The 144179-nt window shown below is 37.3% G+C and overlaps 1 protein-coding gene and 3 pseudogenes across 1 annotated transcript; all 4 read right to left on the reverse strand.

Annotated features, from left to right (window-relative positions):
- Positions 1-586, reverse strand: part of LOC119533206 — a 1047-nt pseudogene extending 461 nt beyond the window's left edge.
- Positions 587-8552: 7966 nt separating this feature from the next.
- On the reverse strand, positions 8553-9053 carry LOC119533303 (annotated as a pseudogene).
- A 27576-nt stretch (positions 9054-36629) lies between these two features.
- Positions 36630-86854, reverse strand: PPM1A (protein phosphatase, Mg2+/Mn2+ dependent 1A). The gene is made up of 6 exons (XM_037832595.1): positions 86549-86854; positions 46718-47571; positions 44272-44389; positions 39981-40089; positions 38581-38638; positions 36630-37547 (listed from the first exon to the last, which is right to left on the reverse strand). The coding sequence occupies exons 2-6, from the start codon at positions 47549-47551 to the stop codon at positions 37518-37520; spliced, it is 1149 nt and encodes a 382-aa protein (XP_037688523.1). The 5' UTR covers positions 47552-47571; positions 86549-86854; the 3' UTR covers positions 36630-37517.
- LOC119531391 lies at positions 54424-56530 on the reverse strand (annotated as a pseudogene).
- Positions 86855-144179: the final 57325 nt, after the last annotated feature.

Here is a 144179-nt window from a genome sequence, read left to right on the forward strand (position 1 = left end):
ACCCCACTCCAGTCTTCTTTCGGGTGGTACACACAGAGCCTGGCCCAATTCCCACTTTGATGATGTCAGCCCCTGAGAGGATCAGTTCTTCCACCATCTCTTCTGTTACCACATTCCCTGCCATGATGGTGTGTTGGGGGAAATGCTTCTGCACATCCTTTGCACATTTAACAAAGTGTTCAGAGTAGCCATTTGCCACATCCAGGCATACATATTTCACCTGAGGAATAGCTTCCAGGATTTGTTCCAGCTGCTCAAAGTCAGAACTCGTGCCTGAGCTGGCTGCCAGATGGTCAAGACAGTCAGAATTCTGAACAGCAGACTCTTTCCACTGCTTGAGGCTGTAGTGCTTATGGATGGCAGTGAAGAGGGAGAAATTACAGAGAATGTTGGCCATTTCAAAGGTGCCCACAGTACCCATATTGGCAACAATGATGGGGATCCCTGTGTACTCTTGGTTTGAGTTCCGAAATGAAAAGGATCTTGTGAGATCCACTTCACTTCAAGACTTAAGGGTGCTATGTTTGGGTCTCAGCAAGACATCCTTGAAGTCCAGTTTCACGTCATTGTCAATGTGAGGCATGGCAGAAACCTCTGGGTAGTAACGAATCTGTAGGTTCCTGTTGCAGTGGCCTGGGTGGCAGTTGACCAGGGCTCCTCTTGCCTCGCAGTGGGCTCATGGGCCATGCTGTCAGGTTCCTCTAGCTGCCCAGTTCCACAATTTTTTAAAACAATTTTTATTCTATTACCATATATACAACCTAGTGTTTCCCTGTTAACCACATTCAGATACATATATCAGTGCTGTTAATTACATTCACAATGTTGCACTACCATCACCACCATCCATTATCAAAATATTTCCACCCTTCCAAATAGGAACTCGGTACACTTTAAGCCTTAACTTCCCATTCGCTACCCCACCTCATCCCCTGGTAACATTTATTCTGTATTCTGACTCTATGAATTTGCTTATTCTAATTATTTCATATCACTGAGATCATACACTATTTGCCCTTTTGTGTCTGGCTTATCTTGCTCAACATCTCTTCAAGGTGCATCCATGTTGTTGCATGTATTAGAACTTCATTCAGTTTTACAGCAGAATAATATTCCGTTGTTTGTATATACCACATTTTGTTTAGCCATTCATCAGCTGATGGATATATGGATTTCTTCCATCTTTTTGCAATTGTGAATAATGAAACTATGAACTTCAGTGTGCAACTATCTGTTTGAGTCCTGTCTTTGAATTCTTTTGGGTGCATACCTGGAAGTGATTGCTGGGTCATATGGTAATTGTATACTTTCTGAGGAACTGCTATGTATTCCACAGAGACTGTACCATTTTACATTGCCACCAGCAATGAATGAGTGTTTCTACTTCTCTGTATCCACTCCAACATTTGAATTTTTCATTTTTTAAATAGTATCCATTTTAGTGGGTGATAAATGGTATCTCATTGTGGATTTGATTTACATTTCCCTGATGGCTAATGCACATCTTTTCCTGTGCTTTTTGGCCATTTGTATTATCTTCTTTGGAGAAATGTCTATTCAAGTCTTTTGCCCATTTTGTAATTGTTTGCCTTTTTGTTAAGTTAAAGAATTTCTTTATATATTCTATATATTAAACCTTTATCAGAGATACAGTCTTCAAATGTTTTCTCCTGTAGTGTATGTTGTCAATTTACTTTCATTATAAAGTCTTTGAGGCACCAAAGTTTTAAATTTTGTTGCTTGTGCTTTGGATATAAAAGTCTGAGAAACCACTACTAATCCAAGGTCCTAAAGATGCTTCCCTATGTTTTCTTCTAGGAATTTGATAGTTCTGGCTATTGTATTTTAGGTCTTTGATCTACTTTGAGTTGATATTTGTATAAAGTGTGAGGTAAGGGTCCTTCCTTTTTTTCTAAATGGATATCCAGTTTTCCCAGCACCATTTGTTGAAGAGACTATATTTTCTCAAGTGAGTGGCCTTTGCCCTTTGTCAAAAATCAGTTGGTCATAAACGTGAGGGTTGATTTCTGAGCCTTCAATTCAATTCCATTGGTCTGTAAGTCTGCACTTGTGCCAGCGCCATGCTGTTGTGATCTTTTTAAGTTGTGGGAAGTGTGAATCCTCCAGATTCATTGTTCTTTTTCAAGATGGCTTTTGGCTATTCAGGCTCCTTTCCTTCCATACAAATTTGATGATTGGTTTTTCCATTTCTGCACAGAAGTTTGTTGTAATTTTGAGTGAGATTGCATTGAATCTAGACATTGCTTTGGGTAGTATTGACATCTTGAAGATATTTAGTCTTCCAATCCATGAACACAGACCGTCCTTCCATTTATTTAGTTCTTCTTTGATTTCTCTTAGCAATGTTTTGTAGTCTTCTGCATACAAGTCCTTTACATCCTTGGTTAGATTTATTCTTTGATATTTGAATCTTTTCACTAATGACTTTTGGGTGTTGATCTTGTACCCCACCATTTTGCTGAATTAATTCATTAGCTCTAGGAGGTTGGCTGTGAATTTCTTAAGAAGTTCTATACATAGGATCTGCTCCAACCCAAATTAGCCCTAAGACCAAAGAACATGTCTGGCATGGAGTTACCCATGAGTTTAATTAGGGACTTATAGAAGACATCCTGATGGAGGTGGGTTGGGAGAGTGAAGTCAGCATTCCACCATTCCATGGAGAGAGAGAGAAGTCTCCACAAAGTCATACATACAGTACATTGAGGTATGGGAGATTCTGGGTTGGTTACATATGTGTGTTCTGGTTTGCTAATGCTGCCAGAATGCAAAACACCAGAAATGGATTGGCTTTTATAAAAGGGGGTTTATTTGGTTACACAGTTACAGTCTTAAGGCCATAAAGTGTCTAAGGTAGCACATCAACAATCAAGTACCTTCACTGGAGGGTGGCCAATGGTGTCCAGAAAACCCCTGTTAGCTGGGAAGGCATGTGGCTGGCATCTGCTCCAAAGTTCTGGTTTCAAAATGGCTTTCTCCCAGGACCTTCCTCTCTAGGCTGCAGTTCCTCAAAATGTCACTCTTAGTTGCTCTTGGGGTATTTATCCTCTCAGCTTCTCCAGAGCAAGAGTCTGCTTTCAATGGCCATCTTCAAACTGTCTCTCATTTGCAGCTACTCTCTCAGCTTCTGTGCATTCTTCAAAGTGTCCCTCTTGGCTGTAGCAAGCTCATTCCTTCTGTCTGAGCTTATATAGTGCTCTAGTAAACTAATCAAGGCCCATGCTGAATGGGCAGGGCCACAACTCCATGGAAATTATCCAGAGTTATCACCCATAGTTGGGTGGGGCACACTTCCATAGAAACAACCTAATCCAAATGTTCCAACTTAATCTCCACTAATATGTCCGCCCCCACAAGATTGCATCAAAGAACATGGCTTTTTCTGGGGGACATAATATATACAAACTGGTACAATTTGTATATCTTACATCTTAGGTGACTCCAATACCACATGGGCTTAGGATTCCCAACCAGAGTGGCTGCATCAGCCAGGACCATGGCCAATTGAACTTATTTTCCTCAATTTCTAATGCCTGTGGCACAGGCAAGAGCCAATTATTTTCATTACCTTGTTGTGGTTGTAATATTGCCAGTCCTTTTTCCTGAATTCGCAGTACTTGCATGGGTCCCACAGTTACCAACCCAAAAGGAGCAGGAGTGGCTACTCAAGGTTGTGAATTGAGGTTGGTGATGGCTGGATATAACTGAATGGTCCTCTGCTGCAGGGATTGTTTGTCATCTTTCAGCTGCTCTTTTAAAAGCCCATTCATTCTTTCAATTAACCCCATTGCTATGGGGTTGTATGGTAAATGAAATGTCCACAAGATGTCATGTTCAGTAGCCCAGGCATGGGTTAAATGTCTGGTAAAGGGGGTACCTTTATCACTGTCCACATGTGGGGGTACCCCAAAGAAAGCACTTAGTTTTTCTAGACTATGTATTGTAGACCTCTGGTTGGCTTTTTCTGCTGGGAAGGCTAGTAACAGCCTAGTAGCTATGTCTATGTCTGTAAAGGCATATTTTGCTCCCTCAGATAAGGGAAAAGGCCCAAAGTAGTCTACTTGCCATCTGGTGAGTGGGATCTGCTCATGGCTGATGTGACTGAGTTGGTGAGGAAGCATTATTGGTCATCAGAGTGAGCAGGAGGGGCAGGTGTCCACAACGTCTTTTAGCTGTTGCCATGTGCTGGGCAACTGGAACTGCTGTACCAGCCTTCACTGAGTCTGGTTTCCTCAGTGTCCTGTTGTCCTGTGTAGCCATTCAGCAGCCTTGTACAATGTTGGCTCTGGGCTACAAACTTTTGCTAAAGCATCTGTTTTGATATTGCCAGGTAAAGAGTCAATACAAATAGTGCATCTCCTCGTTCTGAACAATGACCACTGATACAGCCCTTAATTCAGCCCACTGGCTGCTTTGCATAGCCCCATCATGGCTACTGCCATCCAGGTGGCAGTATATCAGGCAGACTTTAGTATACTGTCACATCTGTCAACGGTGGGCACAGAAATAACCATCTCAGGAGGATTAACAGGGAGGAGCAAGCTTGTTCTTCCATATAGGAAACTGGCCCTAGAATATCATGCATTTCTGCACTTAAGGGACAGTTGTTAAAAGACACTGCATTGCAGCAGAAAGGTTTTCCATTTTATCAGAGTGCTCAGCTAAGCATTCCCTTAATGCAGTTTATCTGCTGTGTTTTTTAATCCATCACTGTATGGGGATGGCAGTGTGCAATGACACAGGGCATCTTTGGGTTAGTCCTTCACTTTGTAGCAGGGCAATATAGGCAGCACACAGTTGTTTTTCTAAGGGGCTGTACCACAATTTGACTCCTTTCCAGGCTGAGACCAAAAGCCAATGGGAACTTGCTTTGCCTGTTGCCTTAGCCACAAGCCCCCCCCCTCCCCCAAAGCCAATATTGGTAATGACCACGTCTGATTCGCAAGGCACATCTGGATCCCCCAATCCCCCCCCCCCCCCCAGCCCCCATAAAGCCTGAGCCTGTGCAATAGCTCATTTGGCTTTTTCAAAAGCAGCCTGCTGTGGAAACTACCATTCCCATATTTTTCCTTTTCTAACTAGGACATACAAAGGTTTTAGAATCTGTACCAAGTGGGGTATAAACAGTCTCCAATAACCCAACAAACCAGGGAAAGCCATGAGCTGTTTAGGAGTATGTGGAGTGGAGCAATTTTACACTTTATCAACAAGAGCAGAGGGAATAGTGTTAGCTGCAGTTTCCAGTTCTGCAAGACAATTACCTGTCAACATAACATTATCAATGTAATTAAAGAGAGTGACCTCTGCTAGAGGTTTCCACTTTTTAAAATCTTGAGCTACCAAACCATGGCAAAGAATGGGACCATTAGATGTCCTTGGGGTAGCACAGCAAATGTCCATTGTTGTCTTTCCCATATGAAGGTGAATGCAGGCTGGATGGAGGGGTCTAAGGAGATACTAAAAAAAAAAAGTTAATAAGGCCTAATACAAAATGAATCTGGCCTAATTGTGTACTTATGTCCTGTAACAAAGTAGTTATATTTGGTACAGCTGCAAACAAAGGAGGGGTTACTTTTTTAAGCTCTCTATAATCAACAGTCATTTGCCAGGTTCCACTGGTTTTTCTTATTGGCCAGAATGGACTATTAAGTGGGCTGTGAGTGGGGATTATAATGCCCACTCTCTATAATTCCTTGATGGTAACAGTAATCTCTTGATGTCCCCATATATAGCTTTTATTTTGGGGTCCTGACTCATCCCCTATGCAAGGGGAAAAAAGGCTTGCCATGCCTCCTTGGCAGGGGGAAGGGGGGCTTTTTATACTGTAAGTACCAAGTTTTTTGGCCAGAGATCATTTCTCCCTCCAGTGATCTTTTTTTTTTTGTGAGCACAAACTGTGAGTTTTATTAACTGCAAGTATTTCAACATGTGTACATGTTTTTCCTCTTCCAAATATTTTAAATGCCCAAATTACCCTTACAGACTACAAATATTGTAAAATGTGTTTGATTATTAATTTATTAAATTCACCTGTCAAATGATACATTCTGTATGAATGTTTGAAATGATATTTTGAGAGTTTATTTATAATCACTGAAAGCAGATGGCTGTGTAAAACTTACAGGTAATCACAGGCTCCTTAAACTCAAAATATACATATATTTCAAGATTAAATAGAAACCCGTTTTCTTCAAAACTAATTTTCTACTTTTTCATAAAAATATAAAAAAGAGTTAGCATTCATAGTTTTTACAATATTGAACACAAACCAATATTTTTCTATAAATGATACTGCTTTCCCAAAAGTTTAAAAGACATCACAGAATGTGATATTAAAGCAAATGTCTCATCACTACAAAGTATTTTACTTTTAAGAAATATTGTACAGTATATATACACAATAGAATACTATGTGGCAGTAAGAAGGAATGACGTCATGACAACTTGGATGAACCTTGAAGACATAATTCTGAGCAAAATAAGCCAGGCACAAAAAGAAAAATATTTTATACTACCACAAATGTGAACACTGCTGGGGGAGAATGCATGGGGTGTTGGGCTTCCACACCTTGATGGTTGCTGATGTGCTCAGACATTGGGGACTGGTGGTTTGATGGGCTGAGCCCTCAATCATGGGACTTGCCCTTGGGAACTATTACTGCAAAGGAGAGGCTAGGCCTGCTTATAATTGTGCCTAAATTTCTCCTCCTGAATGCCTCTTTGTTGCTCAGATGTGGCCCTTTCTCTCTAGCTAAGCCAAGTTGGCAGATGAAATCACTGCCCTCCCCCCTATGTGGGATCTGACACCCAGGGGTGTAAATACCACTGGCAATGTGGAATATGACTCCCGGAGAGGAATCTGGACCCAGCATCGTAGGATGGAGAACATCTTCTTGACCATAAGGGGGATGTGACATGAAATGAAATAAGTTTCAGTGGCTGAGAGATTCCAAAAGGAGCCGAGAGTTCACTGTGGTGGGCACTCTTACACATAATATAGATAATCCTTTTTAGGTTCTAATGAATTGGAATAGCTAGCAATAAATACCTGAAACTATCAAACTACAATCCAGAACTCTTGAATCTTGAAGACAATTGTATAAAAATGTAGCTTATGAGGGGTGACAATGTGATTGGGAAAGCCATGTGGATCACACACCCCTTTGTTCAGTATATGGATGGATGAGTAGAAAAACAGGGGCAAAAAAACAAAAAACAAAAAACAGCATGCAGTGATCTTTTTTACTTTAAATGTTCTTTTTCACTTTAATTTGTATTCTTATTACTTTTGTGTGTGTGGTAATGAAAATGTTCAAAAATTAATTTTGGTGATGGACACACAACTATATGGTGGTACTGTGAACAACTGATTATATGCTTTGTATGAATGAATGGTATGTGAATATATCTCAATAAAATTGAATTATTAAAAAAAATATTGTCCAGTATTTCCTTTTAAACCTGACTTTAATGCTAGATTGAAATTGTGTATATGCTATGTAAACACAACAGATTTAATCCAAGTCATTTGTATTTATGCAGTAGACTGTCATATGTGACCAGTTACCATATATATTGTCATATAGTAACTGCAGAAATGGCAAAAAGCAATCTTTATGAAAGACAAAAAAGTCTTTAATAAAAGGCAACTGAGACTGCCCTAATTTCCTGCAAAAATTACCTCTTCCTCCTACCTCTTTTCTTCTTTAATGGTACCTTTTATAGTATGTCATTACACAAAGATATTTATATCACTTTTACTTAGGACAGCGTTTTACATGGTTGCTTTCTTTTCTGATATAATGAATTTATCAAAAGCCACCAAGATTAGAACTCCTACGTAGTTTCCTATTTTTTTTTTTTTGCCTCTTTTGATTTTCCTCAGACAAGTGTGACTCTGAGAACATAAGGAACCACAAGATAATGAATGATACAACAAGCGATGTGAAACTTGTACCATTCAAAATGTGTAAATATATAGTAAGTTCCTTGAACTTTTCATTTAGGACAAGAAGTCATAAAAATTTTCTGAATGTAAACATAAAAATAGAGCACATTTACCAACAGCAGTAAGAAAACTCATAACCTTACAATAGCAAGGTATTAAATCTTACAGAATAACACATAGCTAAAAGCATTAAAAATTCATTGTCTGATATTACAATGCAATATTCTGAAAAATGTCTGATAGATACATAACCACTAACATACAACAAAATATGGCATTTATTTCACAGGAAAAAAACTAAGTTTCATCACAAAAACAGAGTTACTGGATTTCAGCTTTGATTAAATTTTAGAGATATATTTTAAAGATAAAAAAGCAAAACAGAATTCCCCTTAAAATAAGTCTTTATATATGTAATCTATTATTAATAATTTTTATGCTCTTAAAATGTAAAACATTTAGAAACTTTTGAACTCTAGAAAGTTTAACCAGTTAACCTTTTTGGCCTTAACATATTTTAAATTCCCTTTAGAGAATCACTTTAATAGTTTTAGTCCATCAGTCCAATATGGATGGAGCAATTCTATTTCTTTTTCTTCTTTGATGGTTCATCCTCAGAGCTGCTATCTGTGCTGGTGCTACTGCTACTCAAGGAGCTGGAATCTGAGTCTGAATCAGAGGAGGAGGAAGAGCTTGTGGAGGAAGCTGTAGATGATGGACTAGAAGAGCTTTCATCAGTGTCACTATCCTCTGAGGAGGATGAGGTAGATGTTTCTTCATTTTCTGGTGAAGAATCATTGGCTGAACTGTCACTGTTATTGGTACTGGAACTGATTACACTCTTAGACCTTTTTTTTCCTTGGTCTTTTTTTTCTACATTAGTTTCTCCAGTGCTTTGCTGTAATGTTTTTTCCTTTTAAAGCTTTCTTTAGTTATGCTGTTCTTGAAGGCCTATGTAGGTATTTTCTTTTTCCTGTGCATTCATAAGTCCATGTCCAAATTCTAAGCATTTCTGACATCTTACATGTTGCTTATTTGCTTCCACCTGTCTCTGGGCTATTAAACGGTGCATGGGAGTTACCATCTTAGTGTAGCTCTGGATGGTTGTGCTGGGTCTGGGGATCTGGTTTTAAATTTGGTGTAACTCTATCCTTTTGGTAACTTTCTCTACAACCTTATTAGCACAGGAATTGGCTGTCTATCGATATCTTCAATTTTAGTGCCAGCAGCAATTAGGTCAGCCCACATTTGCATGATAATTTGGACTGTCATGTCTTTTTGGGATACAGCCTGTAACCCTGACTCCAGTCCCTTTTCACCTCAGGCATTCAGATTCTCCTAGATCTGCTTCTACTTGGGCAGCCCTGGAGATGGTGGTTGCCCCATCAATGTGATAAGAAAGGGCACCAGTGTCCCATACTAATGATTAAAGCACTATGTAAGATTGCGTTTTTTATGTCCCTGGTGAAAGTTTCATTATCTGGTCCCACAAAGTTAGCAGCATAAACTGCATGTTTTATTCCTAGCCCTCTTAGTATATCCTGTAATTCATCAAGCATGCTCCAATGGGGGATGACCTGGGGCATGTCCCCCACATTGGGCCAAGTTTCTTTACACTGAGTCACTGACCAATTTAATAGTGAGTTGGACTCAGGCCAGGTGGCTAAGGACTATATATGTTGGTAGATGTTCTATCCATTATAGAGGCCAATCTGCTTATTCATGTCCTGAAAACAGTATTCCCTCTGTGCCAGTGTCCAACAGGCACAGCAGCCAATTTAGTAAAATCTCTTTAGGTTTTTGTCAGTATTGACCTCCAATTTCCCGTAACTCAGTGGCAGTATAATCCTGCATTGTAACCGGCACCTTTTGCTCATAAGGTGCTGCTAGGGCAGTGGCAGCTGCAGCACCATCCTTCCCTGACAGGGGATCAGGGTGTTGTATTTGCTCCATTTTGATCTTTTGTTGAATCAGAGGATGAACATGCTTACTTTCCTCAATTTCAGGCTCCCAGTCAGATGGAGGCTCATTCTCATCTGAAGAAAAATCCAGAGTCCCACACTTTGGGATCCCAGTCAGGGGAGTTCACAATAAGCCTGAGTTGCCCTTTGGGCAGCTTGCACCCTCTCACTCTAGCATACTGGCATGCTAATGTCTCTAAACTTTTAACTATGTGATGCAGCCTCTCATTTAATGCATCCTTCAAATCTGCTTGGGCTAGCTGCATGTCTCTTTCTAACTTAAGTATTCTTCTAGGCAGCGAACCTCAGCTTTGACTGCCAGAGCCTCTTCTGTGACTGAGCACACAGCTCCTAATAGAGGTCATGCAATAGCCATGGCAGCTTGATGGCTCTCCCTTTTCTTATGAAATCCTAAATGTCCTGTAGCCTGTTACAGGAGGACCAGCAATCCAACTGGGATGTTCTGGGCATTGCCATACTCCCTTAGCAGCCCTCTCTCATCCAGGAGGTTTTAGACCATCCTGGGACTCCCCCCAGACTCATCATTCCCTTTACAATCAGTGGTTCCTTGGTCTTCCAGCTGGCAAGCCAGATGTTCCAACCCAGATTAGCCCTAAGACTGAAGAACATGCCTGGAACAGAGTTACCCATAAGTTTAATTAGGAATGTACAGAAGACATCCTGATGGCTGCAGATTGGGAGTGAAGTCTGAGTCCTGCCATTCCAGAGAGTGAGTGAGTGAGAGAGAGAGAGAAGTGCCAAGGGGGTGGCTTATAAAGGTATGTAACAATGGAGTTTCTCACAAGATTTGGTTACTAACAGTGATTAGGGGAGTGAAGTTTTAATGCTTTCTCCCCTGTTGCCTGGTCATGTAGGTGGCTGTGTGTACCTCAGTAATGGAGGAGGGGACGGGGCCCTGGGACCTGGGCCCTCACAGGATCACATCATCTGCAAATAGGGGAAGTTTTGCTTCTTCCTGTCCAATTTGGATGCCTTTTCTTTTTCTTGCCTAATTGCTCTGGCAAGAACTTCCAGTACAATGTTGAATAACAGTGCTGACAGAAGGCATCCTTGTCCTGTTCATGATCTCAGAGGGAAAGATTTCAGTGTTTCACCATTAGGTAGGATGTTAGCTGTGGTCTCTTTACATGTGCCATTTATCATGTTGAGGAAGTTTCCTTCTATTCTTAGTGTTTTATGTGTTTTTATCTTGAAGGGGTGCTGTATTGCCTTTTCTGCATCAATTGAGGTGATCATGTGGTGTTTTTCCTTCATTCTTTTAATGTGGTGTATTACATTAGTTGATTTTCTTTTGTTGAACCACCCTTGCATACCAGGGATAAATCCAACTTGATCGTGGTATATAATTCTTTTAATGTGCTGTTGGATTTGGTTTGCTAATATTTTGTTAAGGATATTTGCATCTATATTTTTAAGACATATTGGTCTGTAATTTTCTTTTCTTTTGGTATCTTTATCTGGCTTTCCTATGAAGGTGGCATTGGCCTCATAGAATGAATTAGGGAGTGTTCCCTCCTCTTCAATTTTTTTGAAAGAGTTTGAACAGAATTGGAGTTAAGTCTTTTTGGAAAGTTTGGTAAAATTCCCCTGTGAAGCCATCTGTTCCTCGGCTTTTCTTTGTTGGGAGTTGTTTGATGACTGATTCAATCTCTATTAGTAATTGATTTGTTGATATATTCTATTTCTTCTTTTTTTTTTTATTAAATTCAGTTTTATTGAAATACGTTCACACACCATACAATCATACATGGTATACAATCCACTGTCCACAGTATGATAACATAGTTATGCGTTCATCACCACAATCTATCTCTGAACGTTTTCCTTACATCAGAAAGAACCAGAACAAGAATAAAAAATAAAAGTGAAAAAAGAACACCCAAATCATCCCCCCATCCCACCCCATTTGTCCTTTAGTTTTTATCCCCATTTTTCTCCTCATCCATACACTAGATAAAGGGGGTGTGATCCACAAGGTCTTCACAATCACACAGTCACCCCTTGTAATCTACATTATTATATAATTGTCTTCAGGAGTCCAGACTGCTGGGTTGGAGTTTGGTAGAATCAAGTATTTACTTCTAGCTATTCCAATACATTAAAACCTAAGAGGTGTTATCTATATAGTGCATAAGAATGTCCACCATATTCTATTTCTTCTTGAGTCAGTGTAGGTAGTTTGTGTGTTTCTAAGGATTTGTCCATTTCCTCTAGGTTATCTAATTTTTGGTATACAATTGTTCAAAGTATCTTCTATAGTTCTTTTTATTTCAGTGAGGTTGGTAGTAATGTCCCCTTTTCATTTCTGATTTCCATTATTTGTATCCTCTTTGTTTCTTTGTCAGTATAGCTAAAGGTTTTTCAATTGTATTGCTCTTTTCAAAGAACCAACTTTTGGTTTTGTTGATTCTATTGTTTTCTGGTTCTTTATTTCATTTACCTCTGCCCTAATCTTTGTTATTTCCTTCCTTCTGCTCACTTTGGGTTTGGTTTGCTCTTCTTTTTCTAATTCTTCCGGTTTTGAGGTTAGGTTATGATATGAAGTCCTTTTTCTTTTTTAATGTAAGCATTTAATTCTATAACTTTGCTTCTGAGCACTGCCTTTGCTGTATCCCATAAGTTTTGGTATGTTGTATTTTCATTTTCATTCACTTCAGGATATTTCCAAATTCCCTTGTGATTTCTTTAACCTATTGGTTGCTTAAGACTATGTTGTTTAATTTCCACACATATGTTAATTTTCCCTTTCCCTGTTATTGATTTCTAGCTTCCTTCTATTGTGGTTGGAGAAGATACATTGTATGATTTCTATATTTTTGAATTTATCGGGAAATGTTTTGTGAAAAAACATATGGTATACCTTGGAGAATGATCCATGTGCACTTGAGAAGAAGCTGTATTCTGTTGTTGAGTGTTCTATATATGTCCATTAGGTCTAGTTGGTTTACAGCATCATTCAAGTCTTGTATTTCCTTACTGATCTCCCAACTAGATGTTCTATCCATGACTGAAAGTGGTATATTAATATCTCCTGCTATGAATGAAGATCTGTAGATTTCTCCCTTCAAATATGTCAATATTTGCTTCATATATTTTGAGATTTTGCTGCTGGGTGCACATATACTTGTAATTTTTACATCTTCTTGTTGAACTGACCCCTTCATCAGTATATAATGACCATCTTTTTCCCTTGTAACTGTTTTTGACTTAAAGTCTATTTTATCCGATATTAGTATAGCTACCCCAGCTCTCTTGTGGTTACTATTTGCATGATATAATTTTTTCCATCCATTCACCTTCAACCTACTGGTGTTTTTGAATTTAAGGTGTGTCTCTTGCAGACAATGTATAGTGGGTCACACTTTTATATCCATTCTGTCAATCTCTGCCTTTTGACAGGAAAGTTTAATCCATTTACATTTAAAGTCACTACTGATAAGGCAGGACTTTCTTATGTCATTTTGCTATTTAGCCTTTGTCTTAAACCTTTTTTTGGAACCTCAGTTCTTCTGTCAGTCTATTTTTATATTTATTTGTTTTTGTGTTGTACCATGTTGAGCCTTCTTTTTTAATCTGGATACATTTTTCACATATGTTCCTTGTAGTCACTGTGGGGTTAAAATCTAACACCCTAAATATATAACAATCATATTTGGTTTGATACCAGCTTGAGTTCAATAGCATTCATACACACTTTTCCTATACCCCTCTGCTTCCCCATCTTTTTTTGTATGTTATCACTTATATCTTTTTACCTTGTAGGTCCAAAACCATAGATTCAGCATTACTTTTTGTACATTAGTGTTTTAGCACCTTTAGGGAATAAGAAGTGAAGTTACATACCACACAATACAATAGTACTGGCATTTATAATTACTCAATATTTACCTTTACTGGAGGTCTTTATTTCTTTATGCCACTTTGAATCACTGTCTTATTTCCTTTCCTTTCACCCTGAAGAACTTGCTTTAGCATTGCTTGTAGGGCAGGTTTAGTGGTGATGCAGTCCCTCAGCTTTTGTTTATCTGGAAATGTCTTAATTTCTCCCTCATTTTTGAAAGTCTCACTGGACATAAAATTCTAGGTTGGCAGTTGTTTTCTTTCAGCACTTTGAGTGTTTCAGCCCACTGCCTCCTTGCCTCCATGGTTTCTGATGAGAAATGAGCACTAAATCTAATTGGGACTCCCTTGAACATAACATGCTGCTTTTCTCTTGAAGCTTTCAGAACTTTCTCCTTGTCCTTGACATTTGACAGTGTGATCAAGATAGATTGGGTGTAACATCAACACCCCTTCTCAGCACAAAGAAGTTACGATGGTCATTGCTCAGTTATTCGTGAAGATTGAGAAAATGTTCAAATGAGAGGGAGAAGTTGTAACTTGAGAAGTTAGGACTTAATGAATGATTATGACTACTGACTCACTGTATAGATACTTTTTAGCTTCTAGTGTATTAGAATAGCCAGAAGGAAATACCTGAAATAACTGAACTGTAACCCAGTAGCCTGGATCTTTGATGATTGTATAACTATATAGCTTTCATCTTGTAACTGTGTGACTGTAAAAACCTGTGACCAACACCCATTTTACCCAGTGTATGGGTAGATGAGTAATAAAATAAAGACATGTATGAAAAAAACAATAGGTTGGGAATATGGGAAAAAAATACCCCTATGTAAACTACAGACAATAGTTAATAGTACTACTGTAATAATCTTTCATCAATTGTAACAAATATAAACACTGTTAAAAAAACAGTAAAATTACAAAAAGTGCTATTATCAATTCTAACAAATTTTCTTCACCAATGCAAGTGTTGGTGGTGGGGAGGTATATGGGAATCCTGTATTTTATGCATGATTGTTCTGTAAACCCACAACTTCTTTAATAGAGTTTTTTTTATTTAAAAAAAAAGATAGATGGTGTGATGTTTGGATGTATTATGTCCCCCAAAACACCATGTCTTGTGGGGGCAAACACATTAGTGTTGATTAGGTTGGAATCCTTTGATTGAGTATTTCCATGGAGATGTGACTCAATCAACTGTGGGTGAAATGTTTGATTAAATTACTTCCATGGAGATATGGACCCCGCCTATTCAGGGTGGGTCTTAATTTAATCACTGGAGTCCTATAAAAGAGTCCACAAACAGAAGGATGAGAAAGCAGCCAAGAGAGACATTTTGGACATGGCTGTTGAAAGCAGACTTTTGTTGATGCTTTGGAGAAGCTAAGAGAGGACAAAACATGCCAAGAGCAACATTTTGAAGAACACACAGGAGCTGACAGAGGAGCTGGAACACAACCTGGGATCAGCAGATGCCAGCCACATGCCTTCCCAGCTAACAGAGGCTTCCTGGATGCCATTGGCCTTCCTTCGGTGAAGCTATACTTGTGTTGTTACCCTAATTTGGACATTTTCATGGCCTTTGGGCTGTAAATTTGTAACCAAATAAACCCCCTTTATAAAAGCCAATCCATTTCTGGTATTTTGCATGATGGCAGCATTAGCAAACTGGAACAGATGGGGTGTATTTTTCTTCATGTTTATCCGGTTTGGTATTCTCTGGGCTTTTTGGGTGCACATATTCATGTCTTTTGCTAAGTTTGGGAAGTCCTCTGTCACTATCACTTTGAATATTCCTTCTTCCCCTTTCTCTTTCTTCTCCTTCTGGGACTCCCATAATGCTTGATGGTGTCCCACAAGTGTCTTAGGCTATTTTTGCTTTTTATAATTCTCTCTGCTCCTCAGCCTGACTCATTTCAATAGTCTTGTCTTCAAGTTTGCTGATTCTTCTGCTAGCTGGAATCTGCTTTGGAAGCCCTCCTGAAAATTTTTCATTTTGGTTATTGTAGTCTTTAATTCCAGCAGTCCTCTTTTAAAATTTTTATCTCTTTTCTAAGATTCTCATATTGCTCACTCATTGTTTTCCTGATATCCTTTAGTTCTTTTTCTGTATTTTCCTTTATCTCCTTGAGCATTTTAAAGATAATTTTAAAAAGTCTTTGTTCATTATGTTCAAATTCTGGTCCTTCCTCATTGTTATTTTCTGGATTTTTTTATCCTTTTTTTGATTGGACCATTTCATGTTTGTCTTGTACTCTTGTTGTAAACTGTACATTTTAATATTTTAATGTTAAGTCTAGAATTTATTCCCTAAGATGTCTGTTTCTTGATTTTTAACCAGCTGATGATAAGATTTTCCTGAATTTCAGCCCTCCTATCAAGAAGTTCTGCCCAAGGCCAATGATAAAGGGTGAATTACAGTGGACAGTTGCCATAAATTGTCGCCCAGCATTCATCTCCTTTTCCTAATTGCACCATGATTTCCTTTTGGGAAATTTCTTATGCTGCATTATGTGTAGTCTTGGTGCTTTACTAAATTTTGGTGTCTTCCCCACTATGGAAGCTAAGGATAGATCCTTCCTCTAATTATCTTGGTTCCTACCCATTTCTAAACCTGGTTTTCAGCCTTTATATTATTATTCAGTGAGCTTCTAATGGCCTTTTTATAAATTTCACTTTTTGCTCAAGTTAGCTAGAGTCAGGGTGTACTACCTCGAACCCAAGAGCCAGACGTGATCCATCCATTGTGTGACAGATACTATGCTAGGTGTCTTGCATACTTTGTCTCATCAGTTCTCACAGCCATCTACCACTCTCACAGGGTAGACAGACTAATCACAAAACCGCAGAACCCATTTGTCTTGGATACCAGGGAATTTAAAATGGAAATGCAAGTGCCATTATTACTGTAGAAATGAGGGTTGATCCTCACTAGCCAGGCAGTAGGGACAGGGAAGAAGCAGTGTGCAAGCTTTCTTTCTCCAACTTCTGTCCAGTGCCAGTAGAGGGAGGGAGAGAAGAGAAACAGTTCATCATTTAAATAAAGCTGGTGACGTTTTTCCCTGAGAAGTTAATTGGGGTGGCTTATGTTGATCAATTATGTTGGAAAAACAATGCTTTTTCGTTTTGAGGATTTCTTTTTGGTACAGGTTATTTTATACTATGGTGGGAGATCAAACTATTATGTTTTTTTTTTTTAATCTTCATTTTATTGAGATATATTCACATACCACGCAGTCATACAAAACAAATCATACTTTCGATTGTTCACAGTACCATTACATAGTTGTACATTCATCACCCAAATCAATCCCTGACACCTTCATTAGCACACACACAAAAATAACAAGAATAATAATTAGAGTGAAAAAGAGCAATTGAAGTAAAAAAGAACACTGGGTACCTTTGTCTGTTTGTTTCCTTCCCCTATTTTCCTACTCATCCATCCATAAACTAGACAAAGTGGAGTGTGGTCCTTATGGCTTTCCCAATCCCCTTGTCACCCCTCATAAGCTACATTTTTATACAACTGTCTTTGAGATTCATGGGTTCTGGGTTGTAGTTTGATAGTTTCAGGTATCCACCACCAGTTACCCCAATTCTTTAGAATCTAAAAAGGGTTGTCTAAAGTGTGCGTAAGAGTGCCCACCAGAGTGACCTCTCGGCTCCTTTTGGATTCTCTCTGCCACTGAAGCTTATTTCATTTCCTTTCACATCCCCCTTTTGGTCAAGAAGATGTTCTCCGTCCCACGATGCCAGGTCTACATTCCTCCCCGGGAGTCATATTCCACGTTGCCAGGGAGATTCACTCCCCTGGGTATCTGATCCCACGTAGTGGGGAGGGCAGTGATTTCACCTTTCAAGTTGGCTTAGCTAGAGAGACAGGGCCACAACTGAGCAACAAAGAGGAATTCGGGAGGAGGCTCTTAGGCACAACCATAGGGAGGCCTAGCCTCTCCTTTGCAGCAACCGTCTTCCCAAGGGTAAAACCTGTGGTAGAGGGCTCAACCCATCAAACCACCAGTCCCCTATGTCTGTGGTCATGTTAGCAACCATGGAGGTGGGGTAGGCGAATACCCCTGCATTCTCCACAGGCTCCTCAAGGGGGCACTGCATCTTTTTTTTTTCCTTGTTTTTTTTTTTTTTTTTTTAACTTTCCCTTCTTTTTTAAATCAACTGTATGAAAAAAAAGTTAAAAAGAAAACAAACATACAATAAAAGAACATTTCAAAGAGACCATAACAAGGGAGTAAGAAAAAGACAGCTAACCTAAGATAACTGCTTAACTTCCAACATGTTCCTACTTTACCCCAAGAAAGTTACCTAATATGGCAACATTTCTGTGAACTTGCTCCTACTATATCCATCAGAAATTAACAGACCATAGTCATTCCTGGGCATCTCCAGAACGTTAAATAGCTTATCTGTTCTTCTTGGATTATTGTTCCCCCTTCCTTAATTGCTCTCTATTGCTAGTTCCCCTACATTCTACATTATAAGCCATTTGTTTTACATTTTTCAAAGATCACATTAGTGGTAGCATATAATATTTCTCTTTTTGTGCCTGGCTTATTTCGCTTAGCATTATGTCTTCAAGGTTCATCCATGTTGTCATATGTTTCACGAGATCGTTCCTTCTTACTGCCGCGTAGTATTCCATCGTGTGTATATACCACATTTTATTTATCCACTCATCTGTTGAAGGACATTTGGGTTGTTTCCATCTCTTGGCAATTGTGAATAATGCTGCTATGAACATTGGCGTGCAGATATCTGTTCATGTCACTGCTTTCCGATCTTCCGGGTATATACCAAGAAGTGCAATCGCTGGATCGAATGGTAACTCTATATCTAGTTTTCTAAGGAACTGCCAGACTGACTTCCAGAGTGGCTGAACCATTATAGAGTCCCACCAACAGTGAATAAGAGTTCCAATTTCTCCACATCCCCTCCGGCATTTGTAGTTTCCTGTTTGTTTAATGGCAGCCATTCTAACCGGTGTTAGATGGTATCTCATTGTGGTCTTAATTTGCATCTCTTTAATAGCTAGTGAAGCTGAACATTTTTTCATGTGTTTCTTGGCCATTTGTATTTCCTCTTCAGAGAACTGTCTTTTCATATCTTTTGCCCATTTTATAATTGGGCCGACTGTACTATTGTCATTGAGTTGTAGGATTTCTTTATATATGCAAGATATCAGTCTTTTGTCAGATACATGGTTTCCAAAAATTTTTTCCCATTGAGTTGGCTGCCTCTTTACCTTTTTGAGAAATTCCTTTGAGGTGCAGAAACTTCTAAGCTTGAGGAGTTCCCATTTATCTATTTTCTCTTTTGTTGCTTGTGCTTTGGGTGTAAAGTCTAGGAAGTGGCCGCCTAATACAAGGTCTTGAAGATGTTTTCCTACATTATCTTCTAGGAGTTTTATGGTACTTTCTTTTATATTGAGATCTTTGGTCCATTTTGAGTTAATTTTTGTGTAGGGGGTGAGGTAGGGGTCCTCTTTCATTCTTTTGGATATGGATATCCAACTCTCCCAGCCCCGTTTGTTGAAAAGACCATTATGACTCAGTTCAGTGACTTTGGGGGCCTTACCAAAGATCAGTCGGCCATAGATCTGAGGGTCTATCTCTGAATTCTCAATTCGATTCCATTGATCTATATGTCTATCTTTGTGCCAGTACCATGCTGTTTTGGCAACTGTGGCTTTATAATAAGCTTCAAAGTCAGGGAGTGTAAGTCCTCCCACTTCGTTTTTCTTTTTTAGAGTGTCTTTAGCAATTCGAGGCATCTTCCCTTTCCAAATAAATTTGATAACTAGCTTTTCCAAGTCTGCAAAGTAGGTTGTTGGAATTTTGATTGGGATTGCATTGAATCTGTAGATGAGTTTGGGTAAAATTGACATCTTAATGACATTTAGTCTTCCTATCCATGAACATGGAATATTTTTCCATCTTTTAAGGTCCCCTTCTATTTCTTTTAGTAGAGTTATGTAGTTTTCTTTGTATAGGTCTTTTACATCTTTGGTTAAGTTGATTCCTAGGTACTTGATTTTTTTAGTTGCTATTGAAAATGGTATCTTTTTCTTGAGTGTCTCTTCAGTTTGTTCATTTCTAGCATATAGAAACATTACTGACTTATGTGCATTAACCTTGTATCCCTCTACTTTGCTAAATTTATTAGCTCTAGTAGCTGTATCGTCGATTTCTCAGGGTTTTCTACATATAAGATCATATCATCTGCAAACAATGACAGTTTTACTTCTTCTTTTCCAATTTGGATGCCTTTTATTTCTTTGTCTTGCCGGATTGCCCTGGCTAGCACTTCCAGCACAATGTTGAATAACAGTGGTGACAGCGGGCATCCTTGTCTTGTTCCTGATCTTAGAGGGAAGGCTTTCAGTCTCTCACCATTGAGTACTATGCTGGCTGTGGGTTTTTCATATATGCTCTTTATCATGTTGAGGAAGTTTCCTTCAATTCCTACCTTTTGAAGTGTTTTTATCAAAAAGGGATGTTGGATTTTGTCAAATGCTTTTTCAGCATCTATTGAGATGATCAATTGATTTTTCCCTTTTGAGTTGTTAATGTGTTGTAATACATGGATTGATTTTCTTATGTTGAACCATCCTTGCATGCCTGGAATGAACCCCACTTGGTCATGGTGTATGATTTTTTTAATGTGTCTTTGGATTCGATTTGCAAGTATTTTGTTGAGGATTTTTGCATCTATATTCATTAGGGAGATTGGCCGGTAGTTTTCCTTTTTTGTAACATCTTTGCCTGGTTTTGGTATTAGATTGATGTTAGCTTCATAAAATGAGTTAGGTAGTGTTCCATTTTCTTCAATGTTTTGAAAGAGTTTGAGTAAGATTGGTGTCAGTTCTTTCTGGAAAGTTTGGTAGAATTCCCCTGTGAAGCCATCTGGCCCTGGGCATTTATTTGTGGGAAGATTTTTGATGACTGGATCTCTTTGCTCGTGATGGGTTGGTTGAGGTCTTCTATTTCTTCTCTGGTCAGTCTAGGTTGTTCATATGTTTCCAGGAAATTGTCCATTTCCTCTACATTATCCAGTTTGTTGCCATACAGTTGTTCATAGTATCCTCTTATAATTTTTTTAATTTCTTCAGGATCTGCAGTTATGTCACCTTTTTCATTCATTATTTTGTTTATATGGGTCTTCTCTCTTTTTGATTTTGTCAGTCTAGCTAGGGGCTTGTCAATCTTGTTGATCTTCTCAAAGAACCAACTTTTGGTGATATTTATCCTCTCTATTGTTTTTTTGTTCTCTATGTCATTTATTTCTGCTTTAATCCTTGTTATTTCTTTTCTTCTACTTGGTTTGGGATTGGTTTGCTGTTCATTTTCTAGCTTCTTCAGTTGATCCATTAGTTCTTTGATTTTGGCTCTTTCTTCCTTTTTAATATATGCGTTTAGTGCTATAAATTTCCCCCTTAGCACTGCTTTTGCTGCATCCCATAGGTTTTGGTATGTTGTGTTCTCATTTTCATTCGTCTCTATATATTTAGTAATTTCTCTTGCTATTTCTTCTTTAACCCACTGATTGTTTAGGAGTGTGTTGTTTAACCTCCAGGTATTTGTGAATTTTCTAAGTCTCTGGTGCTTATTGACTTCTAATTGTATTCCATTGTGGTCAGAGAATGTGCTTTGAATAATTTCAATCTTTTTAAATTTATTGAGGCTTGTTTTATGTCCCAGCATATGATCTATTCTGGAGAGAGTTCCATGAGCACTAGAAAAGTATGTGTATCCTGGTGATTTGGGATGTAATGTCCTGTATATGTCTGTTAAATCTAATTCATTTATCAGATTGTTTAGGTTTTCAATTTCCTTATTGGTCTTCTGTCTGGTTGATCTATCTATAGGAGAGAGTGATGTGTTGAAGTCTCCCACAATTATTGTGGAAACATCAATTGCTTCCTTTAGTTTTGCCAGTGTTTCTCTCATGTATTTTGTGGCACCTTGGTTGGGTGCATAGACATTTACGATTGTTATTTCTTCTTGTTGAATTGCCCCTTTTATTAGTATGTAGTGGCCTTCTTTGTCTCTCAAAACATCCCTGCATTTAAAGTCTATTTTATCTGAGATTAATATTGCTACACCTGCTTTCTTTTGGCTGTAGCTTGCATGAAATATTTTTTTCCATCCTTTCACTTTCAGTTTCTTTGTGTCCCTGTGTCTAAGATGAGTCTCTTGTATGCAACATATTGATGGTTCATTTTTTTTGATCCATTCTGCGAATTTATATCTTTTAATTGGGGAGTTTAATCCATTTACATTCAACGTTATAACCGTGAAGGCATTTCTTGTATCAGCCATCTTATCCTTTGGTTTATGTTTGTCATATTTTTCCCCTCTCTCTATTAATATCCTTTATTGTACCCATACCGAATCTCTTTAGTACTGAACCTTTCTCCAAGTCTCTCTGTCCTTTCTTTGTTTCTCTGTCTGTAGGGCTCCCTTGAGTATCTCCAGTAGGGCAGGTCTCTTGTTAGCAAATTCTCTCAGCATTTGTTTGTCTGTGAAAAATTTAAGCTCTCCCTCAAATTTGAAGGAGAGCTTTGCTGGATAAAGTATTCTTGGCTGGAAATTTTTCTCACTCAGAATTTTAAATATATCGTGCCACTGCCTTCTCGCCTCCATGGTGGCTGCTGAGTAGTCACTACTTAGTCTTATGCTGTTTCCTTTGTATGTGGTGAATTGCTTTTCTCTTGCTGCTTTCAGAACTTGCTCCTTCTCTTCTGTGTTTGACAGTGTGATCAGTATATGTCTCGGAGTGGGTTTATTTGGATTTATTCTATTTGGAGTTCGCTGAGCATTTATGATTTGTGTATTTATGTTGTTTAGAAGATTTGGGAAGTTTTCCCCAACAATTTCTTTGAATACTCTTCCTAGACCTTTACCCTTTTCTTCCCCTTCTGGGACACCAATGAGTCTTATATTTGGACGTTTCATATTATCTATCATATCCCTGAGGTCCATTTCGATTTTTTCAATTTTTTTCCCCATTCTTTCTTTTATGCTTTCATTTTCCATTCTGTCATCTTCCACGTCACTGATTCGTTGTTCAACTTCCTCTAGTCTTGTACTATGAGTGTCCAGAATCTTTTTAATTTGGTCAACAGTTTCTTTAATTTCCATAAGATCATCCATTTTTTTATTTAGTCTTGCAATGTCTTCTTTATGTTCTTCTAGGGTCTTCTTGATTTCCTTTATCTCCCGTACTATGGTCACATTGTTCATCTTTAGTTCTTTGAGTAGCTGCTCTAGGTGCTGTGTCTCTTCTGGTCTTTTGATTTGGGTGCTTGGGCTTGGGTTATCCATATCGTCTGGTTTTTTCATATGCTTTATAATTTTCTGTTGTTTTTGGCCTCGTGGCATTTGCTGAACTTGATAGGGTTCTTTTAGGATTTGTAGACCAATTGAAGTCCTTATCTCTAATTTATCAGATCTACAGCTTCGTGGAGTACACTTTCTCTAACTAACCAGCAGGTGGTGTCCACGAGCCACCTGTTCTCCACAAGCCAGTTCTCCCCTGCTTAGCCTTTTTGGTGAGTGGGGGAGTGAGTCTTGTGGGGTCCAATTGGTGTACCAAACTTGCGTGTGTAGTTGGTGTTGCCTGCCCTGTATATGGGGCGTGTTTCTGGGCAGTCAGGGAGGGGGGGGTGGCTCTAACAATCAAATCTCCCTGGTGATCCTAGAGTTTTAAAGCTGCTGCAATAGTCTAATCCTTCAGTTCAGTCCTGCCACAGTTTGTCTCTGCCACTGACCTACAAGTCCTTGGTATTGGCGTATGGCTCCTGAGACTTGCAAGTGGTCCCCTCTTCCAGGCCGTGCACCCCAGGTCCTCTGTTGAGGGATGACTGTGCTATGTCACAGGTGAGTGCCGTCCCCCCAGGGCAGTTCTGGGCTGCTGGGCTGTGTAGGGAGGCTCCCAGTCTGCTGAAATGATGGCTGAATGGGGCTTTGTTAATTCACACTGCTCTACCTTCCCAACTCTGGGACAATCAGCTGAGGTTGCAGGGAAGGCTAATGTCCACGCCCAGTTTTGTGGTGTGTGCCTGTTATTTGAAGCACTTCCGTCACACTGGGTTGTCTGGGGCAGTTCTGGGCTATGGGGCTGGCGATGGGCAGGAGTGTTTCCTGTCCACCAGGATGATGGCTGTGAGCGGACACCCCCCTTTTCTTGGGAAGTTGTGGTGTTTAGTGAATTTTCTCAGCCACTGGATTTTTGCGTTTTGTCTCAGAGCTCTCCTAGTTCTGCTCTTGACTTGACCTGCCCAAATAGCAAGTCTTTGAAGCTTTCTGTATTGGGCTTCTTAGAGTAATTGTTTTAGAAAAAGAAAAAAGGATTAAAAAAAAAAAACAAAAAACAAAAAACAAAAAAAAAAGGGCCCTCCTCAGAGATCTAATGGGTTATTGAAATGCTAAGAGACAAAGCAACCAGGGCCATTGAGGAAAGGTCCACAGGGCAGAGAGATCAGCTTTTCTTCGGGATTTGCATATGCGCCTCAGGGCCCTTCCCCTTTCTATGTTCACCAGAACTCCAAAAATCCTCCGCTTTTATTTTGGAGTTTTTCGTGTTGTTTTTTTTTTTCTATGCCTGTCTCCTCTCTGCTGGGCTGGCTGCTCTCAGATTCTCTGGTGTCTGGTCTCAGTCTATCTATGGTTGGAGTTTGGATCAATAGAATGAGTTTCCGATAAGGGCTGCCACTGCAGTTCTCCCTTCTCCTTCCCGGAGCTGACAGCCCCTCCTCCCCGGGACTGAGCCTGGCAGGGAGGGGCACGGGTCCCCTGGCCGCAAAAACTTACAGATTTCGCTGATCTCAGCAGTTCCACGTTTTCATGAGTGTTGTATGAAGTATGCCCAAAGTCAGATTGCTCTGTGGTGTCCAGTGCATGCAGTTCCTGGCTTTCTACCTACTTTCCTGGAGGAGTAACTAAAACATACAGCTCACCAGTCTGCCATCTTGCCCCGCCTCCTCAAACTATTATGTTTTAATTGTTAATATTCTGCAACTTACACAGTAATCTACACACATTACAATTTCTAACTGACATTTTTTGTCTTTTCCCTCATCAAAAGAAAGTGATTGGAAAGACTGTCACCAAATTTGAAGGTTTACGGTGGTCTAACTTAAAATATAGGCTCTGTAGCAAACATAAAATTCACTTTTTTGTTCCCAGAACCACCACAAAGAGAAAAGGATTTATTATTTAAAAAGTTGAAACTGAGGCTCAAGTACCTGCTGACACATGGGAGGATGTAGGAGATTCAGAAAACAGTTTCCAATATGAACTGCAAATCAAGTCTCAAAGGCAGACTCAAAATTGCAGGTGTGGAGGCCTCTGAGATGCGCACCTTGCTCTGAAGCATATTTTAGGGTTAGTGACAGCAGGGACTTTATTTAATGGTGGTTAATAATTCTTACCGGCAACACTGAGTAGGACAGCTGGAGCTGCAATAAGAGGAAGTATGCAGTAAGTGCTCACACTGTTGGGCTTTTTTGCTTGTTTTTACTACTTATACTCAGAGAATTTCCACTCTAAAGAATGACATTCACAAGAAAATGCATTACTGTTACCTCATGTTCTAGCCAAAACTGGTAATAGGTTTCTGTTTTAGAATGGAAGGAAGCAAAGCATCTTGGATGAAGAGAAGATTTCTGATAAAACTAAGGATCTTGAGATGTTCATGTCCAATTTACCATCATCACAATGGACTTGTGTAATAGCTTTAGATTCGGCTCAAAAATATGCACATAATAATTATACATTTAAAAAGTCACATCAGAAATAAACTGATAAATTGGAAGCTGTTTTACAAAGTTTTTTTTTTTTTAATGATAAAATATGTTGTCCATTGTGAAAAACCTGAAAAATGTGGGAAATGACAATGCCTTTAGTTCTAATTCCACCTTCTGAATGTTGATGCTATTTTGTTTTTGCTTGGAGGGCGGCAGGGGTAAGGGTCAGCAGCAGCAGCAGCAGCATTGAAACTAGAGCAAACAGGAAACCTCAAACAGCATTTCATGTGGTCCCAGCGTTTCTGCTACCATGCACTCATCTCAGAGTGCGCAGCTCAAGAAGACCCTGTCTCCCGATATGTGATGGTCAGAAGTGAGCCAGTCCAGCTAAGTAGCTAAGTGTTCTGCTATGGTTATGAAAGCATTTTCTATCATGGATCCATTGGTCTGCCAACCACTGCCCAGGCTGTCTACAGTCCGTATTTCACCCATTGGCTCCAGAATGCTCTACTTGGATGGAGGAGGTAACAGATGAATTTCTCTGACTGGGGAAATCAGCCAAAATTATTTAAAGATTGCTAGGTTTGGGGCAGCACTGTACTGGGTGGTGTATGAGGGGAGGACAATGAAACACATCAAATAGTCATCCTCCATGTAATAAAATGTCAATGGACTTGAGAATAAAGCTTATTTGAAGCAAGCAATGCCTTCTCACAATTGGGGTGTCTACAAACTTAGTGAACACTCTTTCCAAGAAGCAAAGGACATAAAAAGCAGGCTTTTTCTTAGGGATGAATAAGTTGGCTGAATGTGGGAAGTTCCTGATAAGACCATCCTCACTAGCCTCTGCTGCCTTCCCTACACAATTCAATTCCTTTGCCCATGTGTGGAAAACTTCCTACTTTGCTCTGCCAGGGCAAATCTGACCTTGCCCTCAAAACTGGAAATCCCACCTGTTCCCCAGTGATGCATGAACAGTGATTTTTCTAATAAGTAACTTAACACAATATGAGATCATTACATGTGGTCCTAACCTTTCCACTACCATGCACTCATTTCAAAGTCACAGTGCAAGTAAGACCATGTCTTCTGGTATGCACATAACACAAATCTCATTTTCCGTTGGTGCACACACATGCACAGTCTTATTCAGTCATCAAACATGTACTGGGCCTTGTAGTAGTTATTAGGATTTTCAGAAGTTCCACTGTGTTCCTTTCAGGCTCTCTTGAACTTACATATGTTGGCTATTGAAACAATCCAGGTGGACGGAACAGCTAGAGCAAGTGCCTCTAAGACCCTAGGGTTTGAGTGAGACAGGCATGTTCTGGGGACAGCCGGGAGTCCAGTGTGGCTAAAACAGTGAGTGGGAGCAAAAGCAGTAGGTCAGTCCAAGAAGTCACAGGGAACAGATCATACAAAGGGCTTTGCAGGCCACTATAAGGACTTTGACTTTGACTCAGAGTAAGACAGGAGCCATTGCAAGGATCTGAACAGAGTGACATGATCTGAAGGGATGAGGGAGGATGCAGTGATTCAGTGGGGACGGGTTGGTTGTTAACTTGCATTGTGAACTTTCTACCTTCACTGCTAAAAGACTTTTAAGGTTTCTAAGTCATTCTATATTGCAGGCAAGATGAAAACCACTGCCCCAGAGAAGCCAGGGAACCAAAAAAAGAAGTGAAATCTGCAATTCTTACCTTATACCTCATTTTAATTGCTTTCCTTATCAAACCTCTAAGTGACAGCTGACAATTGAAGGTGCATCATCTCCTCCATCCCCTAATACATCACCTTTAGAGGAGATGGCTAGTAAAGACATAATAGAGGGAGGAAAAAAAAGAGACTTGCTTAATCTACCGCCCAGTGACACATTTGTGACTGCTATAAAACACGGGATGAGTTATGGTTCTAAATGGATTAATTCCATTTAGATTTTCAGAAAAATAGAAATTTTCTTCTAAAACATGGTACTTTGTTTTGCACTGTCAAACTATCCCCTTTTTGCCCTTAGTTTCATCTCCTTTTCTTCCTTCTCCTTGCTAATATAACAATGCAAATTTCATTAAATGACCTCAAATTGAAGTCTAAGAAAATCAGATTCTAAGATGAAAGAGTACAATCGTTTCACAAAGTATATACATATTTGTAACTGAACAAATGATTTTTGTACAAAAGTTGACTTTCAGTCCCAGAAACTAAAATATCAAGACAGTTACAACAGATTTAGATAATCAACTATGTGATCTTCAAAAATTGTTACTGCATTCTTCCTTGTTTCAAATCGTGGAGACCTGCTCTCCAGGAAGTTTCTTTCTTGGAACCTTGTGCCTCTCAGGATGAAGCAACCACTGACACTGCGTTCCTGTCAGATGCCAAATCCATCTGGTCGTGAAGCAATGAAACCTCTCTGAAGGTCAAGTTGAACCAGTAACACTACTGACAGGCACTGTGAAGTTTTCCCTGCACAGGGATATTTATATACACATCTCTAATACACTTACAGCCTTTTTGTCATCAAACAGTCCAGCCTATATTATATGTTGTAAAAATCAGAAGAGCATATTGTACACAAACCCTTAGAATGTCCAAGGATGCAGAATTCAATGACTTCAGACTTTTATGAAAAAAATATTTACAGAAACCCTAAAGCAGAATGTAATCTGTGAAAATATATATTTAAAACAAACCCAAAAGAAAAACCCCTACAAACTTGGAGACTAAAATTCAGACATAAAAGTAAACAAAAAGGAAGGATACCAAGCAAACTTCCTTTTGGTGATCTAGGCATAGATCCAGTTTCATTGCCCTTATTAAATGCAAAGTCTTCTCCTTTTTACTTTATTAAAAAGGTATAACTATGCAAGGTATAACTATCCTGTTGAAATACATCAAGAAAGGTGGACAGTTAGAAAGTTGAATTTACATCAGTTATATGAAGACTTTTGCTATGCCTAATGACAAGTTTAAAAAAAAGTCTCTTCTCATGAGCCTCTACTATATACAATCACTAGAGACTTAATTATTTTATTAGAATTATGGAAACTTTTTTTATAATCTTTTCAGTGATAGTAAGCACAAGTTCAATGGCTAAAATGTTTGAGAATAATTTTGCTCTTATAATAATATATAATGAATCCTTGCAAAAATAATTTCTTCATTAAATAGAATCAAATACACATTGAAGTTCATTATACTAAGAATTAAACAATCCCAGAATGGTTTCAGTACACAAATAAAGAAGTATACATATATACCCTTTGACCCAGAACAGTCACAAACTCTTCGATTTTTAAATACTAGACAATTTTAGTCAACTGTACCAAGATAAACACAAATATCAAAATACACCACACAGAAGATCCTTAGAAAGGGCACACACAGCATGGCCACAAACTAAGTCAGATTTTGACTGTCACTTAAAACAGAGCTAGCCTTCTCACCCACGTTTAACAAAGACTGCACTTAAAAGAACAATTATTTTCAGAGAATTACTCAGTAATATCTCACAGGCATAGACCGAGCTAGATTCATACATTTTAACACCTTAATAAAATACGAAAAAAGAACTATTCACCTTAATTATATAATTTGAAATAAATTCTTAAAATAATTTCCCTACCTTATCTTTACTCTTTATTAAAACCCTGCCCTGAACAATTTAGATTAAATATTTTTCCTTTCCTGGTCACTACTGGAATAACATTTCAGCACCAATGTCTAAGCAATGAGAGATTTGATCTAATACCAAAGCATCTGTGGAGGATCTATGAAAAGATGGGATGACAAAGAATAAGTTGGTAACTTAAAATAAAACTGATCTTAGTTTTCATTTAATTTCAAGGCAAGAATTATAAATTTGGTATTCTACATATTTATCCAACTTCATATTTTCAAATTTGTTCAACTGTGTGTGTGTGCGTGTGTGTTTCTTTAAACCCAACATCTGAAACTCAGTTCTAAGGAGACACTTAAACTGAAATGAAGATAATGAGGGAAGTACTAAATACTGACTTGTAATCTGATCATTCAAGAACAACTCACTTCAGAAACCATTAAATTGAAACAGATTAAACATTGTTTATAGACTAAAAATGGTCAAATATTGGAAATTTCCATGGTTCAAATTAGTATGTGGAAAAACTTTTGCATGGCTATAAGAAAAGCCAAAAAGAAAGCACTTTGGTCTAGAAGACCTAAGCCTGTACCTAAACTGTAGCAGAGAATGACACACATGTAGTATGCTTAGCTGATCCACTAACAGTACACCTATCAACATGAAACACACAAAGGTTTTAGATACTTCGAATCACCTTATACATATCAGAACAAATAAATATGAACAAGCAAATAAATAAATAAAAACAAATAAATATGAGTCTCATGTAAACAACAATCTTTTACCAGACTCTGGTAAGTAGTTGGTTTTGTGGCAAGTAAACAAAGTCCTCTAGAGGGCATCAAAGAACAGTTTTCAACTAGAATTAAGATTTCCATATTGTGATGGGGCATTCAGTCTGAGCTATGGTGTTAACAGGGAAAAAGAGAAAGAAGAGTACCCAAATATACCTCAACTATTATTAACATTTTCTCAATGTTATTAATGATCTAATGGTATTAGATCAAATAAAAAATAACTGAAATAAATGCTTTTACTAAAAATAAAACAGTAATTTCAGATTTCAAAAGTGACTGCAAAAAAAAAAAAAAAAATAAAAACCTGTAAATACATTTTTGACAAGAGATACCAGTTACACATAAGCCAAGTAAGTTCATATTCTTATTACTTAGTTCTAAGACCTGCTAACCTTTGGTTATGATATTTCATTATTGTGCTTTCATTATACATTTTACAATTTTTTTTACAAGCGAACTCTTGCAGCTCTTAGAATGTCACTTTATCACCAGTTCAATGTATTCTAAAATCCTTATGTTTGATTCAATTATGCATGAAGCAGGTACTACACCAAGGATACTAGACCAAGAAGTCCTTTCCCAGACCACTCCCATTTCCCAATCTCTTAGTAAGAAATATATCATCTATAAGAAGAGAGACAAATAGAAATATTCTCATCTAAGAGGAACAACTCCTGGCTTCTTGATTTCTGGAATGTTTCATGACAATCACCATCAACCCAAATTTACTGGTTTCTAAAATCAGGAAGGAACAACTCTAGTTCAGATTGTGAATATCAGTCTTATCTTTTTAAGCAAATTAATCAAATTCAATTGAAAAAATTTTCTTTTAAGGACTCCCAATAACTTATTTCAAATTCTCTAGGCTTCTCAGCAGAATAAAAATACTGCTTCCAATATTAAACAATCATAAATACACACACATTATGCAATTGCCTGTTTATTTAGCGGCACCATTTTTGCAAACTAGAAATTATTTCTACTTTTCATCTCATACAATCTGCAACCATTCACAGGCTGAATGAAATTTCTTCAACAGACTTGAGAACAAAAAGTCCATTCTTAGAATCAGAACTGAATTCACATATTTTCTTTGGACCAGGAAATGGTACATAATACAAAATATACATTTATGAAATTTCTTTAAACAGTTTGAATCACATAAACTACAAACAGTGGGTGAGCTACTGTGGAGAAATTTGTTATACATTGTGTTTAAAATATTTCTGCAGTTGAATTAGTCTTACATTTATAGATTTTAAAAAATGAATTCAACATGCTTTCAACACGTACACATCTCTTCATTCATAACATTTATACAAAGTAAGTGAAATAATCTCAAGAGTGAAACCAACCAGTATTGGGTCATATCACTACAAACAAGAAAATTTCCTGCAGATACACTATTGAGTTAGTTAAGGGCTAACCAGGTAAGCCAATGGTTTCTATGTTTCAAAATTCCCACAAATGGGAATTAAATAAGCTGAACATGCAAGCTGGACAACAAATGTAACAATTCAATTTTTCCATTGCAGCTATATTTTAGTAGAAATCTCATTGATTCCGGACATTACTGGCTATCCATATTAGATCCTATTTTAATACTCTGCATTAGTAGTTAAATATCTAGAGTGAGACTCTGAAATGAATTAAACATTTAATAAATTCTAATACCAGGAAGCTCAAAATCTTAAAACCTGAGTGAGCTCTGACAGCTAAATGTGTTGTCTGTTAATGTATCTGCACTATACAGGTCAGAAACATGCCAGAAATGTTCAATTTCCCTCTTCTCTCTTTTCTGTTGAATTTCAAATTTTCTTAGAGAAAAATGTTATCCTCTGAAACTGGTCCTAATAGTACATTTTTCTACCTTTAATCACTCTTCCTCTCCCTGAAATATAACCTTTCTAAAAAAAAGGGTATTTTAATATCAGATTCTAGCCCAGGCCCCCCTCCACCTTCCATATCTTTTAAAAAGTGGAATAATTGCTTAAATAGACTCAAGTTATTTTGACGTCCTTGAAATATTGTTTACAGACTTTGCAGGAAAAAGGATGATGCCTTGTTATGCTGTAGTATGGAATCTTAATCAGGGCCCCACAAACTACTGCAATATTGTAAACTTTAGGGAGTATATACATTATATGCATTTTCTGGGTGAGGGAGTCCACAGGATTCACCAGTGTCAAAGGGTCTGTGACCCCAAAAAGTTAAGAACAACTGCTAAAATGAATTTGTCCAATTCACTATACCTAATTAGAACATTCTAATTTTGTTCTGCAGCTACACAATCTCTTACACAAATCTAACTTATTTCAGATGGTACCACACAAATGCAAATGTTACTAAATAGTCCTTTATTGGATTGGGAGGACCAAGTTAAAATAAAATAAAAGAAAAACTCTAAACAATTTTCTAAACATTTAGTTTAATCAGAAAGCCATTAGGAGAAAACTGGCTTTTAGAGCATGAAAAGAACTGATGGGTTGTGTTTTGTGGTAAAGAAACATTGCATTTATTTTCCTCAGTTGCTTCTATGTTAAATAAGCAGTAACTTTTATCATAGTGTCTCCCTTGCTGGAAAACCCAAATTATCTAAAAAAGCAAAGGTTGGTTCTTGATGGTTTATGTGATGCCACAGTACTTAATCATTCACAGTTGAGTCCAAGGAAGACATTCCTATGGCTTTTAAAAGAATTAAACGTAATCTTCCCCTTCCCTCCTCACTGTCATCTCCCCACGCCTCCACCTCGTTTCCGTATTTGAAGCCCAGTTTAACACAGTATTAATAGGCCTTCATGAGGTAATGCACTAAGCTTTCTTGCTCCAGAAAACAGAACTGGCCTGTTTCAGTTTGAAAAAAGAAAGAGGGAAGGAGAGGAAATGAAGACAACATTTTGTTGTTGTCACATTGTTTTTTTATCAACTCAACCTGCCCCACACCCTCATCCAATAAAAGTATAAGTTGTCAACAGAAAATTTAATACTATCTTCAATACTATCTGAGCTTTTCTAATTAGCACATCTACCTGCTGGTAATAAAAATAGGAAAGCAGTAAGAGCAGAAACCATGAGGCTTAATATATAAAGTGGATAAAAGGGAAAGAAGCTGTGTTGAGGTAAACAAAAGTGGAAAATGTTCATTTGACAGCGAAATGGAACCAAATACCTGTTATCATTTTCTGTAATTGTACTCTATCAGCAATGACACTTAACTGAGACTTATTTTTCTAACCAACAATACAGTATTATAGTTACACATTTAGGAAATGTATTCTTAAATATTTCAAGCATATTCTGAAGTAAAATATAATTTAAAACAAATACAAACCAAAACACATGGCACATTACTGAAGGAAATAAAGTAAAATTATGTTTCTAAAATTTTATACCATAAAGAATTCTTACCAATGTCTAAAACAAAAACTAATTAGAAGACTACATTTCTCAATTAAAAAATCGTCATCTCACCAGCAGTATCTGCAAGCAAAAGTATATGAAACTCTTTAAGGTCCCTTCAAAGAAAACCTCAAATGAGGAACATTTACATACTGAAATATTTACATAATCTTTTCTAATATCAAATCCTAACATAATACTGTACAAACAGCAATCAAAATATTAAAGGCTTAAACCTCTCAATCACACTTAAAGAACTAAAAGTATACACCATAAAATTAAAAATTAAAAGCAACAAAAACAAAACCAGTACCCAGTTTCATCCATTTTTTGCAGAAATCACAAATTGAATTCCCAGATGAATTAATCCACTAAAGATGGTCAGTAAAACTATTTTAAAAATTTGAAACACACAGTAATCATCTGGCTAAAATTGGATATTAACACTGACAGTGCTTTCAATAAAAAAGTTTTGTTTAAATAAGATAAATTTAACTAAAGATACGTATTTCTAAAAATATCTTAAACTCAAACCCCACATGTATTTCCAGAGTTGGAGAATTCTCAGAAATCCATTACCTATTTCTTAGAATTGCTGCTGTTCTCAGGAAGCTTAAAGGCCATTCCTTATAGACAATCAAGCATTCTGAGTGGACTTAATCCTCATCAGTCCAATTTTATTCCTATGCTGAGCAAAAATTTTTTTTGAATGAAATTTTTAATGGGGAGGAGAGAAAATAAACAGAAGAAAAGAGTTTGGGTGAATAAAGGAAGCATAAATGAGCTCTTAGAGAACAGGGACCTGCCTTGTTCAGGAGAGTACCTGGTAGATAGTTGGGGGACAATAACTATTTTTTTGGATGAGTGATCCAGTTATAATATTAACATACACTAGATTATAAATTCTGCTAGAATGTAAACTCATGAGGGAAAGGAGTTATTCACCTCTTTATAGTTCTAAGGTGCTTAGCTAGAATAGTGTTTTACAGATAACGTTTAATACATTTTGTGGAAAAGCTAAGTTTTAGCTGGATTAATATATGGCCCAAACGATGATCACTAAAAGTACTGCTGTAATTCAGATTATTTTAATTACATAATTGATATATTCTTTAATCCAAATTTCTTAATGTTATGAAGTTAGTAGAAAAAATTAACTGGCTAGAGTCATACTAACTGCACAGTACTCTAGAAGTAAGTTAATGCACTATAATTAAAATATGTTTTAGATAGTTTTAATGCTGAATAAGAAAAACATCACTTTAATTTTTAAAAGTTAATGCTAATATTGAGAATATCTTCTGTTATCTGTAAAAGTACATTCTCCAAGAAAGTGGAAATTAGATCTTACCTTGTTAAAACACTAAGAGACATAACAATGAAGTTTTTTTTTCTTAATGTTAGGGTAACAAGACTCTGCTATACAAAACTGAATTTCCTATTAAAAGCGGTAAATTGGACTCAATAAAACGTTTAAATCAAAGTACACTTTGATTATGCTATCATCATATTTTCCCTCCAAAGAAAGTAACATAGAACACATCAAAAATTTGAGGCATTGCCCTGAGATGCTAATTAGCACAAAAAGGAGGGGATGGAGGTCAAGAATTTAAGGGGTACAAAAATGAAGTGCACAACAGAAGTGCAAAAGTGCCTTTTAAAAGTGTGGTTGATTCTCCCCCCTTACAATAACTGCTCCCAAGAATCAGAAACACATAAATCTGCTGTTATAATGTATATTTCCTTCTTGTATTGTTATAATGAAAAATTATATCTAGTATGTCAGTGCTGACTTGTGTGGGAAAAGATTTAGTCTTCTTAGATCACATTTAGTTTGCTCTCACTTCCAAGCCTAATTTCAGTAATAATAATTTTAACAGGAATATTTTAATCTCCTCTTTTTTATTTAGCTAAAGACTCAAATGAAAAAAGCTCTAAATTTGAAATACAGCTTTCTATCATATATTTTACCTGTGGTTTAAGATTTTGCATCTCAAAAGATTCCACAGTTGAAGGTTTTGAAATTTCTGAAACTAAAAACTTCAGTCTACTAAAAAAGTAACTTGCTTATTATAATAAGGGATATTTAATTTTTAGGACTAGTATGTCTGATACTCAACATACATTAGAAGCACTGGAATTCATTCAATGCACATTTAGATGCTTGCAAAGCCATAACTGAGAACATTATCATACTTTGCACTCTACCACAGATTTAGATATTAAGCATTTATTTGTAAGTTAAGTATGGAATTGGTTATTTAATTCCAATGGTTATGAGTTTCTAAATAGAATACTTCAATTTTTCTTCACTCATGCTGAATTAAGATATAAATTAAATACAATTAAGTTACATGTAATCACCTCACAAATAAGAGGGATAATGAAAAGATTTTGCTGGTATTTAACTACTTAAATCTGAGACATTTCACATTAATTTTCCCACTACTCCCCTAACTTTACATTAGTTTTAAGGTTATATATACAAATATGTATATTTCCAAGTTAGGGAAAAAAACAAATATAACAAAATGGATTATACTACTTTTTATACACAAAGTTTTGATTCTGTATTCTATGTCATATTTTAATCTCACATTTTAATAGTTTTCTGGTGGGGAATCTGCCTACTAAATGATTAAATTACATGGTGATAAATAACAATATTCAACCTAAAGAGACAAAAACACAGGGCACAGAACAGTAGTCTTTTCATTGTGACAGATTTGAAAAACTTACTTTTACATGCTTAATCAGAGGAATTTAAGCCTAAATTAAATTATTTTCTTATAATCTACAATTCCTTAAGCTTTGAAAGTTATTTTTAAAGGCCAACAGCTAAATATTATCAACATGCTATATTTCAAATCACAAATACATCGTAACCACTTATATTCTAAAGACATGGGCCAATTAACAATCACAGGCAAACACAGGCTCACAAACACACACATACCTAGACTGTCAAGCTTTGACAATTATTTTAATTAAACAGTAGGCAAATTCAAGCTGATGCAAATCTTAATGAAAAATAAGCAGCCTGAAAGAAACCTATTTAAAAATAGATTAAGGAACAACAGAGACTTAAATCTTTTAGTCTTTCTAATGGAAGGGAAACATTTCCATCTTTAGGCCTTGAGTAACATTACTGTCCATTTAAAAGAGACTAACATCTTTCCCCATGAGAAACTTCTCATTACAATGGCATGGTATTTTAAAAGGTCGGCATAAAAGAGGAATTACACATACATGATTAAATTTCTTGTTTGTTAAATCAAGCTTTATTGATAAAATGGAATTCAGAATATCTTACTAGGAACAGCAGCAGGCCCAGCCAATCATGATAGCAAAAATGTGGCAGTTTCCTACTATATGTAGGAAGCTGCTGCTTATCAATTAGCAATTTAATGTAAGGAAGGACTTGTAAAACAGGTGCAAAGAATCAAGGCATTCTAGCCCCAAGATTGATATTCTTATAAATATACTGTATTTCCTGCAATACTCATGGCAATAAGGAGAGAACATCCTAAAAGACAGTTAAATGAAGGGACTAGCTTTATCAACAATGCCAAGCCCACTGCCAAGAACATTAAGAGAGCTTTCAATAAATCTCTGGATATTCGGCTTTGTAAGATTTTGAAATTATTCTCCATAATCACGTGCATGTTTGAACATCAAGCTGATATGGCTGCTGCTCTCCCTGTCTCAACCCCAAGTCCAAAACACAACATGACTTGAAGGGCTATATATCTGTTGCCTCACACAACAAGCCAAACATTTTTGTAACTTTGATAGTGATTTAAAGCAGTTCATAATTAAATATGAGCATTTTGCACAAGGACAATTACTTTACAAAAAAACAAAATCATACAACAAAAATTGCTGGAGTCTGATTTACAACATGAATTATGGTTTGAAATCACGTTTACATAAGTCTCAAATTTACAAAACAAAAACAAAAACAAAAAAAGATCAGTTCTGGGCTAGCTGTTGTTGCACTGCTGAAGTTCTCTGGTGTAATCACTCTCACCCATGTCATGTCGTTCTTTAAAGTTGAGGATGGATGTTAAAAAGGTTCAACGAAGTTGAGCTATACTCTCCTTTGGAGGGGAAGGTAAACCCCATAGCTAGATGTACAATTTTACCACATATCATCAGTTGATGTAGAGTCCTTTACAAAAGGAAACAAAACAAAATAAGGAGCTAAATTAATGTTTGGAGGTGTCAAAACACACTTTGTGGATAAAATAGACAAGGTTTTGTAAAGTTGATTTTCAGAATATATATGTTTTTTAAAGTATATAAGTATGTGTGTGTGTAAACATGAATACATCAATATTTAATCTGTTCAAAGAATTGTTAAGCCTTTGTTTTTCTTTTTGGAATAAAATATTTGAAATCTGGTTTAACTATAAGGTTGACCAGATGTATTTCAAAGTCAATGAAACTACTAAAAATAATTTTATTTTCTTCAATAAAACCCAATTTATTTGTAGAACACCACTTTTATGAACTCTTATTGCATAAAAAGATTGAGACTTCACATAAGACATTTGAAGAGGCTTCATAATGTAATATATAAAATATTTCAAAGCTATGCTCAAATGATTTTAAGTTACCATTTTTCCGTAAATATTCTGTAGTAGAACTGCACCAGGCAACTTACTTTAGAATATGGCATCCTAATGTCTTAAAAAAATTTTTTTTCCAATGCCTGTTTTTATTAATAGAATTTTCTATTTTAATATTTAAATGAAGTATACATTTCAGGGTTCTTGGCAGGGGTATTTCTAACCATAAAAACTATTTGGTGGAGATAAGCATTCTCAAGTTAAATGTTGCAGCTGTTTACAAAACTCAGAATAATTGAAGATTCTGAATAGAGATATTATTACCAACTTCAAGAAAACCTTTAGCGGAGGCAAACGTTCTGAAGTTGATTGCTTGTAGAGACTTACAGAACCCAAAATAATTCAAAAGGACTTTCTTCTTTTTTGAGATAGGTGGCCACTCACCATGATTATGTCCTCAATCACTAGAACTGTGGTGCAGGCAGAGATCAGAGCAAGCAGAGTTCAAAGCAATCAATCAGGGGTGTGTGTGAGAGAATGGGTACAGTGAACAGCTCTGCAAAAACAGGTAGGAAGGATATGCATTTAGAGTGGAGGGGAAGGGTAAGCAGAAGAAGCTAAAATGCTACTTACAGTGTCATCATTTTTGTAAGGATTCAGTCTATTGTAAACGGCTTCAATTACATTCCGCCTAAATTTTAAAAAATGCAGAAAATTAATTCTTCAAAAAAGCAAAACAGTGCTTAAAATTCATAGCCAGGTGTTCATTAAAATGTCAAAGATAATATAATACTTAGAAATTATTTTAGTTCTAGTTCTTACTCTTAAAAAGTGAGCCTACTTTAAGATATTTGGACCTCAAAGTTAAAAGCAGAGATGAATTCATTCTAAAATGCAGCATTCCATTAACCCAGTTAATAGAAGACTGTAAGTCGTGGTTTAAAAAAATCAGTCTATACAGTCTATTTCTATTTGAACTGGCTTAAGCTGCATGTTAGTTTTGAAGTAGAAGTAACTTCAACATATGTTGTAAATTAATTTAGATATATTTTATATTTAAGTTTCTGCTTTTCTTAATGCCCCTATTAAAACTGAAATGTCAAATACAACATTTCCATGCCAAGTCTGCAGTGGTATTTATAAGTTTATAGACTTCCTACCTCCAAAACTGATTTGAAAGCAATTTTTTAGACAGTTATTTCATAGGTCACATCAGAAGAAAAAAGTTTCTAAAAAATAAAAGCTTCAAATAGGGACTTTTGTAACTGTCATTTAGTAAAAATGATTATAAAGAGCATGGCTTAGTTGCAAAACACAGCAGGGATTCAAGGAAATTAGTTAAGAGTATACTTTTGTAGGCCAATTTTATGGATATTTAAGGTAAAAATATTTTAACACTTGAATTATAAAATTTCTTGAACTCTTCATTTTATATTATTATGATGTAAGGTTTAATAATAACACAAATTAGTCCAGTTCTATGAGCTAAAGTGGACAGGGGAAAGGCAAGAAATGCATTCCCCCATCTTCCCTGACTCCCCAAACCAACCAACCAACCAACCAATCAAAAACACTGGGCAAATGTGAGAAGCGGAAAATTGACCCAGATGAAGGAAGAATAAGCAGCTTATCCCTGGGATTTTAAGTTATCCAGTAGTTGACATGATCAAACCATCATCATCATCATCATCATCATAATGATGACTCTTAGAATTTTATGTATTATGTAGTTTAGTTTAAAAAGTGTTTTTACTAAATTATCTCATTTATGCTATACTTGGAAATCAATGTCACCAAAGCCTCCACTGAAGACAGCCTTCAGTGTAACTAGTTATTAATTGATGACATTCTGGTATGAATTCTAAACAAGCATCACATATCATTAATAACAAAAACCACTGATCCACAGGTTAAATAAAATTATTTTGAAAATAATTCTATCACTTTACAAATTAGGCAAACACATTGGATCCACTACATCAACATTTTCATATACTAGCATCAAATATAAGAGGGTGCAGAATGTAACTTACTTGCTTGCCAATTCACCCCCTGGTGGGAGGCTGGGGATGTTCTCACTCGCTAATGTGCGCATCACATGGACTAAGTCGGGGACGCCTTCCCCCTGCTTCTTTATGATTTCTGGGAATCAGAAGTACTTTTTTTGTAAGTGCTATCCAAATTTAATTTAAAAATTGAAACAAAGATAACTTAGTTTTTAAAAGATGCATTTACCACATTTGATATTTTATAAACTGGTGTCATAAAAAATCAAGTTGACCTTTGAAAATTTATGGCAAAGGGGTACACAAAATGACACAAAAGTTGAAAAGAAAGAATTTCGTGTTAAATCAATGTATTACATAATCAGGTATACATGTGTACAAATGAGAATATCCTTCTTAAGATGACAACCAGTTACTTCTGAGGAGATCAGCTCCTCTTTAGACTGGGAACATGCTTCCTGAACTTTGCCCTGTAAAATACATTGCACAGATTTTTTGTGGTAAATAATTTCAAGATTTAAAAAAAAAAAAACAACAACCTTTAAATATATGGGAATGTATTGCTCATATACTAATCTAACTCATTTTTACATATATCTTTATACTTGCAAAATGATAGTTAAGTAGCATGCACAAATTAGGTTATATACTAAAACAGCACTCAGCTTAATTTTTATCTAAAGTGTCTTTGAACAGTTGATATAGAATACCATTTTCATAGTTGATTATTTAAACAAAGCCTTGAATGAAAAAGGTCTAAGTTTCACGAAAATTTTTTAAAGAAAAAGATTTGACAAACCATACATCTGTGTTTAAATTAACTTCATAACATCTAGATATTAAATGGGTATAGTGATATGATCTGCAGTGTTGTGCAGACGTATACTGTTATTCATACCACACAATAACAAAATTATGTACACAGAACTTAACAAAGAACTCTAAAATGTCTTCATTTGGAGTTTTAACACAGTTAACTCTAAATGCGATATTATACCAAAGGTATCTGTAAGTTTTATCTTCAGATTTTGTTCAGTCTTTTGTTTTTCATTGTTTATGGTAGGAAATTTTCTTTTAGTCAACACTTGGTCATGAAATTATTCTAGTTCTCACTTTGTAAATACCTTTGAAAATAACAACATATATAAAGATCTTTCATTCTTTGATTAAGCCTCAAAATATTAATTCATCATTAAAGGCACATTTTAAAAGCCAGACATTGCTACCCATATTTCTTTAAATGACTCAAATAGTCCTTCTGGAATTAAGGCCAAATTTTACCATCTATTATTTTTTGCCTTTTTTTTTTTTTAACCACTCTTAAATCTGAACAAAAAGCAAGGATCTCAGATTTGGTTTGCCAAGTTCCTTTATTGTATAATCTTTAACAACTAGTATATTTTTTCTACATGATTCTAATGCTGGAAATCTGCTGTACAAAAATAAAGGGATTTGATGTTTACCTAAACTGCACAATTTCACAATCTAAAACTGTAATACACTTAACATACAGTCTCTGCTAAGCCAATACAATTATTTGGATAGATAACTAGATACAATAGAAATGAACACTGATGATAAATGCAATCAATGATGGCTTCAGGTCTAAAAAAATATTACCTCAAATCATCTATATCTGATGTATCTTACATCTCTTTTGTCAAATATAAATTAGGATATTTTAGCTATGAAGAAAATGACAGGAAAACAAACAAGTTCTTTTTTTGTAAAAAAAAAAAAAAAAAGTTAAGGCTTTAAAAACAGTTACTATCCCATATTCCATGTGGGACTATCCATTTAAACTACCTGACCATTAATACTACACTAGCCTTGCTTCTTCCTGCTTTTAAAAAAGGAAAACAAATGAATTGTAAGAAATATTCTTACTATTGCCCTTGGACTATTACTTTAATTATAATTGTAAAAAGACTGGATATTTTAAATTAAAAATATATACGTACAGAAGATCCATATTCCACATATACATATACAAATATACTCTACTCCTCCTCACTCTCCTTCCCCAAGTCTGAGGGATTCTATCAGTTACCTCTAAATCAGCAAATGTAAATTATGGTAGGGCAATCAGCAGTAAAGATTTAAAAAATATACACAAACAAATATAATCTTAAACTGGCTAAGAAGGACCACAAACTCAATAGAAGTATGGTATAGACTATGAGTTGATTCTTTTCATGTGCCCAGAAAGGGAATTATTTAGAAGAGCACAGATGACAGGAGAAAGGGGAGGTGAAAAACCTTTATCCTTAACTATGGTGTACAGAGAGAAGCTGAAAGTGTTCTAAACAAATAACATGAAGTTTAGCAGGTCACAGCTATTTAGTGAAGGAATGTAGTTAAAAAACTAAAGAAAAAGGTATTCAGTGCCTGCTTTGGAAATTGATACAGAATTTTTAACTTTTTAAGACATGTAACAACTTTTACAATGCAAACAATTACATTCTTCCTATGTTTTTAAATAGCAGTTTTAAGTAATATAGAATTTATTTGATAGTTGCAGTCTCATCAAATCTATCTCAGTAAAGAATACCATAGATTTAATTTATGACACAAAATAATATTCCATTGAATGATACAAGTATAACAACATTCAACATATTGAAAATATCAAGTATCAAATAAACTGCTCAAGTGGCAACTTTTGTTTGATAGTAAGAAATATAAAGCTTAATAGAGTAACAAAATTGTGTCTAAAGTGATTTTAATTCCATCAAAATCTTACTTTAAAAGAGTGCACACTAATGAGAAAAGTAGCAATTCATTTCTAAAATTTGAACCCATTTCATAGTAAATAAAACTAAAGTATTTATTCCTATTTAAGTCAATAAGAAAACATGTATGCTCCCAAGTTACCTTAAAGTACCAATACATTAAATATCAACTTATCCCAATACATATTAATTATTCTCATGGTTTCATATTTTTCCACTAAGCAGCAGTTTGAACCAATGTGATAATGGCTTTGTAACACTAAATATGTTGTTATTTTATGATATTATCTATAAATAACATTTAAAATATAAATATTCTACAATCCTATTCCTAATAGGCAGGAAACAAATTCATTGAATATCACGTCCAATGAATGAAATACCAAATAGTACAATCATATATTAGATTTATCACTATCTAAGTGGTAGAGGGTAATAAAAACAAAATAGCAGCTCTAGACAATACTGAAAATCAAAAACAATCATGATTCCAGTATCAGACTGATTATGATTGACATCAAACAGCTGAAAGGGAGAAAATAAGATTAAAGTACATACTAATTTTTATAATGTAGACACAGCAGGATGTAATAGTGTGGTAGGTCAATGTTTATATGTTATCAGGGGTCTTTAACATGCAAACTAATGATATCAGGAGGCCAAAATACCTTTTAACACTATATAGTCATGTCAAGCTCTTTTTAAGGGAACTGCTTACTTTACAAGCTTATTGCATAAATGCAGTAAACCTGTATTCTCAGAGAACTTAACTTTTATACCAGTATTACTAGCTGCCATCAAGGATCACTTCAGTTTTTTCAAATATTTAAAGGCACTACACTGCAGAGTTACAATCATCTTACTAATTGTCTCAAAGAAATTTCTGCAATTACGACAAATATACTTCTGGAATTCCTAATTTACTTCTTGATCTTATTCCACATTTACATTTCTGTCAGGTAGAAACCTAGTATGTCTTTTATTCAGGTCGATCTTTGTTTAGGTGAGGCAGTTTAGGGTTTAGGCAAAAAGTCCTGAAATAGTTTAGTTTGAAATAGTTTAAATAGTTTTAAATTTTAAAGAGTTACGGCATATCCAAATTGTTAATAACCAAGCCATAACCTTTCAATTATCAGAACAACAAAACACACAAAATAAAACAAAATCCCTACCAATCCTAAATTAATATACACTGTTTTTCACAGAAAGATGGCATTCAAATTATCACCATCATAAATAATCTCTGAATTTGTAATTAAATAAACCACAAATCAGATTTTCCTGGCATAAAATTACTCATGCCAGTGAGTTCATCAAGAATTTTCAAAGCACACAAACATTTTAGCCTTTTTAAACAAATGAATCCTGAACAGAATACAGAGGGCCACACTAGCTGTTACTTCTTAATATAACTCTGATAGGACAATCAGCACACATCTAAATTGCTACTACAGAAATATTCTTTCCCACTTTTGTACACTTAACACTAGATGTCAAAGGCATGTAAAGATTAAAAGCTAAAATGTTAAGTTTGTGTTGAAGGTTTTTCCCTAATAAAGTTACTTATTTTTTGTTAAATGATCCACCTTCTACTCTGCATTCCAGGTACTTGTCCAACTCTGCCTCCTTCTTCACTGCTTCGGGTGATACTTTGGGTGCATTTGGAAAACAGATCAATATCACACTCATGTTGTCTCGACTTCCCTGGGAAGAAAAAAGTTTGAGAAAATTATTTTGGTTTTCTTTTTGCCCTTCCATACATCCTCTTCAAACCTCTGAGAACCTTTAGAGAGATGTCAATTATAATTATATTTGTTCTAATGAGACTATATTAGTTTTAAGGAGAAAAATACATATGTGTATTTTGGGGGAAGGGTACACACATACATGGGCACAAAGTATATGCAGTATATAATAAATAGTATAACCAAACTCCAAAAGACAGGAAAGAAATATTACAGGTTAAATTCTACTGCAATATTTAAAATAATTCTCTAAAACAAAAAAATTTCTAAGCATTTACTGGTGGCCTACTTAACTTGAAGTTACACCTAACACAAATACACAAACACACACGTTCACTTGATATAATAAAACAGAAAATTCCAGTGTTATTTCTCTCAGGGGATTTAACCTGTAGTTACATTTGACAAATTTACATTTAAAATAATTTATAATAAGCATCGTGGGGCTAATTCATTCACTTCATAAAAAGCAGAAACATGGAATTAGAAGTAAAACTACAAATAAAACAGCTTTTAAGTCTTATAATTAAAAACACTGACAAGTTTTAGAAAGCACATTCAATTTTAAATAGATCTAAGTATTCAAAAATGTTGAAATTAAAATACTTGAATCACTATTTGCCTCCCCTTACTCCTCTCCTATTAGTAATTGGAGTTAATTTTTATGTATTTAATTCTGCCACATAGAAAAACTGGTCTCACAGATTAGTTTAAACAATAAACAGTATAAATAACTTAATATTAAAAACGAGAATCTTGGGGGAAAACTGTATATATAAAGTGGAAGCTAAGCTGTAATTTACTGATACAGGCACTGAAAATTCTCTTAAGAAAATGGTTTTATCTAGCTATCCAGTATTTAATTCAAGTGCTACAGAATAAATTCAACACATGGATACTATTTTCATAAAAGGGAAAAAGAGCATATGTACCTTAAATCATTTTACTGTTCTCCCAAAATTCAGAAATTGGAATCAGTGTGCTCTATAAGGTTTTTGCTCTACTGATTTTTTTTAAACATACAGTTGTGTTGGATGTTACATATACCTGATTTCTAAATATGATCAGAGTGTAAGATTACAAGTAGAGCCAGCAATGTATGTATAAAACTACAAAGAATATTATGTTGGTTTTTTATTTCTGCGCTCTAAAAGAAAATCAAATTTAGAGCCTCGGAAGTGTTTTAGAAAATGAACATAAGTTTAAAAAAATTAAAGAATTAATTAATGACCATTATTGACAAAATAGAACAGTGTGGTTGAAAGAACACTTGCCTATATTCTAGTCTTTGTGCTGCTACTTACGAAGTAATTGTGTAATTCTGGAGAATTCATTTAACCTCCCTAGGAAAGGGGATGTATCCAGTACATTCAATTTGCCAAACTAGCTACATACATAAATGTATCAGTTCATTAATTTAATCCATCAACAGTCCTATGACTAGATAGTATTATCTCAGTTCTTCAGCTGACAAAAATTGAGGCTGTGAGAGGCTGAGCAATTTGTTCAAGACTGTACAGTACAAAAGTAATAATTAAGCCTTGATCCCAGACAGGTCTGTCTGCCTCTGAAGTCAGCAAAACCTTCTGTCTTTGCTTCTTCATCTGTAAAACAAAAGGCCTGTGCTAGCACATCTATGTATATGATCGCATTTGATCAACCCAGCAACCCCATGAGATAGAGTAATAACTGCCTTACCTTTTTCACAATTAAAGAAACTGATTTTCCAGATAGTTTAAATAGCTTACCTTATATAGTTTAGTCAGAGTCTCAAATCAAGTGCTTCTGACTCCAAATCCAAGGCTATTTCTATCACATCACACCAGATGATCCCTAAAGTCCCTTTGTAGTGCTACTGATTCGGTATACCATAGTATCAAATAAATGCCATAAATGTACAGAGATATCACATGGTAAAAATGAAATAGTAAAATTCTAAAATGCTTTTCATTTATAGATACTGAGGCCTAAGCCTCCCCACTCCCTCTTTTAAAACATGAAAATAATCCTTTTACCTTTGATAATCTTTGATAATCTTCCACATGATTAAAAAGCTTGAATAGTAATGGTTACTAAAATACTAAACTTTGCAATTACAACTCTTACATAGTTGGCAACCAGGTAATTTTATTTCTGAAAAGTGTCCCTATGATGTGTTTTCATAGTTGGTGAAGATTATACTACATTGGGACAAAAATTTCTGAGAACTATAGGTTCTAAGATTATTAAATACCAGAGTAGTAATTAAAAAGACAAAATAGTTTTATCTTTAAAAAAATCTATCTACCTTATACAAACAGGTGTCGACTACTTCATTGCAAACTTTCTCAAGATCATCAGTGACTTCAAGTCTGGATCTTACAAAATCACAGAGCTCTTCATTTCCCATAACATCCCAGATACCATCACATGCAAGAATAATGAACTGATCATCATCTTCAGATCTTTCAATATCATGGACTTCAGGCTCTGGTGAGACAAGCTGCTCTGTAGGACCTTTTCCATGGACACATTTGTAATCAAAGTCCCCAAGGGCTCTTGACACAGCCAGAGAGCCATTCACACGCTGAATCATCACAGAACCACCTGCATTTTGAATTCGTTCTTTTTCCAGTGGATTACTTGGTTTATGATCTTGTGTGAAGAAGTGAACTTTCCTGTTTCTACAAAGTAAACCTCTTGAGTCTCCACAGTTAATAAAGTAAGTATGATGGGGAGAAATTAAGACACCCACAGCTGTTGACCCACTTCTATCTGCACCATGTTTCTTCTCTGACATAACTCTCATATGTTCATCAATCTCCAGAAAACCTGTTCTGATTCCATTCTTTACATTTTCCACAGAAGGTGCTCCTGCAGACCCTTTAAAATCCTGGTTATTGGTGATGTGATCTAACAAATGCTCACAGCAGTATTTGGCAACCTGAGAACCAGCATGCCCATCATACACAGCAAAAAATGACCATGTTTCAAGTCCACTTGGCAAACCAATCACAGCTGTATGTGCATCCTCCATTTCAACGCGCCAGCCTTGCATACTGCTTAACCCATATCGCAGCCCATTACCCTGCCCCTGGGCATTATGCTTTTCCATCTTTGGCTTGTCTAAAAATGCTCCCATTATGTCTTGATCCTCTAGGTCTGCAAAGGAAGAGAAACAGGAGAGTTACCACCTGTTTTAATAACAAAATACATATCCAACAACTCTTAAAAGAATGAAGGAGAAACACAGTCTTAAATAAGAATTCACAACTCTTGTTTTGAGCAGACACTCACTGTGCTGCTGACTTGAAATCTGGAGATTAACAGGAAGACTTGGGGGAAAGGCTCATCAGGCACAGTTCCAAATGGACAACAGATAGGGAGAGCTAAAGCACTGGGATAAAAGGAGCTGATGGGACACTTTCTCTAAGGCACAACCACTTGAGGTAGAGAGGAAACCTAGCAGTGGTCATCAGCTAACATGAACACAACCAAGCTTTAAGGAAACACTGAATATGTGCAATCTCTTTGGGAATTTCAGAATTGAGTTGTGTATGTATAGCAATCAAGAAAAGCCAAATGAAGTCTACTAATTCAAACATCTTAGTCAAACATTCAGGATTTTCTACAATTTGATTCCAAACTACCTAGTTTTTCTCCCACTCCATGAACCCTCTGCAAAGGTAAAAAATGATCTACTCATACATAATGCTCTAAATTAGCTGCTTCCTTTAAGCTTTTGCTCTTATCAGTCCCCTTAACTAGAATCCCTTGCCTCTCATCCCCTGGTCAAATTTGAAAAAGTATACTCATCCTTTAAAGACTAGCTCAAATTCTACCTTTACTATGAGGTTTTTGAGTCTTTTATTTTTTATTCAGTTTTATTGAGATATATTCACATACCACACAGTCATCCATGGTGCACAATCAACTGTTCACAGCACTATCATATAGTTCTGCATTCATCACCCCAATCCATTTTTGAAATTTTCCTTATACCAGAAAGAATGAGAACAAGAATAAAAAATAAAAATAAAAAAGAACACCCCAATCATCCCCCCCATTCCACCCCACCCTTCCTTCAGTTTTTGCACCCATCTATCCACTCATCCATGCACACACTGGACAAAGGGAGTACGATCCATAAGACCTTCACAACCACACTGCCACCCCCGGCAGTCCACACCGCCACACTGTCATCTTCAAGAGTCAAGGCCACTGGGTTGGAGCCCAGCAGCTTCAGGTATTCACTTCTAGCAACTCCAATACACTAAAACCTAAAAAGTGTTATATATATATATAGTGCACAAGAACGTCCACCAGAGTGACCTCCCGACCACACCCAAAATCCCCAGCCACCGAAGCCATATTTCATTCCATCCTGCATCTCCCTCCTGGCCAAGAAGATGCCCTCAATCCCACGAGCCAGGTCCAGACCCATCCCTGGGAGCTACACCCTGAGTTGCCAGGGAGATCCACACTCTCTGGGAGCCAAGTCCCAGGCAGGGGGGGAGGGCAGTGAGACCACCCTCCAAGGTGGCCTAGTTAGAGAGAGAGGGCCACATCCCAGCAACAAAGAGGCACCCAGGGGGAGACTCCCAGGCTTATATAACCACAAGCAGGTTCAGCCTCTCCTTTGCAGTAACAAGCTTCACAGGGGCAAGGATGTCAAGCTGTCAGTCCCCAGTGCTTGTGAGAACATCAGCAACAATCCAGGTGAGGAAGTCCAACAAGGTTTTTGAGTCTGATAAAGCCACCAAGTTAATGACTATAAATGTTCCTGCCCCAATTTTCAAGTGCAAGCAATTATACATACATATAGGAAAGCTTATTATATACAAATAAAACAAAATTAATCTATTGGTAATCAGAATAATCTATTAATCTAATGGTAATAACATTATTGTATTGCATTATTGTACTCTATGACCATTATGCATAAATGGTAACAGAAATTTAAGGATCTAGTGATTGCCCTCCTGAAAGCCTGAAAGTTCAGCCAACCTAATCTTTTCCCACTACTCCAAAGTTAAAATTCCTGGCCTGGAATAGGCCAACATGCAATGTAGGGAAACAGCTGGTCAGATTTAGGTTGTCCCTTATTTGAGTAATAATCTAGAAAGGTAGAGACTTGGCATCAAAGTCATCAAATTAGTCACAATTCAATTCAAAGCAATCCAAAAGCAGGATAGAATGATGAACAGAACTTTAAGGGGAGCTGGGAAATGGGGGGCAGGGGATGGGGAAAAGTACCTAGGTAAATCAGGATGCAGTTCTGAGATGAGGGGACTGGTAATGCCAATGATGCTAAACTCAGAGAGGAAGCAGGGAGAGAAAATGGAAGAAGAAAAACCTGTTAGGAGGGCAATAAAAACAACATTTGGTTCCCCAGAAATCTTTTTTTCCTTATTTTTCCTTCTAGGGTCAAAGGGATACACAGGCAGAAAAGACTGGTTGATTAAAAATTAATTATTAAGTAATGATAAACCATCCTCCTGTCTATTCCTTCCCCTATTCCACTAATGGAAGGTAAACAATGTAAACTAGCCATCATATATCCCTATTGGTGGTAATAATCAGAATAGTTTTCTGATACCAAGTCCATGGCAACAGTGAGTTTTGACTGGAGAAAGAATAGCATAATGACAACTTATTATCATATAATGTTTAAAAAGAATTCTAAATCATTCTGCTAAGTGTTTTACAAGCAATACCTTATTTAATCTCAACAACTCTTTAAAGTGGCTAATGATATTATCTTCAATTTATAGATGAGGAACCTTCGAATTACAGAGACTGACAAACTTGGCCAAGGTTAATCCACTAATGAGTTTAGAGGAATCAGGATTCTGATCCAAGTCTGCCTGACTATTTAAAGCACTAACTTTAATCACTAAGGCAATGGGTCTTAACCATGGCTGTGTAATAGAATTACTAGTGGACTTTTTTTGGGGAAAAAAAATCCCAAATCAGAACTTCCAGAGTAGGCTTGGAAACTAGATGTGTATATTTTAAAAAGTGTCACATGTGATCTGAGGCACAATGAGGTTGCAAACCACTGTAAAGATTAGATAGAATGCCTCAGCAGATGTGGGAAAGGAGACAGGCAACATAAGGGTCAAACAGAAAAACTCAACTTAAATTGTGGCGAATCAAGACCACTATTCCAGGCTAAATATTTTGAGGAAAGAAAACAAAAGATACGGGTAAAACTAAAAAACATACTCAATGGGTAAACCAACAGAAGGCAGGAATGACAAACTTTCCTCTTCTCCTTTAAGAATTCCCCAGTAGCATGAAAGTTAGATCAAGAAGTTATGAAGTTAGATCAACCTGGTTTCAAATTCTGGCTCTACTACTTAATAACTGTGTGACTACTTATCCTTTCTGAATCTCTCCATCTGTCTAATGAAGATGGTACTAATTTTATAGGGTTCTTTTGAGGATCAAATTAAATAATGCATACAATGCACGTAACAAAGTGACTAATACATTATAAGTACAATATAGTATAGATATTATTACATAATTATTATACTATTTTTTCCTGACAGAGGGAGGAGTCAACCATATGTTTACTCCTTGCTACCAGTTTTGACTACCTTTAAATTAAAATCTTTGCATGATATACTTTAAAACACAGTTTTAACCTCATTAATAAATGGTGAAAGGTGAATGTGTGACAAAACACTACTTCATATTCATTTGGCAATACCAAGAGTTGGTAAGTGAGGAAACAGGAACTCCCCATACTTGGGAGCATAAATTCATACAAAAACTCTGAAGAACAATTGGCAACAGCTAGTAAAAATGCACATAAGCAACTACTTAGCAATTCCATTTCTAATTATATATCTGAGAGCAATGTTTTGAAAATTGTGGACATGGGTGATGAAATCAATTTAATGAGTTTTCTGTGGCCTGCATTTTAAAAAGATGAAACAGAGTGCATCCAATATTTACCAGTAAAGGTAAATAAATACTGTTTCTTGAAGTTTTTGTTTCAGACATACATACGTGTTTACTGAGTCGAAGTAATGTGATTCTTACCGTGGTCAGTCAAAAAGCTTGAACATGCTACTTTAAGAAACGCTCCCATATGCCCAAGGTACAATGATCTTTTTAGAGAACTGTAATAGTAAACAACTGGAAACAACTTGCTTCCAACTGTGGATAAATAAATTAATGGAATACTATTCAGCAAAACAGGTCTATGTATATCAATACATGTATTTCTCAAAAACAACAATAAAAGGCAATATGCTGAACAATGGTGCAAAACAACTGTTTACATATTTCGTAAAAGTATAAAAACAAGGATAGGAAGAATACAGGCCAACTTCAGTATAGTGGGTAGTCTATGAGAGCAGGGACTTTTTCTTTTATTCACTGGTGTCTCCCAGCACTTAAAACAGAGTCTAACACACAGCAGAAGTTCAATAATATTTGTTGAATGACTAGTTTCTCTCTGGAAGGAAAAAGAAGAGAATGGCTTCAGAAAATGGACCAAAACGGGGAGTCAACTGTATCTGTGATGTGTTTTCTGGGCTTTGAAGAAGTAACAGGGACTTGTAGGAACATACTCTCTGCTTTATCTCTTAGTTTTTCCTTTATTACTTTTACTCAGAAGTCAAAAGAAAATCAAACCAGGAGCCAAAGAAAAGGAAATCAAGAAATAAAAAAAAAGCACATAAAATGCTCTTAAAACCTACCTAAGGTAGAGGTAAGTATATCTTAAGTTAGGAGCCTGGCTTTCTCTTTCATTTTTCCTATAGCCTACATCCTCACTCAGTACAACTAGATGAGACAACAGGTGCTCACAGGCTTAATAACAACACATGACATTTATGGAGGGATTACTACTAGCCAAGCACTATTTTAAAGGTTTTTGCATGTATTAACTCCTTTAACTATCACACAATCCCTAAAAGGTAGGTACTATTATTATCCCTGTCTTACAGATGAGGAAACTGAGCCATGGGAGGTTAAGAAATTTGTTGAAGGTCAACAGCAAGTTGCCTAATCTCTATGTCTCAATTGCTAGGCTGAGGGGGAGGAGCGAAGGTATTAACCCTTAACTTCCTCATCTGTATAATGGGTATATTACTACCTCTGAATGTTGTAGCAAGATTTAAATGAGATAATGGCTGCAAAGTAGACACACAAGGCTTTGCACAAATGAGGTACTCAACAAATGGAAGCTATTCCTACATACAAAGCCACATGGAGACTCTGACCATACTTTACAACAGGAAACTTACTTCCCTCTTTATAGAAAAGTCCATTAGTGATATTCGAGATATGCAAATGAAACAACCAAATAAATTATTCTTTGAAGATAAATAGGGTACACTGTCTAAACATCAAACCCAGACTTTTGAAAAACATTAGAGATGTAAATTAACAAATCAAGTCAACCATCAGAAACAATTTTAAGTCCAGCTCTATAGGAACTGTAAAAATATAGTCCAGGGGAAATTAATAATTCTGTTGTCTGACTTTTATATAGTGAGAATAGGCAATTCAGAAATCTTACCTCCCTGAGTTTTGAGTAATTTATAGAGTCCTGGTGAAACAGCCAACTACAGCTACAGCTACAGCTACATAAATATAGCAGATGGTTATGTAAACATAATACTTACCAGAGTATATACTTATTATAAATACTGATTACAGAGCCATCTTCCATAAGTGGACTATAAAGAGTATTTTATTTACTCAAATTACTACATTGACATATACCTATAATTGTTGAACCCCAATTCACCCATGAGTTTCTTAGTTTCTGAGAGAAACACTAGCATAATCAGTTGATCTGAAGTTTTCAAAACAAAGTTCTATGACAATCATAAGATTGGAGTCATCTCTTCCCCCATCTCTGGGTCTCTTCTCACTTTTTTTTTTTTTTTTTAAAGACAGATTTAGGATATGGCAAGAAATTACTAAGTTACATATTTTTAAAAATCTACCTAGTGCTACAGTAATGGAATAAATAAGATTTTTTAGAATTCAATGTTTATAGGCATACTTATTAAAAAATGAGTGAATTAGAGTACATTAAATAATGCTGATACACACCAGGAAAGGATTTCGGCAAGGAAAGGCACATAATGTCACCACAAGAAATAAAGACCACAGCTGGAGATTTAACAGCCAGCCAAAACTTTAGATTTTGTGATAGTTTTCCTAGATCTGGAGGGTCATTAGGGTAGAACCTTCTTTAGGGTACTTAGCTAGAATAAACAGATAGCAGGTGGGGAATTTTACTCTGTGACCCCAGCTGTAATGTTAAAAAGAAAACACTTGTTTTACAAGCCTGTGTATGAAGAGGGGAGGCACAAAAATCCAAAACAGTCTGGCAGTACTGAAGATCCTCTTTACACATTAAGGTGAATAAAAAAAATTTAATAAAAATAAAAGATTAACCTTTTTTCTGTAGCTGAATTGGAATTTATATAGTTACAAAGTTAAAACTTCTAGTAAACCTTATTTTTCACTTCTTTTCTTGTAGACAGACAGTATAAATATAAACAGCTGCCATATTTCACCTCAGTTGAAGTTAAATGCCAATGTTTAGGGAAAAGCCTCTTAGATATCTAAGTCCCCTATTTTATATAGCTTGAAGGTTTGAAAATAGCACTAATACTATTAGTGGCTTGCTGTTTACAACAACAAAATGAACATGAAGTTATGACAATGATAAGAGACTCTCCAAAGAAACTAAAGAGTTTCTAGTCGAATAAATATGGTTACTGTACTTTTACTGACATGTCTAACAAGACAGCAGAACTTACTTTGGGTCAGTTTCCCTCTAATCAATTTTCTTTCTCAAATTTATGCCATGTCTCTACCCATTTTTCTCTCTCTCTGGACTCTGAACCTAGATTGGTTTGTTTGGAAGATGGAATCCCTCAGAGCCAACCATATAAATTATAGTAGTATTAAAAAAAAAAAGCTATGTAAGTATCTTTCTATATATAAATAAAATGGATTTGCAGAATAAAATCGTATATTCAGAAGAAAAAAAAAAAACTAAAAGCAGTTAGGAAGGGGGCAAGGGAAAATATTTTTAAAATAATAAAATTGCTAATTACAAAGCTGGGAGCTTCCTGCTTGCTCATGCCAAGTGATACGCCTTCATTACGGTATACTCTTTCTGGTTGGTGTGAGCAGCCCAGAAGGAAGAGAGCAGAAACCATGAACTGTAAGGCAACTGAGACACAAGCCAGGCAGGAGGACCATCCAAATTCACTCGACACATTCTCAGGCAGCTCTAGTTTTTGGTGGAGTAGTTCAATTCCAGCAACATAAAAACTTACTGAATCCAGTGTACACAGACCTGCAAGAATATGGAGAATGCCTGTGACAATGGTGGGAAATAAGCTTCAGCAGATACAAGCACAAAGTCTAACCAAAGCCCCAAAGCACAATCAAACCTAGACTAAGAAAAGGCAAAAGGAACTGGCAGTGCCAAAGACAGGCCCTTAGAAGATCAATCCCACTACTGTGGTTTCCAGGATCAACAAACTTCTCCATGAACTTCTCATTTAGTGTGAAACTGATGCATTCTGTTCCACACTGAATAACTCTGTCTTTTCTGGTGGCTGTACCAGTGTCTTTTAGGGTATGGTTATTGGAAAAGTGCATCAGTTTAAGTCTTTTCATCTGACTCATTACCAAAGAAGTCTTCCCGATACTTTTGTTCAAATCACTGGAATTTTCTTGAACTGGACTTCGATATTCAAACCAGAAGTCTGTGCCAATTGAGACTGCCATATAGACGGTGGAAATGAGGCTAAGTACACAAGCACTTTCAAATGCTGTAGTGAAACAGTTATCCATTCTGGCATTCAGACTGCTCGCCCAACCTTCTGCTCTGCCAGTTTCACCCACTAGCTCAGACCACAGTACCCTACTCTTCCTATGCCTCCTCTGAACACACTTGGATTCATCTTTGATGTACTCAGAAAACATGGTGAATGTTTTGTGTCTTTTAAAACCAAACTAACTCTTAAAAACTCCTAAATTGAAAACTTCTACAGCTGCGCCAGAAAGTCATTCGTTAAAAGTTAGCCAGTGCCTTTTAATAAGCAAAGCTGATATCAAAATCATAGGAGAGTCTTGAATCTAGTCATTTAGTTTTATCAGTGCAGAATTATCCCAAATAAAAAAAGCTCTACAGGTTCTATTTAAGATCCCTAAGCAACATATTAGACCAGAAGTAACAAGAATTATTCAACCCACAATTCAGGAGAATACTTCAATAAAAATTGAAGAATAAAACCCTATAAGACAGCTGGTGGCCGATGCATGGGAGTGAAGCGCTGAGGAACTGCGGGAGGGCAGTGGCTCCATGTCCGGCTTCATGGAGCCTTCCACCCCAGCAACGACAGGTGTCCCTGCCAAATGCTGGGCTCTATGGTGCTGGGACTGCACCAGCCTGGCTGCTTGCAACAAGATAAATTAAATTTTTGTATCACAAATGCAAATTCACTTCATCATGTGGAGGATACAAAGAGGAACTCATTTTGTCCTTACTATCATGCCACAGTCACTGCAGACCTAGAATGATCTCTCTCAGTGCTGAACACACGTCTCCCTACCTTACTCACACCATCCCAGTAGGGAATATAGGTGAGGAGTCCACTAAGCCAGAAGAGCAATCTCATTGACGCAAGGAATGTTCAACCCTCTGGCTTAAAATCAACCAGGGAATACCCCTTCATGATAAAAACTCTCAACTAGGACAAGAGGAGAATTTCCTCAACCTGATTAAGGGCATCTACAAAAAACCTTCATACTACATCATACTTAATGGTAAAACACTGAATGCTTCCCCCTAAGTATTGGAATAAGACAAGGATGTCTGCTTTCAACACTTCTATTCCACATTGTACTGGAAGTGACAGCCAGGGCAATTAGGCAAGAAAATGAAATAAAAGGCATCCAGATTGGAAAGGAAGAAGTGAAACGACCTCTATTTGCAGATGACATCATCTTGAATATAAAAAATCATAAGGAATACACTAAAAATCTATTAAAACTAGTAAGTTCAGTAAAGTTGCAGGAAACAAAACCCATATACAAAAATTTATTGTATTTCTGAACAGTAATAATGAACAAACTGACAAAGAAATTAAGAAAACAATTCCACTTACAATAGCATCAAAATGAGTAATGTATTTAAGCAACAGATTTTAAAAAAGAAACGCAAAACTTATACTATGAAAACTACAAAACATTGTTAAAAGAAATTAAAGAATACATTAAAAAACTGAAAGACATCTCACGTTCATGGGTTGGAAGACATTGTTAAAATGGCAATACTCTGGAAATTCATCTATGGATTCAACACAGTCCTTATCAAAATCCCAGCTGGCTTCCTGCAGAAACTGAAGTTCATATGGAAATTCATGAGACCCAGAATAACCAAAACAACCTTGAAAAAGAACAAAATTAGAGGACTCACATTCCAGAGTGAGTCTACAAAACTTATTACAAAGCTAACGTAATCAAGAGAGTGCTTATAGGCATACAGATCAGCTGGAATAGAATTAAGAACCCAGAAATAAACCTTCACATTTATGGTCAATTGAATTTTGACAAGGATGCCAAGACAATTCAATGGGGACAATTCAAATTGTGCTGGAACAACTGGATAGCTATATGTAAAAGAATGAAGTTGGACACCTACCTCACACCACATAAAGAATTAATTCAAAATGGATCATAGAGCTAAATGTAAGAGCTAAAACTATAATACTTTTAGAATAAAACATAGAAGTAAATCTTCATGACCTTGGATTAAACAATGGTTTCTCAGATATGACACAAGCAAATGAAAGAAAAAAATAAATACATTGGACATCATCTAAATTTTAAACTTTTGTGCTTCAAAGGACACCAAAAGGAAGTTAAAAGACATACCATAATGTTGGAGAAGATTCTTGCAAATCATATATCTGATAAATGACTTGCATCTAGAATATATGAAGAACTCTTAAAACTAAATAATAAAAGATAACCCAATTTACAAATGGGCAAAGGACATGTATAGACATTTTCCAAAGAATATATGCAAACGGCCAATAAATGGATGGAAAGATGCTCAACATCATTAGCCATCAGGGAAATGCAAATCAAAAACCACAACGAGATACTATTTCACCTGCAATAAGATGGCTGTTATCAAAAAGACAGACAATATAACAAGTGCTGGCAAGGATGTGGAGAAATTAGAACCTTCATACATAGAAGTTCGGGATATAAAATGGCGCAGTCATTTTGGAAGACTGTTTGACAGTTCCTCAAAATGTTACACAAAGAGTTACCATATAGGTTACCAGCAATTCCATTTCTAGGTATACACATGTCCACGCAAAAACCTGTATGTGAATGTTCATAGCAGCCTTATTCATAATAATCAAAAAGTGGAAATAACCCTAAACCAAATGCTCATCACCTGCTGAATGGATAAATAAAATCAGTTACCCATACTGTTATGGGTTGAATTGTGTACCCCAAAAAGATATGTTTATGTCCTAACACCTGGTCCTGTGAATGTGATCTTATTTGGAAAGAGGGCCTCTGAAGATGTGATTAGTTAAGATGGGATCAAACTGGATTAGGGTGGGCCCTAATCCAGTATGACTGGTATTCTTATAAGAACAGAGATACACAGACATAGAGGAAAACTCCATGTGATGAGAAGGCAAAGAAGTGCTGCAGCTGCAAGCCAAGGTATGCTAAGGATTGCCAGTAAAACAGAAGACAGGAAGATGCAGGGAAGGATTCTTTTCTACAGGTTTTAGAGGGATAACAACCTCTAAAGGTGCTTGCTGACACCTTGATTTTGGACCTCTGGCCTCCGGAATTGAGAGACAATAAGTATCTGTTGTTTTAAGCCACCAAAAACAAAAACAAAAAAACCAAAAACCCTTTAAGTTATATTCTTGTCTACCTAATGGACACATAATCTAATATAGAACTCCTCTCCAGGCTCCTTAAGTAGAGAACAAAACAGATACATGTCAACAACATGGAGAAAATATTCTCTTAGCAACTGATAAAAGAATTCTTAGGGCAAGACCTACCTTTTCTGAGAAACACTATGATCAAATACTTTAGGTCGGGGGTAAGCTTGAAAGATATACTCAAATAACAAGATCATTGCCTAACAGGAGTTCCAAGAAGGGTAGACAGAAGCTGGTAACTGGAGGTCTTCTGTTTGATAAGCACTAAGATAGATTTGGTTATAAAAATTTAAGAGGAGAATCTGGAGTAGAGCTGCATAAGAGAGAGAAGAAATTTAAAAGTTGGGAGAAAATCCAGAGACAAAACTATATAACAAGTGAGACTAGAAGCTCCCTGGGGAAGTGGGGGGAAAGGGCTCACTAGCTAGTAGCAGTGTGAAACATGGCAACATTCAATAGTAGCAGTGTGAAACATGGCAACATTCAAGTTATTTGCAGTGGAGTGTGGGATGCAAACTTTCTACTGCTACCAAATCTTTAGCATATACTACATTGCTCACTAATGCTTATAAATGAATGAACTTTGTCCTCAAAGATGAGGACAGTCAGTTGACCTCTGGAATGCATATGTTTCTTGGGTTTCAGTGAAGAAACACAGACTCCTAATGGCTCTATCTCCGTAAAGGATAATTTAGGATCCGCAAAGTACTTTTGACTTCCCAAACTGTGACATAGCAAATCGTAAATTATATTTTGTAATCCAATGCAGCCATCTCAAGATTATCTGTGGTAATGCAAATAAACACATGAACAAAATTTACCAGCAAATTTGAAAAAAAAAAAAAAAAAGAAAGAAAAAGCTAATCTCTGGGTAATTTCTTTCCCATTTGGAGCCTGAAATATCTCTCATCACTGCTATAAAAATTATTATGCATATTTGTATATACAAATTTGACTTTGATAACTTGTGTAATTCACCAGAGCCAAAATGTAGAAATGATCTGTCTAAACCTATTTTACAAATGAGAAGGTCCAAAGAAACAGAATGATTTGCCCAAGGTCACAAAGCTAGTTCAGCAGTAAGGCTGAGACTTGGGCCTAAGGTTTCTAGATGGGCACTCCAATTCTCCTACATGTGCTATACTGCTTAATTGCAAATGAAGTAATGTAAATCTAAAAATGTAAGTTTTTTTAAACATAATACACAAGGCAGACAGGAGGGAAGATTGTCACACAACAAAGTTTAAACTTCCTGCAGTGCCATTTCTTCCTCTGCATACAAGATTACCCTACTCTATAAAATTTGTTCTCTAAACTTCTAAACTACCAAAGATATAAAAAGGAAAGGCAAAAAAATCTAAACTTTTCCTACAATTACACACTAAAATGCAGCTGAATCTCACTGAGCAAAAGAAACCAGACACAAGAGAATATACGATATGATTCCATATAAAAATAATAAAAATAAATCTATGCTGTTCAAAGTCAGGACAGTGGGTGAGGGGAAGGGAGTTCGTGGGTGGATTGGGAAGGGAGAGTAGTGACTAGAAGAGACCATGTGGGGAAGTTTCTGAGGTACTGGTAATGCTCTATGTCTTGATCCAGGTTCTGGTTATATGGGTGTGTTCAGTTTGTGAACATACAGAGAAAAAAAAAGTCATACATATCATACTGTACTTCAACAGAAAGTTCAAGAACGGAAGACAAGCCTTAAGGAAGAGTTACTACTGAAAACAACACACTCTTTGGTGAGCTATAAAATGTCACTGAATGAATAAAAGAATTGCCGACTATCAATTAAAAAACAAAAGGCACCCTAAAAATAAGTTCATGTAGATGAATTAAAAATTTCAAGAGAGACAATGGATAGTAGATTGGATACCGCAGAAAACACAAATCAATATATTAGATGACCACCTCAATGAATGTTCCGGTACTCAGAAGGGCTTTTCTCATCTAGTTGATTCCAAACAGACAAACCCACCCTATCTGTACCCAACTATCCTCTTCCGTTTTTGTTATATAAGAGGACTCTGTCCTCTCATCTAAGAGAAATCTGTACACTTTAGCTTTGGAGCCCATGCTTCAATGGAATCTTACACTACTTATGTGTCTTCTCAGGAATCTTACGTTATCTTCTTAATCTCCTTTATATTCAAACTCTCCCTTTCAACTGGAATGTTAACTTTTAAAGATACTCAAATGTCTCCCATTAAAAATCCATCTTCATATGACAGATTCCCTTCTAGCTATCCATCTGCTGTTCTCATCTAAGTCACCGCTCACAACAGCATTCAACACAATACTCCCTCTTGAAACACTATTCCCACTGGCTTTTCAAGATGCCACATATTCCCTCCCCGTTTTTCTCTTACCTCTAGCTTTTCCATCGTTGTCTCCTTTGCAGACTCACCCCTTCTCTCCCAAACCATTAAATATTGTCATTCTTCAAGGCTTAGACCTAAGTCCTCTCCTCTAGGTTCTGTTCCTAGGCAATCTTTCACATATCTACAGCTTTTATCAGTGAATGTCACTATCATCCATCAAAGTGAACTGAAAGCAAGGAGATACCTTTGACCTCTTTCTACCCTATATCCTTTAATAGTCCATCATCAAGCCCCATGAATTATACTCCCTAAATATTCTCATATTGGTCCACTTTTTCTATCACACTCTAGTCTCCAAACTATCATCTCTCAGCAATTATTCCATACCTGCCTCCTAATCTGTCTCCTCACATACAAGCTTGCCTCCCTCCAAGGCATGCTCCAACTGCAGTCTAACGAAACCTTTCAAAATACAAACTTCACCATATCACTTCTGTGCTAAAAGTTTTGCAATGGTTTTCCAGTGTTTGGGGGATAAAGAACTGCTAAATATGGCTCAAATGAAGTCCTGAGTGGTCAGGCCCCCCTCTACCTACTTTCTTCAGCCTCATCTCACTTCATGCTGCCCCTCCTCCAACAGTCTCTACTCCAACCATAAGGCCTTCTTACACCTAGTACTTGCCATGCTCCCTCCCTCCAAATATATAAGCATATGCTATTTCTTCTACCTAAAATATTATTCCCTCATCTCTTGGTCTAGTTAATTCCAGTTCATTCTTCAGACCTCAACTCAAGCATTACTTATTCAAGAGAGCCTCTTTTGACTTCACTACATCAATTCGCAATTGCAGTCAGAGCATACAGTGGACCTTCAATAAATATTTGCTGAATAAATGAATTCAAAGAAAAAGCAGATGGAAATAATAAAACTTTGATAAAAGACAGGGAAAGTGCACTCAGAAGAGTAAATATACACCAAAAAAAACAGGACTTTATGAGGAGAAAACAGAGGCTATAATCAAAGAAATAAGAGAAGAAATTTTCTCTAAGTTGAAATCTTTTCAAACCTAAAAGCTCACTGAGTATCTGGCTAAAAACCCATACCTAATGTGATCACACTGTGAGCCAATGACTGTATACTTTGGATGGCTGGTCTAGTGTGTGAATATATCTCAATAAAATTGCAAAATAAAAACAAAAAAAAAAACAACCCATACCTAATTATCCACTATTGAAGGGAAAAAATACTAAAATGTAAGCTTCTAGACAGAAAACATGGGTAATCTTCAAAAAAAAGAGTTTTGAATTGGTATTAGCCATCTTGACAGCAAAACTGAATCCCAAAAGACAACAAAGAATAAAGAGTAAAGGATCGTGAACTTAGAATTCCAGAACCACCCAAACTATTATTCATGTGTGTGTATAGGGGAGAAGTAGAAGACATTTTAAGATACACAAAGATGCAAAGTACTACTCATAACCTCTTTACAGAAAAAATAGTCAAGAAAAATTCAAGCCAAGTAAACATCTACTCACCATATATATATATGTATATTTTATATATATATATATTTTACTCATTATATGTTTAAACCAAGATCATCTCCATATGATCTATCATCAGCCCAATCCTTTAATAACATTACAGAAAAAGTTAGAGTAACTTGCTTTAAAACAACACATCTAGAAGAATATCCCAAATATACAAAGTAAAAAGAACTTGGAAAATTGCCCAATTATCCAATTTAATACCAGGACAACATTCCTTTCTTGTCTTCAGAATCCTCATCAACAGAAAGCAAATATGAAACACCAAAAACAAACAAACACACACACAAATTAAAAAAACCTTTCATAAGGTTAAAGTTAAAAGTTATATGACTTTGGATAAGTTCTTTAACTTAATGTCTAACTTTCCTCATTGATAAATAAGTGACCTGGATTACCTACAATTGCTTTGTTCCAAGAAATGTAAAGAAGTTAAGTGAAAGTTCTAAAGTTCTAGGAATATCTAGGTAAACATTATTATTAAATTAATACTTCAGTCTAAAATCTTGCTGATGAATTTCTATTTAAAAAAAAACCCTCATTTTCAGTACCAAGATGAAGATTATAAGAAACATACAAAATTATTTTACTACAGAAAGATCGACTTGTAACAAAGGTATTCAAATTTGTTTTATGCATTATTTTAAAAATAATGTAGCACACATAAAAGGAATGAGAGAGAAGATTAAGTCCTCTGATTACAAGAGTTAAAATACAGAGAAAAAAATTTTCATTTAACTCAACTGATAACATATAAAATCTAAAGTAGAACAAGGAAAGATGGTGGCATAAATAGGACTTACAGACCTCCCCTCCAGAAAGTACCAAATGAATAGAAAGGAGTCAAAACAGGGAAGAAAATGTAACCAGGGCAAAATGCCTGAACATCTACCAGTACCATCAGCTCTAAATCTCCTGGGGAAGAGGGAGAGGGAAAGGGGAAGGGAGAGGGAGAGGGAGAGGAAGGAGGATCATTTTAGAAGTAGATGGAGAAAACTCTCAAGACTCCCACTAATATCCTCCAATTTTTGTCTATTTTAAATAAGTTTACATTGTTTAGACATTATACTTCATTAAACATACATGCTGTAAAAATATAGTCAATCACAAGTGCTTGTCCATTAAAAATTACTGCGTAAGATTGGTCATGATAAGCATCTCTGAAATTTTTCCTTTATATTATATATTATAATTATATATATGTGTGTGTGTATATATATATATATATATATAATTGGAGCAGTTGTAGGTTTACAGAAAAATTATGCAGTGAGTACTGAATTCCCATATACCCCCCTTTCACATGCAGTTCTCCCTATTACTAACATTTTGCATTAGTGTGGTACCTTTGTTACAATTGAAGAGGCAATATTATAACAGTTTTTGTTTTGCTTTCTCTGACCTTGCTCTTTTAACAGTGTCTTGGATTCTGTTGAGAGGAAACCTTTCTAAATTAGAAAAATAAAATCTAGAGATGGAAGTAAACAGTGGGAGAGAAAAGAAACAGTGTGCTTGGGGCCATAGTCACACTCAGAGACATAAAGCCAAAAAAAAAAAAAAAAAAAAAAATTAAAAGAAAAGGAACAAGAAAAAGAAATAGCAGCTGCAAACTAGAACTGTAAACTGGCAGCCTTGAGTATGACCTTCACACATGTCAGCCTATCCTCACCAACAACATGCATTCTCCAGAGTCCCTACCACTGCTTATTAAATTGTATCCAGCTCATTTTATCCATTTCTGTGCCATGACACCTGAGTTTGCATAATTTGGTAGAGAGGACAATCCCTGTGATTCTAACAGCCTGTAATCCATGAAGATTTACTCTAATCTGATTTTTCACTAATGTGAAAATCAGAGAAAAAAACAATACCTGTAATAGGCTGAATAATGGCCCCAAAAGATATTAGTCCGAGTTCCTGGGACCCATAAATATTACCTTATATTTGGAAAAAGGGTCTTTGCAGATATAATCAAGTCAAGGATTTCTGAGATGGGGAGATTATCCTGGATTATGTGGTGCTAAATGTAATCACAAAGTGTCATTATGAGAGAGGAGGAGGGAAATTTCATACACACAGAGAAGGCAATTTGAAGACTGAGCAGAGATACTTGAAGATGCTGTCCTTGAAGACTGCAGTGATGTGGCTAAAGGCCAAGGAAGGCCAACAGTCACCATAAACTGGAGAAGGCAAAGAACAGATTTTCCTCTAGAGCCTCCAGAATGAATGTGTTCCTGCTAACACTTTGTGAGCAGGTTCCTGCTGATACCTTGATTTCAGCTCAGTGAAACTGATTTTGAACTTCTGGCCTCCATAACTATAAGAGAATAAATGTGTGTTGTTTTAAGCCACCGAGTTTTTGACTATTTGTTACAGTGACCATAAGGAACTAATACAATCACAACAGTCAAGCCCCCCTGCTGGGAAAGAAAACCTCCCAAACTGGTTAGGATAGATATTTGCAGTAATTTCAGCAAGGGATCAAGAGAAAACCAACAGAGACAAAGTTTCTTCCTTACAAGTACCTAACAGAATCAGCTCCCTACCACCATTCTCAAAAAAAACTGAATATCATAACTGAAATTATAATTTCACATAATTTGGCCTGTCATATGAATGGTGCCCCCTATCCTGAAAGGAGAGCCAAGGAGTATCTAGTCACATTATTTTTGGTCAAAAAAACAAAAACAACACTCATGAAACACACTCAAAATTTCTGAAACAAAAATAAATAAATGATATTAATAATTAAAAAAAAACTCAAGAAGATGATGTGAAAATCTGAAAGATTTACACTGAAAAAACAGAAGAAAACTAAGTAATTTACCTAAGAAAATTAAAGAAAACCTGGCCTATGAGATAAAAAATGAAAATCAATTTAAAATATAAAAAGGCATTAACAAAGCTAAGGGAAGAAAATTAAAAATTATTGCAAATTATTTTAAATAGCATGAGAAGCAATAACGAAGGGCAAAGATAAAACAGAAAACAATCTGCAAGGGGTAAAACCCAAGCAAGAGAAAAATCATCCAGTATGAAGATGGTAAGAATAAAGAGATAAACTTGAGCACATTGCAGGAAACATACAAAAAATGCAGATCTAACAGTTTCATTAATTAGTACATTGTAAAAAGAAAACTGAATGGAGGAGAAATTAAACTTCAAAGAAAGAAGAAATTAATCCTAAACCAAGGAAAATCTGAACTTGATGTCTTAAAGGGCTCATCAAGCGTTAAAGAGATTTTATAAGAAATGACCAAGACCAAAGCATAATTTAGAGAAGATAATGAATCCCAAGAATCTAAGAATTCAGACAAAAGAAACATGCCCTCCCCCCACCACCAAACAAACAAACACAAACAAAAAACAGACTAGTTTCAGACTTCTTTGCAACATCAGATGACAGGTAATAATGCAGGGATGATAAGGGTAAAGAGGTAAATTCCAAGAATTCTATACCCAGCAAAATTGTCATTTAGATGTGAAAGCAACAGAAATCAAAGAAGACCTAAACAAATGGAAGGACAGTCTGTGCTCATGGATTGGAAGATTAAATGCTGTTAAGATGTCAATTCTACCCAAAGCGATTTACAGATTCAACACAATGCTAATCAAAATTCCAACAACCTTCCTTGCAGAAATGGAAAAGCCAATCACCAAATTTAATGAAAAGGTAAGGGGCCCCAAATAGTCAAAGCCATCTTGCAAAAGAACAAAGAATCAACTGAGAACCAACAGAATCAAACTGAGAGCACAGAAATCAACACTCACATTTATGGCTAAATGATTTGATAAAGGTGGCAAAAACCACTCAATTGGAAAAGGATAGTCTCTTCAACAAATGGTGTTAGGGAAACTGATCACCATTTGCAAAAGAAAGGAGGACTCCTTTCTCACACCTTAGACAAGTATCAACCTCAAAATAGATCAAAGACCTATATATAAGAGCCAGAACTATCAAAATTCTAGAAAAAACATAGGGAAGCATCTTCAGGACCTTGTGTTAAGCGATCATCTCTCAGACTTTACAACCAAAGAATGAGCAACAAGAGAAAAGATAAACGGGACCTCGTTAAAATTTAAAACTTTTGTTCCTCAAAGGATTTTACCAACAAAAAGAAAAGACAACCTACACAAAGGGAGAAAATATTTGGAAACCACATAGCTGATAAGGGTTTAATATCCAGAATATACAAAGAAATCTAAACTCAACAATAAAAAGACAAACAACCCAATCAAAAAAGAGACAAGATTTGAATAGGTATTTCTACAAAGAAGATATGTAAGTAGCCAAAAAGCACATGAAAAAATGCTCAACATCACTAGCTATCAGTGAAATAGAAATCAAAAGCACGAAATAACATTTCATACCCACTAAAATGGCTACTATAAAAAAACAGAAAATTACAAGTGCTGGAGAGGATGTGGAGAAATAAGAACACTAATTCTTTGCAGGTGGGAATGTAAAATGGTGAAGGCACCATGGAAGACAGTTTAGCAGTTCCTCAGAAAGTTTAGAATAGAATCAGTAATGCTATGGTAACTGACCCAGCAATCCCAGTTCTAGATGTATACTCCAAAGAATTGAAAGCAGAGACTCAGATATTTTCACACTGATGTTCACAGTGGCATTATGTGCAATTGCCAAGAGATGGAAGCAGCCCAAGTGTCCATCAACCGTTGAATGGATAAACAAAATGTGGTATATACACACAATGGAATATTATTCAGCTGTAAAATGGAATGAAGTTCTGATACATGAAACAACATGGATGAACCCTGAAGATACCATGCCAAGTGAAATATGTCAGACACAAAAGGGCAAATATTGTATTATCTCACTGACATGAAATAATTAGAATAAGCAAACTCATACAGTCAGAACTTAGAATATAGGTTGCCAGGAGAGGGGAAGGACAAGGAAAAAGGGAGTTTAAGGCTTAAAAAGGAGGGTTTCTATTTGTGACGATGCAAAAGTTTTGGTGTGGATAGTGGTGTTAGTAACACAATAATGTGAACGTAATTAACAGCACTGAACTGTATATTTGAATGTGGTTAAAAAGGGACATTTTAGGTTGTATTATGGTAATAGAATAAAAAACTTTTTAAAACTCCAAAGAACAACACAACACAAACAGTAAATCTTAAGTTAAATCATGGACTATAGTTAATAATACAATTATAAAAATATGCTATCATCAATTGTAACAAATGTACCACACCAATGCAAGATGTTAAATAATATGGTGATAAATGGGAATCTTGTATTTTTTGCATTATTCTGTATACCTACAACTACTTTTCTAATTACAAAAATATATATAATACATTTATTATAAACAAAGGAAGATATTGTCAAATAGGACTGCACAAAAGAAATATATCATCCACATACCCTTCCTGAAAAACCTGTAATAATACAGATTCATGCAATCAAGTGATTAATCAAAATGAGAAACTGTAAGTGGAGCGATAGTATAAAAGGGCTTTCAGATGGGCAAAATACTAGTCAAATATAACCAAAAAGAAATAAAAGGCTTCAATTTTAATTTCAGACAAAAGAAACCATAAGGAATAAAGCAACAAACAGGAAAATGCCTTTTTAAAAATTGATGAAGGGTGTAGTCCAAAATTACAATTTAACTCATGAATATTTTGTGCCAAATTATTTTTGTCAGATAATTCAAATGACCTGTAAAATACTACTATACTGAATATTGAAACCCAGAGTATATAATAGTTCTGATTCCTAATATACTCTTTATCCCACTCCACCCCACCCCAGTAGATGGGTGTGGGGGAAGAAAACAAAATGATATAGACCATATATATGACTTTCATACAACTGTAGTAGATACTGGTAACAATTAGGAAAGAAGAAAAAGGAAATCCTCAGATATCTGGCAATTGCTTTAAAAGGCATGTTCCTAATCAATTTTGCATTGTTTGTATGTTTCTAACAATTACAAAATACTTAGAAACAATAATAAATAGAAAAATCTCATATTGAATCCTATGAGGTGTGACCACACCTTACTCAGGAAAACCCATAACACTTTGTTCGTTAAAAAAAAAAGAAAATCAGTAAATTAAATATTCAACTCAAGAAGAAAAACACCCCTTCCCCTAAAACTAAGGAGATCTGAAGGGCTGTATTATGAAAGACTAAGGCAAAGGATGATAAATCATATGAGAAAAAAATGAATAAAAAGGTAAACTAGTTCACCTACTTGAGAAAAACAATTATTAAAAATTAGAAACCAAAAAGAGGCTATACTTACCTCACAGAAATTTATTATTTTAAATAAAATATACTGTATATTTCTTTGCTAATAAATTTGAAAATCTGGAGAAAATCTTGGGGAAAAAAATGACCATATTTGTTTCAAGAAGTGCTAGAAAAAAAAGACTAGTAACCTTGGGAAAAAATGAGAACATTATCGAGGAACTAACCCTCAGAAAAGCTCCTGGGCTTATGAAAAACAAAGAAAGGCTTAAGAACTAGACCAGGTTAAGAGACAGAGATATGACAACAAAATGTAATGTGTGATTACGAACTGACTTGAATCCAGGAAGGGAGTAAAAGGTTGGGATGGGGGTACTGCTATAAAGAACATTAACCTGACAGTGACTATGCTCTGTATATTAGATAACAGTATTGTATAAATGTAAAATTTCCTAAATTTGACCACTGCACTATCGTTATGTTAGAGAATGACCTACTTCTTGTTCTTAGGGATACTTATTTGAGTATTTAAGGTTAAAGGGTAATGATGAGCACACTGACTCTTAAACTGTCCAGTAAAACTAAAATATAATATGCATGTGTGTGTATATATAAAATCAGTGCGTATGGCTAACAGCATACGCATAAAAACAAAGGGAAAAAAGTTTTTAAAACAAATGTGGCAAAATGTTAATTGGTTAATTTAGGAAGAGGGTATACAGAAGTTCATTGTATTCTTCATACAAATTTTAAGTTTGAATTTTTTTCAAAATAAAGTTATTAAAAATAAAAGTGCATCAGGCAAGACAATTTCACAACCAAGATCTTTCAAGCCTTTAAGGAACATGTCACTTCAAAATTACATAAATTACTTGGAGAACAAAGTAAGAAAGAAATCTTCCCACTTCTTTTTACAAACCTACCATAATCTTGATTTAAAATTTGATAACACTAAGAAATAAAACTATCATCTAAGCACAATCATAAATACTGACGCAACAACCTTAAGTAAAATAGAAGCAAATATTACCATGACCAAATAGGGTTCATTTTAGGAATATAACTATTAGCCAACATTAGACAATCTATTAATATATCTCATTTTTTAGAAGTTCAAAGGAGAAAAACCATATGATCATCTCAACACATGATAAAAGGGATTTGATAAAATCCATTCCTTAATATGATCATACATATTTCAAACTAACATGGAGCATCAAGATTAGAACAATTTCCAGGAAAGGAACAGGAAAAAGGATCCTGCCCTCATCCCTATTATTTAGCAATTTCTAGTGACCAAGGCAGTAAATCAAGATAAAGAAAAAGAGGCACAAGATTATGAGACCAAATCATTATTTTCAGATAAGACTATCTTATGGCAAACTCAAAAGAATAACCTAAAACATTATGAAAAAAAGTTCAATATGGTCATCTGACTATATAAAACAATATTAAAAACTTAAAATTTAGAAAATAAAAGAGAAACAGCAATAAATATATCTAGATAAACAATTAAGAAACATTCAGGGCCTATAAGAAGAAAGTCTGAGAATAAAAGATACTTTTTCTTGAATAGGAAGATTTACATTGTCAAACGTCTATCCTCCCTTTATTAATCCATAAATTTAGTATAATCACAGCCAGGTCTGTTTGTTCCCAGTCCTTGATGGAATGATTACAAAATTCTTATGAAAGAATAAATGTATGAGAATAGCCAAAACATTCTTTAAAAACTTGAAAATTTACTACCCCTGATGTTAAAACTTAATTTCAAATTATAGTATTTAAGAGAGAATACTGATGCAGGAATAAACAGATCAGTAGGATAAAATTGAGGCTCTAGAAAGAGTGCTTTGAGAACAGAGATTCAATAGTTTTAGAAAAGCTGGCCAGCTCCTCTCCTGCCCTCCTGTGGAGGGTAGTTGAATCCCTATCTTGCACCATAAGATAAAAACTAGGTGATAAAAGATTTAAAGTCAAAATACTACTAATAAAACCATATATCTAGGCAAATATTTCCATAATCTCATGGTAGGGAAGGACTTTCTAAGTATGCCATAATGGCACAAAGTTAAAGAATGACAGATGTGACTCCAGAGGAATAAGACTTTTATACTATACAGCAAAACTTGAGAGGTAAACAGCTTGAAAGTATTTGTGATATATATGATATAATATATATACAATAAAGGATAAATACTCACCAAAATGAACACCTTAAGGGGAAAAAAATGGACAAAGAACTGGGGCAAAGAACATGAACAGGCAATTTAAAATTAAAAGAATAAAAGTGACCAATAAATATATGGAGCAATGACCAATCTCACTAGCCTTTAAAAACAAATTCATTTTTACACATTACCATCTCAAAGATTAAACATATATAACACCTACTATTTGAAAATGAGTAAGAAATAAACTTCTGGTAAGTAGGAGGGTAAACTGGTCCCTTTCCGAATACATGTAAGATAAACATTAATTTTAAATGTGGCCTTCCATTCAAATTATTTTGTGTAGTCACACTCTGAGACATCCCTCTGTTGCACATGCATTTTAGAAACCGATTAACTATAAAAACAGAGTTAAAAAGACCAAGCCACCTGAAAAACAACTATTGAAATATAAAGCAGTTTGTGAAGCTAAAAACTGTGGGCCTCCTGAGCTCAAGAAACAGCGATGGCCAGAAGTCCTGTAGAGATAGTAATAGGGACTACAACCTGCCCATATAAGGCTCAGAAGGAACCCAGAGACAATGCTCAAGACCAATCAGTGCCTGGGGTGGAGGGGCTCTCTCAGTTTGTACAAGGGGCTAGAAAATGCAACTACTAACCACTGTTTGGGGCTATAGCTTAGATAAAGTTATGTTCCCAGTAAGGAAAGGATAGATCTTCTTGCTCCGTGTCTTATCCTTGGAGAGGTAAGCCAAGAATCGGAGAGACAAAGCCTCTATTTATAAGACAGGGCTTCAGAGTGGGAGCCCCAGGGCCAAAATGGAGGATGCATACAAAAACACTGGATAAGAAGGGTGAAAAAAAAGAACAAAAAAAAAAGCATCTACTCAACATGAGACTGAAAAACCAAACTCCAAAACATAAGGAAAACTAAATTAAGATGGACAGCCAAAAGAATCAACAATTGTAAGAATTCACTTGAAAAAAAAAATCTGGAAATAACTTCAAATGTATACATTTAACATCCTCCCAAAGTTAAAAGAAAGAAAGAATAGCCATGAAGAGGAAAAAATTAATACAGGCAGAAATCAAACAAGACTAGATAGCTATTAAAAAAGAAAACCTGGACACAAGAAAAATATTCACTGAGAAATAATAACAACGGAGGTCACAGAAACTCTAGGTGGACAAAGTCAAGGAAAGAAGTAGTAAATTGGAAAATGATTTTGAGGAACTGCCTAGAACAGAACACAAAGACAAAGAAGGAACAGTGGAAAAGCAATATTCAAAGATAAAAAGGCTAAAGGAATTTTCTAGAATTGAATATTGACTCTTCAGATCAACAATGCTATTTTAACAACATAAAAATGTGTTCAGAACATCAAGTATGGTAAAAACAAAACAACAAAAAACAATAAACACCAACATTTATATCACACTTAAAATATGAAAGGCACTGTTTGAATCCTATAATGTATACACTATTAATACCTCCATTTAAAACCTGCTCAAGATCACACAACAAATAGTGGCAACAGGATACAGAAAAAAAAAAATCTTTTAAAAAACTACGAGAGAAAAAATTATATAAAAAGGAATAACAATTAAGCAGAAACCAGATTTCTTAGAGATATAAGTATGCCATAAGAAAATGAAATAATATCTTCAGAGTGCTGAAGGGAGAGGAGGAAAACCTATCAGCCAAGAATTCTGTATCTAGCTAAAAAAGAAAGCAATACATAAATTATATTTTCAGACAAAAACTAAGAGAATATACAATCCACACACTCTTACTAAAAGAACTACCAAAGGACATATTTTAGAAAGGAGAAAAGTGAACACAGAGGAGTGAGACACAAAGAACAACAATTAGAACAGAAACTGGTAAAATACACTGGCCAGTTAAATAAAAAAGAAAATGAAACTTTTTTATGCTACAAAAGGGTGAAATAGAATTATAGGCAATTATACACATGATGGAGGAATGCTTAGTGTTTAGCTAATCAAATATGAGTTCATAAAAAAAAATCACCAAATATACAAGGAAACAAGCTCCTTAAAGACTCTAAATATTAGAATGATTGAATGTAAGATATTAAAACTATGTATGAAATGTTTAATGAGATTGTAAAAGACAATAAAAAATAAGAAAGAAAAATTATTAAAAAATTACCAGGCAGAAACAAAAAATTGTTGGTATTAAAAATTCAAAGGATGAGTAAATTATAGATTAAACACAAGTGAGGTAAATAAGATGATTGAGCTGAAGAAATTAAAAAAAAAATTATATTCACTTCAAAAAAACCTACAACTAAAGGATGAGGGAAAGGGGAAGGAAAAAGGAGAAAATGAAAATCAAACTCTCCAACAATAATAAATACATCAAAAGTCCACAGATGCAGACTTTTAGAAATCTGAGATCTGAACATTACAGCGCTCATAAATCCAGGAAAAATTAAATAATCTCTCTGTTCATGTCAACTCCTTGTAACATGGCTAAAAGTAGGTAGTAGAGTTCCCTACTTTAATGTCAACATTTACTGCAGTGAAAGAATTAGAAATTAGCAGCAAAGTAATGGTACCTTACCCTATATAGTAGAGCTTAATCTCTTTTAACAAATGCTCCTTTGGTGTAATCTCATATTTTCTAAATATATTTAAACCATAGCAATCCTTAAATTCCCACATTTTACTTTAGTCAGTTAAATAAAAAAAATACTCCAAGTTTTTTCTCCCTAGGTTTCTGCAATATATAAAACAGTTATGAAGATTTATACAGAGGAATCCTTTTGCAAAGAAAGGAATCCTTTTTATTAAAACTAATTATACACACACACATTTTGTAAACTTGGTTTCCATTAGCATAAACATTCATTTAAATCAGGTAACACATTTTATTGGTTAAGAAATCAATCTTAATTGTTCTAATGAAAATGTAACCTATCTTTAACACCTGCTCCTTAAAAAAGTAATATACAAATTATTGTTGTCAATATTTCCAACACGGAATTTAATGTAGAGTTTAAAACATCTAATATCATTCAAGTGGTCAAATACAGTTTCTAACAGTTCCTATTTGTTCGCTGCCTTCCCTATCTTCCCATACCCCCACCCCTATTGCCAGTTGATGTATTAAAGGACTTCACTGACTTTAAAGCCATATGTGGATTTCTGAATCTGTGGGTTTCTAGCTCTCTTGGGGAACATTTACTGACGGTCCCTAAAAGCTCATTAACAATTCTAATCCAACCTTCTGACCTACCAAATCAAAGTAAGACTTTCTTTGGCAGCTACAACTTCTCAAGTAACTCCATTCTGCTGCTAATGCTAGAACCTTTGAAGCAGCCCAGAATAGGATCTCCTCCTCCAATTCAGAAACCTCAGGGGGATGGTGCCATTCAATCTCCTGTGGGATTTCTCTGAAGAATAATCTCAAAGTGATATGGGTTTCCCACTCTGAACAGGCTCCAACCTGAAGAACTTCGAACAACCAAAAGATAATGATTATTGCACAGATTCAAAATTCCCACACAAAGTCCTTGAAAGAAAATATCTCATCAGAAAAGGGAACTAACATTTGTGCTTTAGTGGTTTATGATTAAAATTCAGAAGTGAAAACTTTTAAAATTTCACTTATCTTCTCACCTTCTACCATATTATAAAATCTCTGTGTTTTGTTTCTTCCCTCTAGGTCTTATTCTCCTAAGCAGCCTCCAAGTTTTATTCTGCTGCCCACAAATTCAGTCTCTGAAATTTTTATGTCCCCTTCTATTCCCTATCTTACCACCTTCCCTCTCCCCAGCCTGAACAATCTCTTCTATTTTCCTTTTCTTGCTTTTAATTCTTCCTCATTCTTGGCATAGGGGAGTAAGAAGAGTCCAGGCAAGCCAGCTGCAAAAGGGAAACTATTTCAGTAAGCTCATGCAAGCCTGCGTTTGATGTAGAAGAGAAATTGTTCGTATTGTGGCAATCTGCAGCGACTAATGGTACTCATTCTTCTCAATTACAATGACTAGCCTGCCATTTCAAGAGACATACATGATGTTTAAAAGTTAGAAATCACTGATCAAAAAGTTATCCAGATTCCATTTGTATGAAAATAGGCAAATCTACAGAGACAGAAAGTAGATTAGTGGTTGCCAGGGGTTGGGGAAGAGGAGAATGGGGAGTGACTTGCTAATAGGTACCAGGTTTCTTTTGAGGGTAATGCAAATATCTAAATTTAAATTGTGGTGATGACTGCATAATTCCATGAATATACTTAAAAACCAATGAACCGTAAACTTTAAATGGGTGAATGTTATCCTACGTGAATTCTATCTCAATAAAGCTGTTAAAAAAGATAATTATGCTTTTATGTATCTCTACTTTATTTTACATAAAAAGGTTTTTTAAAAGACTATAGATTCTACATAGCAATATGGAAAACACTTAGGGATAATAAAGTTTTTTAAAGGTTAAAAAAAAGTTATCTGGAAATTTCTCAGCCACCAATATTTTTTTCATTTTATAGCTTCAACTAAATATCTACATTTCATTCTTCCTTCAATTAAATATTTACCTAAGCTGCTCCAATGAACTAAACTTCATCCAAATGAATTCTAATGCAAATGAACTGTTATTGAAGTAATTATGTCCTAAATTAAGACCTTAAAAACAAAATTTCAAAAAAGCAAGCTAAATTTAACCAATTGAACCAATCAAAATAAGTCAGCTAAAGCTTTTCTATGCTGAAGAATATTTCCATAAAGCTCATGACACAAGACATTTTTTTCCTATCCAAAAATTATTCAAAAATAGTTTTTGCCAAATTAGATAAAAATTTACAAGTACTCAAACTATGGTCAGTTTGTACAGATATTAGCAGCCATTTCAATTTCCTAGTGTGAGACAATTTGCCTCTTTTGATGTTTCTTATATTTCACAAATCTTTTTTTATCAACATATTCTAGACATGTGCTGTGATCTGAATCACATATTCCATAAGATGGTCTTAAATTTCTACAAAGGTATATACTGCATAGTTTTTAAAAAGCAAATTTTATAAGTATATAACTGCCTGAAAAATGTCTAAACTAAATTTAGTTGGAGGGTTCTACTGACTGTGGAAATTAGATACTGACCTATTTTCACTAATTACAGGATGAGCAACATTTGACATCATAGAGCTATTTCGTTTTTAAAGTTTTCTAACAATGCATTTACAATCTCAACTCGCCTTATTTGTTAAATATCTCAATTTTACCATTTTTGGATAATTTGTCTAGAGATTGAGAAGTGGACTCAATTACTGATGTGCTACTTTTTAATCTCTGCATGTGAGGACTCAGACTGACTGACCCAGAAAACAATTAAGTGATTTCCTCAGCCAATCCATCCCTTCTTTCCTTTTGCTTAAAACAAGCAAAACCCTTCAAACCCGGGAGCTGATAATCTTGAATATTCAGGTAGAAAGAAGGAAAAATAAAACTCATTAAATGTTTACAAAAGTAAAATATTCATATACCACAAAATATTTGGGGATTTAAAATATTTTACACTTATGTCCCTGGCTAGAAAAATAACCAAAAAGTATTTGTCTCTACAGAGCCAGGCTTCTGTCCATAAACATTCTTCAAAGTAGAATCATTCACTAAGTCTATAAAATATGATATGAGATGCTTTATGTATAAGGAAAAGTGTCTTGAGGGGAGTTAAAGAAAAAAAAAAAAATTAAGTTAAAGTTCCTGTCCTGCAACAGCTTAAAAATCAGATTCAACAGCACAAATAATGATACTCCCCTCCCCCATAAAGTTTAAAGATGTTGCAACTGCCAAGGGGCCGCAAAGACAAAGTATGAGAATACTGATCAAAAACGGGAGGAGAAAGAGAAATAAAGACCTTAAAGACTAAGAAAAGAGACACATACGCTATACCTTTACAGATGGTTAAGGCAAAAGTTTTTGTTTTTTGTTTATTTAAGGTGAGGAGGGAGAGGAAGGGGTGTGGGAAGAAATTTTCTGCGGGAAAGGAACACCAAAGCATAGAGGAGAGAAAGGTATACAAACAACAATTTACCAAAAAACATGAAGAAGGAAGAAAACAGGCTGAAAGAGTCAGGTGGGAACTACAACCTATAAAGAGTTAGAGCTTTACTGTATGAGCAAGAAGAGGGAACTACCAAGTACCAAGAGTACTTTAAAACCTTGAAGAGTGTTAGTATTGCAGCATGCATCATTTTAAAGATAATTTTTCACTGTTAGTAAAGAGAAGCAAGAGATTAGGTAAGATGTCTAATTTAAACTGTAAAAATATTATTTAAATAAATACTTAACATTACATATTTCTTTAATTCCTCTTCACTTAATACCTATTGGTCCATCTTTGGTTTTGGATCCATTCTCCTTCTTCACCAGAACCTCACTCTATAGAGCACCTATCCCCTCTATCCTGTACCTTCACCTTTTCACTCACCATCACCACTGAACCTTTTCAAATATCTCCTACCTTAAAGAAGAAAAACAGTAAGGCCTCCTTGGTTCCACATGCCTCACTGGCCATCACCCTTCTTCCTCTCATTTTACAGTCAAACGTCTTAAACCAGTAGTTCACTGTCTCAACTTCATCACCTCCCAGTCAGTCTTCAACTTATACAATATGGTTTCTACTATGATGACTCTGCTGACTGCTCTTCCCTCTGGTACCCAAGATCTCTTTCTGGACAAACCCAATGGACAAGTTTTAATCTTCAGCTTACTTATTTGTCATGAGTAAGTGACACTACTGATGCTCTCTCCTCTTAAAAATAGTCTGTTACATTATCTTTCAATACATTGTCCTGGTTTGCCATCTTCCCCTCTGGACATTCTTCTTGGTGTCTCATATGGGCTTCTCTTTCTTTGTCCATATGTCAAACGTTAGCGTTCCTCAAGGTTCTGCTTAGATCTTCTCTGGGTGACCCCATTTATTCCTATGGTTTTAACCACTACCTATAATCTGAGTTCCTTAATCACCATTTACAGCACAGATCTTCCTAATAGCTTTAAAAAATGTATATTCAAGTAACTCCTATATTTAAATAGCCACACCTCAAAAGACACAGCCCAAAATGAATTGCTCAACTACCCGCCACTTCTTCTACTGTTTCCTGTCTCAGGGAATAGATCCACCATTAGTCATGAGATTCTGCAGAATCCCTTATTTCCTTTATCATAGCACTTATCATCCTGTGAATTGTAACTCATTCTAGATCCGTGATGGAAGGAATCATGCCTTTTTTGTTAACTCTCCATAGTACTTATTAGCACAGAGTGACCCCTGATGAATATGCAGGACAAATGAATGATTGCCATCACCTTGGCTTCTCCCTTGTCAACAGTTAGGGATTCTTTTCTACTCAGGACAAGGTATTCCCAGAGAAGTGGACTTGCAAACAAACTGTAACCTACCATTTCCATTTTCTTTTTTCTACAGAAGGCACAAGTCTATTTTTTTTTTTACTTCTTCAGAAGTATCATAATTGATTTCAAATAAGAAAATACTGGACCCAAAAGCACATCTGCAGCAATTTGGCTCAGTAATCAAAAACCTGATTTGCAGTCACTGGTCATTAATAACTTTCAAGTTTCTCAACATCATTAGATATACACTCTCCACTACTGAAAAAAATGCCACATAAGATATACTGGAGGGAATAAGAAAGACGCAGTATAACGAAATTAGAGCTATTTATTTATTAGCTATTTAAATAAATATGAGCTATTTTATTATTCATCTGCTCATTCATTTAACATTCATGGATAGATAAAATTTTTTAAAGTCTTTTCTATATGAGAAGCAAAGTATAAGGTAATTTAGACACAAAAAAGGAATAATTTCTGCCATGAAATCCATTTCCAATGTATTTTAGACAAATATGTCTTTATCTTAATCTTGGAGTTTTACTGTATAAAATATGAATAATCCCATTTGCACTTAAGGAGCTCCTTATTCTACTGACCGGAGCAAACCAGTACAAGATCATGCTATATGGCCCCTTGATATCCAAAACAGCCTTATTGATTCTCAGCAATGATAATGTTCAACTGCTTTACAAAAAGTGAAAATTTTGATTACCATTATAAATTTACATTCTGAAGCATGATGGTACACTGAAATTTTTTTTTCTAAAGCCTGATAAGGTTTGAGATTCTGTTTGCAAAACAAAAACAAAAAACAAATACACAACCACTCCTCACTAATCTTTTATCATTAATATTTTCATTTCTAAAGTTTGGTGACAAAGGTAAGCAAGGTGGATTTTCTATAGACCTAATACCAAATTTGATGCAATTTTCTACCACTCATGCTAAATAAAGGAAGCAAGGCTTAGAAGCCAAGACATTCGAGGACGGTAATGAATTAAGTTCTCATTCTTTGAAACATTTAGTACAAAAAGATAGTCCTTGGATACATATACTTTAAATAAAATAATTAAGTGATATATAGCATGATAAACAAAACAAAACAAAACAATCCCAAAATCCGGTTATCTGTTTATCTACATCCCTGCCTGAGACAGTCATATCACAGATGAGTCCAAAGCACCAGACTAAATATAAATTGGATTATACATGACCTATGCTTTCTCATAATCTGCTGTTTTCCTGGCTCACATTCAATTTTTCTGCCATGTGTTCATCAGAAAAAGAGCAGGGAGACTATAAAGATTAATCAGTCATACACAGAGCATCTATTTAAAATGAATGAAACAAAGTCCCTGCTCTCAAGGATTTATTTTCAATAAATTTTAACACTGAAATGTTGCATTTATAGTATAATCTCTATTGTAAGCCCAATTAGGTAGCTCATGCTTAAGACCATTTTCTTGAACTCACTAAGAATTTCATTTGAATAAAGAACTAATTTAATAAATCTATGTCAGTGGGTTGCAAAGTCGTGAGCATGAATAAAACAAGTCATGAGACAAAACTGTGTATAGCTCGTGGAATTAGTCCCATTATAGCCAAATCTTACATGCTTTTTTATTATAACAATTTTCATTGTTTTTCTTGGTGAAAAGTTCTAAACAGAGCTGACATGACATATGATAATGTACTTTTCAAATTTAGTGTACACTTTCACTTCAGATCCCAACTCAATCACAAGATTTACTCTCTAGGTACAATGGAACTGTATTCTTATCTTTCATACACAAAGATTTTCTGACTCATCACAACTCCTGCACAGACTTTATTTCAGCAGTAGCAATAAAACTGCAGTGACCCACATATATAATTATTTTCAAAAGTCCAAGGACAACTATTTGGCTTCTATTACTAGCAGTGAAATCTTGGGCAAGTAATTTAACCTCTGTCTCAATTTCCTTATCTGTTAAGATGGAGGTAAAAACAGGATCTATCTCATAGGGGTATTGTAAGGATTTAATGAGATAACATCTAGAAATTTCTTATAATAGTGCCTGGCACATAAGCACTCAATAATGTTATCTGTCATTGTTACTAGCTAATGTCAAAGAGGCTAGAAAAAACACAAGAGGCACATAAAGAATCAAATTCATGATTCTAGTCTCAACAGCATCATACTCCAATAAATGGATTTAAGCAGTCATAGATGGCCTGTATGAAATTATCCACTTAAAAATCCAATAACGAAAATTTTACTATGTAGTTTCTAAATATTGGATATAATGTAATATTTTGATAAGGCTTAAAGTTTAGCTTATAGTTTTATGTGAACAGACTATTCATATATTAGACATTTGTTTGTTTCAAATTAAATCAGTTACTATTTATCTCTCTTCTTTAATACATTGTCTAATTTCTGTGTATCCACAAATCCTCTCTGGTTGAAAGAATGCCTAGTTCATAATATTTGCAAATGTAATGCTCTGGAATATATACATGATTATGAATATCCCATTAACCCTTAAAGTCAAAATGTAGGAAGTCAAAATGAAACTGTAAGGTTCAGAATCTGTTTACCTGGTCTTTTATACCAACATAAGCACTCTGCCACACCTCAAATTTATATAATCTTAACACTTAAATATCTAGGTTCAGCTAAAATAGCACACAGGAGGAGAGTCAGAAATGTCTGCTACCAGAGCTCATAACTATTTCCACCACCTCCTACAGCAATCACTCCCATTCCCAAGTAGATTTTGTCTAATACCAAATATCTGAGTGTCCACTATCCACAAGGTACTGCTCTGGGCTTTGGGTATAAAAAAATTTAGTGTATTTTCCTCTACAGAATTTATACTTAGTTGAATACACAATTATAATTAAGATACAAATATCATATGATTAAAGTCAAACAAATAATACACATAAACTGCTATAGAAGTTCATAAAAAGGAGAGATGAAACACTTCAGAGGTCAGGGAAGGCTTTGTAGGGGATGGAATATTAGAAATGAGCTTTAATAAAAGAGAAAACAAAAGCTGGAAAAGGTAAGACAAGAATTCCATGCTGTGAATTAGCAGGAGCAAAGATCCAGGGAGAGAAAGTAAAGTACAGAGTGTTTTCCAGAAACAGCACCTGTACCGTTTTGGTTGAAAGAGAGCAGTGTTGAAGTCCTTATTGTGGAAAATGTTGAAAGCCAAATCAAGAATTCTGAACTTTATTCTACAGGCAAAGGGGAATCATTGAAGTATACTTAGCAAAGAAATAATACAACAAAAACAGTATTTTAGGAAGAATTTTGTGATGGTTTATAGAATGCAGGAGAGAGATGCAGTACAAGATGCTAGTGAGAAAGAGACTAGTCATAATATTAATACCGTGGTTTGAGTATGAGGTAATAAGACCTGAACTGTTCCAAGACAATTTTTCAATCTTAAATAACCCAGGACCCATAACCCAGTACCCATATACAAAGCCTTAATGCCTTTTATGAAGACTCCATTTTTTTTTTTACAGGAAGGAGATAATCAGAATTATTTAGTTTCCTTACTCTGTCTTGCATCTTTTCCTGTAGCAATAATATCTTATTGCCCATTTCTAATAATGAACTGTAACTTCTCTTCAAAATATCGACCCTTGTCCTTCCTCATTAATAATTCCAGTCTGAACATTTACCTTTGCTTTATTACTTACTTTTTATCCTCAATTTAACCATCTACTCCCACCTAACCACTAACTACAAACACATGGCTTCCTTCAGATTCATATAGCCACATAAATCTATCCCATACTCAAATTTCTCTTTCTTCAATTACCCCTAATTTTCAGCCCATTCATATGCAAGCCCGATTTACTCACAGCTTTTTAAAGGTTACTACTCAGTCTTCTAGTTTGTCTTCCAAGATCACTGCTAAAAGTATATTTGAAGACCACCCTGTCACATCCATCAAGTCTTTATTCCCCTAAATATCTGAGGATTTCATAACTCAATAATAAAAATGGCAGCTACCATTTATTTGGCACTTTCTTTATGGCAGAAAATATGTCAAGTGCTTTACATATATTATCTCATGTAATTTTCAAGATAACTTTATGAGAAAAGTATTTCCATTTGATAGACAAAGAAAACTGAAGCTTAGAGAAATTCTTGCCCAAGGTCACCCCACTAAGAAATGGGAGAGCAGGTATTCAAACAGTTCTATCTGACTCTCAAGGCATAGTTTTACCACCTTGGGGCCTTTAATGTAGCTCTATTGACTATATCTACCTAGAAACATTTCCTTCAGTAGCTCATTAAGGTTATCAATCATTTGAGAATTAACAGATTCCGTTTCTCAATCTGAACACTGATGGCTGAAGACATGAAATTCTTTTTTTGTTTGTTTGTTTTTGAATAGGATTTAGCTGAAATGTGATATAAGTTTTTCAGTTCTATAAGTTTTTAAAATTTTGGAAATGAGAAAATGAAAGTTATTTCTTAAATCTTTTCTGGATGGTTTAGAAGGGATTCCTGCATTGGAAGACAACTACTAAAACTTCTAAGGTCTCTTAACTCTAGTAATCTATGACTCAGAAGTGCTAACGTTCAGCTTTTTACATTTTGGTACCTAGGAACAAGAAGCCTCATCTAATTGGAAAAAATCCACACAGGAATATTTTGAAAACATGTTTATATCTATACAGGTATGTTACTTAGCTTCTCTAAGCCTACGTTTTCTCATTTGTAAAATGAACATGTCACATATTTTAGAAGACTTGTGGTAAAAAATTAAAGTCTGACAAAAATAAATGTTCAATAATTAGGGCTTTTATTATTCACTTTCTTCTGTGTTTAGTGGTTCAGCCTCATAGGACTTTAATTCAAATCACATCAGCCACAAAAACTTAAATGACTCTCAGTACAGATCCTAAATATGAATACTACATAAACTTGGTCAATGGCTTCCAGATAAATGTATTAAGAATTATAAAAACTTAAATCCCTCCTTTATTACACATTTATTCAAGGAATGTTTAAAAAATCTCTAATTTTATAAACACAGTATCAATAGTCTATTGATACATATTAACAAGTAGTACCTTAAAAAGTTCTCAAGTCTATCACATTTTAGATAAAGGTATACAGAAGTTCACCTCTCTTAATCAGTTACTTTCTCTAGCTCCTCCTACCTGCCTCAGGGAAAGAGAAGGTAGGTAAAGAGATTATCTAGGTAGCAGGTAGATAGCTAGGACATACAAGGGTCAAAATCATCAAGGAATACATTCTGAAGAATATAAAATTGTTACTTGTTTAATTTGGAGCACAATAGATACTGGGAAGAGCAAAGGAAGAAAGACAGAAAATCAATTTTTGGTTTTGATATAAATTAACCCAAGCTTCTTTCTTATAAGGGTGGTTAATCCCAGGTGGAGATTCAGAGAATTTATACATCCAGGCTTAAGTTTAATAAAAGAAGCAAATGTCACCAATGCTATTTGAGACGGAAGAGAAGGCATATTCTAACATAAAATTACTACCCAAGGTATAGAAGGCAACTTTTACCTAGTTGCCTCACAATGCTTCCCCCTCCCCCCAATGCCCATGTACTTTGCGGGGCCACACCATGTTTTATCTTCTTCTTTAACTCTTACATGACTCTGCTTGGTACAGTTTTCTTACAGGGCTGTTTCCTTACACTGATTTGATTAAGGATGGAAAGCAGTCAAGAATACTACTCAAATCAGGTACCCAGGCAACAGTTAAATTATTATTTTGGGAGTTAGGGGAGGGATCATCAAAATATCACCTAGTAATTAATTCTGGATGATCACAGATTTATGCCTTAAAAAATTAATCCAGCTCTCATGGGTGATCATTTCAGAGACAACAAGCCACATGTGGACAGATGTTAGTCTCTGGTTTAAAATTATAAAACAAATAAGCATTCATAGTTAAGCCAAAATCAGCTACACATTCTATTAACAGTTATAACCAGTGTAGGTGTAATCTGAATAAATTCAAAGACTACAGGTTTCAGTAACTGCTTAGCAATATTACTGTGTGACAAAAAGATGTTGCTATAGATTTCTTGGGGGAAAAATAGGTATTAGGGAACAAATATTCAAACAAAGGTCTGACGAGTAGAGATAAGCAAGACCCAGCTTGACCTGTTAGAAAAAACTTCGTAATGTTTTCTTTTAATGCCCTTCTCATCAACCTACCAACCAAGCGTAGAGTGCTTGTTCAAACCTGTAGTTTCAAATCATCCTTTGTCTCCCTTGGAATCTCCAAGTTCCTTCCTCCCAAGGACTTCTCTAGACTTCCCAATCCCAACAGAGAAATCAATAAAGGCCATGTACCGGAATATCTTTCCTAAAGAACATATATCAACTTAAATTCTTTTAAATAAATAGAACACAACCCAGAAAGAAAATCAGCTTTAGAATGCTGAGGCATCTAAGTGCCTGGCCTGTACCAAGCATTTGCAAAGGTATATTAAATAAGCAAACAATGTTGATAAAAGAATCAAAAAATTTAACAACTAGACAGGACATTTGAGAATCGTATCTACCCCTTCCACTTTACTGATTTGGAAGCTGATACTCAAAGGTTAAAGGACTTCTCCATGGACACAGAATAGAGCACAACCATGACTAAACAATTCTTGTTTCAGTGCCGTGTTCCCTTCAACAGGTTAAACTACAATTATGGTCATCATTTCAGTTCTTCATATTAAATATAAAAAGACACAATTCAAATAAAAAGCAATTTTGATGACTCCAGCACTCAACCATATTATTTCTCAAATGTAATATATACTGAAGTAGCTAACTTCAAACTGTCTCAATATACCTCTCCACATAATACTTCACTGATATGAAAAGTTCTTAATAACACCAAAAATGTCTTAAGCAACTTTCATATGCAGTTCATTGTAGTTTTAATATTGCAGCATTGCTGTAAACTCACAGGTTAAAAGCAAGCATCCCTACGTGGTTGAATGTTTAATCAAATATATGTGAGTTAACACAAGAGTAGAAAACATCATGCAATGAATGTTACTTTGTGGTTCAAATTATTTACTGGCAATGGAAACATTAAGCCAGTAACACTAACATCTAAGATAGAAAATGGGGTGGGGGGCAACAGGGTCTCTATCTTCAGAGTCTCAGTTTTCTCATCTGTAAAGTAAGGAGTTACAGAAATACAGTCTTTGGATGTAAAAACATAAAAGTATATAAGCGAAGTTGTTCCAGTTAAAGGGGAGTTGGGAATCAAGTCCTGCCAGTTAAATTCCAGAGCACGCTTGAAGTCTCTAAGGCTCAGTAGAGACCTATTTAATAAATCCTGACTCTTCAGAGCTGTCCGCATCTAAAAAAAAAAACTGGTTATGTTTAAAATTCAAACGTACAAGGCTGAAAAGTTTATTTTTCCTCAAAATAATTAATTTTCCTCAGCCCAATTTTTAAAGTTTCTGATCTTTCAGTAATCTCAAAATCATTCTGGTTAAATAATACATATCTCCCATAGATTTTTATGCCTCCCTACTCTTTCAATCACTTCTTAAAACACATTCTGTTCATTATTCCAATTAGCAGAAAACTTGAGGTCTAGGGGAGCAGCACACAGATTTCTTGGCTTGGACTACTGAAGTTACTGACCTCTGTGGATCTGTTAAGTACCATGTGGTGCTTGAGAAGAGAGAAGGAAAATACCTCAGGTGATGAAATTTTCAAAACGTATCTAAAACTGCGGTTGGCAGAAGGCTCCACCAGCCAGCTGTCTTTCAAGAAAAGGCTCCAAGTTTATTTAATATCTACAAGCAGAAAACAACCATACCTCAACCAAACTCTAACACCAAGAACTTTTACCCAAACAATTCACACGGTTAAAATGATGAGAAAGCAGAGTAATTACTTCAATGGATTTGGTTCGATGCCTTAATAATGAATGAATTGGAGGCGTCGCTGACGAGTTCCGAAAGGAGCTTCACTCCCAACACTAATCCCTATAAAACCTGAGGCAAATTCTCAAGAATTTGATGTTTCGAGGGTAAGTCCAGTCCAAAGGAAGCCTCCCCCCTTCTATCTCCCGGTCTCCTTCCAAGGGGCTGGAGCCCAGGACCGCCAGGGACCGCGCGGCCGACAGGATGGGGACGCCGCGACACCCTTTCCCCATTGGGAAGAAGTTCCGCCCGCCGCTCTCGGGCAAGGCGGGCCCACGCATCCAGCCTGCGTCGCCGCCACAAATACCCCGCCCCGGCGGCGGGAGGGTCGCGCCCCCACCCCGCGTCGCCGCCACAAACACCCCGCCCCCGCCGCCCCGCCACGGCCCTCGCGGAGCGTTAACCCCTAGCCGCCCGCCACCAGGCTCGGAGTAGGAGGCCGGCCCAGGGGGTGGAGTTGTCGCGTCTCCTCCCGGGAGCGCCCAGGCAGACGCCCGGCTTGTTTACAGGCCCCAGGCCTGGCTTCGCCACCGCGCAGGCCCGCGCCGCCCGCCCGCCCTCGGCCCCAGCGCTGCGCTTACCCGGAGCAGCCGCGGGTGGGCAGGTCCCTGGTCGGCCGAGGCGGCGGCGGCCGGGGAGGGGACGGGTAGGGGGTCACCGCGACAGCGGCCGGCCGGGTCAGGCCGGGGAGGGGGCAGAGGAGGGGAGGAGCTGGCTGCGTCCAGGCCCCCGGCTCTCGGCGCCCTCGCGGCTCAGATCATCCGGGCGTTGGAACGAGAGGCGGAGAACGGGTCCCGGAGGAGGAAGAGCCGAGGATTCATCGCTTTCGCTCCCCAACTGCCTGGCGTCCCCCCCACCCCCCTCCCCAACCACCCGTTCCCTAGCTGCACCCGCCCGAGCTCCCTCAGCTCCCGGCCGGGCCGGCGCGGAGACCACTGTTCCCTCGCTCCCGCGCGCGCTCCCGTCCCTAGCGCCGCCACCGCCGCCGCCTCTAGCGCGCCCCCGCGCAGGCGCGCTCACGACGGCACCACCCCTCCTCCACTCCTGTGCCTGCCCCACCCCGCCGGCTCTGCCGCTGCTACAACTGCGGCGCGGCGGAGCAGCTGGAAAGACCCGGATGTCGTTGGGCAGGAACTGCGGCGAGCGCTGGCGGGCGGTTTAGGGGCGGTCGCGAATGACGTCACTGCCCTGCCCAGCTTCTCCCGCCGATACTGTTGCCTCGCTGTCCCCGCAAGGGGACCTTTCGAATCCTTCATCTGAACCAGTAGCCGGCCCCAGCGTCGGAGACAGAACAGAGTGCGCAACTGTTCGGAGCCTGGTGTATCTACAGGCTTTCCAAGCCGGGCGGTTGGCTCAGGCCTCACTCAGAAGCTTACCTTCCCTCCCCAGGTGGTCCGCGCCTCCCAACTTGGCGCTTCCACTGCCTGCAAATACACATCTCACTCCCCACCTGTCAACAATCCTCGTTAAGACACCGCGCACGCAGTTCCGGGGACAGATAAGGAGCTTTCTACTTCACGGGCTCATCGCGGCCTGGCCGCTGCCCCACAGACGCGCGATCGGTTCCGGGCGATCGACAGATCCCTTCTCCCGGTGCCCCACTACCACAGAGCCTCCTTCCCTAGTGACCCTAGTAGGCCCACGAAGGTTCCCCGGCCGCACACTTTGCACCCCGTAGGACAGGAAACCACGTACCCCACCCCACCCCCCGCCACCCACACCCGAGTGCAAATGATTCACGCACAGGGCACATGCCCTGAGTTTCTGGCAGGCTTTCCGCTGTAGCTCATGGGATTCCACGGCGTATTTATTCGCACATGTTAGTCACGTGATTTCTGTCACAGAGAACCTCTAACGACCTCCAATGAGGTTAAGGAACGAAGGATTTTTCAATATCTGGAGGATAATCAGAAACGTAATAGCTGCTTCTATTAAGAGTTAAGAGATGAACTAAACAATGAACTAAACAATTGAAATTGCACGTGCAGCCGGCCAAAATCCAGTTTAGCTACCTAGCCTACGGAAAATGCGACCCACGCTGCTTGCAGACGCCGGGGATAGAATGACAAACCCTGGGCGACCAATGAATCAGAGCTGGGGAACAGTACATCACCAACTCGGGTTCCCATTGGCTGGGGGGACTTTCTTTCATGTCAGAGGCTTAACCTGTTCATGGATTTGACCTACACCACATTCTAGAAACAAGCTAAAAGAAAAATTGGTGAAAAATTGAAAAGATTCTCCGATATATACAAAGGAAAACCAAACGCTTCATTTTAGATGGAAAGTACTCATAAAAGAATACCCGAAAACACTAGCGAGATTGAGTCCTGGCCAATAGGGAGATAAGTTTGTGATGAGGCCTCTCTATTTTATCTCAGGAGCTTATTGTAGCATTTTGCACCCTGCCACTTTGTAGATCTTAAAATCACTTTGTTGCCCCAACTCTTAGATCAAAAGCACCCTATTCTGTCATTTAGCAAGCGTTATTTATTACTTTTAAAGTTCTAAAAGCTATCTCCAATTTTTGCACCATGACTTGTGGGGAAGTTCTGTGCCCTCCGCTTTTAGTCCTAAGACCTCACAACAGGATCAAACAGTAACTCCGAATAGTCAGTGGCAGACCAAATCTTCAGGGAACCCAAAAAATCACTCTACCCAATGTCGTCAGGTTTAGGGTTTCTTCAAATAAGATGAAAATGGATCATTTCCAGGAATACAAAGTAAAAATTCACTTATGAATTTTGCCCCAGTATCATCTGAGGACATATTTCCTAATTGCTTCTTCATATATCTGCCAAAAAAAAAAAAAAAAAAAAAAAAGAAAGAAAAAAGAAAAAGAAAAAGAAATTGGATCAAAGATCTTTAAATTCTGCCTTATAGGAACCCTTAATTCTTCAGACAAGTAACAGCGTGATTAGTATGCTACGGGACTCATTACCGTTCTGAAATACAAAAGCCCATGTGGCAATGGATTTGGAGTGCTCTTAAAAGACTAATTTTCTTATTCATGAGGCAGAAGCTGGGTCACCAATGGCAGTAGTGGACCACAGAGAAATTGAAGGTCTTACCCATTTTTCTGCTTTCTTCCTTTAGATACCCAGTCCTTTCTTCTCTCTCCTCTACCCTTGTATGAGAATCTGGGCCAAGTGTAGCAGAAGAGGGGGGAAAAGTATAAAATATGAGCATAAAGAGATTTTTTAAGGAGTATGTTCAGTGTACCACAGACTGCCAATAAGCCTGTACCTTCCTACTGTTTCTTATTTCTGGATACAGTTTTAGTATGAAATGGGAAATTTAATGGGTTATAAGATTAACATTTTAAATTTGGAACAAAGATATCTCAATTCTGATTACATATGCTTGATATTATAATATCCCTTCCCTGTTATTAAATCTTATACTCAGGGAAAAAATCTAAATGAAATACAAAACATTGGGAGAAAGAGTTAAAGGTTTTCTTCCCTTTTGAACTACAAGGCTTTGCTTGGGCCTCCCACACATATCTGAGACGTTCATAGCGAGTTTTTGTGGAGCATCAGCAGGGAATATATTGCCATAACTATTTTAGAAATTTCTATAGGTGTGTTATTAAACTTTGGAAATATGTTTATATTTCAGTTAACAAAGACAAAGAAGATTTTCTGAATGATTGTCTTAAAAGTCTTGAATTTAAATTGGTACAATTAGCCTGGTAGTTGTGAGGCTTAGAGTGAGGAAAGGGGCCACGTGGGGAGTCTAAACCTTAGTCTGGTCAGTGATACTCGGATCCCCATTCCTCCACAAGCATTATTTGAAGAAAAGGTTTACATTCCTTGTTCCCAAATTACTACTGAGAATGCATCCAGGAGAGTCACCTTTGAGACAGCCTTGCCTGAGTTTCTCAAAATAATCTCAACAATTTAAGTGACCTCTCAAGGGGATACCTGAGAATCCCCCTACCCTGAACTGTCCACCCATCCACACTGAAGCCAGTCACTACCCAAGTTACGAAGCCAAGCGGAACATAGATTTGACTCTTCCTCTTTCACCTTCACTACCTGCTTCATGTTTTCCTTTCTCAAATATCCTCTTCATTTGTCCTCCTCTTCTCTCTTTTATCCTTATCTTTCTTCTCCCTTTCTTCTGTTCTATTTTTGTATCCGTTATCCTTCTTTTCCCCATTCTTCTCTTCTCTTTATTCTTTAGCTTAGTCCAAATTGCAGCTTCTACCCACTTAAATAGTACCCCAAAACTAAGTTGGTTTGGGGGGTGTGAACCCCCCTACCCCAGTTTTCTTTCCTCCCTCCCTCCCCACCATATCGTGTCATGAAAAACTTAGCTATTTAGAGGACTACCACAGAATTAAAAGGATCAGAGAATCCTGTCCTGTGTGACATCACTAGGGCAGCTCTGTCAGGGTGGGGCAGAGGGGAGCCAGCCATCCTTGCTGCTGAGCCCAGAGAAAAATGTTGCTGTTTTGAGGGCCACTACAAAGTCCTGGACAGTCTTTAGGGTAGGTTCTTGCCTTAGGATTACTGTAAATGGCCACAGCCTTACATCATTGGTGTAGATCTTGTCAGATAAGTTCATCTATTCAACAGATGGTTATTGTGTGCCAGGCACTATGCTGGACACTGGGGATAGAAAATGACATCAGTGGACAAGGTCTCTTCCCCCCAAGGAGCTAAGATTATAATGAAAGATACACACAAAGAAGTAAAAAAAAAAAAAAAAAAAAAAAAAAAAAAAGGAAATTGTGATCAGTTCTGTGATGGAAATAAACAAGGAAATAGATAAGGGAGGTATTCTAGTTTGTTAATGCTGCTGGAATGCAAAACATGAGAAATGGATTGGCTTTTATAAAAGGGGGTTTATTTGGTTACACAGTTACAGTCTTAAGGCCATAAAGTGTCCAAGGTAACATATCAACAATCAGGTACCTTCACTGGAGGATGGCTGATGGCGTCCGGAAAACCTCTGTTATCTGGGAAGGCATGTGGCCAGCGTCTGCTCCAAGTTCTGGTTTCAAAATGGCTTTCTCACAGGACGTTCCTTTCTAGGCTTCAGCTCCTTAAAAATGTCACTCTTAGTTGCTCTTGGGGCACTTGTTTTCTCTTAGCTTCTCCAGAGCAAAAGTCTGCTTTCAAAGGCTGTCTCCAAAATGTCTCTGTAAGCTGAAGCTCCTCTCTCAGTTCCAGTGCATTCTTCAAAGTGTCCCTCTTGGCTGTAGCTCCTCTTTAAAATGTCACTCACAGCTGCACTGAGTTCTTTCTGTTTGTCAGCTCATTTATATGATTCCAGTGATTTAATTCAGACCCACCCTGAATGGGTGGGTTAACACCTCCACGGAAATTATCCAATCAGAGTCATCACCCACAGTTGGGTGGGGCGCATCTCCACAGAAACACTCAAAGAATTACAGTCTAATCAACACTGATACGTCTGCCCACACAAGATTACGTCAAAGAAAATGGCATTTTGGGGGACATAATACATTCAAACCAGCACAGGAGGTGACCTGAAACAGGTGTTCAAGGCAGTCCTTTCTGAGGAGGTAGCATTTGAGCCGAAGGATGAAAAGAAGTTAGCTCTGCAAATAACTATGAGAGAGCTTTCCAAGCAGAAGGATTTGGCATGGGCAAAGGGCCTGAAGTGGGAAAGAGCTTGGCAGAAAAAAAGTTGTCCATATAGACCACAGAGAGGCCCAGCAAACTCAAGGCAAATACTTTATAGTCACTAAAGTTTAGTTGGGGTTTCAACTTGAAATATTTGGGATATCCAACTTCCAATTAGGAAAATACCTTGAACAGTGGGACGCAATCCATACAAAGAAACTTGGTGAATTGGTCCAGCCCAAAAAGCAAAGCAGCTTTGAAGAATCAACATAAAAAATCAAGGCACTCTTACTCAATTACTGAAATTGAGAAGCATGTCACAACCCCAGGAAGAGGTTCCTTTAGACAATCCAACAGTGCTAGAAACAATGAGTAAACTAGAAGCTTTGAAAAAAATAGTTTTTTTCTCCCAATACAGTTATATTAATTAAAGATCAGAAAAATTTTAGTGGATATCCTGAGATCGTTTTTTCTACATGCTTACTGTACATTCCAGGCATTATGGGAGATTTGAAATTAAACTATGCCTTTGAAAGCTGCAACACATTTTGCATGCTTAACAATGATGGCCTGGCTGAAAACCAGTGATGAAATGATCATCATAATATAGCATTTTATCTGTATCCTGCTCTGGAGTTTACAAAGCACTGTCTCACAGACCAACCAATTTAATCCAAGCTTTGTGGGTAGGCAGGGCAAGGACTGTCATTCCCATCCTATACAGAAGAGAAAACCACGTGTCATTTGGGCAGTAACTACCCACAGGTGCAAAAAATAATGACTGATACCCAGGTTTTCCCCTGTATCCTACAGATCATCACTAGCTTTTATATGTGAGGAATAAAGGCAGTATGGAGAATCAGGAGTAGAAAAAGCACTCAACTTAGAGTCAGAGAATAGTGTGTAGGAGCTAGCCTGTACTGGCTCAATGAGAGCCAGCTATTAAATTTTTAGGAATTTTGACAGGAGTTTGTTAACACAGCCATTATTAAAGATTAAATTTTATAAACTTAAAATTAAGTGAATTATTTTAAAACAATGGTAATGAATACTAGAAACTCATCACTTCCAACTTATTTTAATACATTTTGCTATTATATATGCTCTTGTGGTTATTTGCACCTATTTTATCTGTATGGTGGAAATTCTCTATAAAGTGTTTACTGCACATCTTTTCCCAACTCCATATTCAGTGACTTCACGTTGGTGCTTGAAATCTGCCACAGAAGGAGTATTCATACCATGGAAATCGGCACACACTCCACAAATCAGGGCTTCACTTAATGCTTTGTTGACTGTCTAGACTTGAGAATGTGATGGAGAAAATGTTAATGATACAGGTTAAACTTTTAAAAGCATGTCCTGTCTATAGCTGTTACCTTGTGATTGCCACAAAAACATCCAATTCAGCAAGGAAGTCACAACATTGACTCTTTTTTGTTGTTGTTGTTGTTATGAGTTTTATTTTTTTTATTTTTTATTTTTTTAATCTTCATTTTATTGAGATATATTCACATACCATGCAGTCATACATAACAAATCGTACATTTGATTGTTCACAGCACCATTACATAGTAGTACATTCATCACCTAAATCAATCCCTCACACCTTCATTAGCGCACACACAAAAATAACAAGAATAATAATTAAAATGAAAAAGAGCAATTGAAGTGAAAAAGAACACTGGGTACCTTTGTCTGTTCGTTTGTTTCCTTCCCCTATTTTTCTACTCATCCATCCATAAACTAGACAAAGTGGAGTGTGGTCCTTATGGCTTTCCCAATCCCATCGTCACCCCTCATAAGCTACATTTTTATACAATTGTCTTCGAGATTCATGGGTTCTGGGTTGTAGTTTGATAGTTTCAGGTATCCACCACCAGCTACCCCAATTCTTTAGAACCTAAAAAGGACAACATTGACTCTTAATTGTCCTTCTTACAGAGCTTCAAAAGAACTCCAAACTCTATGTTTTATGTTTTATCATTTTTATATTATAGAACTTGAGCCAACATGCATTTATTTAATCAATTGATATCGATCACCTGGAATATGCTAGCACTGCTCTAGAGGCTGGGGATATTGTGGTGAAGATATGGAGCTTACAAAGGATCAAGAAAAAACATGGTCTTTGCAGGGAGGAATAAGTACTATAAAGGATGTGGAGAAAATTATGACCCAGGCAGACTGGGAGACAGAGAGGTAAAAGGAGAGGTTACTCTAGATGGGTTAGTCAGAGAAAGTTTGTTAGAGGAAATGGCAGCTGGGCCAAGGCCTTAATGACAGGAAGAAGCCACCACATAAAGATTGGGGGAAGAGTGTGCCAGACAAGAACAGAAGCCCTGGGGTGGGAGTGAGCATGACATATTTATGGAACAGGTAGAACTCTGAGATGGCTGAGGCACGGTAAAGGAGGGAGTACTCAGAGTCCCTGTATGCCATGGTAAGAATTTTGGATTTCATTCTGAGTGTGATAGAAAACCATTGGAGGTTTTTACACAGAAGAGTGATGGGATCTGATTCATGTTTTGCTCTTGCTGCAGTATGGAGAAGAGATTTTAGGAAAGCAAAAGTAGAAGTAGAAAAGTCCTTTCATGTCAGTTTCATATATCTATATGAGGAAGTGAAATTAGCTTTCAGTTTTAAATGACATAGGTTGATTACATTTTGGTGGTAGGAATATGGTCTTTTAAAGAGCTCTTGTTACTGGCGCTCATGTTTTCAGTTTCTGGGAACTATTCTTGGGTATTTTTGCCAATGACTCATCAAGAAACATTTCTTGGTAAGTTTAGTAAAATGTAGTAAGAAGTATCTTGTGGGAAAGGCCAGGTTAAGAGTAGATAAAATAGAAGCTCACTTAACTGGTTTGATCTCAAGTGAAGACCTATTGCCTTCAAAAATATTTACCAAGAGCCTCATTACTCTCTCCCTGTTCACTGACTACCCACATCAGAAGACTGAAGCCTAAAATTCTTCTAATTAATTTATTACTTAACACTTCTAATTAATTTCTAGTTTGTGCTATATACTGAGAATGAGAGTTAAGATATGTTTACCTAGCAGACATTTACATCTTAATATGAAAGTCTTTCGGTCATTTCTAGAGTCAAGTTGTAATACTTGGGAAGCAAGTTCCTTGATATGGTGGTGAGACTGGGTAAAGGAAATGAGAGAAGGGATTCAGTGGAGACCTCAATAAAACCAAAGACAAATTTTTACTTCTTCTACAACTGTGCCTAGATTTAGTCTTGCTCATGGAACTGTGAAAGAGATATTTCATGTCAGTCTTCCTATTTGCTATGAAATTTTCTTCATTTAATTTACTGTCTCTATATTGGTAGCCTTCAAAATAAACCCAGAGTAGGCCTTGGGAAAAGGATGATAACTAATTTTATGTTTAAGCTTATAACTAGCACATGACTGTTCACCAAGAAATCATTCATAATCAAAATTATTATGGCTACTATAGTACAACTGTAGAATCTATAGACTGTACATTGATGGATCAAAATAACCATTTCTGCCCATACTGCCAAATTTAATCTACATTCCAAATGGTATAAATCACAATCACCTACCACTAAAAAGAATTATCACTCAAAACCAAGTACTGATTAAAAACTTACTATGTTTACATAGAACAATGGAATAGAATAGGACATCCAGGAATAAACCCACACATATATGGCTAATTGATTTTTAAAAAGTGTGCCAAGTCCACTCAATAGGGAAAAAAGTATCTTCAACAAATGGTGACAGGAAATTGGATATCCACATTCAAAAGAATGAAGTTGGACCACTACCTCAAGCCATATACAAAAAACTAACTGAAAATGGATCAATGGTCTTAACGTAAAAGCTAAAACTTTAAAATTCTTAGAAAATATATGGGTAAAACTTCATGACTTTGAATTTGGCAATGGAAACTTAGATATGACACCAAAAGCACAAACAATGAAAAAAAATAATAAATTCGACTTCATTGAAATTAGAAACTTCTTGGAATAAAATGACATTATCGGGAGGCGGGGCAAGATGGCGGATTGGTGAGCTGTATGTTTTAGTTACTCCTCCAGGAAAGTAGGTAGAAAGCCAGGAACTGCGTGGACTGGACACCACAGAGCCATTTGACTTTGGGCATACTGCATACAACACTCATGAACATGTCGAACTGCTGAGATCAGCGAACTCTGTAAGTTTTTGTGGCCAGGGGACCCGTGCCCCTCCCTGCCAGGCTCAGTCCCGTGGGAGGAGGGGCTGTCAGCGCTGGGAAGGAGAAGGGAGAACTGCAGTGGCAGCTCTTATCAGAAACTCATTCTACTGATCCAAACTCCAACCATAGATAGACTGAGACCAGACACCAGAGAATCTGAGAGCAGCCAGCCCAGCAGAGAGGAGACAGGCATAGCAAAAAAACGGCAAGAAAAACTCCAAAATAAAAGCGGAGGATTTTTGGAGTTCTGGTGAACATAGAAAGGGGAAGGGCAGAGCTCAGGCCCTGAGGCTCATATGCATATCCGGAAGAAAAACTGATCTCTCTGCCCCCTGGATCTTTCCTTAATGGCCCTAATTGCTTTGTCTCTTAGCATTTCAATAACCCATCAGATCTGCGAGAAGGGCCTTTTTTTTTTTTTATCTTTTTTTTTTTTTTTAATTTTCTAAAACAATTACTCTAAGAAGCCCAATACAGAAAGCCTCAAAGACTTGCAATTTGGGCAGGTCAAGACAAGAGCAGAACTAAGAGAGCTCTGAGACAAAAGGCAATAATCCAGTGGCTGAGAAAATTCACTAAACATGACAACTTCCCAAGAAAAGGGGGGTGTCTGCTCACAGCCATCATCCTGGTGGACAGGAAACACTCCTGCCCATTGCCACCCCCATAGCCCAGAGCTGCCCCAGACAACCCAGTGTGACAGAAGTGCTTCAAATAACAGGCACACACCACAAAACTGGGCATGGACATTAGCCTTCCCTGCACCCTCAGCTGGTTGTCCCAGAGTTGGGAAAGTGGAGCAGCGTGAATTAACAAAGCCCCATTCAGCCATTATTTCAGCAGACTGGGAGCCTCCCTACACAGCCCAGCAGGCACTCACCTGTGACATAGCACAATCATCCCTCAACAGAGGACCAGGGGGTGCACAGCCTGGAAGAGGGACCCACTAGCAAGTCTCAGGAGCCAAATGCCAATACCAAGGACTTGTGGGTCAGTGGCAGAGACAAACTGTGGCAGGACTGAACTGAAGGATTAGACTATTGCAGCAGCTTTAAAACTCCAGGATCACCAGGGAGATTTGATTGTTAGAGCCACCCCCCCCCTCCCTGACCGCCCAGAAACACGCTCCATATACAGGGCGGGCAACACCAACTATACATGTAAGCTTGGTACACCAATTGGACCCCACAAGACTCACTCCCCCACTCACCACAAAGGCAAAGCAGGGGAGAACTGGCTTGTGGAGAACAGGTGGCTTGTGGATGCCACATGCTAGTTAGTTAGAGAAAGTGTACTCCACGAAGCTGTAGATCTGATAAATTAGAGATAAGGACTTCAATTGGTCTACAAATCCTAAAAGAACCCTATCAAGTTAAGCAAATGCCAAGAGGCCAAAAACAACAGAAAATTATAAAGCATATGAAAAAACCAGACGATATGGATAACCCAAGCCCAAGCACCCAAATCAAAAGATCAGAAGAGACACAGTACCTAGAGCAACTAATCAAAGAACTAAGGATGAACAATGAGACCATAGTACGAGATACAGAGGATATCAAGAAGACCCTAGAAGAGCATGAAGAAGACATTGCAAGACTAAATAAAAAAATAGATGATCTTACGGAAATTAAAGAAACTGTTGACCAAATTAAAAAGATTCTGGATACTCATAGTACAAGATTAGAGGAAGTTGAACAACGAATCAGTGACCTGGATGATGACAGAATGGAAAATGAAAGCATAAAAGAAAGAATGGGCAAAAAAATAAAAAAAATTGAAACGGACCTCAGGGATATGATAGATAATATAAAATGTCCGAATATAACACTCATTGGTGTTCCAGAAGGGGAAGAAAAGGGTAAAGGTCTAGGAAGAATATTCAAAGAAATTGTTGGGGAAAACTTCCCAAATCTTCTAAACAATATAAATACACAAATCATAAATGATCAGCGAACTCCAAATAGAATAAATCCAAATAAAACCACTCCGAGACATATTCTGATCACGCTGTCAAACACAGAAGAGAAGGAGCAAGTTCTGAAAGCAGCAAGAGAAAAGCAATTCACCACATACAAAGGAAACAGCATAAGACTAAGTAGTGACTACTCAGCAGCCACCATGGAGGCGAGAAGGCAGTGGCACGATATATTTAAAATTCTGAGTGAGAAAAATTTCCAACCAAGAATACTTTATCCAGCAAAGCTCTCCTTCAAATTTGAGGGTGTCCTAGTTTGCTAATGCTGCAGAATGCAAAACACCAGAGATGGATAGGCTTTTATAAAACGGGGGTTTATTTCACTACACAATTACAGTCTTAAGGCCACAAAGCATCCGAGGTAACACATCAGCAATCGGGTACCCTCACCGGAGGATGCCCTACTGGAGATACTAAAGGAAGCCCTACAGACAGAGAAACAAAGAAAGGACAGAGAGACTTGGAGAAAGGTTCAGTACTAAAGAGATTCAGTATGCGTACATTAAAGGATATTAATAGAGAGAGGGGAAAAATATATATGACAAACATAAACCAAAGGATAAGATGGCTGATTCAAGAAATGCCTTCATGGTTATAATGTTGAATGTAAATGGATTAAACTCCCCAATTAAAAGATATAGATTCATAGAATGGATTAAAGAAAATGAACCATCAATATGTTGCATACGAGAGACTCATCTTAGACACAGGGACACAAAGAAATTGAAAGTGAAAGGATGGAAAATTATTCCATGCAAGCTACAGCCAAAAGAAAGCAGGTGTAGCAATATTAATCTCAGATAAAATAGACTTTAAATGCAGGGATGTTTTGAGAGACAAAGAAGGCCACTACATACTAATAAAAGGGGCAATTCAACAAGAAGAAATAACAATCATAAATGTCTATGCACCCAATCAAGGTGCCACAAAATACATCAGAGAAACACTGGCAAAACTAAAGGAAGCAAATGATGTTTCCACAATAATTGTGGGAGACGTCAACACATCACTTTCTCCAATAGATAGATCAACCAGACAGAAAACCAATAAGGAAACTGAAAACCTAAACAATCTGATACATGAATTAGATTTAACAGACATATAAAACATTACATCCCAAATCACCAGGATACACATACTTCTCTAGTGCTCAAGGAACTTTCTCCAGAATAGATCATATGTTGGGACATAAAACAAGGCTCAATAAATTTAAAAAGATTGAAATTATTCAAAGCACATTCTCTGACCACAATGGAATACAGTTAGAAGCCAATAACCATCAGAGACTTACAAAATTCACAAATACCTGGAGGTTAAAAAACACACTCCTAAATAATCAGTGGATTAAAGAAGAAATAGCAAGAGAATTCGCTAAATATATAGAGACAAATGAAAATGAGAATACAACATACCAAAACATATGGGATGCAGCAAAAGCAGTACTGAGGGGGAAATTTATAGCACTAAACGCATATATTAAAAAGGAAGAAAGAGCCAAAATCAAAGAACTAATGGATCAACTAAAGAAGGTAGAAAATGAAGAGCAAACCAATCCTAAACCAAGTAGAAGAAAAGAAATAACAAGGATTAAAGCAGAAATAAATGACATAGAGAACAAAAAAACAATAGAGAGGATAAATATCACCAAAAGTTGGTTCTTTGAGAAGATCAACAAGATTGACAAGCCCCTAGCTAGACTGACAAAATCAAAAAGAGAGAAGACCCATATAAACAAAATAATGAATGAAAAGGGTGACATAACTGCAGATCCCGAAGAAATTAAAAATATTATAAGAGGATACTATGAAAAACTGTATGGCAAAAAACTGGATAATGTAGAGGAAATGGACAATTTCCTGGAAACATATGAACAACCTAGACTGACCAGAGAAGAAATAGAAGACCTCAACCAACCCATCACAAGCAAAGAGATCCAATCAGTCATCAAAAATCTTCCCACAAATAAATGCCCAGGGCCAGATGGCTTCACAGGGGAATTCTACCAAATGTTCCAGAAAGAACTGACACCAATCTTACTTAAATTCTTTCAAAACATTGAAGAAAATGGAACACTACCTGACTCATTTTATGAAGCTAACATCAATCTAATACCAAAACCAGGCAAAGCTGCTACAAAAAAGGAAAACTACCGGCCAATCTCCCTAATGAATATAGATACAAAAATCCTCAACAAAATACTTGCAAATCGAATCCAAAGGCATGTTAAAAAAAAAATCATACACCATGACCAAGTGGGGTTCATTCCAGGCATGCAAGGATGGTTCAGCATAAGAAAATCAATCAATGTAGTACAACAGATTAAAAATTTGAGAGGGAAAAATCAAATGATCATCTCAATAGATGCTGAAAAAGCATTTGACAAAATCTAACATCTGTTTTTGATAAAAACACTTCAAAAGGTAGGAATTGAAGGAAACTTCCTCAATATGATAAGGAATATATATGAAAAACCCACAGCCAGCATAGTACTCAATGGTGAGAGACTGAAAGTCTTCCCTCTAAGATCAGGAACAAGACGAGGATGCCCGCTATTACCACTGTTATTCAACATTGTGCTGGAAGTGCTAGCCAGAGAAATCCGGCAAGACAAAGAAATAAAAGGCATCCAAATTGGAAAAGAAGAAGTAAAACTGTCATTGTTTGCAGATGATATGTTCTTATATCTGGAAAACCCAGAGAAATCGACAATACAGCTACTAGAGCTAATAAACAAATTTAGCAAATAGTGGGGTACAAGATTAATGCACATAAGTCAGTAATGTTTCTATATGCTAGAAATGAACAAACTGAAGAGACACTCAAGAAAAAGATACCATTTTCAATAGCAACTAAAAAAATCAAGTACCTAGGAATCAACTTAACCAAAGATGTAAAAGACCTATACAAAGAAAACTACATAACTCTACTAAAAGAAATAGAAGGGGACCTTAAAAGATGGAAAAATATTCCATATTCATGTATAGGAAGGCTAAATGTCATTAAGATGTCAATTCTACCCAAACTCATCTACAGATTCAATGCAATCCCAATCAAAATTCCAACAACCTACTTTGCAGCCTTGGAAAAGCTAGTTAACAAATTTATTTGGAAAGGGAAGATGCCTCGAATTGCTAAAGACACTCTAAAAAAGAAAAACGAAGTGGGAGGACTTACACTCCCTGACTTTGAAGCTTATTATAAAGCCACAGTTGCCAAAACAGCATGGTACTGGCACGAAGATAGACATATAGATCAATGGAATCGGATTGAGAATTCGGAGATAGACCCCCAGATCTATGGCCGACTGATCTTTGATAAGGCCCCCAAAGTCACTGAACTGGGTCATAATGGTCTTTTCAACAAATGGGGCTGGGAGAGTTGGATATCCATATCCAAAAGAATGAAAGAGGACCCCTACCTCACCCCCTACACAAAAATTAACTCAAAATGGACCAAAGATCTCAATATAAAAGAAAGTACCATAAACCTCCTAGAAGAAAATGTAGGGAAACATCTTCAAGACCTTGTGTTAGGTGGACACTTCCTAGACTTTACACCCAAAGCAAGAGCAACAAAAGAAAAACTAGATAAATGGGAACTCCTCAAGCTTAGAAGTTTCTGTACCTCAAAGGAATTTCTCAAAAAGGTAAAGAGGCAGCGAACTCAATGGGAAAAAATTTTTGGAAACCATGTATCTGACAAAAGACTGATATCTTGCATATATAAAGAAATCCTACAACTCAATGACAATAGTACAGACAGCCCAATTATAAAATGGGCAAAAGATATGAAAAGACAGTTCTTTGAAGAGGAAATACAAATGACCAAGAAACACCTGAAAATATGTTCAGCTTCACTAGCTATTAGAGAGATGCAAATTAAGACCACAATGAGATACCGTCTCACACTGATTAGAATGGCTACCATTAAACAAACAGGAAACTACAAACGCTGGAGGGGATGTGGAGAAATTGGAACTCTTATTCATTGTTGGTGGGACTGTATAATGGTTCAGCCACTCTGGAAGTCAGTCTGGCAGTTCCTTAGAAAACTAGATATAGAGTTACCATTCGATCCAGCGATTGCACTTCTCAGTATATACCTGGAAGATCGGAAAGCAGTGACACGAACAGATATCTGCACGCCAATGTTCATAGCAGCATTATTCACAATTGCAATGAGAAGGAAACAACCCAAATGTCTTTCAACAGATGAGTGGATAAATAAAATGTGGTATATACACACGATGGAATACTACACGACAGTAAGAAGGAACGATCTCGTGAAACATATGACAACATGGATGAACCTTGAAGATATAATGCTGAGTGAAATAAGCCAGGCACAAAAAGAGAAATATTATATGCTACCACTAATGTGAACTTTGAAAAATGTAAAACAAATATTTTTAATGTAGGATGTAGGGGAACTAGCAATAGAGAGCAATTAAGGAAGGGGGAACAATAATCCAAGAAGAACAGATAAGCTATCATGGGTAAATTTGACATTCTGGGAATGCCCAGGAATAGCTATGGTCTGTTAATTTCTGATGGGTATATTAGGAACAAGTTCACAGAAATGTTGCTATATTAGGTAACTTTCTTGGGGTAGAGTAGGAACATGTTGGAAGTAAAGTAGTTATCTTGGGTTAATTGTCTTTTTCTTACTCCCTTGTTATGGTCTCTTTGAAATGTTCTTTTATTGTTTATTTATTTATTTATTTATTTTTATTTTTCATACAATTGATTTAAAAAAAAAAAAGTTAAAAAAAACAAGGAAAAAAATATGTAGAGCCCCCTTGAGGAGCCTGTGGAGAATGCAGGGGTATTGGCCTACCCCACCTCCATGGTTGCTAACATGACCACAGACATAGGGGACTGGTGGTTTGATGGGTTGAGCCCTGTACCACAGGTTTTACCCTTGGGAAGACGGTTGCTGCAAAGGAGAGGCTAGGCCTCACTATGGTTGTGCCTAAGAGCCTCCTCCCGAATGCCTCTTTGTTGCTCAGATGTGGCCCTCTCTCTCTGGCTAAGCCAACTTGAAAGGTGAAATCACTGCCCTCCCCCCTACGTGGGATCAGACACCCAGGGGAGTGAATCTCCCTGGCAACGTGGAATATGACTCCCGGGGAGGAATGTAGACCCGGCATCGTGGGACGGAGAACATCTTCTTGACCAAAAGGGGGATGTGAAAGGAAATGAAATAAGCTTCAGTGGCAGAGAGATTCCAAAAGGAGCCGAGAGGTCACTCTGGTGGGCACTCTTACGCACACTTTAGACAACCCTTTTTAGGTTCTAAGGAATTGGGGTAGCTGGTGGTGGATACCTGAAACTATCAAACTACAACCCAGAACCCATGAATCTCGAAGACAGTTGTATAAAAATGTAGCTTATGAGGGGTGACAATGGGATTGGGAAAGCCATAAGGACCACACTCCACTTTGTCTAGTTTATGGATGGATGAGTAGAAAAATAGGGGAAGGAAACAAACAAACAAACAGACAAAGGCACCCAGTGTTCTTTTTTACTTTAATTGTTCCTTTTCACTTTAATTATTATTCTTGTTATTTTTGTGTGTGTGCTAATGAAGGTGTGAGGGATTGATTTAGGTGATGAATGTACAACTATGTAATGGTACTGTGAACAATCGAATGTACGATTTGTTTTGTATGACTGCGTGGTATGTGAATAAAAAAAAGAAAAAAGAAAGGAAGTCATGTACAAGTAGATAAAGCTGTGCTATATTTTGCTTCTGAGATATGAGCAAAAGGATTGTCTATCTCATGCCAAACAATGCAAAAAAAAAAAAAAAAAAGGACATTATCAAGACACACAAAAAAGACAACATACAGAATGGGAGAAAATAGTTGCAAATCATATATCTCACAGGGGTTCAGTATACAGAATATGTAAGGAATTCCTACAACTCAACAACCAAAAGGTAAGCAACCAAATAAAAAAATGATCAGAGGGCAGATGGTGTAGTGAAAACTTCAGGACACTGTTCCCCAACAGAAGCTTTGAACAACCAGCAATAACTGTCAGAAATATCTTTCTCAAAGTTCCAGAAAGGAGTTAAAGTCTTTCAGAAACAGGGTGAGTGCCAAATCGAGATAAAGGCTACGTAAAAGCGACAGGATCTCCTGTTGCCTCGCGCATCTCTTCACTGGCAGATCACTGGCCCCAGTTTCAGAGGGAGCACAGTAATCCTTGTGCACATACTGGGAGCACGTATGTCTGGCACAATCTAACTGGTGGCAGTTTGAGGGACTGAACCAGGACACTGGTCATATACTCACTGTCCCAGAACCTGTGCTGCATGTAGAAAGCAGGTCATAGAGATCTCCTACAGAATGCTACGGTAAAGCAGTCAAGTGGCTGCCTGAGGTAAGGGGTTGCTGGCTGTAAGACACACAGTGCAGTGCCCAGGAACATGAGGAAAATAATTCCTAGGGAAGAGGAAATATTTGTAGCAGTGTAAATAGAGAAATTCCTAGAGCCACACATGCATGCCCAGGACAAGACACATGCTTAGAAAGGATAATGGAGGCCCCTACACTTTGGCCTGGAGCTATTCTCTAAACTCAGTTGTATGGATAAGCCCTAAAGGAGAGCACTGGCACAGGTCATTCTGCAAAGACTGCGAAAGGTGTTGTTTTTTTCCCTTCTTTGTGTGTGTGTGTGTCTGTTGTTGTTGTTAGTTGCTGGCATCTAAGGAAAGGTCTAGCTGGATAAAAGCTTAAGGAACACCTGACAGTCTAAATTCCACTGATAATACATTTATATACAGAATCTACAGGTTTTAACAGATTACAAAAACCTGCAAGGAAATAGGAAATGATGGCCCAGGCAATGGAGGTGATTAAAGTGTTAGAAACTATAATGAAGAGGACCAGATCTGGGGATACCAGACTAAGAATTTTTTATTTTTTTATTAGAGAAGTTGTGGGTTTACAGAACAGTCTAAAATATAGGATTCCCATATACCACCCTACCACCAAAGTCATGTTTTGAGGTGAAACATTTGCTACAATTTATGATAGCACATTTTTATAATTGTACTATTAACTGAAGTCAATGGTTTAACTTAGGGTCTGTTTCTCCACATAGTGTAGTTCCATGGATTTTTCTTTAAATCTTTATTCTGTTACCATATATTTCCCCTCTTAATCACATTCAGATATATATATTTCAGTGCTGTTAATTATGTTTATGATGTTGTGCTACCATCACCACTATCCATGACCAAAACATTTCCATCATTCCAAACAGGAACCCTGTATATTTTAAGCCTTAACTTCCCATCTCTAATCCCCACCCTGTTGCCTGGTAACCTGTATTCTAGTTTCTGACTAGAGTTTGCTTATTCTAATTGTTTCAAAACAGTGAGATCATACATTATTTGTCCTTTTGTGTCTAGTTTACTTCACTCAAAATGATGTCTTCAAGGTTCATCCATGTTGCAGGTATCATGATGATTCTTTTAATAGTGGGATAATATTCCATTTTATGTATTCACCACATTTTGTTTATCCGTTCATTGATGGATGCTTGGGTTGCTTTCATATTTTGGCAATTATGAATAATGCCACTATGAACATCTGTGTGCAAATATCTGTTCAATACCCTGCTTTCAATTCTTTTGTATATATAACTAGTAGTGGAATTGCCAGGTCATATAGTAGTTGTATACTTAACTTTCTGAGGAACTGCCAAACTGTCTTCCACAGTGGCTGCACCATTTTAAAATTGACACCAGCAATGAATGAATGTTCCTGTTTCTCCACATGCTCTCTAACACTTGTTATTTTCCATGTTTTTAATAGCAGCCATGCTAATGGGTGTGAAATGGTATCTCATGGCTTTGATTCCCATGTTGCTGATGGCTAATGATGTTGAGCATCTTTTCATATGCTTTCTGGCCATTTGCGTATCTTCTTTGGAGAGATGACTGTTCAAATCTTTTGTCCATTTAAAAATTTGGTTGTTTATATTTTGTTGCTAAGTTGAAGAATTTCTTTTTATATTCTGGATAGTAATACTTTATTAGATAAGTGGTTTCTACATATTTTCTCCCATTGTGTAGGTTGTCATTGTACTTTCCTGATCAAGTCCTTTGAGGAACAAAAGTTTTAATTTTGATGAGGTCCCATTTTTCTATTTTTTCTTTTATTGCTTGTGCTTTGGGTGTAAAGTCTAAGAAAGCATTGCCTAACACAAGTTCCTGAAGATGCTTCCCTATGTTTTCTTCTAGGAGTTTGATAGTTCTAGCTCTTATATTTAGGCCTTTGATACATTTTGAGTTGATTTTTGTATATGGTGTGAAAGAGGGGTTCCTTTTTTTTTAGAAATGGAGATCCTGTTTCCCAGCACCATTTGTGGCAAAGACTGTCCTTTCTCCATTGAATAGTTTTTGCCACCTTGTAAAAAATCATTTGGCCATAAATATAAGAGTTGATTTCAGAGCTCTCAGTTTTGTTCCATTAGTCTGTATGTCTTTGTGCCAGTACTGTGCTGTTTTGATTACTGTGGCTTTGCAATAAGTTTTAAGATCAGGAAGTGCTACTCCTCCAACTTCATTCTTCTTTTTTGAGATATCTGTAGCTATGCAGGCCCCCTTACCCTTCCATATAAATTTGATGATTGGCTTTTCCATTTCCGCTAAGAAAGTTGCTGGAATTTTGACTGGTATTGTACTGAATCTATAAATTGCTTATGGCAGTAATAACATCTTAACGATGTTTAGTCTTGCAATCCACGAACACAAATATCCTTCCATTTATTTAAGTTTTTTAAAAAATTTCTTTTAGCAGTGTTTTGTAATTTTCTGTGAACAAGTCCTTTACATTCTTGGTGTTTTATTTTGCTAGAGCTGACAAAATGCAACATACCAGAAATGGACTGGCTTTTAACAATGTTTACAGTTCTAAAGCTGTGAAAATGTCCAAATCAAGGCCTCAACAGGATGATACTTTCTTTCTGAAGAAGGGCTGCTGGCAATCTGGGACTCCTCTGTCACATGCCTAAGCGCATGGTGAGGTCTGCTGGTCTCTCCCTTCTCTCCCAGGTTTCTTTGCTTCCAGCTTCTGGCTTCCATGGCTTCCTCTCTCTCTCTCTGTTTTCTGTGTGTCCTCTCTCAGCTTCTCTGGCTGTTTCTCTCTGAACTTGTCTGGCTTTTCTTTCTGAGCTTCTTTGGGGCTTTTTCCTATGTCTCCTCTCTTTCTTTTATCCTCTTATAAAGAAGTCCAGTAAGAGGATTAAGAACCAGTCTGAATGAGGTGGGTCACATCTCAAGTTAAGATCCTACTCACCAAAATCCTACCTACACAGGGTCAACACCCACAGGAATAGGTGAGCTTTAAGAACATGATTTTCTGGGATATGTAATAGTGTCAAACCATCACACTTGGTTAGATTTATTCCTAGATATTTGATTCTTTTAGTTGCTATTGTAAACAGTATTTTTTTTTTCTTGACTTCTTCCAATTGTTCAATGCCTGTGTATAGACACACTACTATTTTCGGGGTGTTGATCTTATACCCTACCACTTTGCTGAATTCATTTATTAGCTCTAGGAGCTTGGTTGTGTATTTTTCAGGGTTTTCTATGTATAGGGTCATATCATCTGTAAATATAGAAACTTTTACCAGTTCCTTTCCAATTTTGGATGTCTTTTATTTCTTTTTCTTGCCTGATTTCTCTGGCTAGAACTTCCAGTACAATATCAAATAACAGTGGTCACAGTGGGCATCCTTGTATTTTCGAGATCTCAGAGGGAAAGATTTTAGTCTTTCACCATTAAGTAAGGTGTTAGCTGTGGGCTTTTTGGGAAGTTTCCTTCTTTTCCTAGTATTCTAAGTGTTTTTATCAAGAAAGTGTACTGGATTTTGGTGAATGCCTTTTCTGCATCAATTCAGATGATCATATGGGTTTTTTCCTTTATTTTGTTAATGTTGTGTATTAATTGAAGTTCTTATGTTAATCACCATTGCATAACAGGGATAAATCCCACTTGCTCTTGGTGTACAATTCTTTTAGATGCTGTTGGATTTGGTTTGCTAGTATTTTGTTGAGGACTTTAACATCTATCTTCATAAGAGCTATTGTTCTGTAATTTTCTTTTCTTATAGTATCTTTATCTGGCTTTGGTGGGAGGGAAATGTTGGCCTTGTATACACCACAGTTCACCATTCCATTTATCAGATGATGTACCCTTAGTTCACCTCCATCTGTTGCAAATCATGAATACTGCTGCCATAAATCCTGTTTACCCTTATATACACCTTCAGCATCAAATGCCTAGTTTCTAACCTTTCTATCTCTTGATAACCTTTGTTCTCAACTTTAACTCTCAAATTTCACTCATCAATGATGGTTCATATTAGTGAGTCCATAGAGTACCCATTCCTTTGTTTCTGGCTAATTTCACTCCATGTAATGTCTACTGTCTACCATTTTGACTTTTGGAATTAATATGTCATTTTTATTTTATTTATTTATTTGTTTTATTATTTTCCCTATCTCTCTCTCTCTCTTTACTCTCACTAACAGTCTTCATTTCTACTCCCTTCTACAAACTTCTCTCTCCTATCTTTTCCTATCTCCCTGTAGTGCTCCCTTTACTATTTCTTATAGAGCAGTTCTGTTTTCACAAACTTTCTCAGTGTCTGTCTGAAAATATTTTAACCCTCCCACGTTTTTGAAGAACAGTGTTGCCAGATATAGAATTATTGGTTGGCAGGTTTTCTCTTTCAGTGTCTTAAATATATCATGCACTGCCTTCTCACCTCCATGGTTTCTACTGAGAAATCTGCACATAATCTTATTAAGCTTCCTTTGTATGTGATGGAATGCTTTTCTCTTTTCACTTTCAGAATTCTCTCTTTGACATTTGACTTAATAATCTGATTATTAAGTGTCTTGGAGTAGGTTTATTTGGATCTATTCTGTTTGGGGTATGCTGCCTTTCTCGGATCTGCAATTTTATGTCTTTCTTAAGACATGGGAAATTTTCAGTGATTATTTCCTCTATTATTGTTTCTGCCACTTTTCCTTTCTCTTCTCCTTCCATATATTTATATGCTTCATGTTGTCATTCAAGTCTCTGAGACCCTGCTCATATTTTTCCATTCTTTTCCCTATCTGTTCTTTTGTGTGTAGGATTTCAGAAGTCTTGTCCTTTAGTTCCTGAATCCTTTCTTCTTTCTCTTCAAATCTGCTGTTGTAAGTCTCCATTGTGTTTTTCATCTCTTCTATTGTGCCTTTCATTCCTTTAAGTTCTGCCAATTGTTTTCTCAAACTTTCCAGTTCTTCCTTATGTTTGTCCAATGTCTTCATTATATCCTTCATCTCTTGCTATATCTTCCCGAAACTTGTTGATTTGATTTTTGAATTAATTTAGCATATATGTTTGAAGATCTTTAATTAATTGTTTCAACTTCTGTATCTCATTTGAAGTGTAAATTTGTTCCTTTGACTGGGCCATACCTTCATTTTTTCTAGCGTGGTTCATAATTTTTTGTTGTTTAGGCATCTGGTTTCCTTGATTACTCCAGTCAGATTTTCCCAGGCCAGATGGGCCCAGGTCTCAGGAAAAAGATGAAATAAGTATAAAGTTTCCCTGAGGATAAGACCCAGAAAGTTGTCAGAATTTCCTGTGAGGCTTCTAGATGCTGTGCTTTTCTTATCCTGCCCGGCAGGTGGTGCTTGCCAGCCCACAGCTCCCCACTGGCATAAAGAGGTTTGTTGCCTTTAATTCTCAATAGACTCTGTCCCTGCCAGGAGCTAAGAGTGTTAGAAGCCAAGCTTAAGCTGTTCTTGTCCCCCCACCCCCCACCCCAGGCCCTAGGATCTGCATTCTCTGAGGTAAGGTAGCCCCTTGGCTGGGCCCTGCCTCCCCCTTTTCCTAGGGAAGATAAGCCCTTTAGGGATTTATCTCATACATTTGACTTATTCCTTTGTCTCTCTAACTATCTTAACTCTTCCTTTGCCTGGTTCAGTGCTGACAAATTGAAAATGCCTGAGACTTTCTCTAATGAGCTACTTAGAATGAGAGAAAAAAAGAAAAGAAAGAAATCCCCTTTTCAGAGCCAGTACCCAGCTCCCCAGTTGCTACTCAAGACCCAGAGTTGGTGCCTGGTTCAGTGTGCCCATTTTCTTGGCACGCAGCCCTTTTCAGTATTCTGAGATCAGGCAACTCCGAAAGCCTCTGTTATTATTTATTTATGTATTTTTTTTTCCATCAGCCCTGCCTCCTCTCTGCTGGAAGAAACCTCTCAGTTCCTTTCCTGCTTGCTCTGGGTTTATCTGTGCTCATAGCTTGTATTCAGCAGTCCAAACTCATTAACTAAAACTGCAGCTGTGCTACCTTCCCTTCCTCTTAGTAGACTGCTTCTTTTTCCCACAGGGAAGTGTTTCAGCTCAGCCTGCCATGCTGGTGGGGGATGGGTACCAGTTCCGCAGTGTGGGGAATTTTACTTACAGTTCTTATGTTGAGATCTCAGTCATTCCACCCATTCCAGACTGGTGTATGATGTGTATACTGTCACAATGTCTCACAACAGTTGTTTCAGAATATTTACTAGTTTTTCCTGGCTATATGCCAGTTGTTCCAGAGGACTAACTAAATTCCACACCTTCCTATGCCACCATCTTGCCCTGCCTCCAAGTTCTGCCTTTTGAAAGTAAAAGACACTAGACAATAGAATAAAGCTGCATTAAGAAATAAAGGTCTCCAGTAATGGTGAAAACATGGGTAAATATAAATGCCAGTACTACTGTATTTTTGGTTTGTAACTTCACTTTTTGTTTCCTACAGGATGTAAAAGGCAAATGTATAAAATGTAATGATAAATTAGTGGCTTTTTATAAACCTGTGATTTGTTACTGGAATTATAAAAAAGGTAGGGGGATGAAGGGATATAGGAACATAGTTTGTGTATATTATTGAAGTTAAGTTGGTATCAAAGCAAATAAGATTGTTATAGATTTAGGATGTTAAATTTATGCCATTTGGTAAACACAAAGAAAATATTGGAGAATATGAAAACTCATAGAGACAGAAATTAGAACACACGTTGCCAGGGGTGGGGAACAGGGGGAATGGGTAATTAATGCCTAGTGTGTAGGGTTTCTGTTTGGGGAGATGAGAAACTTTTGGTAATGGAAGGTGGTGAGGGTACCACAGCATTGTGATGTATTTCATTCCACTTAATTATATGCTTGCAAGTGGCTGAGATGGGAAAGTTTATGTTGTATATATGTTCCCACAAAATAAAAAGAGATAGACAATTAAATCCAATACATGATCCTGTTCAGGATCTTACAAGGGAAATAAAAAGATTCAAAAGGCCATTATTGGAACATATGAAAAAATTGGAATATAGAGTGTAAACTTCATATCAATGTTAGATTTCTTGATCTGATAGCTGCACTTAAGCTGTTTACATAAGCACATAAGCAAATGTGGTAAAATGTTAAAATTGGTGGATATGGGTGTCTGGGGTGGGAGGGGTTGAGGTATGCTGCAGTTCTTTGTGTGGGGTTTGTGTTATTTTCTTAAATGTCTCCTGAGTTTGAAAGTATTTCAAAATAAAGAGTTTTTAAAAATGGGCAAAAGGCTTGAATAGACATTTCCCAGAAGAAATTATACAAATGCCCAGTGAACACATGAAAAAATGCTCAACATCATTAGACTCGAAGGAAATGCAAATCAAAACCACAATGAGATACCACTTTACACCCACTGGGATGGCTATTACTAAAAGAAATAAAAACAAAATAATAAGCATTGGCAAGGATATGGAAAATGGAAACCCTCATGGATTGCTGGTAGGATTGTAAAATGGTGCAGCTGCTGTGGAAATAGTTTTATGGTTCCTTAAATTTAAGGAACCCAGCAATTCTACTTCTAGGTATATATACCCAAGAGAATTGAAAACAGGGATTCAAAGAGGCGCTTGTGCAACAGTGTACAACAGTGTTCATAACAGCAGTGTTCACAATACCTAAAAGAAGGAAACAATCCAACTGTCCATCAACAGATGAATGGATAAACAAAGTGTGGTATATTCATACAATAGGGCATTATTCAACTGTAAAAAGGAATGAAGTTCTGATACATGCTACATCTTGGATAAACATTGAGGACATTATACTAAGTGAGTTGAGCCTGACACAAAAGGGCAAGTATTGTATGATTTCACTTATAAGAAATATCTGTAATAAGAAAATTCATTGATATAGAAAGTAGACTAGAGGTTATCAGGGGCTGGAGGCTGGAGAGAGGAGGGAAAGGGGAATTACTGCTTAACGCATAAAGAGATTTTGTTTGCGGTGATGAAAAAGTTCTGGTAATGGATGGTGGTGAAGGTAGCACAGTATTGTAAATGTAATTAATGCCACCATATTGTACACTTAAAATGATTAAAATGGTAAATTTTATGTTTTATATATTTCAAAACATAAAAATATGTTTTTAAAAGGAACTACTATGTGTAAAACACCATTGAACATGGAGAGAGATGCAAATAATAGCTACCTTAATATATTGCAAACCTCCTATTTACCAGATTCTTATATACATGATATCAATTCTGTTACAAATATGTTAGAAATAATTTGTGCTGTTCAAATTGCCTTTTATATGGCAATTATAAGTTCTCAAAAGAAATATTTAATAAAATACATTCATCTGTACTTTTAAAGAACCGTACATATATCTCTAGAAGGGCAGTAAAAGTACTGACCTTTGTCCAAGTAGGCAAGGCATGAAAAACTCTTTCGTGTTGTCAATCACAACAAAAGCATAGAAAGGTTAAAGGGAACAATGTGAGTACTTGAAACATGCAATGCCAAAAGAAAATCTTGGCTTGATATAAAATACCAGTGATTTATATGGCCTGGTGAGTCATGTGTTTCATATCTGGGTTACGTATCCATAAACATTGGCTTGAAGGCAGTCAGAATATCTAGACTGTCATCACTAAAATCATCACATGTAAGTCCTGCCTGAATTCAAAAGGCAAAAATTGAAATATAATAAAACATGGAATTGACGACACACTAAATTTCTGCTGTCCTACACTTAAACTCCCAAAGGCAATGTTACAAAAGTGTGTTCAAAAGCTCATGAAATGCTCCTTATAATTCTATTTGGATTAGACAGATTTTTTGTGTTTGTTTTATATTTGTTTGAGGGATGTTAAGGGCAGAGACTTTCCTGTCTTCTCAATAAAGTGCTCTAGGTGATGTACATCATAACTTCCTACTGCTGAAAAGAATTAAGTCAGTCAAATGCCAATGACAGAATAAAAATGTAGCATGTGGCTTTCCAGCTCTGGCCCAGGTGGCAGCAACTGCCATGATATTGATGGCCAAAAAGAATCAGAATGCTGTTATGAATTCCTTCTTAAGGAAAGAGAGATGGTGTATTAGTTAGGGTTCTCTAGGGAAAGAGAATCAACAAGAGGTATCTATAAATATAAGATTTATAAAAGTGTCTCATGCAACTGGGGGTATGCACGAGTCCAAATTCCATAGGGCAGGCAGCAGACTAGCAACTCTAATGAAGACATTTGATGAACTTCTCAGGCAGCAAACTGGCAACTCCGATGAACTCCTCAGGAAATGCTTTGCTGGTCAGCTGGAGAAGAAGTGAAGGTCCTCTGTCTGTGTCACTTAAAAGTCTTCAACTGACTGGATTAAATCCAGATGATTGCATTCTCTCATTGTGGAAGACATGCCCTTTGTTGATGTAATCAGTCATGGCTGCAGTCAATTGACTGATGATTTAATAAACCAGCCATCTGGTTTATTAACCAGCCACAAATGTCCTTGCAGTAACGGTTAGGCCAGTGCTTGCTTGACCAGACACCTGGGTTCCATCACCTGGCCAAGTTGACACATGACCCTAACCATCACAGTCCACTCCTTGTCAAGTTGGCAGTTATATACATCACCTTAAACCATGCTTTATCTCTAAGTAGAGAACAATAACATATATATTTCACATAATGGTATTCTGCTGTCCTGTTTGTGTGTGTGTGTGTGTGTGTGTGTGTGTGTGTATGTTTTTTTTGTTTTTTTCCATACGACTGGAAATGAACTAAATCTCTCCAAAATAGGGTGCAAGTGCTTGGGTGACATTAACTCTTAAAATTGATTTCCTTTAACTTAGATATTGCAAAATGAACAATACAACTTATGATAAGGGAATAAGATAGAGAAAAAAGCAAAGATATTTTCTTTACAGACAAATGCAAACATTCTCATAACAAAACAAGGAGAAAATATTCATTCCATCACAGTCCTCATTTCTGTAACTGATCACATGGCCATAGTTCATATTTATCATTACCTTCTTCTAATGCCCATTCCATGTTCCCTTTACCCTCAGCAAGCACTTCTGCTGGCTGTGGTTCTTTGCCTGGTGGGGTGACCTAAACCTTCATTCCTAAAGTTTCTTGTCCATTGGTAGTCCTGTCTGTGGGATTGGGTTGTTGCAGTTTTCCATTGTCTTTAATCACAGGGCATGGAAGTACTAATAGACACCCTAGAGATCTGCTGTATTCCAGGAAAACTCTTCCGTACCTCCATTGTGTAGTAGCAGTGCTATTTCCCCTTGATAGTCAGGATCAATCACCATAGCCAGTACAGTAATCCCTTTCCTGGCCTCTTAAGAAGCCCAAAGAGGCCAGGTGGCAGTCTTAACTTCCAGTTCAATGGAATTATTGTTGTGTTTCCTGGTGAAAGCAGTCCTCCTTTTGGAACAAAGACTTGTTAACCAGCAGACATTAAGCTTGCAGGAACAGGAAGCAAAAATTTTCCTAGAGGATCACTAGGAGTGATAGTAAGTGGTGCCACTCCTGTTTCCACCTCCTGATTCCTGGACCGGTGAATCCTGGCTATGGGAGAAACAGCACCATAGAGTGGATGCTGATTCAGAGCATACACTGCCCCAGCCCTGCAAAGTATTGCCACCTAGTTGGCACCATAATTGAGTCTTCAACAGGCAATTCCACTGTTCTATCAACCCAGCTGCCTCTGGATGATGGGGAACATGGTAAAACCAGAGAAGTCCATGAACATGTGCCCATTCCCTCACTTCATTTGCTGTGAAGTGGGTTCCTTGGTCAGAAGCAATGCTGTGTGGAATACCATGAAGGTGGATAAGGCATTCTGTAAGTCCACAGATGGTAGTTTTGGCAGAAGCATTTCATGCAGGGAAGACAAACCCATATCTGGAGTATGCGTCTATTCTAGTAAGAACAAATTGCTGCCCCTTCCATGATGGAAGTGGTTCAATGTAATCAACCTGCCACTAGGTAGCAGGCTGATCACCTCGGGGAATGGTGCCATATCGGGGACTGAGTGTGGGTCTCTGCTGCTGGCAGATTGGACACTCAGCACTGGCTGTGGCCAGGTCAGCCTTTGTGAGTGGAAGTCCATGTTGCTGAGCCCATGCATAACCTCCATCCCTACCGCCATGACCACTTCGTCTATGAGCCCATTGGGCAATGTCAGGAATGGCTGGAGAAAGAGGCTGATTGGCATCCACCAAACAGGTCATTTTATCCACTTGGTTATTAAAATCTGCTGAAGTCACCCTCTGGTGAGCATTCACATGGGACACAAATATTTTCATGTTTTTGCCCACTCAGAAAGGTCTATCCACGTGCCTCTTCCCCAGACTTCTTTGTCACCAATCTTCCAATCACGTTCCTTCCAAGTCCCTGACCATCCAGCCAAACCATTAGCAACACCCCATGAATAAGTATACAAATACACCTCGTGCCAATTCTCCTTCCAAGCAAAGTGAACAACCAAGTGCACTGCTTGAAGTTCTGCCCACTGGGAGGATTTTCCCTCACCACTGTCCTTCGGGGACATCCCATAAATGGGCTTCAGTGCTGCAGCTGTCCACTTTCGGGTGGTGCCTGCATATCATGCAGAACCATCTGTAAACCAGGCCTGAGTTTTCTCTTCCTCAGTCAACTGTTTGTAAGGAACTCCCCAAGATGCCATAGCTGTGGGCTGGGAAAGAGAAGGTAAGGTGGAAGGAGTCGGGGCCATGGGCATTTGGGCTACTTCCTCATACATAACTTACTTGTGCCTTCAGGACCCACTCAAACTCTATCTCATATGTACCATTTCCATTTTATTATGGAGTGCTGCTGTGCACTTCCAATTTTATGGCTTGATGGGTTGGACAACACCCAGCTCATGATAGGTAACTCAGGTCTCATGGTAACTTGGTGGCCCATGGTTAAGCGTTCTGTCTCTACTAAGGCCAAGTAGCCAGCCAACAGCTGTTTCTCAAATGGAGAGTAGTTATCTGCAGAGGATGGTAAAGCTTTACTCCAAAATCCTAAGGGCCTGCATTGTGATTCTCCTATAGGAGTCTGCCAAAGTCTCCAAGCAACATCTCTATTTGCCACTGACACCTCGAGCACCTTTGGATCAGCTGGGTCATATGGTCCAAGTGGCAGAGCAGCTTGCAAAGCAGCCTGGACCTGTTACAGAGCCTTATCTTGTTCTGGTCCCCACTCAAAAGTAGAAGCTTTTTTGGTCACTTGATAAATGGGCCAGAGTAGCATACCCAAATGAGGAATACGTTGTCTCCAAAATCCAAAGAGCCCAAAGCATTGTACCTCTTTTTTTTGTCCATAGGAAGGGCCAGATGCAACAGCTTATCCTTCACTTTAGAAGGAATATCTCGACAGGCCCCACACCACTGGACACCTAGAAATTTTACTGAGGTGGAAGGCACCTGTATTTTTGTTGGATTTATCTCTCATCCTCTGCCACACAAATACCTTACCAACAAATCTAGAGTAGTTGCTACTTCTTGCTCACTAGGTCCAATCAACATGATATCATCAATATAATGGACCAGTGTGATGTCTTTTGGGAGGGAGAAATGATCAAGATCCCTGTGGACAATATTATTACATGGTGCTGGAGAGTTGATATAACCCTGAGATAGCACAGTGAATGTATACTGCTGGCCTTCCCAGCTGAATGCAAACTGTTTCTGGTGGTCCTTACAAACAGCTATTGAGAAAAAAGCATTTGCCAGATCAATAGTTGCATACTAGGTATCAGAGGATGTGTTAATTTGCTCAAGCAATGATACCACATCTGGAACAGCAGCTGCAATTGGAGTCACTACCTGGTTAAACTTATGATAATACACTGTCATCCTCCAAGACCCATCTGTTTTATGCACAGCCCAAATAGGAGAGTTGAATGGGGATGTGGTGGGAATCACCACCCCTGCATCCTTCAAGTCCTTAAGAGTGGCATTAATCTCTGCAATCCCTCCAGGAATACAGTATGGCTTCTGGTTTACTATTTTGCTAGGCAGGGGCAGTTCTAGTGGCTTCCACTTGGCCTTTCCCACCATAATAGCTCTCACTCCATGAGTTAGGGAACCAATGTGAAGATTCTGCCAGTTGCTGAGTATGTCTATTCAAATTATGCATTCTGGAACTGGGGAAATAACCAGAGAATGGGTCTGGGTACCCACTGGACCCACTGTGAGATGGACCTGAGCTAAAACTCCATCAATCACCTGACCTCCATAAGCCCCAACTCTGACTGGTGGACCAGAGTGATGTTTTGGGTCTCCTGGAATTAATGTCACTTCTGAACCAGTGTCTAAAAATCCCCCAAATATCTGATCATTTCCTTTTCCCCAGTGTACAGTTACCCTGGTAAAAGGCTGAAGGTCCCCCTGGGGAAGGCTGGGAGGAAGATTAACAGTATGAATTTTTGGCAGAGGAACAGAGACCTTCCCCAAGGGTACCTGGCCTTCCCCTCATTCAAGGGGCTCTGGATCTGTAAACTGTCTCAAGTCTGGGAATTGGTTAAGGGGCTGTGACTCTCTGTTTTTGTAATTCAAGGTAGACTTTTGTTCACTTGACCTAGAATTCTTCTGCTTATACAGCTCAAACAAGAATTTAGTAGACTGCCCATCTATTTTGCTGCTAGGTACTCCATGATCTCCTAGCCAATGCCATAAGTCTCTGCGAGTCAGATTATTTTGACAGCTACCTTGAGCCTGTTTTCCATTATGGTAGCCACACTCACCTTGTCTTTGGATATTAACTGCTGCCATGTGGCTTCTGCCAACTCAGGATCCAATTATCCCCATTGTGTTTAAGGATTCCAGCTCAGTGACAGCAGTTCCCACAGGAATATCTGACCTGCAGAGAAGGGTGACTACAGAACTCTTCAGGGTTGATGGAGCAAGTCTCACAAATTTATTCCTCAGTGCTGGTAAAAGGTGTGTCCTCTGGACATTCCAGAGGTGTGAAAGCAGATCTTCCATGATAAATCCACTCTAACATTTCAATCTCTCTAAGCCTTTGAATCCCCTCTTCTACATTGTACCATGGCAGTTCTGGCATTCCAACCTCTGGTAGAACTGGCCACCTTTTGATCCATGTTTCAGCCAACCACCCAAACAATCTGTTAATGCCCTTTCTAACCCCTCCAGCTACAACACTGAATGCAGAATCTCTGCTTAGTGGGCCCATATCAGTAAATTCAGCCTGATCCAACTTTATATTCCTTTCACCATTATCCCAAACCCTTAATATCCATGCCCACACATATTCCCCTTATTTCTGTCTGTATAAGTTGGAAAACTCATACAGTTCTTTTGGAGTACATCATACTTCCTCATGGGTCACACTTTGTAACTCACCCTTCAGGGCCTGTTAGGACTTTAGTCTAGTTACAGGTCTTGAAGCAAAGATTGGTGGTGGGGTGGGTCATTAAAAGAATTAGAAGTATCCCTCAAGCCATTTACCTCAGGACATTCTGTTGCAGTTTTGTCTCATAAAACAGGATTAATCTCTCCAAACAGAGGAGTGAGGGCTGCTTCCTCAGTGGAGGTGATTACAAGTTTAGCAGGAACTGAAGGGTTAATCTCTTTAGGTGGAGGTTGTATGGCAGGCTCCTTAGGGCAGACTGGAGGAGGAGAAGCTGTTTCCTCAGGGCAGACCACAACATGTATATCTAACAAAGACTCAGCAGAATCCAGGGTTCCAATGTCCTCACTGCCATTATTATCAATCCATATGTCCCCATCCCAAGTTTCCAGATCCCATTCTTTTCCAATCAATGCCTTTACTTTAACAGCAGACACCCTGGGAGGTTGAGATTTTAGTTTACGTTATAAATGTGCGGCTCACACAATGAGACCTTGGGTCTGGTTTTCAGAAATCTCAAGTCTGCAGCCACAGGAAATAAGATATTCTTTCAAGGCACACATAGAAACCTTTACATCTGTCATATAGCACTTAAGTTTTAAATTGGAAGCCTTTAGCTCATCCCTTTCTCTTATAACTTAATCCAGCATATCTAAGAGCAGCCAGCCAACATCACTGTGCCTCTTAACTCTGCAAAACTCTGTTAAGGTGTCAAAAACACTGTCACCCAGAGCCTTGCTTCATACAAGAACATGATAAGGAGAATCAAACAGTGATATTTTGCATATCTCCATTGCCAGCTCATGCCATGGACTGTCTGCCATCTTGATTATTGGAAATGGAGTCATCAGTGCCTTTGAATCTAACCAGGGTAGAAAAACATTTGTGAAAGTCCATTTTAAGATTCTTTTTCTCAAGTACCACTCCTGGTACGAAGTTGTATTAGTTAGGGTTCTCTAGAGAAACAGAATCAACAAGAGATATTTATAAATATAAGATTAATAAAAGTCTCCCATGCAACTCTGGGTATGCATGAGTCCAAATTCTGTAGGGCAGGGAGCAGACTGGCAACTCCAATGAAGATGTTTGATGAACTCCTCAGGCAACGAACTGGCGACTTTGATGAACTCCTCAGGAAATGCTTCGCTGGTCAGCTGGAGAAGTAAAAGTCCTCTATTTGTGTCACTTAAAAGTCTTCAAATGATTGGATTAAATCCAGTTGATTGCATTCTTTCATTGTGGAAGACATGCCCTTTGTTGATGTAATCAGTCACTGCTGCAGCCAATTGACTGATGATTTAATAAACCAGCCATCTGGTTTATTAACCAGCTACAAATGTCCTTGCAGTAACAGTTAGGCCAGTGCTTGCTTGACCAGACACCTGGGTACCATCATCTGACCAAGTTGACCCATGAACCTTACCATCACAGATGATGACCAAGAAGGATGCCTACCTGCCGATGCATCCCAAGCTGGCAGACAAGAACGTGCCCAACCTTCATGTCATGAATGCTGAGCAGTCTCTCAAGGCATGAGGTTATATGAAGGAACAGTTCGCTTGGAGACAAAACTGCCCACTGAGATAGTGCCTACCACCCTATGGCTCAACTGTCCTGTGACTGGCAGGCAGTGGCCCTAAGATCTGGAGAGCAAGCAACCTGTAAGACTCACTAGAGGAGAAGCTGGCAGAGACACCTACAGACAAAGTGCTGTTCCCCATGGTGCTGACAAGAAAGCCTAGATGGGGCTGGGTCCGCAATTGAATTCCAGTTTAGAGGCAGATTTGGTCACGGACATGGTCAGCTGCCTCAGTAAAGTTGGAGCAGGGCATTATTTTGTGTTGAATAAACTTGTGGCATGAAACAAACAAGCATACAAACAAGGGAACAAACAAATACAGCATGTGCCAAAGCTTATTAAGCATGAGAAGGAGATGCAAATAATAGCTACCACTTATTGAGCATTTCTTGTTTGCCAGAAACTGTTTTTACAGAAGCTAATTCAATCCTGACATTATTCTTTCAAAGGTAGGTACTGTTACTTAATATTTTATGGATGAGAAATGGAGGCTCAGAAATGTTGTGTCATCTGTTCAAATTTTTAGCAAGTAAGTGGATAGAATTTGAATGTTGTCTGATTCCAATGTTTGCTGTTTTTTATAACACAAAACTGAAATCTAAATATAGTCTTGGTGTCTATTAAGACATTAGGTTACACAAAGAACCTCTGGCCTGGGGAATCAGAACACAGGGTTTTAGTTTTGACTCCATCATTAGGCCACGGTGTGACTTGGGCAAGTCATTTCATCTTTTTGAACTTCAACTTTCCTTATCTGTAAAATGAAGGTGTTGGATCAGATAACCATTACTGTAGCAATAAAAACCTTTGATTCTGGAATTAAACATATATTTCCCCTTTATTATGGTAAGAGTAATCTACATTCATTTAGGGGGAACCAATCCTTCCTCTCTTTCAGTGTTATTCTTTCTCCTGACCCCAGGACCTGGTGCAGGGGGCACATGACCTAAGTGGACCGATTAGAGTAAACCCCAGAAATTGTTTGAGAGTCATAAGGAAGAGGTGCTCTGTTCCCCTAGGATGGCTAGCTATAAGGATGACATGAATTGGAGTACCTGGGGGCATGCCCAAAGTGGTTTCCTCCCCTGGAGTGCTTGTTTACTTGAGGTCATAAATTCTCTGTTTTGTTAAACTAGTTTATTTTGGGATTTCTGTCTACTAATTCACAGTCATCATGATAGATAGGAGTGATCCTTGAAGGATGGATTATATTTACCTAAGGAGGAAACTTTCCAGTAGGGAAAAATCTGTATTGAGATCCCTGATATGGTAATGACTACTGTTTTGGTTTGCTAATGCTGCCAGGACTCAAAACACCAGAAATGGATTGGCTTTTATAAAGGGGGTTTATTTGGTTACACAGTTACAGTCTTAAGGCCATAAGGTGTCCAAGGTAACATATCAACAATCGGGTACCTTCACTGGAGGATGGCCAATGGTGTCTGGAAAACCTCTGTTAGCTGGGAAGGCACGTGGCTGGCATCTGCTCCAAAGTTCTGGTTTCAAAATGGCTTTCTCCCAGGACCTTCCTCTCTAGGCTGCAGTTCCTCAGAAATGTCACTCTTAGTTGCCCTTGGGTTGTTTGCCCTCTCTTAGCTTCTCTGGATCAAGAGTCTGCTTTCAATGGCCCCCCTTCAAACTGTCTCTCATCTGCAGCTACTGTCTCAGCTTCTGTGCATTCTTCAAAGTGTCCCTCTTGGCTGTAGCAAGCTCTCTCCTTCTGTCTGAGCTTATGTAGTGCCCCAGTAACTAATCAAGTCCCACGCTGAATGGGTGGGGCCACTCCTCCATGGAAATTATCTAATCAGAGTTATCACCTACAGTTGGGTGTGTCACATCTTCATGGAAACATCCAATCAAAAGGTCACACCCTAATCAAAAAGATTAATCAATCTGCCCCACAAGATTACATCAAAGATAATAGCATTTTAGGGGACATAATACATTCAAACTGGCACAACTACCTTAATTGAATTTCTGGAAACAAAGCATGAGGAGGCAATCAGATATCAGGAAGCAGAAGTAGGAAAGTAGCATAGGACCTAATTGTCAAAATTTTTGAAAGCCCCCAGGACTTTATACTTGATGGGTATGTCAGATTATATTTTTCAGAAAGGGCCCTAGTGATATTTCTGGTCTCACCTCTGCTCTTCCACACCTTGCCATTCTCCCATTAAGAGGTGGAATTTATATCTTCTCCCCATGATCTTGGATGAGCCTTTGGAACTGCCTTAATAAATAGAATATGATTGAAGTGTCTGCATTATTTCTGATGTTAGGTCATAAAAGCAAGTGTCCACTCTCTTTCAGGATATTTGCCCTTAGAATCATGCCACCACATTGGGAGGAAGTCTGGGCAACATAGAGAGGTCATGTGTAGGTGTTTGGATTGAGAGCCCCAGTTAAGGTCCAAGCTGACAGCCAACATCAACCACTTATTTACCTACTACAGTTGAGTAAATAAGATTTCAGCCAATTCCAGTATCCATGCATCAAGTTGCTCTTACTCTCTGGGTCTTTCAGACAAAACCCTAGACAATATGAAACAGAGATAAAACATCCCTACTGGGCCTCAAATTTCTGGCCTACAGACTCCATGGACATCATAAGTGATTGTTTTATGCCACTGTATTTTAGGGTAATTTGTTACATATGAATAGATAGTTGGAAACATATTTTTGTACCTGGAAGTGGAGTGGTGTTTTAACAAAACCCAAAACGTATGGCAGTGGCTTTGAGATCAAGTTGTAGGCAAAAGGTGGAAGGAGTTAGTGAAAAACCAAAGGGCCTTGAAGAGACTGTTAGTGGAAGTCTGACGGGTCTCGAGGTGCCTCATGATAAGGGCTCAAAATAAAATGAAAATGTTATTGGAATGTGGAGAAAAGTAGATCTTGTCATGTAATAGCAGAAAGTTTAGCAACACTGTTGCCTGTGGTAATGTGGAACAAAAGAAATAATCCTAATTAACTGGATGATGTAGCTAAAAAAATTTCCAGTCAGTGTTTAATATGCCCCATGATTACCTTCTAAATACTGTAGTAAAATGTGAGAGAAGAGAGATAAACTAAAGAAAGGACAGTCAAATATAAAAGAACCAGGACTTTTTGGGCTCAAAAGTAAAACTGTTTTCATTCTCCAGATAGTCAGTGATGCTAAAAATAAGAAATGGCTTTTCAGAACTGATCAAATTGAGAGTGTTGTCAGGAAAATATAACCTAAAGAAGAAAACCAGGGTGTGACTGCAAACTCTTTGTTAAGACCTCAGAAAGATTTAAGGTGGTGCCTCATAGACTCCTTCAAACAATCAAAAAGTCCTCTAAGGGTTTCAGTGACATGTCTTATAGATTCTCTTCATTAAAAAATAGGGCTTCCAAGAATGTTAAGGCAGTTTCCCACAGCAGTCCTACAGGAAGCCCTAGGTAGGGAAGAGCTAATCTCAACGAGATGGAGTAGAGTGTAAATTGGTTCAAAAGAAACCCACAGAGCTTTAAATGGAATTTTAGCTGCTTGTACTTAAAAGGACAGAACAGACGGTACAAAATTAATTCTTACTGCTGTCTTAAAGGGATGAGATTTTAGGGTTTCTTGGGGGAATGTTTAGCAGATTTTTCATGTGGAAGAGATATGAATTATTGTGGGTAGCAGCATATTGTGGCAAATTGTATTTTCCCAAAATGGTCACAACAATATTTCTAGTCCCATAGGCTCTTTCAAGAACCTCATCACTCCCCAATAAAGAGTTGGAAACCATGTCTCATTCCCTTGAAATTAAGTGGGCCTTGTAATATCTCAACAAACAGATACGACGAAGTGATGCTGCAGAACTTCTGAGGTTAGGTTTTAAAATATGCTATAAGATGACAGCAAAAATGGTGGAGTAAGAACCTCTGAAAATCCTATCATCAATAAAAACAATGAGAAAATGATAAAAAAAATTGTCAGAATCAACTTTTTCAGAACTGTGGAAATTAACCAAAACTTGCAGCAATTCAGGGAGTGTTTATTCAAGGAAAATGGCTGAATCTCAGTGAGAACAGTGAGTTTTGTGGCATTTAAAATTGCCCTATTTCCACACTTTCCTTCCCAGCTCATGGTAGCCTTGAAAACCAACAACCTGCAATCATGGTGCAAACAGCAGCCCAGAAGCCACTGGAGGGGACAGTAAAGGGTTGGAGCTCCTTCCAAGGCCCGTTCCCAGATAACTGTCATTATTTGACCTGCATGCAGTTGACCTGGAAGATTACACCTTCAAGGCTGTCTTTATTTGAGTTTACATTCTTATCATTAGTGATGTTTGCCAAAAATAATCAGTGCTAATTGTTTAGCATTACATAGCAATACATAGCAGTTGAGGCAAACACTGAACAAAAAAGCTTAAAAGAAAAATCTGGGGAATGAGATAACCACAGGGGACTTTGAAAAGTGCTGACATATTCCTGGGAACCTAGAAAGCCACACACATGTGTAGGCTGTGCACATGCTCATTAAAGACCTGAGAAGGCCCTCAGCTGTCACCACTGGCTAAATTTGAAGCTCTGTACAAGTAGGTAGTAAAGGTTAATCCCGAGATGTATACTGTCTGGATGAGTGTGTGCAAAAGCATACAGAATCCCTTGGTAAAGACTGAGAGACCTGTTGCTTCTGGTCATTTAAGGGCACTTCCATCCAATGATTAGATGGTTGCTAAACTAACTGAGCAGAGAGTTCAGTGACTACACATGACAAAGAATACAGGCTTTACAGAATTAGGTCAGAAAAAATACTAAACAAATGAGCAACAATGATAATAACAACAAATAGCAACAAAACAAACCCCTGCAGAGAATGGAAAACATAATTTCTAGAGTTGCTACATAATATTATTGAAAATGTTCAGTTTTCCACAAAATATTATGAAACATGCAAAGAAACGAGAAAGTTATAAATGACAAACACACAGGAAAAAAACAATCAATAGAAACAAATAATTTAAATCAGCTATTTTAAATATGTTCAAAGAAATAGAGGAAATCATGTCTGAAGAAGGGAAGTATGAGAAAAATGACTAACCAAATAAAGAATACCAATAGATAGCAATTATTTTAAAAAAAGTATCCAAATAGAAATTCCAGCATTTAAAAGTATAATTGAAATGAAAAATTCAATAATGGAATTCAACAACAGATTTGAGCAGGCAAAACAACAACAACAACAAAACCCAGCTAACATGAAGATAGGTCAATTGAGATGATCTAGGCTGAGGAATAGAAAGAAAAAAGAATGAAGGAAATAGACAGAGCCTAAGAGACCTGTGGGACACCATCAAGTGTACCAATCTGTGCATAATGGGAATCCAGAAGGAGAAGAGATAGAGAAAGGGACAATAAATATTTGATGAAATAATGGCCTAAAACTCTCCAAACTTGATGAAAAACATTAATCCATACAACCAAGAAACTAAACAAACTCCAAGTAGGAAAAACTCAAAGAATCCACAGCTAGATACATCACAATCAAACTATCAAAAGTCACAAACAAAAAAGAAATCTTGAAAGCAGCAAGAGAGAGATAACCTATCATGTAAAAAGACTCCTTGATAAGATTAATAACTGGTTTCTCATCAGAAAATATGGAGGCCAGAAGGTTGTGGAATGATATATACAAAGTGCCTAGAGATAAGACTGTCAACCAAGAGCTCCATATCCGAAAAACTACCCTTAAAAAATGAAGAAGAAATTAAGACATTCCCGTATAAACAAAAACTTAAAGAATTTGCTGCCAGTGAACCTAGCAAGAGATACTGAAGGGAATCCTTTAGGCCAAAATGAAAGGACATTAAGGGTAACTTGAATCCATGTGAAGAAATAAAAAGCATCAGTAAAGGTAATTACATAAGTATATATAAAAGACAGTATAAATGTATTATTTTGTTTGTAGCACTTATTTACTTCTCTGATTTAAAAGAGGACTGTATAAAGCAATAATCATAAATCTATGTTGATTTGCATGCAATAATAGAAACTGTAATTTTTATGACTATAATAGCACAAAGGAGTGGAGAAGGAATTGAGCTATGTAGGAGTAAAGTTTCGTACACAATTGAACGAAAGTTGGTATTAATCAAAACTAGATTATTATATATTATGATGTTAATTGTAATTCTTGGGGTAACCATCAAGAAAATAACTAAAAAATATCTATAGTAAAAGAAACAACAAGGGAATTAAAATAGTACACTAGAAAGTATCTATTTAACACAAAAGAAGTCAGTAAAGGAGGAACAGAAGAACAAAAGTGACAAAAACCATGTAGAAAATGAATAGCAAAATGGCAGACATAAATCATACTGTATGAGTAATTACATTAAATGTAAATGGATTAAACACTTCAATTAAAAGGCAGAGATTGGTAGAATAAATTTAAAACCACGTGCAACTGGTGCAACAAAATGGATACAACTATATTCTATCTATAAAAGATATGCATACAACTCAAAGACACAAATAAGTTGAAAGTAAAAGGTTAAGAAAAGATATATCACTCAATCAGTAAGCAAAAGAGAGCTGGAGTGGCTATATTAATGTCAGACGAAATAGCCTTTAATGCAAAAATTGTTACTGGAAACAAAGAGGGACATTTTATAATGATAAAAGCTCAACCCATCAAGAAGATATAACAATATTATAAAAATATGCAGAGCCCCAAAACACATGAAACCAAAACTTAGAGAATTTAAGGAAGAAATAGAAAATTTAACAATATTTGGAGACTTTAATATCCCACTTCCAATAATTCATAGAGCAACTGAACAGAAGATCATCAAGGAAATAGAAGACTTAAAGACCACTATAAATTAGACCTAGAAGACTTGAAGAGCACCATAAACCATCTGAACCTAACAGATATCTATAGAACATTCAACCCAATAACAGCAGAGTAAACATACTTCTCAAGTGCCCTTGGAACATTCTCCAGGACTGTATGTTAGGACATAAAACAAGTTTCAATAATTGTAAAAGGATTGAAATCATACAAAGTGTGTTGTCTGATCACAATGGAATGAAATTAGAAATCAACAGCATGGGAAAAAATGGGAAACTCAAAAATATGTGGAAATTAAAGAATATACTCCTACATAGCTAATGGTTTGAAGAAGAAATAACAAAGTGAAATAGGAAATACTTTGAGATGATTTGTCAAAATAAAACTACAGCATATCAAAATGTATGAGATGCAGCTAAAGTAGTGCTTAGCCAAAAATGCCTACATTGAAACAGAAGAAAAATTTCAAATCAACAACCTATTCTTCTATCTTAAGAAACTAGAAAATGAAGAGCAAACTAAGTCCAAGGAGGGTAGAAGGAAGGACATAATAAAGACTAGAGAAGAGTGGAAATAAACGAAATATAGAATAGAAGAAACAGTAGATATAAGCAACAAAACCAAAAGTTGGTTCTTTGAAAAGAACAACAAAATTGAGAATATTTAGCAAGACTGTCTAAGAAGAAAAGACAGAAACTCAAATTACTAAAATCAGAACTGGAAAAGGGAAAATCACGAATTTTGCAGAAATAAAAATAATTATAAAGAAATACTATAAAAATTATATGCCAACAAGTTAATATAAATGAAATTGACTATTTCCTATTTCCAGAAAGACAAACTGCTGAAGCTGATTCAAAAATAGACAATCTGAATAGATCCACAACTCATAAAGGGATTAAATAAGTAATCAAAAAACTACCCACAAAGGAAAAGCCAGGACCAAAAGGCTTCACTGGTGAATTCTACCCAATGTTTAAGGAAGAATTAGTAACAATCTTTCATAAACCCTCCCCTAAAGTAGAATAGTGTGGAACACTTCCAAATTTATTCTATGAGGCCAGTATAGCCCTGAAATCAACGCCAGACAAAGACATTAGAAGGAAAGAAAACTACAGACCAATATCCTCTATGATGATAGATGAAAAAATCCTCAACAAAATACTAGCAAACTGAATCCAGCAGCATATAAAAAGGAGTATAGAGTGTAAGCATTTGTGATTTGTCACAGGAGTTCAATGATGTTTTAAAGTCTGAAAATCAACGTATTTATACTGTGTTAATAGATTAAAGGACCAAAACCACATAATCATTTCAATACACACACACAAAAAGCATTTTACAAAATCCAACACTTTTTCATGATAAAAACGCTCAACAAATTAGTACTAGAAAGGAGCTTCCTCAACCTGATAAAGAACATCTATAAAAACCCACAGCTGGTATCATATTTAATGGTAAAAGACTGACTGATACCCCCTCTCCAAAGACTGGGAAGAAGATGAGGATGTAAACTCTTGCTGCTTCTATTCAACATTTACTGGAGTTTCTAATCAGGGTAATTAGGTAAGGAAAAGAAATAAATATAATGCCTCTGGAATGGAAAGGAAGAAGTAAAACTATCTCTATTCCCAGAGAATAGAGATACTCTTAATACTATTTATATAGTCTTAAGGAATCCATTTAAAAATTATTAGAAATAATGAACAAGTTCAGTCGGGTTGCAGGATTCAAGAACAATATTCAAATTCAATTTTTTTTTTTTACATTTTTTATTGTGAAATCTAACATACATACAGAAAAGTGATAACTTTCAAAGTACATTTTAACATGTAGTTACACAGCAAATTTCAAAGAATATTATGGGTTACAGTTCCACAATTTCAGTTATTTCCTTATTGTGAGATATAACATAACTACAGAAATGTGATAAGTTTCAAAGTATAATTTAACAAGTAGCTATAGAGCAAATTTCAAAGCATGTTATATGTTACAGTTCCACCATGTCAGTTATTTCCTAGCTATTCTAGTACCCTAGAAACTAAAATATATTTACATAAATATTCAATATTTGTTATCCCTTGTGTTTCTATACACTAGTAATGAACAATCCAAAAATGAAATTAAGAAACAATTACATTTATAATAGAATCCAAATGAATAAAATACATAAGAATAAATTCAACAAAAAAATGTAAAACATATTTTGAAAATTACAAAACATTAGTGAAAGAAATTAAAGAATATCTAAATAAATGGAAAGACATACGTAAGACACTAAGATGGTAATATGCCTTAAATTGTTTAAATGCAATCCCTATCAAAATAACACTTTTTCACAGAAATTGACAAGCTGAACCTAAAATTCTTACATCAAAACAAGGATTCCAGAATAGTCAAAACAATCTTGAAAAAGAACAAAGTTGGAGGACTCACACTTCTTGATTTCAAAACCTATTATAAAGCTATAGTAATCAAGAGAGTGGAGTACCAGCACAAAGATATATATGTATAGATCAATAGAATAGAATTAAGAGTCCAGAAATAAGCCCTCACATATGTAGTCAACAGATTTTTGACAAGGGTGGCAAGACAATTTAGTGGGGAAAGAATAAGCTTTTCAACAAATGATGCTAGGACAACTGTATATCCACATTAAAAAAAAAAATGAAATGGGATCCTTACCTCACACCAAATACAAAAATTAACTCAAAATGGATCAAAGTCCTAAATTTAAAAGCTAAAACTATAGCTTTAGTAGATAATATAAGCGTAAATCTTTTTGACCTTGGATTAGGTAAAATTGTTTCTTAGATATAACACCAAAAAAACAACAAAAATTTTAAAAATAAATTATACTTTGTTAAAAGTTAAAACTCTTGTACTTCAAAGGACACTACTAAAAAAGTGAAAAGATACCTACATAATAGGAGAAAATGTTTACAAACCATATATCTGATAAAGTATTTGTGTGCAGAATATGTAAAGAATCCTTATAGCTCAATAATAAAAAGGATGCAAAACCCAAATAAAAATGGACATATCAATAAACATTTTTCCAAAGATGAGATACAAATGCTCAGTAAGTGCATGAAAATATATTCAAAATCATTAGTCATTAGAGAAATACAAATCAAACCACAATGAGATACCACTTCACACCTACTAGGATGGCTATAATAAAAAAATCAGACAATAACAAGTTTGACAAGGAGTTGGATAATTGGAATTCCTATACATGGCTGGTGAGGATGTAAAAATGGTGCAGTTACTTTGGAAAACAGTTTGGCAGTTCCTTAAAAAACTAACCATATAGTTACCATATGACCCCACAATTCCACTCCTAGATAGAGAACTGAAAAAATATATCCACACAAAAACTTATACACAATGTTGAAAGCAGCAAAAATCATCTTCTTAATCTTATCCATTCCTGTGAGTGCAAACTCATTGTAAACAGGAACTTTTGAAGATGTCGTTTTTAAAGTGTGGCCCAACTGACTGTGTTTGGGCCTTAATCCTGTTACTGGTGGTTTTATGAAGAGAAGTCATGTGGAAGAGTAGAAGCTGGAAGTCAGCAGAATCTCAAGAGAAAAAGAAGACATTGCCATGTGATGGGAAAGCCAAGGAACCCAAAGGATTGCCAGCCAGTCCAAATGCTACCAACTCAGGAAAACAAGCCTTCTAACTCTGAAAACATGAGCCAATAAATTCCTGTTTTAAGCCAACCCATTGTGTGGCATTTGTCATAGCAGCTGGGAAACTAAGATACTTCTTTTCCAAAGACATCCAAATACTAGTATCCCAAGAGTGCTACTTATAAAATGCTTATTCTTAATTGAAAATCAGAATGTGGAGAGGATTGCCATGCAAATGACCACAAGCCTAAAAAGTTCAGAATTGTTAATAGGGAATGTGTAGCTCATTAGCATCTTACAATCACAACAACAAAATGAAAATATGACCTTCTGACACTGTGATACACAGAACTGTGGCTCCCCAAAGATGTCCAGGTCTTAATTCTGGAACTGTGAATGTGTTACCTCACATAACAAAAGAGGTTTTGAAGATGTTATTAAGATCTTCAGAGGGGGAGATTATCCTGATGGGCCCAATGTAATCATAATGGTCCTTATAAGAGAGGGGCAAGTGGATTAGAGTTAAAGAGATGTGATAATGGAAGCAGAGTTTGGAGTGATTCAAAAGAGCCATGAGCCAACATGCCTGTGGAATCTAGAAGGTGGAAAAGGCAAGGAAACATATTCTCCCCCGGAATCTCCTGAAGGAATGCAACCCAGGTGACAACTTGGTCTTAGGACTTCTGACCTCTGGAACTGTAAGATAATAAATTTGTGTTGTTTTAAGCCCCTAAGTTAGTGGTAATTTTCTGCAGCAGCAATAGAAAAATAATACATACAGTTTACTTCTTTAGGATATTGGTTTGCTGTTTATTGCTTTCAGATGATATTTTTTGAGTGTACTTAAATAATGCAGTTTTGTTCAGCAAAACCAGCTGATCATCAAAATCACTTGAAAAGTATTTTTAAAATACATTTTCCTGCATCTCATCCCTAGAGATTCTATGCTGGGAATTATTACTCCAGAATAAGTGTGGGTTGAAGACAGAGGCCTCTCTAATAGAGTGGATTGTTAAGGTGTAAGTGGCAACTTTAAGCACATTTACAGTTAAGGTATATTTTCAATGACACTTTTACAGAATGATTTTTTTAACCAGCATCTAGCCTTTAGCATTCACATTTTTAATCCCCTTTAATGACCTTTCTCTGCTGTATGAACTTGACTGCAAGAAAGGGTCTCAGAGGGCAACTGATTGTGATCCCATGACTGTAAGAGACACTGAGTAGGTACTGACAAAGCTGTACCAATATCTCATTAGGCAGGGGATGCAGGCCCTGTAGATCAAAAATAAGGCATCAAGTGAATAGATGGGGTAATAAAAAAAGGTTTTATTTTCACAGTGACTTTCCAAGTCAGATTTTTTTTACAAGCCCAGGTTTTTAATTATTAGATTAACATATTAGATAACATTTCAAAGTATAGTAGGAACAAACATAATATAAGAAAAAAATTAAATAATTATAAAAACAGTGCATGTTTTTCATTGAAAGTGTACACAGAACATTTAGTATAGAGACTCATTATTAAAGTTACAGCATTCTGTCATTCTGCAGTTCTAACTAAGCAAAAAGTTTTGAGTGAAGTACTGATTTTCCATATTAAATATCTATATGCTCACTTTGAAAATTAAAGTTTAAGATGACAAATGAGTAGCTTCTTGTTACTTTATCTCAACTAGTTCAGATTTACAATAATGTTACTTGCAGGGATGATGTGGCTTACAGGTCTTCTATGTTTTTTTAAAACAACATCGCAATAGAGAAACCAGCCTCAGAGAAAGATGTTGACAGCTACAGAAGATGAGATTTTCAAACTTAACAGAAAAGTCCAGTGAGACTTGGTTTTCAATCTGTAAAATTATGGCTAAAGAATAAACAGTACAAATCTTACTTCCCCCAATGTAGATAATAACATTGAACTATACATGTAAAAAGTTTGTCTAAAAATTAAATTGATGGTTAAAAAAAAGTTATAAGAATAAATGAACACTTACATTTGCTCAGATTTTTATACACATTTGACTTACAGTTGAAAAACTAACCTTAAAATGTCACAGACAATGTGGCCCTACTGTGTGTGAGTAAATCTCAGCTCATGCCACCTGCAACTCAAATGAGAGTTCAGTGACACCAGAACAAGTTCATGTCTGTCAGTCACATGCCTGGACCATGTGGCAGTGTCCAATTGCTCTAAATGTTTCTAACCATTTTCTCTCAGTTTCTGTTCTTATTTCATCACACAATTCGTGGACTGGCATCAGACCACAGACCACCCTTTTTGGTAGGAGGCATTCTTTTCAAGAATGTAATAAATCTCTGCTTCTTAAGTGAGGAGGCTTTTTAAAGTAATTGGGATTCTTATTTTTCTTTTAGCAAATCAACCTTCATGACATGGAAGAGTGGAGAGAAGGCAAATACCAAGCCTCCCATGCCTTTTGGACACCCTGGCCAGAACTAGGGGAAAGGAGATGTCTTGGAATGGGTTCCATGGGTTCCCCTCTTCCTCAGAGCCATGGTCTCACAACTGTTTCCCACTGGAATCCCAGTTCCTGGTAAACAGATTTCCTCACACTCTTGACCTCCACAGTCAACCACCCTCCACTTCATGCCTGACCAAATCTGGTTGGTCCTAAGAACCCTGCCTCCCCAACAGCCTCTATGAGAGAGGCTCTCGCTCCCCATGTTCTTGAGGGTCATGGTCCTCTTTGCTCTCCACTGCTGCCTTGGGATCATTCCTCCTTCTATGTTGTTGTTCAAAACCACTGCCATTTTGCAACTCCCCCAATTGCTGTAAGATATGTGTTTTTATCCCTGTATCAGAGGCAAAAGGGGTTAGGCAATGTTCCAGTTTGATAATGCTTCCAGAACGCAAAGCACCATAAATGGATTGGCTTTTATAAAGGGGGTTTATTTGGTTACAAAGTTACAGTCTTAAGGCCATAAAGTGTCCAAGGTAAGTCATCAACAATTGGGTACCTTCACTGGACGATGGCCAATGGTGTCCGGAAAACCTCTGCTAACTGGGAAAGCATGTGGCTGGTGTCTGCTCCAGAGTTCTGGTTTCAAAATGGCTTTTTCCCAGGATGTTCCTCTCTAGGCTGCAGTTCCTCAAAAATGTCACTTTTAGTTGCTCTTGGGGCAGTTTTCCTTTCTTGGCTTCTCCGGAGCAAAAGTCTGCTTTCAACAGCCATCTTCAAACTGTCTCTCATCTGCAGCTCCTCTCTCAGCTGCTGTGCATTCTTCAAAGTGTCCCTCTTGGCTGCAGCAAGCTCATTCCTTCTGTCTGAGCTTATATAGTGCTCCAGTAAACTAATCAAGGCCCATGCTGAATGGGCAGGGCCATACCTTCATGGAAACTATCCAATCAGAATCATCACTCACAGTTGGGTGGGTTGCATCTCCATGAAAACAATCAAAGAATTACAATCTAATTAACACTAGTACATCTGCCCACAGAAGATTGCATCAAAGATAATGGTATTTGGGGGGACATAATACATTCAAGCCGACACAGGCAATTTCTCCAAGTTCACATTGTTAGTAAGCAAAAGAGCTGGGTATATACCCAAGGTCCAAGCTTTGAACCACTTTGGCAGCACCTCTGGGGGGTTATCAAAAATACAGAAGACCTGGTTTCTAGGCCTGGTTCTGCCACTTAATAGTCATGAGACATTCAGCAAATAATTTAACTTCTCCAGAGCTTAATTTTCTCTCCTGTAAAATGAACCTAATAATACATTGGGAAGTACAAGTACTTCATAAACCATAAAGCACTTTGCTGTTATAAGGAATGTCAGTAAGAGCAAAAGGCAAAGACAACGTGCTCAGTGGAGAACGATAACTATTGAGTTCCCTAGGATTTTAGAGTTTGTGTTACTTTTATGACCCTCTATATGTGGGCCTCTCCATCAGTCCATACACCTATCTTCTGATTTTCTCCAATTCAGACATCTTGCCTTGGGTGGACAGATGAATTTCAGGCTACTCTTTTTGACCAAGTTTCCTAACTTAAAAATATTGCTTTATTGAGATGGTTCTTTGGGTACTTGTGAGAAAAACACAGTAAATGGGCTGTTAGATCTCTTCAGAAGCTAGTTAAATCTTCCCCTTCCCTTTGACAGTTGAAGATCCATCACCAGTCTGCAAACACACACACACATACACACACACACACAAACAAAACCAATGAGCACACTTGACAGTTCCAGATAAAGATATTTTTTTTTCTGATATATCCTTTGTTTGATTTTTTTGTGTGTGTAGGTAAAATAAAAAAAGTACATGTTCATTGTGGACTAGAAGATACACAAAAAGTATAAAGAAAATAGAACTCACCAATAATTCCATATCTAAGAGGGAGAAACTGCATTCTACCAAGACTCACAAGGTGAGAAAATCTGCCACTGCCAGTTTGATCGACAAAAAAACTGCAGTAGTTACCAAGAGGAGGTAGAGAAAGTGAATTTCTTGGGTCTGCTCTCTAGATGGGTGGCCTTCCCATCACTCAAGTGACCATAGTGGGAAGTTACCTCAAGAAGCAGCAATAGATAGAAGCCAGAGAAACCTTTGGTACTTGCCAGGAATGTTTTTATCATAGACCAACCAAAGGTGCTGGGGTGGTACTTTCCAAACTTGTCAGCCCTATCTTGGACCCAGGTTTAGCAGCATAAGATACAATGTCCCACATTATTCAGTATTTCACCACATATTTGATCAGCATCTACCAAATGCCTAGAGTTCTGTGTTAGGTGGTAAAGGAAATACAAAATTTACATAGCACAGATTTCTTTCCCTAAAGGTATTCCCAATCTCCTTGGGGGATAAACATGATTTTATATGAAATGGCAATGCAAGAAAGGGTAAAAATGTGTGCCAAGATGAAAAGCATGGAAAAAGTATACTATAATAGAAATTGATATATTTGCTTGTAAGTGTATTGCTCACATTTTATGCTTTAAAGAACTTATAATGAGCAAAACACATTGTATCGTGAAATGGTTTATGAGCCCAAGATTCTATGTAATCACAAACTAAATAATAAAGTTTCTTATTGCTTTAAAAATGTGTCCATTTTAGTTTCAGTGCTTACAGAGACCCGTTAAGGGAGTGTGGTAGGGAAATCTCTTCACTCACTCTTCCCTTTGTTCCGAGTGAAGTTTGGCAGCCCTGAGCTGGAAAGTTTTCAATTCCTCCAATCTTTCAGCCAACTCTGCTGTGACCATTCTCCTTGCTTTCTCTCAAGACACTTTGGAGATACCTGGGGACCACAACTGGAGGGATAAATTGAACTATGGTCATTTGGAGTATGATTCAGAGAAGGTGGGAGCCAGTTGGAGTCTTTCCTAAGATATCTTTTCCCACTCCAGACAAATGCTTATATAAGATTAGAGTTTGTGTCAGACTGAATGGGTCTCTGTTCTTATCCTCCATATAATTTTATTGTATTAACATTAGTTCCAGAGAGTTCTGCCCCAACTCCAGGTCATTTTTGGTTGCTAGGTCAATGATGGGCAGCCTTGGCTGTCCTTCAGTTACCTGTGGAGGTTTTAACCCTACAGGCCCAGGTCCCATCCCCAGACATTCTAATTTAGGAAGTCTGGGATTAGTTCTACAAAATTCATGTGTCAGAATTGATATGAAGAGCAGATACCTACTCAAAGTAAAGAGAAAACTTTTAACAATTACAACTGATCAATAATGTAATCACCTTCCTGTGAACTCATCCCTGGAAGTTTTCTAGCAGAGGCTAAATTTATGAACAATCACTTTTCTTTCTGCATCATAAAACGTAACTATACCCTAAAGCATCTTTTCTATATTATCTCATTAATTTGTGCAAATGTCCTGTGGGATGGGAGTCATTATTATTCTTATTTCACAAATGAGAAAAGTGAGATGCAGGAAGTGTAAATGCTTTGCCTAAGATCAAACAGCCAAGAAAAGATGAGGCAGGACTACTGTGACTATAATTCCTTGTCTTCTACCCCACATGGCCTCAATTTGTAGACATGTCTCAACCCAGAGAAATGGATGAGCGCCTTGGCCTCCTGTCAGTCCCTTCAGGGATCCTTAGATTTGATTAGACACCAAAGTGGGAAGGGGTGGGAGATTGCCACTGCCAGAGCTTACATTGTTACAGATTTTCCACACTAATCCATCCTGCTTTTCTACTCTCAGTCCTTGACGTCTGCTTGACTATCACTGAGGAAATAATTGCAACCATCCATTGAGTGCTCACCATGTGCCCAGCACTGTGCAAACTGCTTTTACTTACATGAGCTCATTTAGTAATTACAACAACCCCAGCAGGAAGGTATTAGCTCTTCATGCTATAGATGAGGAAACTCAGGCTGAAATTCTTGCCCAGGGTCACAGAGAAAGGCCATGAATCAAACTCAAATGTGTGTGTCGTCAAAGCTTGCACCCTACAAGGGGGTTGCTTTTTGGGCAGTGATATTCTGAAGGGAATCTACAAGTTTGAGGTGTCCCCTTGGATACCTGGGTTCCTGGGTGTCTCTATGTAGGCCAATGGATATTCACTCAGTTAGCCTGAGGGAGCACCTGGGGATCTATTTCTGCCCCAAAGATGACATTTCCTTGAGTACCTCTTAACTGAACCATTGTCAGTTATGAGGCTCCAGAACCCCTGGAACTCAACTAGCTGTTAGGGCCACAGCAGGCACAAGAGTCAATGTTTGAGAAGGAAAGAACAGCGTGTGCACACACATATGAGCATATGGTATGGAGGATGTCAGGAGAATGGGTGTCTGGCTTTGGTCTGCCACTCTGTATTCAAGAAAGTCCAGAGTGGAAGGTGAGAAGTAGGGCAGATTGAGGGTCTTTTTGAAGACATGCTTTCACTCTACGTGTGAAGTAGGCTGCCAGACTTTTAGATCTTCTAAAAGGTCTTAAAATCAACTCCCCCTCTTCTCACCCACCCAGCTGCAAGCACCCTCTAGCATCTGTGAGTCTCCTTAGGCCACATCCCAACCTCTATCCGTGGGTCCTGGAGCTTCCCAGAGGGGCTATGGGGCCTATGGTGCTGGCATGGAGGACTGTGGAAAGTTCCTGGGTGTCTGAAGACAACTACCACCTTTCTGGACTCAGAACCACAGGGAAACCAAGACTTCTGAAGGCCACTTCTGGTTTTCTTTTCTGTACTTGGGAGGACAGGCTAGCGTAAGGCAAGACATGGAACATTGCTTTTGTTCCTTTCATGTTACTCAGAATCATGCTCAGAGTACTAAAGGTAGCCTCTCAGTGTCCTGATCTCACAGTTTCTAACAGAGTCTGACATCTGCATTTGTCATCCCCCTGCTGCACACTCATCGCCTGAGTCTGGAATCCCACAGAAGCCTTCAGGAACTGGGGGTCTCCTGGGGTGGGAATGGGTGCTGGGTCAGGCCTTTTGAGCAGGCAGCCATCTTCAGTAGGATTTTTGTTGGGCACAATTGAGAGCTGAGCTTTGGACTCAGACCAGTTTTGGGTTCAAATCGTGACTCTGCTCCTCAGGGGTTGTATGCTTTTGGGCATATCGCATGTCTTTCTGGCCTGTGTTTCCTCCTCTGGAGAATGAGAGGGCTAATACCTGCCTGTCTGAGTGACAGACACAGCCTCTACCTGGGACGTGGCAAGTGCTCAGTGCACAGAAGTGGTGTGATTGCAGCAGCACTGAGAAGGTCCCTTGAGCCAAAATAAATCCTTCTCCAGTCAACTTCCTGAGATGACCTGGCTTCTGCTCACCTCCTCAAACTCAAACTGGAAACATGCCTTTACTCTGCTTCTTTACATAGCACCACACTCTCTCCTATCTCAGGATATTGAACCTGTTCTTTCCTCTTCCTGCAATGTTGTTCCCTCCTATGTCCCCCCCCACCCCTCGACCATTTCTACTGCAAGGAAACTTTCAGGGGCTACCCTGACTTGGCCATGCACTCACTTTGTATGATTATTTTATTAAAGTTTATTTATTAATTATGGAACAAACTGTGGGTGAGACAAACATTAATTAAAACATTAATGTAAGCTCCGTGAAAGTGCCTGTTTTATTCACCAGTGCTTGAGGCACAGTAGGCCTCAATAAATATTTGTTGGAAGGAAGGAAGGAAGGAAGGAAGGGAGGGAGGGAGGGAGGGAAGAAGGAAGGAAAGAAGGGAGGAAGGAAGGAAGGAGCGATGCATTAATTTAACTTAAAGGAGCATGTTTCTCACAATGCTAGAGGGCTCCAAAATGTTAATAGTTACTCCAAAGGAAAAAAGAGGTCCATGATCAAATATGTTTGGACACTTTGGGTAAAACAAATTTAGACAGATTTCTTTGCGGGACTTCTCAAGGACCCTAATATGCTAATGTGCACTGTGAATTTCCAGTAGGAAGAGGATCAAAACCATCCTTTCAATAAGGAGATTCATATGTCATTTATACATAGTTGTGAATGAGTTTAATAAAAGCCTTGTCAGAGTGAGTGATGGAGCAGTAGAAGACTTCCAGAAAGTTGTGGGCTCTGCAGGTGAGGAACTCTGTCTACCTCCAGCCTGGTGCCAAGGGCAGAGCTCCTGGGTTCCTGGAAGCTGTTTCTGCCTTGTTATCTGAGGGAGGTTACGCATCTTCATAACTTAACCCCACGAGTGAATCTTGGCCCAGCAGCTCAACCTGGACTTCAGTTATCTTTACTGCTATTCTTAGTGAAAGACTTTTTTACTTACATCAGTTAGGGTGGGGTTTTATCTAACAAAACATTGCTGTTTGTCATCTTCAATAAAAAGTGACTCTGACCATGTGGTGGAAGGTTGATGTGTCCCAAAAAACAGACCTGCTCTCTGTCTGGTTTTGTTTTCTTTTATTACTTTTTAGATTTAGCGTTCCTCTATTCACTGTTGGCTTAGGTGACAGGGCAGGACTGGTTTTGCTCAAGTAGAATATCTATTTGGAGTTGATTGAAAAAACAAAACTGGCTAAAAGAAGCATCAGGCCAGTTCTAAACATAATTACAATGGAAATAAAAGGGTGACACACAAACCAGATGGGTATCTAAACTTGGATGTTGTCTATATACCAAATATTGACTTCTGAGAAGCTATGCTTGAATGTGGGGACAATGCCCCATACCTCATGATGGCTGAAGCATGTGAATGAAGCTGAATAGAAGAGAGCTGAAATGCTGGCTGTGATTCATGGTGCCTCCGAGATGGCCCCACAGGAACAGGGATAGCATTTATAGGCAGGGAAAAACTGCTAACCAGGGAGAGTTTGTTTCCAGCACGTCTTTCTCCACATCTAGCTGGGGAACTCAGACTGCCTCCTCACTAATGGCCCTCTGTTGCCTCCTACCCCAGCCTGTCTAGGATCGAATTTATTTCCATCCAATTGATTCAACGTCCTGATCCTGCTTTTTAAACTAATCTGTAAACAAATTCACTGGCAAGTGGATATCAATTAAAAGTGCTACTTCCTGCCTTGGAAGGTATTTGGATTTTAACAAGAATCTGCTGGAGACATGAAGCCTGAAGTCACACACGTCACTTGGAATGGTGAGAAGTCAGGCAGTGGGATAGATACTTCAGGATAGATTGTCCTTCTGTTCCCTTAAAATCCTACACAGAGGCAGCTGTCTGCCCTGGCTTGGGTAGGACTGGCGCAGTTTCAGATCTTCGCTGTGCAGTAAAGGTAGGTTAAAGGGCAGCAGGACTCCAAATGGAACCGAGAATAGAAAATAGCACATGGAGATGGTATTTCGTCCATTGATTGGGATTACTATCCTAAAAAGCCAGGATTTTTCCAGTAGAGTTTTATACAATAAAATAAATTGTTCTGTACTTTTAGTGTTTAAGTAAACACACATGATTTATTTCTAGCCATAATGTAAATTGGTGATGTGGAAAGTTATGAAACGAGAATGCATGGTAAAACTTCAGACCTCCTGGTTTCTGTCACTGCTCTGTGTGCTTAAACAGCACAGGTTTCTACATAAATAACTCTCCCCTTATAAAATGTTTGTAAGATAGTTCACTCTGAGAACTTTCCCTTTTTTAAAAAAAGGTACTGCTAATGTAAACAAAGGGTTATGGAAACTAACATGAGAAAACCAAGGGCAAATTGTAAAAGCTATACATCTATATAGGGGCTTATTGAAGCTTTCGGTTTTCTCTATTTGTGTTTACAATTTAGCTTGAGCACTATGACCCAGAATACCCTAGTGTATATGCTGGAATAATGGCTTTCCAACCTTTTTTGATTATGACCTGCAGTAATAAATCTATTTTACTTTTTAAGCCAATACACACACACGCACTCACACACACAACTGAAATAAAAGTTTCATAAACAAAGCTTACATTTGTTACATGCAATGCAATCTAGTACTTTGAATTATATCTTTTCTAATTATTTTCTTTCTTCTTTTTAAAAAATTGATATTACTACTCACCTGCAGGTCAGGACCCATAATTTGAAAAACACTGTCTTAGAGAAACTCTTACACATATGTGTACAAATGTTCACAGCAGCACGGTTTGAAATAGGAAAAACTGGGAAAATGCATATGAACAATGATAGACATTGTATATAAAGTAAGGCAGGGGAATGACTTTGATTGGGGTGCTAGGGAAGGATTTTCTGAGGAAATGATACTTAAATTTAGACTAAAAGGCAAAGCCAGGCAAACATTATTGTACACTGTGCAGGCATTGAATAAGCAAAGAACTAGGCACTCTCAAGGAACTGAAGAAGGGTAATGTAGTTGGACATAGTGAGCGAGAGAGACATATGATGAGACTGGGATGTGGGTGAAAGATAAATTATGAAGTGCCTTGTAGGCAATATTAAGGATAGACAATTTTATCTGAGTGCGATCAGTAGCCATTGAAGGGTTTTGAGCTAGGTAATGGTGTGATTGAATTCATCTTTTTCAACCACTGCCCTGGCTCCTATGTGGAGAAAGGATGGAGGAAAACCATTTAAGAAGCTATTGTAAAAGCTGTTGATAGCTTGGATTGTGGTGAAAGTGTAAACAAAGAGAAGGCGATTGACACAGGAAATATTTTAGAGGTATAAATTATGGGATTTAATGATGGCTTATTTGGGATTGAGTCTGGGCCTGAAAGAGGGAGGTGAGATTGAAGGTGAGAGCTATGTCAAGGATAATCTATCCCAGTATTCCAGCAAGAACACCTGCATGGATGAAGGTATCATTTATTGATACAGAAGACCGGAGAGGGAGTAAATTTGGATGGGCATAGATTAAAAGTTTGGTTTTGTAAATCTTAAATCTGAGATGCTTGTGAGATATCCAAATAGAGAAGTCAAGCAAGCGATTAACCATGCAAGTCTGGAATTCAGCAGGGAGATTAGACTGAAGATACACATTCAAGAGTCAGCAGGCTGCAGATGAGATCATCCTAGGATGGCAGAATGTAGCACAAGAAGCAGAGAGAGCCCAGGAAAGAACTACGAGGAGCTCAACATTCAGAAATGGCTTGAGAAGGGAAAACCAGAACAGGAGTCTTAGAAGCTATGGCCACAAGGATGGTAGGAAACTAGGAGTGTGGTGTCATAGAAGTCAAATGAAGAGAATGGTTTAAGTATTGGTCGGTACTTAGCACTGTCCAGAAGTCAAATAAAATGAGACTGCGAAGTGACCACTGGATTTATCAACATGAATGTCACTGGTGACCTTAGCAAGAACTGTTTTTATAAACTGGTAGGGGTTGAAGAATGAACAGAAGAAAGGGATGTAAGACACTATGCACAGATAACACTTGTGAACCTTCGCTGGAAAGGTGAGAAGAAAGATGGGAATATAACCAGAGGAGAACGTATAATCAAGGAAGGGCTTTTGTTGTTGTTGTTTGAGGGTGGAAGATATAAGAGCATGTTTGAATGCTGTTTGGAAGGTTTTAGTGGATGAGAAGAGGCTAAAGATGCAAAATAGAGAGAGTAACCACCAGAGCAAGGTCCTCAGATGAAAGGCTGACCACGTGCAGCAGAATGGCTTACAATAGGGGGATAGAGATCTCCTCCACTGTGAGCAGAGCAAGAATGGGTGCAGATACGAGGAAGTCTGTGGGTTTGATGGTGAGGAGTGCTTGTCTGAGGACTGCAATATTCTCTGTTAGGGATGAATTAGAAGGTGAATCACTTAGGTTGCTTTGCCTGCAATTAACAGAATACCCAACCAAAAGTGGTTTAAACAAATAGATTTTCTTTTCTCCCTTTATAAGAAGTTCAGAGATGGCTAAACATTTGCAGGGCTGGATCAGTAGCTCAGCAATCATAAAAGACAAAAGCCTTTCCATCCTTGCATTCCATCACAGTCAGTGTAGTGGTGATATCTCCCCTCAGGTTTGCAGAATGACTACATCAGCAAAAAGAATGACATCCTCACAAGATAGCATCAAAATAAAAGAAGGAAAGGGGATTTGTTTCTAAGGAAACTATTACCCAGAAGCAAAACCTGCCAACTTTCCCTTATGCTTCATTGGCTAGGACTTGGTCACTTGCCCACCCCCAGACCAATCACTGGCAAAGGGGAGTAGGAATATTATGATTGGCTTAAAACAATAATATTGAAATTTTTTTCTTGGATATCCCCCAAAATTTTTTCGAAAAATTAGGTAACACCTCTGACTTTTTATTTATTTATTTATTTTAAATTCAATTTTATTGAGATATATTCACATACCATACAATCATCCATGGTGTACAATTAACTGTTCACAGTACCATCATATAATTGTGCATTCATCACCCCAATCTGTTTCTGGACATTTTTCTTACACCAGAAAGAATAAAAATAGGTGTGCCAGTTTGAATGTATTATGTCCCCCAAAATGCCGTTATCTTTGATGTAATTTTGTGTGGACAGACATAGCAGTGTTGATTAGATTGTAATTCTTTGAGTGTTTCTGTGGAGATGCGCCCCACTGAACTGTGGGTGATGACTCTGATTGGATAATTTCCATGACGGTGTTACTCCACCCATTCAGGGTGGGTCTAAATTAAATCACTGGAGCCATACAAATGAGCTGACAAACAGAAGGAACTCAATGCAGCTGAGAGTGACATTCTGAAGAGGAGCTACAGCCAAGTGGGACACTTTGAAGAATGCACAGAAGATTAGAGAGTAGTTGCAGATGAGACAGTTTGCAGATGGCCATTGAAAGTAGACTTTTGCTTCAGAGAAGCTAAGAGAGGACAAATGCCCAAAGAGCACCTAAGAGTGACATTTTTGAGGAGCTGAAGCCTAGAGAGGAACATCCTGGGAGAAAGCCATTTTGAAACCAGACCTTGGTGCAGACACTGGCCACGTGCCTTTCCAGCTGACAGAGGTTTTTCTGGATGCCATTGGCCATCCTCCAGTGAAGGTACCTGTTCTAGTTTGCTAATGCTGAGGAATGCAAAACACAAGAGATGGATAGGCTTTTATAAAAAGGGGGTTTATTTGGCTACACAGTTACAGTCTTAAGGCCACAAAGCATCCAAGGGAACACCTCAGCAATCGGGTACCTTCACCAGAGGATGGACAATGGCTTCCGGAAAACCTCTGTTAGCTGGGAAGGCAGCTGGCGTCTGCTCCAAAGCTCTGGTTTCAAAATGGCTTCTCCCAGGACATTCCTCTCTAGCAAGCTTGCTCCTCTTCAAATAACATCACTCACAGCTGCACTCTGTTTCCTCTCCTTGAGCCAGCTCATTTAT

Source organism: Choloepus didactylus, chromosome 4, assembly GCF_015220235.1.
Source record: "Choloepus didactylus isolate mChoDid1 chromosome 4, mChoDid1.pri, whole genome shotgun sequence".
NCBI lineage: Eukaryota > Metazoa > Chordata > Mammalia > Pilosa > Megalonychidae > Choloepus > Choloepus didactylus.

What these genes read in the sequence shown, in the direction of transcription:
- PPM1A (XM_037832595.1), bottom strand. Translation starts at nt 47,551, where the DNA reads ATGGGAGCATTTTTAGACAAGCCAAAGATGGAAAAGCATAATGCCCAG. An exon ending in GGGGGTGAATTGGCAAGCAA is followed by an intron (nt 38,639 to 39,980) that starts GTAAGTTACATT and finishes TTTAAAATTTAG; the next exon opens with GCGGAATGTAATTGAAGCCG. An exon ending in CTTACAAAAATGATGACACT is followed by an intron (nt 37,548 to 38,580) that starts GTAAGTAGCATT and finishes CCTTTTGTAAAG; the next exon opens with GACTCTACATCAACTGATGA.